This window comes from Oncorhynchus mykiss, chromosome 30 (genome assembly GCF_057628025.1).
Source record: "Oncorhynchus mykiss isolate SJ-2025 chromosome 30, ASM5762802v1, whole genome shotgun sequence".
NCBI classification, from domain to species: domain Eukaryota; kingdom Metazoa; phylum Chordata; class Actinopteri; order Salmoniformes; family Salmonidae; genus Oncorhynchus; species Oncorhynchus mykiss.
The window spans coordinates 40,619,164-40,749,607 of NC_143051.1; the positions used below are offsets into that span (position 1 = coordinate 40,619,164).

The window sequence follows — 130,444 nt, forward strand, 5'->3', positions numbered from 1 at the left end:
CAACCACTGTAAAGGGACTACAATGGTTTTTGCCAACTTCTACCGCCACTTCATTAAAAACTTTAGCTCCATCGCCTCTCCTCTCAAGGGCAGTCCCGATAAGTAGTGTGTAGTCCTGCAGCCGATGAGGCCTTCTGCCTACTGAAGGGGAATTTCACCACTGCACACCACTGGATGAATTTTGCCCTTTCTCTGTCAAAACCTTGAAGAGAGGCTTGGTGGAGGAAACCCACAACAGCGGTGTCATCTGCATTTAAAAAAAATGTGTGGGCTGCGTCAGAGGCTTGACAATCGTTTATGTACAGTATCGGTGAAAGTACGCAACCTTGAGGGGCTCCTGTATTCACTATTCCAGATGTAGAGATGGCGGAGTTAAACTTCACTTGTTGAGTAAGGCTAACAAGGAAACTATTAATTCACTTGATCAGTAGAGAGTTGACATCCAAATTTACCAGCTTATCCACCAGTAGGTGGGGTTGGATGGTGTTAAACGCGCTACGCAATTTTCACTAGGCTATTTGCCTTTTCTAAATGTTCCTAGATATTGTTCAGCATGACCAGTAACACATCATCATCACCCCTGGAGACACAGTAGGTAAGTTCAGTAAGCTTCTCCTATTTTGTTTATCTGCCTTTTTCTTATCATTAAATTACTCACCTCCTGCACATGCTTCCTGTCTCCCAGCATCATCATTACATAGTGCCAGTAGAGAATGCTAATTTTTATTTAGGTCAGAAGACCTCTTTTATAAGGGAGACCTGGACCTTTTCTCTATTGAGAAAAAAGCCATCCCCCACCCTTGCTCCAGAAACAGAAAAAGTGGTTGAGGAGATGTCAATTCATTAACAGGCGAACATAAGGTGTCCTCCCCTCCTTGATAGGGGGCCTCTGAGGAGCTTTGAGAGTTATAATCTTAAAAGAGGTAGGGTTTCAGATGTTTTCGGAAGATGGGCAGGGACTCCAATGTCCTGACTTTAGGGGGAAGCTTGTTCCACCATTGGGGTGCCCGGACACAGAAGAGCTTTTACTGGGCTGAGCGGAGCTGTCTTCCAATAGGGGTGGGAGGGCCAAGAGACCAGAAGTGGTGGAACGAAGCGCTCAGGTTATGATGTAGGGTTTGGCCAAAGCCTTTGCACTCTGGGACTGAGACACAGTGGAGTTATCAAACGTGATGGAGAGGTCTGGGAGCAGGCAGTCCTTTTCCAGGAGGAAGACCAGCTCAGTTTTGTCGAGGTTGAGCTTGAGGTGGACCAACATTAAGCTGAGATGGGGGGAAAGAGAAGAGTAGTTGAGTGTCATAAGCATAGAAATGATAGGAGAGACCATGTAAGGATATAACAAAGCCAAGTGACTTTGTGTAAAGAGAAAAGAGGAGAGGACCTATAACCAAGCCCTGGGGGAAACCAATAGTGAGTGCACGTGATGCAGACACAGATCCTCTCCACACCACCTGGTAGGAGCGACCTGCCAGGTAGGATGCAACCTAGGAGTGTGCAGAGGCTGAGATCCCCAACCCTGAGAGGGTGGAGAGGAGGATCTGATGGTTCACAGTGTCGAAGGCAGCTGATACATCTAGGAGGATAACAACAGAGGAGAGAGATTCCGCTTTGGCAGAGCGGAGAGCCTCTGACTCAGAGGAGAGTGGTCTCAGTTGAGTAAGCCGTATTGAAGCCTGACTGGTTAGGGTCAAGAAGATGGTTCTGAGAGAGATAATGAGAGTTGGTCAGATAGTCCGCTCAAATGTTTTGGAAAGAAAATAAATGGATAACGGTCTGTAGTGTTTGACTTCAGAGGGGTTGAGTGATGGTTTCTTGAAGAGGAGAGCAACTCTGGCCATCTTGAAGTCAGAGGGGATGAAGCCAGTGGTCATGGATGAGTTGATAAGGGAAGTGAGGAATGGGAGAAGATCTCCAGAGATGGTCTGGAGAAGGGAGGAGGGGTACAAGTGAGCAGGTTGTCGGGCGACCAGACATCATTAGTTACAGGCTTTCTTCTGGAGAGAGAGGGAGAAAGAAGTCAAGGCATATGGTAATTCTGTGTGAGTGGGAGCATTGGACTCAGCAGGCTGAGTGAAAGAGGAACAGATGTCTTCAACCATTTTTCAAAAGTGGTTGACAAAGTTATCAGGCAGAGAGGGAAGAGAGGAGGATGAGGTGGAGGACTAAGGAGGGAGGAGAAAGTAGAGAAGAGTTTCCCAGGAAGCTTGACATTTAGAGTGATAGACAGTGGCTGTAGCTGCGGATATAGAGGAAGAGAAGGTAGAGAGGAGGGAGTGGAAGAATGATAGGTCCTCCGGAAGTTTAGTTTTTTTCCTGCTCAGTTGCCCGAAGCCCTGTTCTGTCAGCACGCAGTGAGTCAGTCAGCCACGGAGCGGGAGGGGAAGATCGTAAAACAAAGTAGTGATCAGAAACATGGAGGGTGGTTGCAGTGAGATTAGTAGGTGGACAGCCTCTAGGGAAGATGAGGTCAAGCGTATTGCCTGCCTTGTGAGTGGGAGGTGACTGGGATAGGGTGAGGTCAAAAGAGAAAAGAAGTGGAAAGAAATGAATTGAAGACAGGCGTCGGGAGGTTAAGGCCACCCAGTACAAGCAGTAAACTAACTTGGTGTCAATCTCATTGAGGAAATCACCAAGGGCACCTAGTGAGCAATAGATGACAACAATGTTAAGACTGTGAGAGAACACATAGTCAGATGATGAGAGAGCAGCTGGAGTAGCAGTGTTCTTTGGGGAAATCCATGTCTCCATCAGGGCCAAAAAGTGTAGGGACTGAAGTGTGAACTCAGCCTTATTGACTGCAGATCAGCAGTTCAGAACACTGCCGGACACCAGGAACTCCACATGGGTTGTGCTTGCAGTGTACACTAAATTAGAAGGGTTGCAGCCACTGGAGCTTCCATAAAACCTATAGGCATAGGAGCAAACTGGGATGGGAAACACAGACGTACTTGCAAAAGCTACAAAATAGCAAAATGAGATGATCAGAAAATAACTAGGTAAGATACACAAGTGAGAGTGGTGTGGAGCCTTTCTCTCTCTCCTTCAAATAACTTGGTAGAACAACTCTGCAGAACTTCTTTTTTTCCAGTGTCAGTCTTCGCTTTGGTAACAACACCACAGCTGCCAATGCTGCCAATTAAAAAACTGTGGATGCAGTACTAGCACTACCTCCCAGCACTGATTGCTGATTGCCTGGCAGAAGTGAAAAAACGCCCTACAATACAACACGCCCACAATTTAGCAAGGTTGTTACACAAATAGGCCTGAAACTAATCCTAAATCCTCCACGACAGTCACAAGTACTGAGCAATCAGACAGCTCAAACGGCAATAATTGACTAGGCTACTAGGTAAAATAAAATACTTGTCATTTTATCTTTGAATTGTCTTGCACAATTAACTTGATTGGGATCCACAACACGTCATTTGCCTGATGACGGGCAAGTGAAGAGGAGAGTCTTGTTTCATACTAGAGGATTTTTGTACACATTCCCTCACCCTGCCGCCTCCTGGATTACCTTTTAACTTTTCAAAAGGAGGAGAGAGAGGACAAATTGAGAAAAGGCCCTGGATTCAGATAGGCAAAGCTTCTCATGTAAGCATGTAAGCTAACATAAAAATACTTACTGTTAGTTATCTAACTGGAGGAAAACAGATTAGGAAATATAAATATAATTACCTGTCATGAACTGGTAATCTGGGAAATTAAATCATTTGAATTACATTTATCAGCTACATGAAGTGTACATGAAGTGTCCTTCCTATAACCTAATTATATAACGTTCCTTCTTGATACGAGAATTAATTGTTAATTGTTGGGAACAAGGTGATGTGCCACGACCATTGAAAATAGGAGGCGTTAAGACCTCTTGAATTGAAACCAAGGTAGACAGTGGTAAATCATATGCGGAAGCGGACTTTGTCAGGTGCTCTCGGAAATGTTTATAATTGTCGGTCCAAACTAAGGTTCACCTTCAAGCCTCTCTTATAAACACAGACCCATAGTGGCAATGGAGGCTCAACACTGCCACTGTTATGGCAGTTGTCGGTTAGGGGTAGAAGAGGGTTGGTAGATCTTTCTTGTGAGGGGAGAAATTAATCCAACTCTGACTGGTTTTACGGTAGTGCGTGGTCACTCTCTGTCCAACTACACCCACCTCTCTTGGTCAGGGGGTCACACTAAAAGGAATGAATCCCCTGGGTCCATAAACAGAAAAAAATCAGAAAGATCAGAAAGATCCGGATTCTGTAATCTTCTTTTTTGCCATTTGGATTTTCAATGCATTGAACAGGGCCTAGTTTCCCAGAGCCTTCGTAGCGTTAGGATCACCATTAGAACCATTTTATGATGTATCTTTAGTAGCCAAGGTGTTTCTCAGAGCCTTCGTTAGTAAGATGGCTCTAAAAAACCTTTGCACATCTACGAGTGATTCAGACCACTTGTAGAGCAGCCAAAGTGTATCGTTATATTTTACCCTTCTATTTTACCCTTCTGCATTACTTTATTCACAGATGATCTCCGCTAAACATAGAATCAAGATATTTAGGCTGTCTAACTTCCGAATGAAGTTGACTACAAATACAAAGAATTGTTTACAAATGAGTGCAGTATATAATTATGCTTCAAATGAAAACCGAGTTGACTTAAGAGATAATTTAACTTCCGAATGAAGTTGACTACAAATACAAAGAATTGTTCACAAATGAGTGCAGTATATAATTATGCTTCAAATAAAAACCGAGTTGACTTAAGAGATAAATATGGACAATTTCAATCATATAGAAATCATTTGAAATCAAATTTTATATGTCATATGTTTTGTACAACAGGTCTAGATTAACATTGAAATGCTTACTTATGGGCCCTTCCCAACAATGAAAAGAGAGAAAAATAAAATAGGGAATAAATACACAATGAGTAACAATAACTTGGCTATACACACAGGCTACCAGCACTGAGTCGATGTGCAGGGGTACGAGGTAATTGAGGTAGATATGTACATATACAGTGCCTTCAGAAACGATTCATTCCCCTTGACTTATTCCACATTTTGTCATGTTACAGCCTCAATTCAAAATGGAATATATTTATTTTTTTCTCTCTCTCACTCATCTACACACACCATTCCCCATAATGACAAAGTGAAAACATGTTTTTAGAAATGTATTGAGAAGTAAATACGAAAATATCTAATTTACATAAGTATTCACACCCCTGAGTCAAAACATATTAAACTCAGCAAAAAAAGAAAAGTCCTCTCACTGTCAACTGTGTTTACTTTCAGCAAACTTAACGTGTATATATTTGTATGAACATAACAAGATTCAACAACTGAGACATAAACTGAACAAGTTCCACAGACATGTGACTAACAGAAATGGAATAATGTGTCCATGAACAAAGGGGGGGTCAAAATCAAAAGTAACAGCCAGTATCTGGTGTGGCCACCAGCTGCATTAAGTACTGCAGTGCATCTCCTCCTCATGGACTGCACCAGATTTGCCAGTTCTTGCTGTGAGATGTTACCCCACTCTTCTACCAAGGAACCTGCGAGTTCCTGGACATTTCTGGGGGGAATGGCCCTACCTCTCACCCTCCGATCCAACAGGTCCCACACGTGCTCAATGGGATTGAGATCTGGGCTCTTTGCTGGCCATGGCAGAACACTGACATTTCTGTCTTGCAGGAAATCACACACAGAACGAGCAGTATGGCTGGTGGCACATTGTCATGCTGGAGGGTCATGTCAGGATGAGCCTGCAGGAAGGGTACCACACGAGGGAGGAGGATGTCTTCCCTGTAACGCACAGCATTGAGATTGCCTGCAATGACAACAAGTTCAGTCTTATGATGCTGTGACACACCGCCCCAGACCATGATGGACCCTCCACCTCCAAATCGATCCCGCTCCAGAGTACAAGCCCCGGTGTAACGCTCATTCCTTCAGCGATAAACGCGAATCCGACCATCACCCCTGGTGAGACAAAACCGTGACTCGTCAGTGAAGAGAACTTTTTGCCAGTCCTGTCTGGTCCAGCGACGGTGGGTTTGTGCCCATAGGCGACGTTGTTGCCAGTGATGTCTGGTGAGGACCTGCCTTACAACAGGCCTACAAGCCCTCAGTCCAGCCTCTCTCAGCCTATTGCGGACAGTCTGAGCATTGATGGAGGGCTTGTGCGTTCCTGGTGTAACTCAGGCAGTTGTTGTTGCCATCCTGTACCTGTCCAGTAGGTGTAATGTTCGGATGTACCGATCCTCTGCAGGTGTTGTTACACGTGGTCTGCCACTGCGAGGACGATCAGCTGTCCGTCCTGTCTCCCTGTAGCGTGTCTTAGGCATCTCACAGTACTGACATTTCAATTTATTGCCCTGGCCACATCTGCAGGCCTCATGCCTCCTTGCAGCATGCATAAGGCACGTTCACGCAGATGAGCAGGGACCCTGGGCATCTTTCTTTTGGTGTTTTTCTGAGTCAGTAGAAAGGACTCTTTAGTGTCCTAAGTTTTCATAACTGTGACCTTAATTGCCTACCGTCTGTAAGCTGTTAGTGTCTTAACGACCGTTCCACAGGTGCATGTTCATTAATTGGGAAACAGTGTTAAAACCCTTTACAATGAAGATCTGTGAAGTTATTTGGATTTTTACGAATTATCTTTGAAAGACAGGGTCCTGAAAAAGGGACATTTCTTTTTTTGCTGAGTTTAGAATCACCTATGGCAGTGATTACAGCTGTGAGTCTTTCTGGGTAAGTCTCTAAGAGCTTTGCACACCTGGATTGTACAATATAAAAATGATTCAAACTCTGTGAAGTTGTCCACCATTGCTAGACAGCCATTTTTAAGTCTTACCATACATTTTCAAGGCGATTTAAGTCAAAACTGTAACTCGGCCACTCAGGAACATTCAATGTAGTCTTGGTAAGCAATTCCAGTGTATATTTGGCCTTGGGTTTTAGGTTATTGTCCTGCTGAAAGGTGAATTTGTCTCCCAGAGTCTGTTGGAAAGCAAACCAAACCAGGTGCCTGTGTTTAGCTCTATCCAGTTTCTTTTTATTCTAAAAAACTCGTTATTGCCGATGACATTATACAGCCTCCACCATGCTTGGAAATATGAAGAGTGATACTCAGTGGTGTTGGACTTGCCCAAACATGATGCTTTATTATTTAGACATACAGTTAATTTCTTTAATACATTTTTTGCAATTATACTTTAGTGCCTATTGCAAACAGGATGCACGTTTTGGAATATTTTTATTCTATACAAGCTTCCCTCTTTTCACTCTATCATTTAGGTTAGTATTTCGGAGTAATTACAATGTTGTTGATCCATCCTCAGTTTTCTCCTATCACAGCCATTAAACTCTGTTCCTGTTTTAAAGTCACCATTGGCCTCATGGTGAAATCCCTGAGTGGTTTCCTTCCTCTACGGGAACTGGAGTTAGGAAGGACACCTGTATCTTTGTAGTGACTGGGTGTATTGATACACCATCCAAAGTGTAATTAATAACTTCACCATGCTCAAAGGGATATTCAGTGTCTGCTTTTTTATAAACATTTTGCCAATCTACCAATAGGTGCCCTTTGCGAGGCATTGGAAAACCTCCCTGGTCTTTGGGGTTGAATCTGTGTTGGAAATCCACTGCTCGACCGAGGGACCTTGTATGTGTGGGGTACAGAGATGAGGTAGTCATTTAAAAATATTATGTTAAAAACTATTATTGCAACATATTAGGTGACTTGTTAAGCAAATTTTTACTCCAGAACTTAAACGAAACAGTTGAATACTTATTGACTCAAGATATTTCAGCTTTAAATGTTTTATTAATTTGTAAAAAAATCTAAAAACAGAATTCCACTTTCACGTTATGGGGTATTGTGTGTAGGCCAGTGACACAAAATCTCAATTTAATACATTTTCAATTCATGCTGTAACACAACACAATGTGGAAAAAGTCAAGGGGTGTGAACACTTTCACACAATAGCAGCAATGTATGTGATTAGTCAAAAGAGTTAGTGCATAAAGGGTCAATGCAGATAGTCCGGGTAGCTATTTGGCTAACTATTTCTCGGTCTTATGTCTTGGGCGTAGAAGCTGTTCATTGTCCTGCCGGTTCTAGACTTGGTGCATCGGTACCGCTTGCCATGCGGTAGCAGAGAGAACAGTCTATGACTTGGGTGGCTGGAATATTTGACCATTTTTAGGGCCTTCCTCTGACACCGCCTGGTATAGAGGTCCTGGATGGCAGGGAGCTCAACCCAAGTGATGTACAAGGCCGTACGCACTATCCTCTGTAGTGTGATGATGTAGCCAAGATGCTCTCAATGGTGCACCTGTAGAACTTTTTGAGGATCTGAGTGCCCATGCCAATTCTTTTCAGCGTCCTGATGGGGATGTGGCATTGTCGTGTCTTCTTCAAGACTGTTGGTGTGTGTGGACTATGTTAATTCCTTAGTGATGTGGACACCGAGGAACTTGAAGCTCTTAACCCGATCCACTACAGCCCCGTTGATGTGGATGGGGTGTGCTCAGCCCTCCGTTTCCTGTAATCCACGATCAGCTCCTTTGTCTTGCTGACGTTGAGGAAGAGGTTGTTGTCCTGGCTCCACACTGCCGGGTCTCTGACCTCTTCCCTATAGGCTGTCTCATCGTTGTCGGTGTTCAGTCCTACCACCGTGAAGTCATCCGCAAACGACCACAAAGTCATGGATGTTTTATTTATTACAATCATATAGCAGTCAATACAAACTGAAAACCATGAGTTAATGGATAAGAGCAAAAAAAAAGGGGGGGGTTTTATCCATAATATCCTGCAGTATTAAAGTGACTCCTTAATCATGTACCATTCAGTTCTAGACTATGGTATAGTCAGTTGGTTCTGGCTGCGGGTGTTCCCGGCTGTCACTGTGATTCGATCAGGGGGTAGCCAGTCTCTGAATTTATGTTTTAGGAGGCTGACAGAGAAGTCATGCAGAGTTGTGTCTGTCTTTCTTGAAGCCGGGGTAGGGACAGGGTCTGAAGTGCCTCAGTATAACTGGAGTATCCTCCTAGAAGAGTGTGGCATGCTTTCTTCTGAATAGACTGGAATAGACTGGGCCTGGGTCAGTGAGCTGTTCCAAGCGGTAGCAGTATACTCCAGGGTAGGGAATATGTAGCCGGTGTAAATGCTCACCAGTTCTTCCTGTGGCACATGGAACCTTTTATGGCGGCAAAGGAGAAAACACTTTCTGTTGCTCTTGGTAGCAACCTGCTCTTCACATTGTCCTTCTGTACCTTCTGTACCATTACCCCTAAAATCTTCACACTAATTGATTGATCAAATTTCATAGACCATTTAAAAAAATAATAATACATACGTAAGGGCGCTCCAGCTGGTGACGCATACAATTTAAGAAAATCATCAAGGATAACACAATGAAGCTTAAAAGCTTATTTCCATGGTGGTCCTTTTGGGCCACACACTTTGAGATCCTGGCCCTCGATCTGGAGAGGGCATGGGACAGTGACGGTCACTGATATGGACCTTTCACTTGGCAGGGTTCAGTGACATTCTGCTTGCATGTGTCAAAGTTGTTCAGAGCCTGCTGTGGTGTACTGATGTTTCTTGTTGTACACGTGTGGACCAGATTTAGATTGTCAACATATTTCCCCCTATTGTGGACATCCTGGGCTGCACTGTCTATGACCGCAAGGAAGATTAGAGGACCCAGAAGAGTTCATTTAGCCACACCTCCCGTCAGCTCCTGCCAGTCTGAGAGGCCGTCTTGGTAGCGTACCTATTGTTTGCGGCCGGTCACAAAAGTGCAGCCATGCTGTGAGGGCAGGTGTGACACCCAGTTGTATTAGGTGTTCAATGGCGATGGTGTGGTCAATTTTGTCAAAGGCCTTGTAGAAGTCAGTGGTGATTTAGGATGGTTATGGTGGAGATGATGTCTGATTGCTTGTATAAACAGTCCAGGCGGATAACAAATGCAGGGGTACATGATCTTTCTGGTCTGCTTCCAAACTGTCTGCGGTCTATGTTGTGTGTAATGTCTTCCTTCATCCAGGTGGCAGTGAAGCTCTCAGCAACGTTTGATAGTTGTGGTGTCAGGGATATTGGCCGTAGCTGGTCGATTTATGGAGGGTGGGTCTTGGAGATGGGCACGACGGTGGCTTCTTTCCACTGGGAGGGGAATTCACCTTGCTGGATTGAGGATGTCACAGATGGGTTGACTCAACTTGCAGGCAAATTCTCGTAGGATCCGCTGTGGCACACCGCAGGCTTTGTTGGTTGTGATCACATGCAGCTTGTCATAGACCTCCAAGGGTTCGATGCTGGGAGGATTGTTGTGTCCAGTGATTGGCTGACCTGAGAAAACCGGTTGTTAATTTCATTTGCTATTCCAACTTTATTGTTCTGATCACGGCTAGGAATATAGATTTCAGAGGGGCTTTTTTCATTTCCCGACATGGTTTGCACCTGTCTGTGCCACTGTTTTCTTTTTCTTTTTTAAGATGAGCAATCTGGTTAGAATAAAATGTCTGTTTGGATGACGGATGGCTTTCTGAACTTTATTCCCGTAGAATCTTTCCAAGCCCATATTCCTTTTGACAACAAGTGATCAGGTTCTTGATATCAGCTGTCATCCAAGGTCTGTCAGTAGGGTACATTTTCACCGCTAGGACAGAGAAAGTGATAGTTACACACAGAGGTCAATGTGCTATAGAAGGCAGCAGTCTTGGATGTTGCATCACGGATGTTGTGTACTGCTTGGTTGTGATCCACTTTCCAAAACTGTTCAGGTTCGATTGTCTGATTGGGCAATACTCTAGCTTCTGTTTTTTTTGGCTCTTGTTTATGAGACCATAGGACTGCCTGGTGATCACTGAGGACAATGGGTGGTAGAATGGTTGGTTTATTGTACAATTGTGTCATTTTTGTAATGATTAGGTCCAGTATTGCCTCACTTCTGGTACCATCTTGCACAACTTGGGTTAGCCCATTTCCTTGATAGACAGTGTTTGGGTAAAATCTATTAGTCTCAGTGTGACAAGAGTGTGACAAGACCATAGTTAGGATACTCCATTTTTAATAAGTCTGATGATGGTCTCTATAAGATGGTCTCAACGTATTTTGGTGAGGAAACTGAGGGGGGATGTAAACAGTACATATGGCAATAGAGAGGAGGCGAGGCCGGTGGCAAGGTCTCACCCAAAACCACAGGCACTCCAAATATTCTAGGACAGAGATGTATGACAGGATGGGATGCTATCTCTAATGCCTCCTCCACTACTAAAAATATTTAATTTTCATGAAATCACAAGTGCAATATAATGTTTTTTTATTTGTATTTATTTATTTTTAATTTTTACCCCTTTTTCGTGGTATCCAATTGTTGTAGTAGCTACTATCTTGTCTCATTGCTACAACTCCCGTACGGGCTCGGTTGAATGTCATGCGTCCTCCGATACACAACCCAACCAGCCATACTGCTTCTTAACACAGCGCTCATCCAACCCGGAAGCCAGCCGCACCAATGTGTCGGAGGCTACACCTGGCAACCTTGGCACTGCGCCCGGCCCGCCACAGGAGTCGCTGGTGCACGATGAGACAAGGACCTAGGACCCCATCCTAACCCGGATGACGCTAGGCCAATTGTGCATCGCCCCACGGACCTCCCGGTCGTGGCCGGTTACGACAGAGCCTGGGCGCGAACCCAGGGACTCTGATGGCACAGCTGGCGCAGCAGCTGGTACAGCACCCTTAACCACTGCGCCACCCGGGAGGCCACCAGCTTAGCTTGTTGTTAATCCACCTGGCGTGTCAGATTTCAAAAAACCTGTAGAGCGAGAGCAAACCGTGTTTATGTGAGGACATCTGTCCCAGCAGACAAAACATTACAAACAGCTAGCAGCAAAGTAGATTGGTCACGAAAGTCAGAAAAGCAATAAAATGAATGGCTTACCTTTGATGATCTTCGGATGTTTGCACTCACGAGACTCCCAGTTACACAATAAATGTTCCTTTTGTTCGATAAAGATTATTTTTATATCCAAAAACCTCCATTTGGTTGGCACGTTTTGTTCAGAAATCCACAGGCTCGTGCAGGTCATGACGGGCAGACGAAAATTCCAAATAGTATCCGTAAAGTTCGTAGAAACATGTCAAATGTTTTTTATAATCAATCCTCAGGTTGTTTTTACAATAAATAATTGATAATATTTCAACCGGACCGTAGCTTTTTCAATAGGAGAGAGAGAGAAAATGTCTGCTCCAAGCTGTTGCGCATGCAAAACTCTGGGGACACACAGCCATCCACTGACGCGATGTGATCGTTCTCGCTCATTTTTCAGAATAAAAGGCTGAAACTATGTCTAAAGACTGTTCACACCATGTGGATATCCCTTTAAATGGAGGGAAGGCATGCAATGGAACTGGGAGCTTTCCAAATAAGAGGCACTTCCGGGTTGGATTTTCCTCAGGTTTTCGCCTGCAATATCAATTCTGTTATGCATATTCTAGCTTCTGGGCCTGAGAAATATTCAGTTTCATTTAGGTACGTTTTTCATCCAAACATCAAAATACTGCCCCCTACACTCAACAGGTTAATGGACAAGGTTGCTTCTAGCCCCCCCACACAGCTTTTTTTGCCCTCCAAACAGCCTCAATTTATCAGGGCATGGACTCTACAAGATGTTGAAAGCGTTCCACAGGGATGCTGGCCCATGCTTCCAATGCTTCCCACAGTTGTGACAAATTGGCTGGATGGGATCTTGCTGGTTTACAATGGTCTAGATGTCAATTAAGTTTCGCGTGTCTGTCTGATGTGGGAGTACATTATTTAAAGTTTGGGAGCACTCGGAGGGTCTATTTCCAACAATAGTTTGAATATACAGGGAGTTACGACTTGCTCTCTTCCCTCTCCGGCATCCTCTCTGGCGAAGTATACTGTGAGCTTTGAGAAAATCCTTAATGTCGAAAGTAATGGGTGTCCGCATCTTTTGAAAACTTCTTAATTAAGAATGTCAGTGAGTAGCTCTGGGATGCTGAGCAGTTTGATGAAGAAGTCTGTTTAATCATCCAGTTTAGCATTTTCCTTATAGGATTTCAAGATATTTACTATGTAGACTTGATAAGCTACCATAAAATTAAAGTTGAAGTAAAATGTGTACATAGAAAAACATTGAAGATTAAATTAGCAGGAGTAAATTAGCAGAAGTAAACAACCAAGGCTGCCATATGGCGCCATGGCATCCACGGAACCTGAGTGAACAGGGAGTGCAGGAGGAGACTAAGGGGCCCCCATGTTGAGGGTCAGCGTGGTGAATATGATATGCCTATGCTCACCACTTGAGGACGGCCCGTCAGGAAGTCCAGGATCCAGTTGCAGAGGGAGGTGTTCAGTTGAGCTTGGAGGGCACTATGGTGTTGAACGCTGAGCTGTAGTTGATGAACAGCATTCTCACATACACTGTAGGTGTTCCTCCTGTCCAGGTGGGAGAGAGCAGTATGGAGTGCAAAAGAGATTGCGTCAGCTGTGTATCTGGTGGGGCGGTATGTGAATTGGAATGTGTCCAGGGTGTTTGGGATGATGATGTTGATGTGTGCCATGATGTGATGTGAGCCTTTCAAAGCATTTCATGGCTACAGATGTGAGTGCTACGGGGCGATAGTCATTTAGACAGGTTACCTTCATGTCCTTGGGAAATGGTACTATGGTGGTCTGCTTGAAATATGTAGATATTACAGACGGTATCAGGGAGAGGTTACAAATGTCAGTGAAGACACTTGCCAGTTGGTCAGTGCATGTGCAAAGTACGGATCCTGGTAATCTGTCTGGCCCCGCGGCCTTGTGAATGTTAACCTGTTTAAAGGTCTTACTAACATCGGCTATGGCTATGGACAGTCATCCGGAACAGTTGGTGCTCTCATGGATGGTTCAGTGTTGCTTGCCTTGAAGCGAGCATAGAAGGCATTTAGCTCGTCTGGTAAGCTTGTGTCACTGGGCAGTTCGCAGCCTGGTTTTCCTTTGTAATCCATTATAGTTTGCAAGCCCTGGTTCATTTGACGAGCATCAGAACCGGCGTAGTAGGGTTCGATCTTCGTCCTCTATTGAAGGTTTGCCTGTTTGATGGCTCGTCGGAGGTTGTAGCGGGATTTCTTATAAGTGTCCGGGTTAGTGTCCCGCTCCTTGAAACCGGCAGCTCCAGCCTTTATCTCAGTGCGGATGTTGCTTGTAATCCATGGCTTCTGGTTGGGATATGTACGCATGGTCACTGTGGGGGCTACATTGATGCACTTGGTAAGGAAGCCGGTGACTGATGTGGTAAACTCCCCATTGTTATCGGATGAATCCCAGAACATATTCCAGTGCTAGTGAAGCAGTCCTGTAGCTTAGAAAGCGCTTCATCAGACCACTTTCATAATTGTTTCTTCCTGTTTGGGAAAGCAGGAATCAGGAGGATAGAGTTATGGTCAGATTTGCTAAAGGGACGGTGAGGGAGAGCCTTGCATGTGCTTCTGTTTGTGAAGTAAAGGTGATATAAATGTTGTTGCTTCTAGTTGCACAGGGTGACATGCTGGATTATTTTTTGGGTAAAACGTATTTTAGTTTCTCTACATTAAAATCATCGGCCACAACAAGCATTGACTCTGGGTGGGCATTTTCTTGTTTGCCTATGGCCCTATACAGCTCGTTGAGTGCGGCCTTTGCGCCAGCATCTATGAAAATTATATACGAAAACTCCCTTGGTAAATAGTATGGTCTGCAGCTTATCATGAGTTATTCTAACTCAGGTGAGTAAAAACTCGAGACCTCCTTAATATTAGAAATCGCACACCAGCTGTGGTTAACAAAGACACCCCTCCCCCCTCATCTTAACCAAGGCTGCCAAGAAGTCTTGACGATGCATGGAAAAGCCAGCAAGATGTATATTATCCATATCCTTGTTCAGTCACGACTCCGTGAAACATGGACTATTACAGTTCTTCAGGTCCTGTTGATACGATTTTGAACAGAGTTCATCCAGTTTGTTCACTAGTGGATGTATGTTAGCAAACAGAACGGAGGGTAGAGGCGGTTTATTTGCACACCATTGAGGTTTAGTCAGGATGCCTGCTCTTTTGCCTCTGCGCCGTCACTTCCTTTTTTGAATCCCGGGGATTAGGGCCTGGTCCGTGACGACTTGTTGAAGTAGAAATTGTCATCCAAATCGTGGTTAGTGATCGCTGTTCTGATCTCCAGAAGCTGGTTTTGTTCATAGGAAATGATAGGGGAGACATTATGTTACAAAAAAAATTGAAATCAGCATAAAAAACTAAATAAAACATCTGATATCCCCTGTAATGCCATCTTAGATCAAATGAGTTCGATTTGACCACTAAGCTACTGTCTGTTTGCCTGTTTAATGATGTGTGACAACATGTGCGCAATGATGTGTCCAATATGTGATTTAGTGCATTATTACTGGGTAATAAGCCACCTCAATTGCCTATTTTCAGCCATAGGTCGTTTTTTAAACATTGTCATCTTAGTTACATTGATATGTCTTAGTTGTAATGACATTCTAAATCCCCCTTCCAGAGGGATCAAGATAATCCAGATTTTCAGCATAAAAAAAAGACATTTAATTATTATTAAAGGTCAGATTGGATTAACAAATCCGAATCCCTATCCAGAGGATCAGAATCAGTTTGCCACTAAGTAGCCTGAGTTATTATACTCGACACTGTCATAAATGTTTCAAATTGTGAATTCAAATTATTTGTGTGATTGGTGTGATTGGTGTAGCCTTACCTGGCTTAGCTAGCCCAGCTAGCCTGGAGCCTCAAATGGAGGATGCTATCAAACATTTTCAACGCTGCAGGAGCTGTGTTTATTTTGCTTTATTCCGGGACAATATGGACCACCCAGACTTTTAATGTAACAACTGTTTGCTTACAGAGGACTACAGGGGCGAAGTGGCAAACAAGTAGCGAACCTGGACAAGCCACTGGGGAATCCATGGGCGCCTACTTTTTATTTAACTTCTACCCCAGTAGCCGGACGCCGCTCTGGTCTAGTGGAAGTGTTGCCGCCGTTTCGGCTCTCCACAGCCGCATGGCTGGTACTCTGCAGGGATCCCTCCCGAATGGGTCTCCCCCTTCCCTAGAGAATGGAGCTAGAAGGATAATCCTGGATGACTTGATGGATGTTCCTGTTCTCGAGCCTACCAAATCAAATCAAATTTATTTGTCACATACACATGGTTAGCAGATGTTAATGCGAGTGTAGCGAAATGCTCGTCTGTTTCTCTGTTTACCACCCAGCCATATGTCACTCGACGTGGAAGTCAAAGACAGCGTCCTCTGGCAACGACGTCTCCTTGGAGATGTTAAGCTTGGACCGGACACAGACCAGAAACATTCCTTTGATCAGGGACTGGGAGACTATTCAGGATCGAGGCAAAGATGAACGGAGCAAAGTATAGAAAGATCCTTGATGAAAACCTGTTCCAGAGTGCTCAGGACCTCAGACTGGGGCGAAGGTTCACCTTCCAACAGGTCAACGACCCTAAGCACACAGCCAAGACAGTGCAGGAGTGGCTTCCGGACAAGTCTCTGAATGTCCTTGAGGGGCCCAGTCAGAGCCCAGACTTGAACCAGATCGAACATCTCTGGAGAGACCTGGAAATAGCTGTGCAGCAACTCTCCCCATCCAACATGACAGAGCTTGAGAGGATCTGCTGAGAAGAATGGGAGATACTCCCCAAATACAGGTGTGCCAAGCTTGTAGTCATACAGAAGACGACTAGAGGCTGTAATCGCTGCCAAAGGTGCTTCAAAAAATGACTGAGTAAAGGGTCTGAATATTTATGTAAATGTGATATTTCAGTTTTAATTTGTAATAAATTAAGATACATTTCTAAAAACCAGTTTTTGCTTTGTCAATATGAGGTATTGTGTCTAGATTGATGAGGGGAAAAACAAAACAAATTAATCAATTTTAGAATAAGGCAGTAATTTAACAAAATGTGGAAAAAGTCAAGGGGTCTGAATACTTTCCAAAGGCACTGTAATCCAAGTAGTATCAGGAATTCCACAGGACAGCTGTCTAGGCCTCTTACTTTTTAATCTTTACTAATGACATGCCACTAACTTTAAGTAAAGCCAGTGTGTCTATCTATACGGATGACTCAACACTATACACGTCAGCTACTACAGCGACTGAAATGACTGCAACACTTTTTTAAATTTATTTCACCTTTATTTAACTTGAGTTGCAGTTATTTTCAGAGTGGGTGGCAAAGAATAAGTTAGTCCTACATATTTCAAAAACTAAAATAATTATATTTGGGACAAATCATTCACTAAACCCTAAACATTTTAATGAATAATGTGGAAATTGAGCAAGTTGAGGTGACTAAACTGCTTGGAGTAACCCTGGATTGTAAACTGTCATTGTCAAAATATGTTGATACAACAGTAGCTAAGATTGGGAGAAGTCTGTCGATAATAAAGCTCTGCTCTGCCTTCTTAACATCACTATCAACAAGGCATGTCCTACAGGCCCGAGTTTTGTCACACTTGGACTGCTGTTCAGTCGTGTGGTCAGGTGCCACAAAGAGGGACTTAGGAAAATTACAATTCGCTCAGAACAGGGCAGCACGGCTGGCCCTTAAATGTACATGGAGAGCTAACATTAATAATTTGCATGTCAATCTCTCATGGCTCAAAGTGGAGGAGAGATTGACTTCATCACTACTTTTGTAAGAAGTTTTTAAGAAGTATTGACATGTCATCTGTTTAAACTACTAGCACACAGCACAGACACCCCATGCATACCCTACAAGACATGCCACCAGAGGTCTCTTCACATGGGACTATGGGAGAGGGACAGTACTACATAGAGCCATGACTACATGGAACTCTATTCTACATCAGGTAACTGATGCAAGCAGTAGAATCAGATTTTAAAAACAGATAAAAATACACCTTAAGGAACAGCGGGGACTGTGAAGACACACACACACAGGTACAGACACAGGCATACACACACACATGCTAGCACACGCACTCTATACATGCGTACATTTAAATATTGTTGTATGGTGGTATTATACATTTTGTATTGTATATATGTAGTGGTGTAATGTTATATTATGTACTGTTTTATCTTTTGTTTTATGTGTGATGTAAGTGCCATAATGTGGTTGGACCCCAGGACGAGTAGCTCCTGCCTTACAAATAAATACAAATAGTAAATAAAACTTAATAAAAGTGCTAGGTGGATAGTAGTATTACAGAGAAACAACAACAAAACTAACAAAAAAATGTAATATGTTTTTCTTATTATTATATATATATATTTTAAACAGGACAAATATGAGGGGGCACGTACCCGTTTGACCCCTATTGGGATGATGCCTCTGGTGTCCTGAGCCAATGAAAAACAACAGGGTGGTAAAGGTTGGGTAGAACTGCACCCTGGTATCGAAGAAGTGGCCCAACTAGCCTGTCTGGCTAAAGAGTGGGAGGGGCTTTCACCTGCAGTGAAAAGGTGTACTCTAACCTGATCAAGGACAGAGAGGAGCAAACATACTTAGGGCCAGCAGTGACAATTCAGATAGTCAGTGACAGAGGACAGAGAGGGAGAGAGACAGACACCAAGATTGATCAAAGCTCAAGATTTGAAAAGCATCCAGCTTGAAGATGCCAGCTCTGTGGCGCTCCACTTTCGTCCTGGTGATGGTACTGCTTGCCATTAGTAGGCCCAGCCTGGCATCTGAGGCCACAGGAAATGGAACAGAACATACTATCACCACCCTCCCCATCGTTATCTGGAAGTGGGAGGAAATTCATTTCCCATACCTGGTGGCACTCTGGGTCCTGGTCAGCTGGCTCTGCAAACTCGGTGAGTTCCATACATGTACATCAGTGGAAGCTGGTGACTTGAAAAATTAAGGAGGATGGGAGACTCACGGTATATGCTCGGAACACACGGAGACGACAAATGAGGGTATGAGGCATGAGTTGGGGTGTTCAGAGGCTTGACGTCAGTGCAGGACAGGGGTTGAGGTGTTCATAGGCTTCAGTGCAGGACAGGCTCATCATGGATGGATGGTGTTGGAGAAGAGCTCAACTCTTCCACTGAGGGCAGGACAGGATTTGACAGGGAAGACAAAAAAACAATAACACAATACACTACACAGTTACACAAAAGATCTGAGAATGAGTTAGTCCAAGCAAGTAAAATCATTGATGTGTAATAATGTGATTGTGTTTGTGTGTGTGATTGACTCTACATACAGTAATGAGAGAAAATTGATATGGGTACTCACAGTGCTTGGAGAGGAAACATTCAATGTGCCAGTAGATGAGCAGGCACATGAGAAGTGGCATCAGTTCATATCAGGAGAGAGTTGACAATAGTTGACTGGAGGGGACTTAGCTGTAAATACAAATAGCAGATACATTCCATTACAGCTGTGCCATCGTAGGTTTGGGCAATGAGTTTCTTCATGAAGTGAAACTCAGACAAATCAGAATTCACAAAGTCAAACACAGACTGCAAATCTTGCCCAACCAACACATCAAAGTATACAAAAAAACATTCCTGAATAAAGCCCTGATCATCCACATACCTGACAATAACTGACAACTGCAAGCAGACTGGTTGCACCATCCCAGCCTATGAAGGGACCTGTTTTTCCTAATCAGGTGACATGGTTTAAAAAAACTCCTGAAAAAAACTCCTGGCCCTGGGGGGATGAAAATCCTGTCAAACTGCAATAACCTTAAAACTTGTTTATATGAATTATATTTAGACTAGATTAAGAGGGGAATTTCCTCTATCCAGACGCAGAGATAACAACTGATAGCAAATAAAACTCACAGGGCTGAGCTTGCTTAATGCATGTTTGCATCATGCAGGCCTATGCAACTGTAGACCTGTCATCACTATTATGTTGGTTGATTAATTCCAGTTAATTATTTTGAATTGAAAACGAATAGGCAGCCTAGCCAAGTTGGAATATAAACCAAATTTGATAACATTCACATTTTCTCCTCACACAAATGGACTATAAATACATAACGTTACCAATTTGTTTAACCTGAGCAGATGGACAGGGTGCATAGGCTGTATGCAGCTGCTATTATTAGTAGCCTACAGTTGATCAGACTGAAAAATCGTCTCGTTTTCATCCCATACAGTATGTCAGATCTCTAATGCAGGGGATCTTAAACATGTTCAGCCTGGGACCCAAATTAGAAATGCTGTGTTTTCCTGGGACCCAAGCTTAGGAAAATATATTCAACTATACATAAATATCGGTACATTCATTCCCCTTATGCTTTAAACAAATGCAATATAGACAAAAACAAATAACAATTAAATTAAATAGCCATATAAATATCTATTCATGTTTATTTCCCCCCATTAAAAACACTCTTACATATCTGTCTAGGTTGGAACTGTTGCTGTTAAAATACAATACATCATTTTCATTCTGAACTGGCATTAACCGATTGATCACATCACACAGATGAATAACAGAACACACACACACACACACACACACACACACACACACACACACACACACACACACACACACACACACACACACACACACACACACACACACACACACACACACTCCTAATGAGAGCATGTCTATTCTGGGTTCCATTTTCTCCTGTAATTTGAAGAAACTAATTTGAATTGAATAATATTTAAAAAATGCTCAACTATCACTTTTCACTCTCAATCTCTAACCAATAATGTCAAGGACTTACCAAGCTTCTCAACACATAGAACCCCCCATAATGCTCTGCGGCACAACCCCAATACAACACATTCTCTGATCCTAATCTTATGATTGGATGGACAACATGTCAGTTCATACTGCAAAAGCTTTGATTGGTTGGAGGTTGTCCTCCAGAAGTGGTCATAGTTACCATGTAGGTCTATGGAAGGGGGTGAGGCCTACTAGACTCCTAGGTTTTGTATTGAAGTTAATGTAGCCAGAGGAAAATGGAAGCTAGTTGTCAACCGGCTTCACCATAATGCTACCCAAGAGAGTGCTGTTGAAGTTACTATAGACCTTTATTGAAAAATAGTGTGTTTAAATAAATGATTTAATGAAATATTAATATATTTAGTATAGTTTTATCTATAAAGGATAACTTTGTTTAACTATTTTTATTTTTATGAAATTTCATTGAGGAGGACAGTCCTCCCCTTCCTCTTCTGAGGAGCCTCCACTGATTTACATCCCCTTCCCCAGGCTACTCATCTTTATAGTATTTCATCGTACCATAGATTGCCACCCTCTAGTCACGCTCTAAGAGTTTGTTTGCTGACGCTTTACTTTACCCCGAGTCATAAGAACCAACATTAAACTGTCATAATCAATACATAACAGATCTTATAAACCAAGCTGATGTCAGCTTAAGACAATGACTTTACACTGTCATGACACAGCAAATTAACCGTGTATTAGTGTAAAATTGTTCTTTGCAGATTTGGACGTCAGGTGACCATTTAATTGATGCAGGACTTATTTATGTGTTTCGACAGAAAAGCGACAATGTAATTTGTGCTAATGTATATGCGTATGTACAGATATGAGCTGTGGAGTGTCATCTTTTGAATGTTAACTGTTAAAGGTAATGGAGCATCTACCATGTTTAGGTCTTGTTTGTTGTGGTGACATGGTGGTCAATATCAATGTGAGTGTACACACCAGACACAATTGAGATGTGACATTGATTACACTTTTTGTGTGTTTGTGTAAATGTGCATACACTGTGCATAGATAGGTACAGTGCCTTCACAAAGTATTCACACCCCTTGAATTTTTACACATTTTGTTATTACAAAGTGGGATTCAAATTGTATTTTTTTTCCCAATTATCTACACAAAATACAACAAAAAAGTGGAAGAAAAGTCTAACATGTCAAAATAAATATATACAGTATATATGAAAAATACACTATACTGTATCCTGATAAGATAAGTATTCAACTCCCTGAGTCAATACATGTTGGAATCAACTTTGTCAGCGATTAAAGCTGTGAGTCTTTCTGGGTAAGTCTCTTAGAGCTTTGCAAACCTCTATTGTTCAATAGTTGCACATTATTCTTTAAAAAAATCTTCAAACTCAGTCAATATAGTTGTTGATCATTGCTAGACAGCCATTTTCAAGTCTTGCCACAGATTTTCAAGCCGATTTAAGTCAAAACTAGAGGTGTGCCGAGTACTCGTATTTTTTGTAATTATCCGTCAAGGGAAACATTATTTTCAGCAGCCAGCACGCATCTCTCTTTCACTCAAATAGAATCCGTATCTAGTCATTGTTGTTCAATCTACTTGTTTCTTGTCGACTTTGCTGAGGCCATATGGTTGTTTTTGTCTGTCTACTTGGTATTGTTTAGTAGGCCTACTTTGTCATTATAATTATTCCATTGCTGACAACGTCTGTGTTATGTTGTGATCCAAGCCCATGCTTGCTTGCTATTATTATTTATTTGAATGCGCACAGGCATGTTCGCCGAGAGACAAATCATTAGAAAATAAAATGCCAAATGTATATGGTTCATTTTTAATCCACATTTTTATAGGGGTAGATTGTTTATTTTTGTAATACAAACGTTTTGCTCCTCTCAAATGTGAAACAATATATGGGGCAAACAAATTAGCCTACCTTCATCTAAATCTGTGTCTGGAATAAATGCAGGCAGTAGTAGCCAGCCATGCATTAGGCTATTTTTGTGCATTTTTACCTGTCGAGGTCGTTTAACAATGTGTGTGAATGAGTGAAAGAACAACGATGCGCTCTGAGATGCACTCTTGAGTGATAGTGCTGTAACGCACACTTGAGGTATAGGCTTTACCGGCATTTAAAGCTTTTGGGTTTTACAATCACGAGTAAATCCGATTACGAGTATCAAGTGTGATAAAATGGATATGATTATGAGTACGAGTATGACGAATCAGTACACCCCTAGTCAAAACTGTAACTAGGACATTCAGGAACATTCAATGTTGTCTTGGTAAGCAACTCCAGTGTATATTTGGCCTTGTGTTTTAGGTTATTGTCCTACTGAAAGGTGAATGTGTCTCCCAGTGCCTGTTGGAAACCAGACTGAACCATGTTTTCCACTAGGAATTTGCCTGTGATTAGCTATATTCGGTTTCTTTTCATCATAAAACCTTCCTAGTCATTGCCAATGACAAGCATACCCATAACATGATGCAGCGATCACGCTTGAAAATAAATATGAAGCGTGGTACTCAGTGATTGTTGTGTTGGATTTGCACCAAACATAACAGTTCGTATTCAGGACATAAAGTACATTTCTTGCCACATTTTTTGCAGTTTTACTTAATAACTTATTGCAAACAGGATACATGTTTTGGAATGTATTTATTCTGTACAGGCTTCCTTATTTTCACTCTGTCTATTAGGTTAGTATTGTGGAGTAATTACAATGTTGTTGTTCCATCCTCAGTTTTCTCCTATCACAGCCATTAAAATCTGTAACTGTTTTAAAGTCAACATTGGCCTCATGTTGAAATCCCAGAGTGGTTTCCTTCCTCGCCGGCAACTTAGTTAGGAAGGATGCCTGTATCTTTGTAGTGACTGGGTGTATTGATACACCACCCAAAGTGTAATTAATAACTTCACCGTGCTCAAAGGGATATTCAATGTCTGCTTCTTCTTTGCGAGGCATTGGAAAACCTCCCTCGTCTTTCTGGTTAAATGTGTGTTTGAAATTCGCTGCTCAACTGAGAGACCTTAAAATTGTTGTATGTTTGGGGTACAGAGAAGAGATAGTCATTCAAAAATCATGTTAAACACTATTATTGCACACAGAGTGAGTGTGACTTGTTGACAAATTTTTACTCCTGAACGTATTTAGGCTTGCCAAAATAAAAGGGGTTGAATACTTATTTACTCAAGACATTTTAGCTTTTAATTTGTGATTAATTTGTAAACATTTTGAAAAACATAATTCAACTTTGGCATTATGGGGTATTGTGTGTAGGCCAGTGACAAAAAAATCTCAATATAATCAATTTTAAATTTAACACACAAAATGTGGAAAAAGTAAAGGGATGTGAATAGTTTCTGAAGACACTGTACATAAAGATACTGCTATGGCTGTCGTTGGAATGAGACCAAGGTGCAGCGTGGTAAGTGTACATTTTGAATTTATTAAGCGACATGTAAAGTATAGTAGCGCTAAACCAGCAACTAACAAAAACAAGATCCCACAATAGAAAGTGGGAAAAAGGGCTGTCTAAGTATGATCCCCAATCAGAGACAACGATAGACTGCTGCCTCTGATTGGGAACCATACTCAGCCACAAACAAAGAAATAGACAACATAGAATGCCCACCCCAAATCACACCCTGACCTAACCAAATAGAAAAATAAAACGGCTCTCTAAGGTCAGGGCATGACAGATACAGTACATGTGGGGAGTGTGTTTGCCATGCATATGATGGAGGAAATGCACAGCATTTAGTATTGCAGGCAGATATAGACTACATATAGATTTACATATGGGCTCTCCTTGCAGATTACCTCAAATTTTGCTGGTCATTAATCCCTTCATTTTACCCTATGCTGACGTCTGTGAAACAGCCCCTCAAAACGTATCCACAGTATTTACACTGGTGACTCTGAGGAGAACTTATTAAACAGCTTCAAGAATACAACACAAGCTAATACTTATTTGACGCCATTAACATTAGCATTGTTTTACAGAACTAATATACAAATTTAACTACATAAGCACAGTTGAGTATAACACCTTGAAGGTTATGAAATCAGTACCTTGCGTGTCCGTTGTTATAAAGGAATACACAGAATGCATTATGCTCCATACATAAATACTGTGTGTTACAGTAGAAATGACATAACACGATATACAGAAACATTATTATAATAAGATAATAAGGCACTTACTTTGATAGAAATGCCCACGGTAATTATTAGTAAGGAAAACAACAATGAAGGCAATGCGCCGGGGCTAAAGGTTCTGTCAGGTTCTGTTTTGACTGGAGATGCGCAAATGTCTGCATACTTGACCTGAAGAAACAATGGTAGAGTGCTTGGGCTTCATCAAAGAGAGAAGTTTGTCTGACTCATCTAGCTAATCCTTTCCTTACATGAGCCTAGAATTCCTCTGCCACAGTGAAATGGGCTACTTTCTATGTGAATTAATGAGGAGGTGGAACGCACCTACCTCACTGTTACAAAATAATGGACAATTGACTAGTTGAACCATTTTCTATAGATAATTAACAGGCAGCGTGCCTTGGTTTGAGGGCAGCTATGGTTAAATATTCTTTATTTGTCAAAAAGCAGTCAAGCATCGATCATCAAGTGACCAGAATCAGACCCTCAATATTTATTTGAAAGGACCTTCAAGATCACTGTGCACTTTCAACACCCAGTGAAGTTCATCATAAGTTATTTAATCTGTAGCCTAATCAATTGCATGGTTTCCCGAGTCTAAGTGGGATGGCCACACACCATATAATCGAGTGACTCCAAGTTTACTTCGACATGATGGTTTTTCTACCAATATATTTGCACATAAATGCATTTCCACCGCCATTTCTACCATAATTAATTTTACCAGCACAAAAAGATCCCACCATGTCGAAGGAACCAATTATCTGTCAGCATTTATATTTTACTCGCATAAAAAACTGTAGACAGAAATGGGGTTAGTGAATTAATTCTGACATCACATGCATGAGAAAACTCACTCAGGGGGGACTGTTAGAGATATCCATAATATTTATGATTATTTATTTGAATTGCGCGCCCTCCAGTTTCACCGGAAGTTGTCCCACTAGCGGGAAGCCTAGCCCTATTAACTGAGCTTCAGGCTGCCAGAGGCAACACTTAAAACACCTAAGCAAAAGATATAGCCCTGAGTCCTCTGGTGGGATGACAAATCCAGAGGTTACTGTTCAGTTAGTGAAAATGTTCACTTTGAGATAGAAGCCAGCCGGCTTGGTAGGAATTGATCCTGTGGACGAAGTTAAAGAAGGAGTGATGGCATGGAATCTGAAAAAGCATTACCGACTTTAAAAACTTGCCTCTCTCCGCTAATCCAGACTGAGTGATGAGAACATTTATAACGGCACATTGCTGGTTAATCATATTCCAGGGACAGAAAAAATTATTTTAAGGAGGCCGCAGCCTGTAGGCCTAATCATAAAACGTCTTAGAGTAGGAATGCTGATCTATGATCAGGTCCTCCCAGTCCATGAGATATGCAGTAGGATCTTTAAGCCACAACAGAGCATATGGTATATCAGCACTCCTACTCTAAGATTCTTTATGAATACAACTCCAGGGATCAAGAAAGTGTAAGGAGGCCTGACTAATTAGCTAACTACGCTAAAATGATGCCAGCATCTTGGCTGTGAAAAATTTACTTCAAAGATTTATCAGGCAGTGAGCTGCATTTTTGGGACCACAGCCCAGATTCACAAAACCATCTTAAGAAGACATTTCTTCCTAAGTGCCATTTTTTCCTTAACTTTATTCTTATTAAGAAGAAACTTACAAAAAGTTGCTATTCCTCAATAAAGTTATTGAAAATGTTCTTAAGTTTCTTCCCATGTTTCATCTTAAGGAAGTAGTTAAGAAAAATGTGATTCTTGAAAATAAAGTTATTGGATTTCTTAATGTTCTTAAGATAGCTTATTCTCATGGACGTGAGAAAATAAGCTAATGAAAGAAATTGAACATGTTTAATTGAAAAAAATCAGTATTGATTGTTTGAAATCCCCCACCAAAAGAAATTGACCAGTAATATCAGTAAGAAATATGCTAGTTAGTAGGCTAACTCGGTTGCATAGCAACAATCATCTTAAGATAGTTAAGAAGATCATAAGAAAACTTTGAGAAGTTTTAAGAAAATCATAAATTCTTAAGAAATGTTTGAGGAATTGCACCTAAACTTTCTTATGAACTTCTTTTTTTTTTTAAGAAGCTCCTTACGTTTTTGCGTAAGAAGTGTTTTGTGAATCTGTGCCCAGGGCCTGGTTTCGCAAAAGCATTTTCAGGCCAAGTTGATTGTTAGAACCTTCGTAGGAGCATCATTAAATCTCTGAGCTGTTTCCCCAAACCATTGTTTCTAAAGTGTCTCTTGAAAAAGCTTGTTATTTAATGACTGCCTCAGACCACTCGTAGAACAGCTAAGGTTGTCGTTAGATACTTTTGCGCCCTTCCGCGTCACTTTATTCTCAGAAGATTTCCGCTAAACATAAAATCAAGATATTAATCTGTGACCACCTATAACTTCAGAACAAATGTGACTACACATACAAAGTTACCAATTTATTTTCATTGTTACTAACAAATGAAAAATACAAATTTGATTAAGTGAAAACCGAGATGACTGTATTAGAAATATAAATACAGTGTAGGCTACACACTGTATCTCTGTTATTTCAATGACCTTACAATCAATTTCATGCTCATTCAGTTGAGTTTAATTGAGCTATTTGTATGTTACTGTCTGTAATTTTTGCTTCAATATATTTCAGTATGTTTAACATGTGCACAATAATGTGCCAAATCTTGATTTTGTGCATTATTATAGGGTAAGCATTATAATAAGCCGCCTCACTATTTGTTGCCATAGGTGATAATATCTCTCTAGGATCTGATCCCTTGTCAGTATTGTGGATTAATTATAATGTTAGGTAAAATATGAAAGTAGAATGCTGATCCGAGAGTAGTGCTGCCTTTATTTCAATCCACGACGCACTTAGTCAACGTTTTCTCTGCATGATGTTTTGGGAAATGCGTGTTACATATTCGGCCATTGTGGGAAAGATGCATCATTAAAACATTCGGAAGCCTAAGTACAATCGCTATGGGGAAACCGGGCTCAGGTCTGTTTGACTTGGCGCCACCTGAATCTACCAAATTATGAACTTTTGTCTTTCATTCACTCTGCGTATCTCTGAATGTGTCTCTTTTGTCCTTGTCTTGCTCTGTTCACCAACAGTATTCCAGCTGAACCCGTGCCTAACCAGAGTGATCCCGGAGAGCGGCCTCCTCATTTGCATCGGTTGGGTCCTGGGCGGCATCATCTATGGAGCAGACAAGGTGCAGACCTTCAGGCTGCAGCCCTTCACCTTCTTCTTCTACCTGCTGCCCCAGATCGTCCTAGACGCAGGCTACTCCATGCCCAACAAGCTGTTCTTCGGCAACTTGGGCGCCATCCTGGTTTACGCTGTTATTGGCACCTGCTGGAACGCTGCCACTTTGGGACTCGCCCTTTGGGGGTGCTGGTTGGGCGGAGCCATGGGTAAGGCAGGCAACTTATGCGTCCCAAATAGCACCTGATTTCCTATGCTAGTGCACTACTTTTGACCAGAAGACCCTGGTCAATAGCAGTGCACTATATAGGGAATAGGGTGCCATTTGGGACAGGCCAACCAAAGTCTGAACTGACCACCATAGAGCAGATCAACATAAAAGACAGGTTCTTCTATAGTTTTACGATGACTGAAACTGGCATTTGTGAGGTCTTCAGAGTTAAAGTGTAAGGTAGATCAAAGGTCTGAGATCATAACATATTTTACCCTGGGCCTCTGTAGGTAATATCGACACTGGTCTCCTGCAGTTGTTGTTGTTTGGGAGTCTGATTGCTGCTGTGGATCCCGTGGCTGTGATTGCCGTGTTTGAGGAGGTCCATGTCAACGAGGTCCTGTACATCCTGGTGTTTGGGGAGTCCCTTCTCAACGACGGCGTCACAGTGGTCAGTCTCACAAATTTGATCATCCTCATTCATCATTATTAGGATGCGTCCCAAATTGCACACTTTACCCTATATCAGCCATACTCAATAGGTGGTGTCAATACGGACTGTGGGCCTCAAGCTGCAATGTCGTTATTTGGCAGGGCATCAGCAGTTTTACTTTTTTATTGTCAGTCATTGCTTACTTTAGAGAGCTATTTACAGTTAATCAACTAGCCCATGTCAACATTTTTAGCTAGGTTTTTCAGACCATTGATTTTGTTGTAATGTTCGAGTTGCTCAGATATCACATGAACATACAAAAGAAAACATAGAAAAATCTATTTAATTGCAGGATATCAGCCATATTTGATCATACTTCATGTAAGAAAATTGACATGCAGGCTAATGAAATCATTATGGAGAGCAGACCAAGCTGTAACAGTTTGAACCTGACCTATGGCACAATAGTTGGGCCTGTCATCCCACTGGGCACACCACGTCATTTCAATGTGGACACTTAGGTCATATTTGCTTGAGATGTTGATCAATGAGATTTCAACCATTATTCACCCACTCAAAAAGGCAGACGGAGTTTGTTGAATTCCCAATGTGTTATAACACTTCTTTCAACCATCTAAAAGCACAAGTACATACCAATGGAAAAACAATGTCTTCTTTTTGGTTTAGTTGTCATCTAAATATGTTTCAACCAATTTAAATGCACAGAAAAGTTAAAGTGTCTTTATTTATACCACAACTTAATGTGTTATCACTGTGCTTCATCTAGAAACACAATCAAATGACCTTAATTGCAGTTGAGATTACATTCAAAGTAAATAGTGCAAGTAATCAATGCTGTTTGAGATTCTGTGCAGATTATTATAGCAATTGTGAAGAGCTCTAAAAAAGACCTGCATCCTTTTCATGCTACAGTGTCTTCAGAAAGTATTCATACCACTTGACTTATTAAAAAAAAAATGTGTTCCAGCCTGAATTCAAAATTGATTAAATATACACTACCGTTCAAAAGTTTGGGGTCACTTAGAAATGTCCTTGTCCATTAAAATAACATAAAATTAATCAGAAATACAGTGTAGACATTGTTAATGTTGTAAATGAGTGTTGTAGCTGGAGGCCCGGCGTACAGAGGCCCATTTTCAGCAACCATCACTCCTGCGTTCCAATGGCACATTTTGTCTAGCTAATCCAAGTTTATCATTTTAAAAGGCTAATTGATCATTAGAAAACCGTTTTGTAATTATGTTAGCACAGCTGAAAACTGTAGTCCTGATTAAAGAAGCAATAAAACTGGCCTTCTTTAGAGTATCTGGAGCATCAGCATTTGTGGGTTCGATTACAGGCTCAAAATGGCCAGAAACAAAGACCTTTCTTCTGAAACTCGTCAGTCTATTCTTGTTCGGAGAAATGAAGGCTATTCCATGTGATAAATTGCCAAGAATCTGAAGATCTCGTATAACGCTGTGACCTACTCCCTTCACGGAACAGCGCAAACTGGATCTAACTAGAATAGGAAGAGGAGTGGGAGGCCCCGGTGCACAACTGAGCAAGAGGACAAGTACATTAGCGTGTCTAGTTTGAGAAACAGATGCCTCACAAGTCTTCAACTGGCAGCTTCATTAAATAGTACCCGCAAAACACCAGTCTCAACGTCAACAGTGAAGAGGCGACTCCGGGATGCTGGCCTTCTAAGCAGAGCTCCTCTGTCCTGTGTCTGTGTTCTTTTGCCCATCTTAATCTTTTCTTTTCATTGGCCAGTCTGAGATATCGCTTTTTCTTTGCAATTCTGCCTAGAAGGACAACCATCTCTGCAGCACTCCACCAATCAGGCCTTTTTGGTGGAGTGCCCAGATGGAAGCCACTTCTCAGTTAAAAGGCACATGACAGCCTGCTTGGAGTTTGCCAAAAGGCACCTAAAGGACTCTCAGACCACGAGAAACAAGATTCTCTGATCTGATGAAACCAAGATTGAACTCTTTGGCCTGAATGCAAAGTGTCACGTCTGGAGGAAACCTGGCACCATGGTGAAGCATGCGGGAGGCAGCATCATACTATGGGGAAGCTTGAAACCCTAGGCATACAGTATATGTATTGTCTATTTTAGTTGGATCCTGGGTTGAAACACACTATATATACAAAAGTATGTGGACACCCCTACAAATTCTGGATTCGGCTGTTTCAGCAATACCCGTTGCTGACAGGTGTATAAAATCGAGCACACAGCCATGCAATCTCCAGTAGACAAACATTGACAGTAAAAAAGCCTTACTGAAGAGCTCAGTGAATTTCAACGTGGCACTGTCATGACGCCACCTTTCCAAATAGTCAGTTCATCAAATTTCTGCCCTACTAGAGCTGCCCCCGTCAACTGGAAGTGATGTTATTGTGATGTGGAAACTTAAATGATATTTAAAAAATTTAGATATGAACACACTAGTAATAGATCATTTGTTGTATCGCTGAGAAAAGGGGACACAGTCTTCCAGTCATCCACTGCTCCACACACATGAACTGAAATTTGGATAACTATTAGAAGTTTAGCAACCATAGCTGTAGATAGATCAACTTTCCAGTAGGAGGTGCTGCCTGGCATGAACTTTTCTGATATTGGATATAATGTTGAAGATACAAGGATTATCTATGTTGAAAATGGGTTACCATAATGACATAATCCTGGGGTAGAAATGTCACCCTCATGTCACCCTCAAAATGTCAAAAAATGTCACCCTCAAAACAACAGTTGTTGACTTGATCCAATATATTTTCCACGTAGATTCCACATCACAATTTGTTGACAAATTACATTGAACATTAATTCAACATTTTTTGTGCCCAGTGGGATTGTATTTAAGTAAAAGTTTTACCCTCAATTCAATCTTTGCAACGCTGGTTGAAATTAGATCAACCAGTACTGTTTTCATAACTTTTGCAAATCTAAATGTGTTTTATGCTCATATTCCATATCACAATACGTTGATAAATTACATTGAAACAATGCTGATTCAACCTTTTTTTTTACATTTTGTGCGTAAGGCGCTCTAACCGTATTTGTCCCATGATGCAGCCCAAGGTTGATAAAAAATAATATATATTTCACTCTAAGTGTTTTTAAATCTACGCATGGGTTTTGAAACAGATGAATATGCAGATGCATCTCCATTCTGAACACCTTCTCCATAAGCTACATACTAATGTTGTGCCAAACAAATTCAGTATTTAAAGGGATTTAGATAAATGAACCGAAAAACTCCTTGATCAAATTGGTAGGCCACCCAGTGGGTGTGTTTTCTGGCATTTAATTAAATGTATTCAGTGCTCACAAGGGTGCCACACACACAAACCTTGTTACACACGTGCATAGGGTAAGTCTGAATACGCCCCTTGGTAAGGAATAGGGTGCCATTTGGGACACAGTTAATGTGTATACTACAGTTTTTTTGCAAAACACATTCACTTAACTTTTTGTAATGTGTTAAATAAGAAGTATGTGGACATCCAAGTGTAATGACATTCATCATTGGAAACCTTAACCCGACAAATGGAGTACAAAGGCAATACACAAGACAAGGCACGTTGACTGAACTGCACCGGTCAGTCACATGCTTTGCTCCAGAGAATGCTGTCTGTTTGTAGGCCTATATAACATAAATCATATACAAATAGTCCAAGAATACCATTTTAAATCTAATGGATTACATTAAACAATTGATTCAATTAATTGTAACACATTAAATAATGTAGTGTTCAATTTATTTGGTTGCTTAACCCCCCCAACTCCGTGCTTAACCCCCCCAACTCAGGTGCTGTTCAATGTGTTTGATGCATTTGTGTCGCTTGGAGGGGCACAAATCGACGCTGTAGAGATCATCAAAGGCATAAGTGAGTAAGAGCGCCACACCTTGGCTACGTCCAAAATTGCACTCTATTCCTTATATATTGCAATTATTTTACATTTGACATTTTAGTCATTTAGGAGACACTCTTATCCAGAACAACTTACAGTAGTGAGTGCATACATTTTTTCCAACTTCCTTATATAGTGCACTTATCTGCGCTATGTAAGGAATAAGGTGCCAGTGTTTGATTCTCAGGCCAACAAATATAGCCCTGTCAGATAGTCAATAGGTACAGCTTATTGTGCCATCTTTAAGCAAACTGTAAAGGTAATGCAACAAGCAATAGAGTATGTAATCTGTCTAACCCAGGGGTTGCATACCCCTGGTCTAACCAACATTTTATGTATTCATTTAATAATTACTTACTTTGTTCCCTGTTTGCCCCTATATGTCCTTCTGACTCTCTTCTTCTTCCTCCTCTTTCTTTTATCACCTTCCTCTCTTCCTCCTCTGCTCTGTGTAGTCTCATTCTTCGTGGTGGCGGTTGGAGGCTCCCTGGTTGGTGTCGTCTTTGCTCTGCTGATCTCGCTCCTAACCAGATGCACCAAGAACATCCAGATTATCGAGCCAGGCTTCATCTTCGTTCTGGGCTACCTCTCTTACCTCACAGCCGAGATGCTCTCCCTATCCGCTATCCTGTCGTAAGTCTTTCTGACTGTTATGTTGATGTATTAGGCCATTTACTGTATACCCTTTCTGTTAGGTTTTCAGTGGAACACCCCTTAACATGATATTTCCACTTACCTTGCCTTAGTTTTTAGATATGTGTTTCAGTTACTTAGTACACTCTTAGAAAAAAAGGAGTTATTGTAGGGAAGTCGGCTGACTAAAGACCAGGCCAATTCCAAATGCCTGGCAGTTGGCAGACCATACCCACACATCTACAACGGTAGAGATGAAAAGACGTGACACTACTCAGCAAATATTTTCCCCCATTCCCAATGCACTTTGGCTTCTGCATGCTTCCCAGATGAAACAGTTTGGAAGAGTTTGTGCATATATTATGATAACATTTTGTGACGTTATTGTTTGTTTTGGACTTTTTGGCTATTCGGTCACACCAATTTGACCGAAGTCGGTAGCCATAGTCTATGCACCTTTTTTGGTGATTGGTCAACAGTAGGGATTCTTCAATAAAGTATTGGGTGTCATTCAACGAGAGATGACTCGATTTCATGCACATTTTTTCATTGAGAAATGCTGCACCAAACATCTTAGGTGTAAAATTGCGTAACTAAGATCTCCTTGGCAAAAAGGTCAAAATGAATGACAGATTTCTTGAGTTACCTTATATTAATTCAGACTATTTTGAAGGTGGTTATGGCATCTCAAAATGGACAAACAGTGCTATTGTCACTTTTTTCTCGTTTTTCAAGCGAAGGTCTTTTAAGGGAGTATGCAAGCTCATGGTTTGTGTGAAACTGACTGAAGTATGCTGATGCCTTTACAAGATAACAGTCCAGAGGGCCATTACATGGCAGAACATCAACTTCACACGTTCGATCCAAGACAGGGTGACACAGTAATAGCAGGGGCCCGCCAAATGGTTTGCCCTGCTCTAAAAGGACAGAATCCAAAACATTCAAATGGAATCAGGAAACCATTATTGTTAACACCAAAAACCTTGCTTTGTGGGAGAAATCATTACATAAGCATCCAGGCTGGGAGGCAAGAAGTGTACTGATGCATGCTATGATCATTGTGTGCTGTAGAAATGCTAAATTATATTGTGTATTCTAAACTTTGTGAATAACTTCTATTTCAAAGAGAGCAGGTCATGTTTTGTATCATTATGTAGGGACATTATGCCCTGAACAATGACCCACCTTTCCCGGTTGTAAAAAGGATTTATCCATCAATAATGGAACAATATTAAATTCCCTAATGAAAGGAACTCTGCTCTCTGGGGCTGGATGCACCTCCTGCTAAGCGGGACCACGGAATGTTTCAGCCAATCAGGCAAGGAGCCTAGCACCTAGCCTCGCCCTCACTGTCCATTCGACCTGAACAATAAAAGCGTGGCTCGAATAATAGCCACAGCCGACCAAAATCCTTCTTCTGCTTGCTTATTGATCCCCTCGATCTCAATGAGTGGTGGCCAAACACCAATATTGGATTTTTAATGTCACAATGGCTCTCACAATAAAGATTGCAAATTACACACCTGTTTTTAGGGTAATGTAATATACTTTTGATTCAAATCCAATTGCCTTTTACTTCCCTTGAGGCATCTTTGTAATGTAAGATATGAGGATGACTCACCATTATGTGGAAAAGTAAGAAATGAAAGTTCCGGCCTTATAAACAAACAATTTCATGCAGAAAGCACACTAATCAACATTAAAAAACAAAACTTCAAACACTTCTTAATGCTATTCATTAAACTCTAACATCCAGTAATGTCTCCATTATAAAAATAATATATTATGCCCACATCTAGAGATGAACAACAATGCAAGAAGTTGTAACAGCCCATAGAATTTACAGAAGGGAGGGAGAGGGGAGGAAAGTCATGCGCGGCGGCCTGAGGCAGGAGAGAAATAGTTCTCGTTAAAATGTTAACAAAAACATCACTGTACTCTGAGAAATGAACCAGACTTTAGCATCCTCACACGAGCAATACCATAATTTAGCGGAGTAGCCTAACATTATTATAATGTCAAATTATTTGGGTAATTAATTATGGAATATAAAATATGTATTGAATAAAAATATGATTTGAATGGATTGCCAAGAGTGTGCAAAGCTGTCATCAAGGCAAAGGGTGACTACTTTGAAGAATCTCAAATATAAAATATATTTTGATTTGTTTAACACTTTTTTGGTTACTGGGTCAAAGACGTATAAGGTTTTCAAAGTAGCAATTACAATTCCCTAAAATACTTTTTTATGTTAATTTGAGTGTCACCTATGCCCTTATTTGAGTTATATTCAACAATAAAGCCAATAATGAACTTTTATTGTGATTCATATGAATGTACCCTAGTAAAATGTCATTCAGTATCACACTAAGTGGTAATAAAAATATAATAATTTTAGGCCCATTTTTCACAATCACAAGGTTATACCATGCTTAGACATGGCAGAACTATAACTACCCAGAGAGAAATTACATTTTATTTTGAATACCACATATTTGATGTGTCACGGGAACTAAATTTATTTTACAAAAACTTCCTGCCTTACTGAAAGAAAATATGAAATCTAAGCAAATATCTTTCACTTCATCCTTTGACATTTGTTTTTGTCTCTTGAGTCAACAAAACAAAGTTATTGTATTTTAATATAAAATACTGGTGTTATACTGTATGACAATATTTTGTTACCCTGAATGACACATACAGTGGGGCAAAAAAGTATTTATTCAGCCACCAATTGTGCATGTTCTCCCACTTAAAAAGATGAGAGAGGCCTGTAATTTTCATCATAGGTACACTTGTTCCACTTGTTCCACCTCCACTTGTGGCACCTGAATGGCACCTGAATGGCACCTGTTTGAACATGTTATCAGAATAAAAGAGTGGCATAGCCAGTCCACAACCTCAAACAGTCACACTCCAAACTCCACTATGGCCAAGACCAAAGAGCTGTCAAAGGACCCCAGAAACAAAATTGTAGACCTGCACCAGGCTGGGAAGACTGAATCTGCAATAGGTAAGCAGCTTGGTTTGAAGAAATCAACTGTGGGAGCAATTATTAGGAAATGGAAGACATACAAGACCACTGATAATCTCACTCGATCTGGGGCTTCACGCAAGATCTCACCCCGTGGGGTCAAAATGATCACAAGAACGGTGAGCAAAAATCCCAGAACCAGTGAATGACCTGCAGAGACCTGGGACCAAAGTAACAAAGCCTACAATCAGTAACATACTACGCCGCCAGGGACTCAAATCCTGCAGTGCCAGACGTGTCCCCCTGCTTAAGCCAGTACATGTCCAGGCCCATCTGAAGTTTGCTAGAGAGCATTTGGATGATCCAGAAGAAGATTGGGAGAATGTCATATGGTCAGATGAAACCAAAATATAACTTTTTGGTAAAAACTCAACTCGTCGTGTTTGGAGGACAAAGAATGCTGAGTTGCATCAAAGAACACCATACCTAGCATGGGGGTGGAAACATCATGCTTTGGGGCTGTTTTTCTACAAAGGGACCAGTATGACTGATCCGTGTAAAGCAAAAAATTAATGGGGCCATGTATCGTGAGATTTTGAGTGAAAACCTCCTTCCATCAGCAAGGGCATTGAAGATGAAACGTGGCTGGGTCTTTCAGCATGACAATGATCCCAAACACACCGCCCGGGCAATGAAGGAGTGGCTTCGTAATAAGCATTTCAAGGTCCTGGAGTGGCCTAGCCAGTCTCCAGATCTCAACCCCATAGAAAATCTTTGGAGGGAGTTGAAAGTCCGTGTTGCCCATCAACAGCCCCAAAACATCACTGCTCTAGAGGAGATCTGCACGGAGGAATGGGCCAAAATACCAGCAACAGTGTGTGAAAACCTTGTGAAGACTTACAGAAAATGTTTGACCTCTGTCATTGCCAACAAAGGGTAGATAACAAAGTATTGAGATAAACTTTTGTTATTGACCAAATACTTATTTTCCACCATCATTTGCAAATAAATTAATTAAAAATCCTACAATGTGATTTTCTGGATTTTTTTTGCTAATTTTGTCTGTCATAGTTGAAGTGTACCTATAATGAAAATGACAGGCCTCTCTCAGAGAACTTGCACAATTGGTGGCTGACTAAATACTTTTTTGCCCCACTGTATCACTACGGCCCACAAATATTGATTAAATGTGATTCCTTCAGAAATAACAATAATGATCCCGTGGACTATTATTAGTGGCAGCAATAGTATTTTTCAAGGACTCAGATGCTTGCTCCATCTCTGGAGGTGCAGGTTCATGTTGTACTTGTACAAGTTGTTCAGAAGGCTGCTCTATCCTTCAGTGGATACTATAGTTAAGTTCATCACCAGATTCATTTGTTTGATTTTTTGACGGCGCAAACGCTAACACAATTATGCCATGGGTGTTAATTTATATTTTTAGGATGAATTAAAAAAACACTTTTGTCATTAGAATTTTAACCTGGACAGTTATACTGAAGGACATTTTGACGCTTTAGAGCTCAATAACTCCCTTCATTTAATAGTTTGCGACACAAATATGTCTGGGTCAAAAGAAGGGTAAGAGTTTAAGAGTGATTTAATCTTATTTTTATACGTATTTATCTTTTTATGTTAAATGAATGGCCTTCGGACACCAAATGTACATGTCTCGTCTTTGACCCTACTACATGATTCCATATGTGTTATTTCATAATTTTGATGTCTTCACTATTATTCCACAATGTAGAAAATAGCAAAAATAAAGGAAAAACCCTTGAATGAGTAGGTGTGTCCAAACTATAGTAAACGGGGCCACACCTATCATTTAAGGCAATGGGAAACTTTCTTAGCAAGTAGGTGTCATAAACCGCAGGTGTCACAATTATAATCTGAAGGTTCTGTAGACTTCTTTTAATGACAAGTAGGATTCGAAATCTCAGAGACAGTGATATTTTTTATTGATCATTATTATTGATCTACCTACAGTGAAGCCGCTCAACATTTACATTATATTCAGTTATCTAACAGACTACCATCCAAAGCAAACCACAGGAGCAGCCAGGGTCAAGCGTCCCGCTCAAGAGCATGTCGACAGATCTCCCATCAAGTCAAAATGGGGATCTGAACTATCCAAGATCCCCCAACAGTTACCTGAGAGCTGCCCCTCAACCATCCTAGACCATTGTAGCTCAATTCCATTGTAGTTCAATCTCTCGGGTCCCTGTTCAAACAGTTACGGGTCGGCTTCTTTGTCCAACTGGGATCAAAGCTAAATAAAATGACAATCTGGCTCCCTGTGGTGTAAAACCCTTTTGGTTCCCTTGGAAGTGAGTAGCAGTAAAGGAGCAACCTCTCAAATTCTATTGTCACACATTAACAATTTGTACCCTAGTCCTCTATAGTCTAACATTGTCATCTCTAAGTAAGCATGGATAACTTGAACACTGAAGCCATTGTAGCAGATTTTACCTCTACGTCAAATCCGTGTTATGTGGAAACACTAGAAGAATTAATTAAATCAATCAGACCGCACAGGATATCATCACAGGCGCTTCAGACCAGACCCTCATTTAACCACATAGTATAGTGTTAAATGTCTCTGCCCAATTTAGGATAGCCCTAAAGGAAGTAGATGGGGCCAGAGGATGAGAAACTAGCCAAGTAATAAGCAGTTATCGAGAATCAGAAAGGTGAACTACTACTAGCCCAATTGCAGAATAAAGAGTTCAAAGGATCCAAAGACACTCTGCAAATTGAGTTGGATGAACGAATGGCTCAAGCCCAGCAAACAAAGAAAGAAAATTACACACTCAAACAAGAACATGATACCTTACAGAACTCGGTACTAGTTAGAGGAGGAGCACAAAGACATGACTAGACAACTGGATGGCAGGACTGAAAGACTGACGCACAGAGAGTTAAGGAGGAACTCACTGCACAAATAGCATTTTTGGCCGAGTCTAAAGAAGCACATGCATCTGGACTCTCTGGGTCGTAAAGTACAATAACTTATGGCCGTAATGCTCACTCCCCAGGAAACTGAAGGGACATTGGAATTGGAGCAAAACTTTATCCTAAAATCCAATAAGAAAGCAGAAAGACTCTCAAGGGAGTTACAAGAGATTGAAGCAGACAGTGCTCAATGGAAAAAGGAAGCCTACAGGCTACATGAGAAAATCGTGGTTTTACAGAATAAGTATGAATAGGCCAAAGGCGAGCAACAAAACTGGGTATACAAATCCCGGACATCCAACTTAAAACAAAGCCAACTGACCACTGACCTAATTGTCACCTCATAGGAACCTCTCATACCCACAGGAAACGTGCTATGCTATGGGCGACAATACCTACCCAGGTAATGGTGAGCCCAGAGAAAGGAAGGGTACATCAACGACAAATCTCCACACTTCTCCACACAACAGCGATACTGACTCTGAAGGGAAAAACCCAGTCCCTAAGAAGCGTCGCTCAACCAGTAAGGAGGAACCATGAGCCTACCAAATAATGCTAAACCAACTGAACGAGGAGTATAGATCAGTGGTTCCCAATCTTTTTATAGTCCCGTACCCCTTCAAACATTCAACCTCCAGCTGCGTACCCCCTTTAGCACCAGGGTCAGTGCACTCTCAAATGTTGTTTTTTGCCATCATTGTATGCCTGCCACACACACACACACTATACGATACATTTATTAAACATAAGAATGAGTGTGAGTTTTTGTCACAACCCAGTTCGTGGGAAGTGACAAAGAGCTCTTAGCGACCAGGGCGCAAATAATAATTTTGCTGTTTATTTAACCATCTTACATATAAAACCGTATTTGTTAATCGAAAATTGTGAATAACTCACCACAGGTTAATGAGAAGGGTGTGCTTGAAAGGATGCACATAACTCTGCAATGTTGGGTTGTTTTGGAGAGAATCTCAGTCTTAAATCATTTCCCACACACAGTCTGTGCCTGTATTTAGTTTTCATGCTAGTGAGGGCAGAGAATTCACTCTCACATAGGTACGTGGTTGCAAAGGAAATCAGTGTCTTAACAGTGTGATTATCCAAGGCAGGGTACTCTGAGCGCAGCCAAATCCAGAAATCTGGCAGTGGCTTCTGATTAAATTACATTTTCACAGAACCACTTGTTGCAGTTTCGATGAGGCTCTCTTGTTCAGATATCGGTAAGTGGACTGGAGGCAGGGCATGAAAGGGATAACGAATCCAGTTGTTTGTGCCATCTGTTTCGGGAAAGTACCTGCGTAATTGCGCACCCAACTCACTCAGGTGCTTCGCTATATCACTTTTGACATTGTCCGTACGCTTGAGTTCATTTGCACACAAAAAAATCATACAAAGATGGAAAGACCTGTGTGTTGTCCATGTTAATGCAGACAGAGAAGAACTCCAACTTCTTAATCATAGCCTCAATTTTGTCCCGCACATTGAATATAGTTGCGGAGAGTCCCTGTAATTCTAGATTCAGATCATTTAGACGAGAAAAAACATCACCCAGATATGTCCAGTCATGTGAGAAACCCATCATCATGCAAGCGGTCAGACAAGTGAAAATGTTGGTCATTTAAAAAAAAACTTTAAGCTCGTCTCTCAAGTTAACATATTTTGACATATTTTGTCAATACGCACACCTTGATAACCAGCGCACTTCTGTATGTTGTAAAAGTGTTACACGGTTGCTACCCATATCATTGCATAATGCAGAAAATACACGAGAGTTAACAAAGTTAACCATTTTCACTGTAGTGTCCAAACGTCTATCAAGCTGTCAGGCATTCCCTTGGCAGCAAGAGCCTCTCGGTGGATGCTGCATTGTACCCAAGTGGCATCAGGAGCAACTGCTTGCACGCGCGTTACCACTCGACTATGTCTCCCTGTCATGGCTTTTGCGCCATTAGTATAGATACCAACATGAGCAACAGCTACGTTTGGCTAGATTAGTGGAATTCCCACGAGAGAGTAACGGTTAATGTGATTGGATATTAATTATTTGACTAACTGTATTTGACATTGTGTTGTTATTTTGCTGAACACTAGATTGTTTCATTTTATTTTTGGCAGTGAAACGAGGGTACTCAGGCGAGAAAAAAAGTCTCAACCAAATGTATAGCCTGTTGGAAAATATAAATAAAAATGTGAATATTTTTTTCTGGAATATATCATTTTTAATGCGAATCACATTTTATTTGGCAAACCCCCGACGGCATTGCGCTTAACCCTGTTTGGGAATACCTGGAATTGATCAAACAATCTCACTGTGAATGATTATATCAAAGGATTGAACTCAATGTTAAACATTTATGACAACATCAAAGATGTTACCCTGGAAAATAACTGGTTCAGAAATCCACAAGGTCATGGCAGAGTTTCAATCTGAAGCGACAAAAACATACGCGGGCATATGCAATTATCGCAGAATGGGCGAAACGCATTGATGCCATTACAAATCTTCTGCAGGCATCTACCGTGAGCCAAACACGACTAGAAAGCCCTAAAAATGATCAGAGCCGTCTTAAGAAAGCATTCTACGGGGATCTGGAACCAGACCCTGTTGCTGACAACCTGAAAGTTATTAGATAACTGTAACGTGTACGCTGGGAGTCGGGAAGCAGGTACAGGGAGTGAATTTAATAAATAAACGAACATGGAACAAAACAAGAAACACGAATAGTGTACAGACATGAAACACAGAAACAGAGTAAATAAATCCTGAGGAAAGAACCAAGGGGAGTGACAGATATAGTGGAGGTAATCAGGAAGGTGATGGAGTCCAGGTGAGTGTCATTAGGGGCAGATGCGTGTAACGATTGTGGCAGGTGGCTGTAATAATACAGTGCCTTGCGAAAGTATTCGGCCCCCTTGAACTTTGCGACCTTTTGCCACATTTCAGGCTTCAAACATAAAGATATAAAACTGTATTTATTGGATATTTCAAACTTTTTTAACAAATCAAAAACTGAAAAATTGGGCGTGCAAAATTATTCAGCCCCTTTACTTACAGTGCAGCAAACTCTCTCCAGAAGTTTAGTGAGGATCTCTGAATGATCCAATGTTGACCTAAATGACTAATGATGATAAATACAATCCACCTGTGTGTAATCAAGTCTCCGTATAAATGCACCTGCACTGTGATAGTCTCAGAAGAACTGAAAACTGCTGTTCACAAATGCTCTCCATCCATCTAACCTCACTGAGCTCGAGCTGTTTTGCAAGGAGGAATGGGAAAAAATGTCAGTCTCTCGATTTGCAAAACTGATAGAGACATACCCCAAGCGACTTACAGCTGTAATCGCAGCAAAAGGTGGCGCTACAAAGTATTAACTTAAGGGGGCTGAATAATTTTGCACGCCCAATTTTTCAGTTTTTGATTTGTTAAAAAAGTTTGAAATATCCAATAAATGTCGTTCCACTTCATGATTGTGTCCCACTTGATTCTTCACAAAAAAATACAGTTTTATATCTTTATGTTTGAAGCCTGAAATCTGGCAAAAGGTCGCAAAGTTCAAGGGGGCCGAATACTTTCGCAAGGCACTGTATCTGATATTGTCAGAAAGCTTAAATTCTTGTTAATCTAACTGCACTGTCCGATATACAGTAGCTATTACAGTTTGAGGAGAGTGCACAGTTATGAACATGAAAAGTTATTAATACATAAATTAGGCTCATTTGGGCAGTCTTGATTCAACATTTTGAACAGAAATACAATGATTCATTGGATCAGACTAAAACTTTGCACATACACTGCTGCCATCTAGTGGCCAGTATCTAAATTGCACCTGGGCTGGAATAATACATGATGGCCTTTGTCTTGCATTTCAAAGATGATGTTTTTTTCTTTGTATTATCTTTTACCAGATCTAATGTGTTATATTCTCCTACATTCCTTTCACATTTCCTCAAATGGTACCAAAAAAAAATGCATATCCTTGCTTCAGGGCCTGAGCTACAGGCAGTTAGATCTGGGTATGTCATTTTAGGCGAAAATTGAAAAAAGGGGGCCGATCCTTAACCGTATATGAAGTTCCACACCCATCCTTTGGTTGATTACCTACAGAGAAATCCTGACCTGTATCTGACCCCAAATCTAATCATGTGTCCCGGTAAACCCTTCATCCGAGATAAGGCAGATTGTCTGTGCGGCCTTAAGCCGTTTTCTGAGGATGAACGATGTCAAGCTGTGGTGTCCGCTGAGGATGACGTAACAGCCATGCAGGTTGAGATAGCTGGCAATTCGTTCGTCAGCACCCCGGCCAGCCTCGTCATAGTCACATGTGAGCGTCATGACACTGTCACTAAGCTGCCCCTCCCAAATCAAACTAGAAGGAGATATAGTACACCTAGGTGATGTCGCAAAGTACTACTTAGACTCAGATAGACATGATACCGCCATTGAAATTCCTGATGCTTTTGCGTGACACCCTCTTGACCTTGGTATACCCATTCAAAATGAAATTCTCTATGAAGGTAATAAACTCCTTGACTTTAAGCTGACTACCCAGGGACTGCACATCGCTCCAGTTAAACCTAAATTCCTTAGGACATCCCTCACCCATTCGTAGAGTCCATCAGTCATCATCCTATGTGTTTCCTGCGCTTAGGAGTAGTATGACTGCAAACCATAGTCTCATGAACCTAGAAACCTTCCAACTGAAGCCTTGCTCCCCTCAACGCCTACCGGGATTCCGACAGGCCAAGGAGAGAAGGATGACACTCCAGAGAACCATTAAATAGCAGAACATCCACTTCAAACGTTCTATCCAGGGCTGGACTGCACCCAGACTTAGTGACCCTAACCCTAACCCTGTTTTAAATCAGTTTTATAGTAAAGACATGACACCCCTTCTATCTTACTATATGTAGCCCATGTATCTGATGCTGTATGACATGCCATATTATTTTTGGCCAGACAACATCAGATACATGGACTACACATTAGAGGTCTTCATGGGTCCAAAAAGGACCTGTTCTGAAATGGACCTGGTGCTTTCCTACCCAGACCCAATATGCATAGATACATTTTTTAAATAAAGTAAATTCCGAACGGACCCGAGGACAACTACACCCGTTCCAAATAGATCTGATCAGACCCAGTCTGATTTGAGTGAGGGAAGCAGCAGAAAATTATATTTTTAAGCTTTAACTTTATTAACCGGGGGTGATAAAGTGCAAGCGAGAGGAGGGAGAGAGGTGTTTACCTTTTACCTTTTTTGCAATCGACTTTTTGAACTGTTAAAGGCAGCAATACGCAACAAAATCTTTAGTCTACTGGAAAACCACACGAAGAAGAAGAAAAAGGAGAGCGAATTGCCACTTATAGGCTGGACAATAGAATGAGTCAAAATTCACCCAAGGTTGAAAATGGCAAAATAATGTTGGCTAAGCTGGAACACTTGAGCGAGCCCATAGCAAATTAATGGAATGGAACGTTCTCCAGGGTTGTTTTGACTGGAGTGATGCTTAGAATTCCATTTCGCCTAAATGGCACCAAAAAATGTATCCCTTTTTATTTTACCACTACAATCTGTTCTTAGGACGAAACTGAAAATTAACAACTTGTGTAGAAAGTTAACCAAGTGTGCTTATGTCTGCATAGCTAGGAAGTAGGAAAAAAATGGCAACTTCTGACTGTTTCTGGTCTAGCGTTTGATGACAACGAGATACACTGCCCAGCCTTACATAATTCAAGAGAGGAGATTCTCATTATTGAAATGGTGTCCGAATTGAAAAAATCTAAATATACCCATTGCGAGATATTTGGCGAAATATACCAACATGCTTCTCCATAGGAAAACAATGGGGGGAGCTCAGCGTTCCAAGGGCAAAAGGTATTTCGGGGCTAGCGTTTGATGACAACGAAATACACTGCCCTTACATAATTAGAAAGAGGATATTCTCATGATTAAAATGGTGTCCAATTTTTTAAAATCTAAATATACACATTGCGAGATATTTGCCAAAATAGACAGACATACAGTGCCTTGTGAAAGTATTCGGCCCCCTTGAACTTTGTGACCTTTTGCCACATTTCAGGCTTCAAACATAAAGATATAAAACTGTATTTTTTTGTGAAGAATCAACAACAAGTGGGACACAATCATGAAATGGAACGACATTTATTGGATATTTCAAACTTTTTTAACAATCTCAAAAACTGAAAAATTGGGAGTGCAAAATTATTCAGCCCCTTTACTTTCAGTGCAGCAAACTCTCTCCAGAAGTTCAGTGAGGATCTCTGAATGATCCAATGTTGACCTAAATGACTAATGATGATAAATACAATCCACCTGTGTGTAATCAAGTCTCCGTATAAATGCACCTGCACTGTGATAGTCTCAGAGGTCCGTTAAAAGCGCAGAGAGCATCATGAAGAACAAGGAACACACCAGGCAGGTCCGAGATACTGTTGTGAAGAAGTTTAAAGCCGGATTTGGATACAAAAAGATTTCCCAAGCTTTAAACATCCCAAGGAGCACTGTGCAATCGATAATATTGAAATGAAAGGAGTATCAGACCACTGCAAATCTACCAAGACCTGGCCGTCCGTCTAAACTTTCAGCTCATACAAGGAGAAGACTGATCAGAGATGCAGCCAAGAGGCCCATGATCACTCTGGATGAACTGCAGAGATCTACAGCTGAGGTGGGAGACTCTGTCCATAGGACAACAATCAGTTGTATATTGCACAAATCTGGCCTTTATGGAAGAGTGGCAAGAAGAAAGCCATTTCTTAAAGATATCCATAAAAAGTGTTGTTTAAAGTTTGCTACAAGCCACATGGGAGACACACCAAACATGTGGAAGAAGGTGCTCTGGTCAGATGAAACCAAAATGTAACTTTTTGGCAACAATGCAAAACGTTATGTTTGGCGTAAAAGCAACACAGCTACACACACCATTCCCACTGTCAAACATGGTGGTGGCAGCATCATGGTTTGGGCCTGCTTTTCTTCAGCAGGGACAGGGAAGATGGTTAAAATTGATGGGAAGATGGATGGAGCCCAATACAGGACCATTCTGGAAGAAAACCTGATGGAGTCTGCAAAAGACCTGAGACTGGGACGGAGATTTGTCTTCCAACAAGACAATGATCCAAAACATAAAGCAAAATCTACAATGGAAGGGTTCAAAAATAAACATATCCAGGTGTTAGAATGGCCAAGTCAAAGTCCAGACCTGAATCCAATCGAGAATCTGTGGAAAGAACTGAAAACTGCTGTTCACAAATGCTCTCCATCCAACCTCACTGAGCTCGAGCTGTTTTGCAAGGAGGAATGGGAAAAAATGTCAGTCTCTCGATGTGCAAAACTGATAGAGACATACCCCAAGCGACTTACAGCTGTAATCGCAGCAAAAGGTGGCGCTACAAAGTATTAACTTAAGGGGGCTGAATAATTTTGCACGCCCAATTTTTCAGTTTTTGATTTGTTAAAAAAGTTTGAAATATCCAATAAATGTCGTTCCACTTCATGATTGTGTCCCACTTGATTCTTCACAAAAAAATACAGTTTTATATCTTTATGTTTGAAGCCTGAAATGTGGAAAAAGGTTGCAAAGTTCAAGGGGGCCGAATACTTTCGCAAGGCACTGTACCTATATTTCCCTATAGTAAACAATGGGACGACCTCAGAGTTCCATGAGTAATTTTTTGTTGTTTACATTTTAACCATAAACAATGTGAGCAGGTCTCCATTGCCAACAATAGCAAAGCAGGAATTGTGACATAGTACAATAAACTTGGATTAGAACGTTCGGAAGGCAAGTTGGTGCCACATTGTTCAATAGAACTAATAGGAGCTGGCAGGGTGAAAAATGCCCTAAAATAAGGCCTGTTTATTCGTGATTACTTAAAACCAAGTCAGGCAGCTGGGATATATGATAATATTATGAAACTAAACTCCACCGCGGATGCAATGAAATAGTTTTTATTTGAAAAAGGCGACCACTCAGCAGACGGGGGAGGGGCTGTGCTACTGCTGTGCACGAGTAACGCAGGGAGGAGGGAAGGAGAGACGATAAACAGCTACCAACCAAGCCGACTCGCGCTATAGTTGAATAATAGCTGCCATAGGTAGGTTATTTATCATCCAATAGGAGTATTTAGTACCTGTCTTGACTGCAGCAAATTGGGAGATGCTAGTTAAGCTAGCTATATAGATAGGAAGGCTAATTGAAGCTGCATGCGCTTTCTTGTCCTACAGTTACAAATAACAACAACTCCATTCAGAATATTACATAGCAGCCTACCTGTTGGCTCTTGGTCATTGTAGCCTATCCTTCTCCTTTAACTTTTAATTCCGTCATTTTAATTAAATCTCCTATGGATTAGATATCTCCTAACTTTTACCACACACTGAGGCTCCATGACTGTAGCCTATTGCCACTTTGATGACTTGTGATTGGCCAACAACAAGTTACACACACCACTCTCGTGAAAAGACAAAGGGAACTCTGTCAGGAGGGAATAGTCAATTATCATGAACCAGTCCACTTGTTTCTAATATGAGTTGGATTATATCAATATTGATATGAAATATATGTATATGTATGGAAATAAATTATTGATCTATTATATATGGATTCATTAATATGATTTTTGTCAACAATTTGGCCTCATTTACCTGGGTACAGAGGCCAGGCAAAAAACCCTCCCTCCCCATTTCCCTTGCAACTTTGAAGCTTCCAGCAGATTGTACCTATGCTGAACCAACCTGCTGAAGCCAGACAGAATGAGAAGCTGAGCAGCCCATGACAGCGGGTCGTGTTAGGGAGGACCTCAAGGGTCCTCAAGAGGATAATAAAAAATATTACTATTATTATTATTCCCAGCTCCTTGATGATGTGAGGCCTGATGCAATTATAACTCCACCAGTAACAGCACCGTAACAGCAGGGGCCCACCAAATGGTTTGCCCTGCTTTTAATGGACAGAATCCAGACCGTTCATATGGAATCAGGAGAACATCCTTGCTTTTTTACATAAGGATCTAGGCTGGGAGACAAGAAGGAAACTGATACTCTGAACAATGACTCACCTTTCCCGATGGGCAAAGGATGTATCCATCAATAATGGAACAATATTCAATTCCCTAAGGAATTCCCTAAGGGATTCTTCTCCCTGGGGCTGGGTGCCCCTCCTGCTACCACGTAATATGCTACCACAGAACATTTCAGCCAATCAAGCAAGGAGCCTCAGCACTTAGCCCCGACCTCACTTACCTCACTGTCCATTCAAACTGAGCTATCAAAGTGTGGTGCGAATAATAGCCATGGCCGACTGAAATCCTTCTGCTACTCAGACGTCAGCGTAGTTGGTAACTGGAAAGTGGCCCTTGATTATTGATCCCCCCCGATCTCAATGAGTGGGGGCCAAACACCAATATTGGAATTTGAACGATTGTCCTCTGCTCTCGCTTCGATCTCAATTGGACGAAGACACCGACCTGGAACTGTTTGAACAGGGACCTTTCGCACTGAAAGGATATTTGTGAATCCGAGAGATTGAGCTATTACCGAATTACACGTTAGCACATTCAATGCAGCCTTTTCTCACTTTTTTAATCCCTCTGGGTATGAGCGTGTAACTTTCTTTCACTTAAATTCCCTGCTTTGTCTCATTTAGAATCATCGTGACTTTAGTTTTTCTATCCTTGTGAGTTAAAATAAACCATCCTCCTATCCCTACTTGCTAAGAAAGTTTCCTCAGGACTTAAATGATAAGTGGTGCCCCGTTTACTGTACAATATGGATACATTCATATTTTATATTCCATAATTAATTACCCAATTAATTAGACATTATCATAAGAACCTAAAAAGGTTATTTGGTTGTCCCTATAGGATAACCCTTTGATGAAACACTTTTTGGTCCAGGTAGAACTATTTTGGGTTCCATGTAGGACCCTTTCCACAGAGGGTTCTACATGGAACCCAAAAGGCTTCTACATGGAACCAAAAAGGGTTCTTCTATGAGGACAGCCGAAGAACCCCTTTGGAACCCTTTTTCTGAGAGTGTATGGATGAGCCATTTATGACCCTTGAGGTCAACTATGTCAGAGCTCTCTATTTACCATTATATACAGTACCTACTGCATTTTAGTATATGTTCTAAGTGACACGACCCTTTTCTTGCTGTGCCATAGGTGTACATTCTGTGGGGTCTGCTGTCAGAAGTATATCAATGCCAACATGGATGAGCGGTCGGTCAGCACGGTACGATCCACAATGAAGGTGTTCGCAAATGGCTCAGAGACCATCATCTTTGTCTTCCTCGGCATCTCGGCCATAGATCCGTCAATATGGGTGTGGAACACAGCCTTTATCCTCCTCACACTCCTCTTCATCTTTGTGTTCAGGTTCATAGGTGAGTTTGGGTCATAATCTTTAGTATGATTTTGTGAGAGGGGGAATCAATGGAGATTCTATTTCGCTCAATCTCTATAGGACGAACAATATCGTAGTTTGGAAGTTTAGGCAATTGCCAACTTGCAATCCCTGTGTGTATGGTTCAATATTATACACAATCAATCTCATTGAAGGCTTCACATTACCAGCACTGACACGATGTGTGTGTATGCAGATATTGGAAAAAGATGCATCTAAAAATAGCTTGTTTCAAATACGAAATACCCGACAGACCAATATATCGAAATAAAATAAAAGAGTACTTTTGTATTGTATCTAGATTAAATTCATGCATTTTAATATATATATATATATATATATATATATATTCTCCCCAATTTCGATCTTGTCTCATCACTGCAACTCCCCAACTGGCTCAGGAGAGGCGAAGTCATATATTCTCTGAAACATGACCCTCCTAACCGCACTCCTCATCACCCGCCAGCTTAACCTGGAAGCCAGCCGCACCAATGTGTCAGAGGAAACACAGGTTCAACTGGTGACCGGGGTCAGCCTGCAGGCACACGACCTGCCACAAGGAATCACTAGAGCGCGATGAGCCAAGTAAAGCCTTCCCAGCCAAACCCTCTCCTAACCCGGGCCGGCGCTGGGCCAATTGTGCGCCGTCCTATGGGAGTACCGGTTGCAGCACAGCCTGGGAATGAATCCAGGTCTTTAGTAACGCCTCCAGCACTGCGATGCAGTGCCTTAAACCACGCCGTCACTCGGGAGGCCCCAAATACAGTCATTTAGGTATCTTTATATTCTCAAAATACAAAATAAAACTACAAGAATTTTCTCAGTAACGATAATCGTTTTACTTGCTATGACTTTGAAGTGTTTGTTTTTTTACAATTTTGTTTGATGAAGACTGTTAGTTGCTATGGATAGAGTGTCTGCTAAATGACCTAAATATACATAAAAACATTTACAATAGCAAAGCACACTGGATATTATTATTGGTCTCATTTCAGGGCTGGAGCTAAATAGAATAATAACGAGCATGCTTTGCGAGTGTTCATTTGAACATTTGCAGTACATGTACATTTTGGTAATTTAGCTGATGCTTTCATCACACCAGTGCCGTCAGACTTCTAATACCAATGCATGGTAAAGGGGATCACAAAATTGTGAAGGGGACCACAAAATTGTGAACTGCTTCTAAAAAAAATTGGTATGGAAAAGTATTTAGAATTTTTAAAATGCAAATTACAGCTCTCGAAAGTATCTTGTTACAAAGTTATTCAAAATTAATAGAATATATATTTGAAATACTGTCGCTAGTGAAAGTCTACACACCCCACATGAAATTACTATACTATACTTCACTGTAGTGTTTTCACATTATTCTACAGAAAAATAGAAAACTCCATAGTTGAGCAAGGGATACTACATTGTGGAGTATAGTATTCTATAGTATACTACATGATTCTATAGTAAGCACTACACAATCGAGGGATACTACAGTGTAGAGTATAGTCGTCTAGAGTATATGTAATGGCATTCCTCCTCCTCTCCTGAGGAGGAGTAGCGAGAAGGATCGGAGGACCAATGCACAGCTTGGTAAGTGTCCATAACGTTTATTTTAAGACATAAACTAAACACTATGAGATACAAAACAATAAACGTGAACATGAACAAAAACCGAAACAGTACCATGTGGCAACAAACACTCACACGGAAACAAACACCAACAAACCAAAAGTGAAACCCAGGCTACCTAAGTATGATTCTCAATCAGAGACAAATAACGACACCTGCCTCTGATTGAGAACCATACTAGGCCGAACACAAAAACCAACATAGAAAAACAAACAGACTGCCCACCCCAACTCACGCCCTGACCATACTAAAACAAAGAATAAAATAACAGAACTATGGTCAGAACGTGACAGTATATTACTGTTAGTACAGAATTCTATAGTAAGCACTAGAATATTCTGTAGTAAACTGTAGTATTCTCCTTTAACTTTGCTCTTTTCACATTTATTTTGATCCTGACAAACTCCCAAGTCCCTGCCAGTGTCAATCATGTCCATATCATGATTCTGCCATCACAATATTTGAAAATGATCAACAACATTACATTCACTCCACATTACTTGCCTGTGTAAAACAATCCACTCCAAATAATCCATTCTGTTTGCAACAACGTTGTAAAGTAATGCTGCAAGACAACGCAGCAAAGAAAATTTATAGTAACTTTTTAAAAACGGATTTAAAAACTGTGGTTTTGGGTCCAATACAACACATGGAGAAAGGCGGGATACCTACTCAGTTGTACAACTAAATGCATTCAACTGAAATGTGTCTGCTGCATTTAACACAACCCCTCTGAATCGGAGAGGTGCGGAGGGCTGCCTTAATCAACATCCACATCTTCAGCATCTGGGGAACAGTGAGTTAACTGCCTTGCTCAGGGGCAGAATGACAGAGTTTTACCTTGTCAGCTCGTGGATGCAATCCAGCAACTAGGCTACCATAGTGAAATTATAGGTTATTTACATAATAACAGAGAACTGGGGTTATCAGTGAAATATTTCACAATAGGATTTTGTTTCGGAATTCCCATAACTTGAAGAACCAAATCACAAATGTATGGTGAAGACAGACCGGGAGAACATCAAAAAGGGTGTGCCTTCACCCTGCATAAAAGAGCTCTCCACTCACTGATCATTTTCAAAAGGTGCAGTGAAATACTTCACTGAAAATATCAGAAAACCAAGATTATGTAAATAACCTTGAGTTCTATATTTCAAATACTCATTCAATATTTCACAATGGGATATATATGTCGTGTCTTTGGCATCATTAATCTGAAGATGAATCTTTATCAAATAACTCTCTGTAATTATTATTACGCGATTAAACTGATTAATCATGTAACTGTAATTAACTAGGAAGTCGGGGCACCAAGGAAAATATTCAGATTATAAGTTATGATTTTCCTAATATAACTTTCAGATATTTTAATATCTGATCAATTAGTCTTCTAATTAATGAATTATTCTTTACCTCATGTTATTAGTCTCATTCCAAACGTTGTAAATTGTTGGTTATCTGCACGAACCCAGTCTTCACTATGAGTCATCCATACATCAATTGTCTTAAATAATTTTATAATAATATAATAATAATAATATTTATAATATTAATAATATAATATAATAATATTTATTATTATTATTATTAATAATAATAATATTTACTAACTAAGTAATTCACAGAAATGCATAAACAAACAGTAGATAGTTACAAGGAAATGATAACGGAGTTTCCCTAGTGGGATAAACCGGTATCGCGGCTTGGTGGACACAAAGGGATGTGGGGGTCAACTGAGATGAGACGCGACAAAGTTGATAATTATAACAATGGAAATGCTAATCCTTTGTACATGAACGCTCACTCATTCGGGAATAATTGCAATCAGTACATATATTTACGCTCCGTGTGTCGTCGGGATCTCTGTTGAAAAGTTTGTTTCTGTTGGAGAGTTTGTCTGCCCTCTCTCTGTCGTGGTTAGAATGGTTAGTTCAGAGTGACATTCATTCATGTCGTAATAAAATAGATGTTTCGGCGGTTGTCGGTCTTCGCGTTCAATGATACCAAATTCCTAGCTGCAGACTAGTAATTAATATCAAAGACTTGTTCTTATTCTGTCGGTATCGATAGTCTAAGAGTTTAACCACGTGGTATGGTTAAAATTTTCAGCCATCTACTCAAACCTTAGCTTATACTCAGGTTTATGGTCTCCTCTCAAACCTTGGCCCTCTCGTTATCGAGGTAAGCTGGTCTGGTGATAGAAAACCCAGGTGGGGGTTTTATTCGGAAGAGCAGAAAAGGGCCTGTCCCAGGACGCAAGACCATACCTGTGCTCATGAGCGGTCCTGTGATTTAGTTAAACTCCAAAGGGAATTGGAGTTTCCTTCATTAAACAGTCCAAACAGTATTAGCCTCACTGATTCATCTTATACAACAATTAGATGTAAGACTCATAACTGAGGCTGTTATATAAACAGCATAAATGTAATGTGATCGTATTGTCTCCCATGAGTTTCACAAAATTGTACCAACGGACCAGTTCGTAGCTGGATTCTTCACCAATCTTTTATACCTTCTCCAGAACATAAATGTTGTTCGGACCTCATGTTCTTTGAGGTGGAAGAAATGGCTTTGTTCTCTCTATGAAAACTCACTCTCTCTCTATACTGTGGCCATGAGGAGATAATCTCCTCCAGGAATTTACGACCTGAGGTCGCAGCAGCCTGAGTGTAGGAGACAGAGAGAGGGGGATGGTGCTCGCTATACCCAAAGAGGGCAACGTCATGACTTAGTGAACTCCTGTATCGCAACATGCTCTCAGGAGGTCCTGGCACAGATCACCCTCATAGGTCCCGAAACAGATCTCCCAGAGGAAACACGCCCAGTTCTCTGTAGCAGAGGGCCATAGCAGGCCCCCTTCGAAGGCCAACATCCAACTATTAGAATAAATCCTAATAGCCCCCACTATCCCAGCAGGATAGTGTAAGAGAAGAGAAAGGTATCCACCTTCTGTTGAAGGCAGGTACCAAGGAGAGCATAACAGCATAGTATGAGGGTTTCGTCCACTCCAGCAAAGGTACAGACCACACTTTGGAACAAAAGGAGATGCTCTTCTGGGAAAGGCAGCAGCCAGGAAGTCAGAAAGAATCCCAAGAGCTGACCATGAATAAACTATTCGACTTGAGCCACAGAGAGAGGTTAAGCAGACTACATGTAGGTAACCCAACTAAAACAGACCGGGCAAACAGTGTGTTAGCAGGGGACCGAAGGAAAACGGTCCACATGCCGGTCGTGCGCAGGGCATGTAGCCAACTGGCGACCGGGGCAGACACACGGGTCATAGGGGTCCGGGTCAAAGGGTACCATATGCAAGGCTGCCATACGAGACCCTGCAAAAGCCAATCATACCAGGACTGGTCATAAGGAGGTAGAGAACCGCCTGACTGGAATGTCACTTGTTATCAAGATGAGCTCGTAGGGCGAGGTGCAAGCCTAAATCCCCCATTATGTGACACGGAGAGGTTATGAAATGAAAGTAGAAAATCCATGGTGTCTCATGGGTGAAAATCTCTGGGTAGAGATTCTGGGGGCTGTGGAAAATAGATGAAAAATGGAGCTTGAAGGTAATGTTTGAGCCTTTTTGAGACTGAGCCCATAGTGCATGGTGGAAGGGCGGTTAACCATGTTAACCCACGGGGCTACTGTGAGTGAGAGAGCAATTGCGTCACACCCTCCATACGGAGCCTCTGCACCATATAGCCAGATCAAGCATAAATCGGCTTTTAGGAGGGCAGCAAAACCCGGATTCCCCCATGTTGTGCTTGTCCAAGCTCGAGGTGCCTTAGCCAGCACTTTGTCAGTAAGGGACTTATAGTATCCCACAATCACTTAAATTCCCATAGGCAAGCTGGAACTGCAGGTAGCAGTTGTTTTATTGGGGCTGAGCTAGTGGAAACTCTTCTCCCATCGTGCAGATCCCTTTCTCGGTCTGTTCCCCAGGGAACCGGCCACTCACTCTGGTCGTGGCTCGGCTATAGACATCAAAGAACCCAAATTACAGTGGCGCAATGGCGTCTTCTCTGTCTTTGGGGCTGTCCCGCCTAAGAGACTGGGACCTGGTCGACCTCAATGTCAGTTGCCGTCTCAAAGAGACTGGCAAAGTTAATCTCGCCATTATCCTCATCGTCCCTTAATTTGCCTTTCCCCAAGACTGATAGAGAGCAGAATCAAGGCTATCCATGATCTCGTTCCAGCTATGCTTGGTCGTGATTTGAACCGGGCTACCGAGAGAGAGGCCCGTTTCAGCCTCTTCTTCATATATGCCTCAGTTAGCGACTTGCAGCAATCGTAGAAGTCAGAAGAAGTCCTTGAGCGCCATCTTGGCATGTTTCTGTCCCAAGCACATGATGCACAGAAGGTCAACATCCTTTCTAGCAATCCTAGAACAGAAGGCACAAGAACATTGGGATTTGAGTGCTGAGCAAGCTCGTTTTGATTAGGGATAGTGGTAGCCATTGTGGAGAAAGAAGCCATGATGGCTGGCAGTGATTAGCACAGTAAAGAACCCTATAGCAATGAGGCTGAACTGCATTAGCTAGCAGCTACCCGGAATTGTACTGTAGCTAGCTCGGTGCTAGCTGAATGGTTTGAGCTAGGACGACTGAAAGAGCCGTGTGGCCGGATCAACAGTCTAGTTAGTACTGGGAAATGAACGCAGGTTCGTGAGGGGGAGAGCTAGCAATTCTACTGTGTTGCAGGTAGAATTGTGAGGTTAGCTTGCCTTGCAGTGAGCTAGCCGAGTTAGCTTAAACATTGCAGCATGGGCTAACCGAGTGTAACAGTATAAGTTTAGACCGTCCCCTCGCCCATACCCGGGCGCGAACCAGGGACCTTCTGCACACATCAACAGTCACCCTCGAAGCATCGTTACCCATCGCTCCACAAAAGCCGCGGCCCTTGCAGAGCAAGGGGAACAACTACTTCAAGGTCTCAGAGCAAGTGACGTCACCGATTGAAACGCTATTTAGCGCACACTGCTAACTAAACTAGCCGTTTCACATCCGTTACACTCACCCCCCTTTTGACCTTCCTCCTTTTCCGCAGCAACCAGTAATCCGGGTAAACAGCATCAATGTAACAGTATAAGTTTAGACCGTCCCCTCTCCCATACCCGGGCGCGAACTAGGGACCTTCTGCACACATCAACAACTGACACCCACGAAGCATCGTTACCCATCGCTCCACAAAAGCCGCGGCCCTTGCAGAGCAAGGGGAACAACTACTTCAAGGTCTCAGAGCAAGTGACGTCACTGATTGAAACGCTATTTAGCGCACACCGCTAACTAAGCTAGCCGTTTCACATCCGTTACACGAGTCACACTAGCTAGCGATGTATCTAGCTAGCAGGAGGGAGGACCGAGGTAGAAAAAGATTTTTACATGAACAATGCTACTGTGTCCCAGGTAGAATAACATGGTTAGCTTGCCTTGCAGCATGCTAGCCAAGTTAGCATGAGCCATGCAGCATCGGATAACTGAGTCCCATTAGCTAATGATCAGGCTAGCTAGAAAAAGTAGAAAAGTGAATTTCTACAAGAAATACGGTTACTACTCAGCCTCACGACTGGGTCCAAAGTCACACTTTTGCCAGCAATATGCCTTGCGGGTCGCCTGTGAACTTTTAAGAGGGAAAACAAACCAGTCATGCTAAAGGAGAGCAATAGTTACGGAAGAGAAACAACAATTGTCAGTGAGGAGGAGAGTGGCCTTTTTAATGCTTGCTAATAACATTGCTAATAATAAAGTTATCTAGCTTGAATAAAGGCATGCTCCCAAACTTTGGCAACCAATAAGTATTTCTTAAACCTTCCGCTTTGGGCTGGATTTATCAATGTGTAGTGCATACAAGAGAAACACAAATTGTCAGTGAGCAGGAGAGTAGCCCTTTGATGCAGATTTAGGGCTTGATAAGCTTGCTAATAACATTGCAAATAATAAAGTTAGCTAGTTTGCATAAAGACATGCTCCTTAACTTTGGCAACCAATAAGTATTTTTTAAACCTTCTGCTTTGAGCTGGATTTGTCAATGTGTAGTTCATACACGCATAATCTATGAGCAGAATTACTCAAATTACTCAATTTGCCTTGAAATCCCTAGTTTGAAAGCTGCAGTTTTTCTGGAAGCTTTGCTGCACCATTTTCCCCCACGTGGGGGGGGGGGGGTTCAAGTTCAACCAATGAGCTTTAGCTCTTTGCCAGTGACTCTTGCTAGCTGTCAAGAGTCACATCACAGCAGAGCGAGTGAAAGAGAAATGATGTGATGCAGATATCTGGACATATGTGGCGCAGTCCTCAATTTTTGAGGATAACTTTTGGCTCGTGAGTGCTACTTTCAGAACTACTGGCTGAAAAGTAAACAAACGTACCAGATAATCTCTTTAATATTGACAATATGGTCAGAGTAGCTACATTATTCCTATTGATAAGGTTGTCATTGTCAAAAAATGGATGTTATCTTTTGGTTGAAAAGGTCAAACATCACACTCGGCAAATCTGGTAACAACATTTTCTATTGAGTTTACCACTTGTAATTCCAATTTGGAGGGTCATTCATTTCCCACTGGGAACTAGGAGCTTCCGATAACTAAGATAGCATGTGAACGTGGCATAACTATGAGGTGTGAAGACATACGCAATCAAGTCTTCATTTTTTAAATTTAAATTGAATTAATTAGGAAAAATATGTATCATTTTATTTCACATTGAAAATGTGAAGTAGGTTGTATAGATCTGTATGGAAACACTCTAATTTAATCCCTTTTTAGAAGTAATTTTATGGTAGCAAAATGTGAAGACTGCAAGGGGGGGGGGGGTGTAGACTTTCACTAGGCACTGAACATGTAACATAAATACTGCCTATCTCTGTGTGTATTTATATCACAGGGGTCTTTTTACTGACCTGGATTCTGAACCAGTACCGACTGGTTCCCTTGGACTTTATTGATCAACTAGTGATGGGCTACGGTGGCCTACGTGGGGCCGTAGCCTATGGCCTTGTGCTCCTGCTGGACGAGAATAAGTACAAGGAGAAGAAACTGATGATCAGCACCACCCTCATAGTGGTGTACTTCACTGTCATGTTGCAGGTAAAATAGCTCATTTAAATGTCAAACGTCAGTCCATACATATTTCACCATTTGTAGTTTTCTTTCATATACTATATGTCTTGAACAGACTGGTATGTGTTAATTTGCTACCGGTTTACTATATTTTCTCCTTATTTGTTGCAGGGAATAACCATGAAACCACTGGTGACCTGGCTGAAAGTGAAGAGAGCAGCAGTGTCAGAACGCACACTAGCAGAAAAAATACAGAATAGGGTAACTATCTGATCAGAAGTCTTTGTTGTTCATCAATCCCAAAGAATCAGACAACAAACCTTATATCTCTGTAATAAATCCCCAAAGTAATGTTTCTACTTTTGTAAACTGTACTAAACACTTTTTCAATCACAGGTCTGTCAAATGAATGACAGACCTGTCAGGGGAGAACACAAATAAATTAGTAGCAGGGCAAGATTCATTTGGACTTTAAATAAAGCGCACTTGTGATGATATATTATTTGTAAGCTAGTACACTCGTGATGAAACAGTGTGAGATAGCGCACTCTTGGTATAATACTCTTATAGGATAAGCAACTGGTGGTAATTGGCATGAGAATGCATACTCTGCTTTCAAATCAAATAGCTCCCTCCTAAGAACAGCTAGCCCAGGAGGTCTCTAGGAAAGAGTGGTGACACAACATACAACAAACATACAGTGCCTTGCGAAAGTATTCGGCCCCCTTGAACTTTGTGACCTTTTGCCACATTTCAGGCTTCAAACATAAAGATATAAAACTGTATTTTTTTGTGAAGAATCAACAACAAGTGGGACACAATCATGAAGTGGAACGACATTTATTGGATATTTCAAACGTTTTTAACAAATCAAAAACTGAAAAATTGGGCGTGCAAAATTATTCAGCCCCCTTAAGTTAATACTTTGTAGCGCCACCTTTTGCTGCGATTACAGCTGTAAGTCGCTTGGGGTATGTCTCTATCAGTTTTGCACATCGAGAGACTGACATTTTTTCCCATTCCTCCTTGCAAAACAGCTCGAGCTCAGTGAGGTTGGATGGAGAGCATTTGTAAACAGCAGTTTTCCGTTCTTTCCACAGATTCTCGATTGGATTCAGGTCTGGACTTTGACTTGGCCATTCTAACACCTGGATATGTTTATTTTTGAACCATTCCATTGTAGATTTTGCTTTATGTTTTGGATCATTGTCTTGTTGGAACACAAATCTCCGTCCCAGTCTCAGGTCTTTTGCAGACTCCATCAGGTTTTCTTCCAGAATGGTCCTGTATTTGGCTCCATCCATCTTCCCATCAATTTTAACCATCTTCCCTGTCCCTGCTGAAGAAAATCAGGCCCAAACCATGATGCTGCCACCACCATGTTTGACAGTGGGGATGGTGTGTTCAGTGTGATGAGCTGTGTTGCTTTTACGCCAAACATAACGTTTTGCATTGTTGCCAAAAAGTTCAATTTTGGTTTCATCTGACCAGAGCACCTTCTTCCACATGTTTGGTGTGTTTCCAAGGTGGCTTGTTGCAAACTTTAAACGACACTTTTTATGGATATCTTTAAGAAATGGATTTCTTCTTGCCACTCTTCCATAAAGGCCAGATTTGTGCAATATACAACTGATTGTTGTCCTATGGACAGAGTCTCCCACCTCAGCTGTAGATCTCTGCAGTTCATCCAGAGTGATCATGGGCCTCTTGGCTGCATCTCTGATCAGTCTTCTCCTTGTATGAGCTGAAAGTTTAGAGGGACGGCCAGGTCTTGGTAGATTTGCAGTGGTCTGATACTCCTTCCATTTCCATATTATCGCTTGCACAGTGCTCCTTGGGATGTTTAAAGCTTGGGAAATCTTTTTGTATCCAAATCCGGCTTTAAACTTCTTCACAACAGTATCTCGGACCTGCCTGGTGTGTTCCTTGTTCTTCATGATGCTCTCTGCGCTTTTAACGGACCTCTGAGACTATCACAGTGCAGGTACATTTATACGGAGACTTGATTACACACAGGTGGATTGTATTTATCATCATTAGTCATTTAGGTCAACATTGGATCATTCAGAGATCCTCACTGAACTTCTGGAGAGAGTTTGCTGCACTGAAAGTAAAGGGGCTGAATAATTTTGCACGCCCAATTTTTCAGTTTTTGATTTGTTAAAAAAGTTTGAAATATCCAATAAATGTCGTTCCACTTCATGATTGTGTCCCACTTGTTGTTGATTCTTCACAAAAAAATACAATTTTATATCTTTATGTTTGAAGCCTGAAATGTGGCAAAAGGTCGCAAAGTTCAAGGGGGCCGAATACTTTCGCAAGGCACTGTATAAACAAAGAAAATGTAATTAGTCCAACCTTCTAATGCAACCCAAGTATTTTACATGGATACCAGCTCATTTGCGTCAGGGTCCTGACACAAAGCCTGCTTCAGGCTGTCTGTTGGTCCATCCCCCACTCAAAGAGAGTATTGACTGCCATTTGGATATCAGAAAAAACAACTTTGTCATGACGCCTGCCTGGCTGACTCTGCGCCCGAGGCAGGTAACCTCTTTCTGCAAGAAAATGCACTCAGCCCAGCTCTTTGGATTTGGCCCAGAACTTCCTTAACGTTTTCCAACGACGTCTCAGACCTTGTCCCACGCACCAGTAGGTCATTGAAATACACCAAACATTGTTCCGGGCACACCTTTGAGAACCTACTCCATAAACAATGTCTTTGGTTTGTCTTCGGATGCCAGAGGTACCTGCCAGTATCCGCTCCGTAAATCCAGGGAGGAGAATCAAGCTGAGCCATCAACATAATCATGGCATCTGTCTCTCCGAGGCAGTGGATAGGTGTCTTTCACAATCTTTTCGCTAAGTTGCCGATAGTCAGCAGAGAACCTATAGGTTCCATCCTTTTTGGGGACCATGACTACGAGGAGGCTTATCAAGGTTTGTTGGTGTCAGTAGATGCTATCTGTTCTATGAGCATAGGGCATCCATCTGGCTTATTGGCAGATGGGGCGTGTCAATGGTGTGCTGCACCAAGTGGGTTCGATCTACATCATTAAGGGTGACAGGAAAGCAGAATGTGTAAAGTAGGTCCCAGACTTGTTGTCGCTCCCACATGGCTTTGACAGTGGCGACTGCTGCTGATTCTGCGTCTGTGGTGACACTTGCCGCCTGTAGAACTGGTGTAGGCGGGAGCTGTAGTTCCTCATGGGGCTCCATGGTGGTGGCTATCATTGGATAGGGGAAACATGCACTCTGCAAAGGGGGCTTCCCACTGAAGGCTAGGGCTTGTTGGTTTGCTCGTACTGGGGAAGGCAGACTCACTGAAAAGGGGGATGGGTTTATCATGTTGGAACATAATGTTATTTGTCTGGAAGTCAAGCTTTGCCTCAGCCTCAGTCACCCACCTGCATCAAGACTTCACAGCGTCCCAGTATAGGAGCTCTTTCTCCAGTTACGGAGATCAAGGTTAAGCCCCAGTTGGTTAAGGGTCACTGTGGAACCTGTGTTCAGTAATGCACATGTAAAAAATAACTTGACAGCAGTTAGTGGCAAGGGGATAGGTGTACAGAGGCGAAGGGTTCTGGAAGATGAAGGGTGTTCATCAAGGGCTGAGTGTCAGTAGCTAAACCCTTCTTTTATAAAGCATCAACCAGTTAATCTAAAAGTGTTGAAATTGGTCAATTGAAATATAATCTTTACAAAATAAATATTATTTCAGACCTTTGACCACATGCTTGTCGCCATAGAGGACATTTCTGGACAAATAGGAGATAACTACATGAGAGACAAGTATGTGGACACTAACATCATATTATCAACTTCAATAAGTTATTATAATCATATAAGTATTATTTAAATAAATGTATTACATACCATACCTTCAAAGACTAAAGTTAGCACTAAATTGTTTTTTTTACTCTCTTCTCGTATCCTTCTAAGGTGGAATAACTTTGAGGAGAAGTGGTTGTACTGGCTCTTGATGACACCCATTGCCAGGAAGTCTTGTGACCCCATATTCAACATTTTCCACAAGCTCAACATCAAGGATGCCACAAGCTATGTGAAAGAGGTAAGAATGACTCACAAGGTCAGGGAAAGCCATGACAATTTAATACTGTAGTTGCAATGCTACACAATAGATTAACCTCCAGGATCACTGATTTACTGTAACATTACAACAAATAGACAAATTGGATGGCAGACCATGAAATTTGTGTATAGCAGATGTTGCAGCGGGTGCAGTGAAATGGTTGTGTTATTAGAACTGTTATGAGTTAATAACACAAGCATTTCACTGCATGCGCTGCTACATCTGCTACACTGTGTACGTGAACAATTAACCTTGATTTGATGAAGAATTTGTATCCCATTTTTATAGGGAGAACGCAGAGGCTCATTGGCGTTCGTACGTAATGAAAACAAGGCCGATGTGGATTTCAATAAGAAGTTTGGTGCCGATTTTTCAGAGATGATGCCTTACATCATGACAGAAAATATGGGACCAGATCATGTTCCAGTCTCCTCCATCTTGTAAGCAACATTTCCTGACTTAGTCTGCATCCCAATAGCACCATATTCCATATTGCTGATGTCAAAAGTAATGCACTATAGGAAATAGGGTGCCATTTGGGATGCGACCTTATGCATGTCTTAAAACACATGCATCATTAACTTGGGATGGCGGAAATGTAAACTTAAACCCTGTTGTGGGATTACACTCCAGCAAAAAATATGTTTGCTATCTCAGAGTGTTCTGGCAATTATGACATTGGTTATAATAAAGTATATAAAGTATATTGGATGGAAGGACGTTTGACATGGCCAAAAGCTCTAAAAAGAGGCAAGCACTGCTACCTTTAGGCACAAACACGGGTTTAGTTTAAAGCAACCTCGGACAACCCTGGGACAAAGTACAGGCACTGAAACTGATAGTGTGTGCAGCTTACTCACCCGTTTGGTAGATGTAATGGCTAAGTAAAGCAATATTAAATTAGAGAACTAATTTCCATGCTTTCCAATGGCGCAAACTATCTGCTTGGTCAATCTCCATTCCTACGCCCACTTGCAGCTAAAAAGCTGCTATACGTGATGCCAGAAAGACTGGCAGGGCTGGGAATGGGACCATAGGAATGGAGATTTAGGCGTGCATAATGCAATCCCTCATTAGAACAACCTTTCATAGGGGGGGGGTGCTTGGTGTCATTGTCCATTTGTAAGACCCATTTGCGAGCACGGTTTAACTTCCTGATGACTTGAGATGTTGCTTCAATATAACCACACAATTTTCCTTTTTTATGATGCCATCTATTTTTTGTGCACCAGTCCCTCCTGCTGCAATGCACCCCCACAACATGATGCATGATGCACCCCCACCCCCGTGCGCAAGCCTCCCCCTTTTCCTCCAAACATTTCGATGGTCCTTATGGTCAAACAGTTCTATTTTTGTTTCATCAGACCAGAGAACATTTCTCCAAAAAGTACAATCTTTGTCCTCATGTGCAGTTGCAAACCGTAGTCTGGCGGTTTTGGAGCAGTGTCTTCTTCCTTGCTGAGCGGCCTATCGGGTTATGTCGGTATAGGACTCATTTTAATGTGAATATAGACACTTTTGTACCTCTTTCTTCTAGCATCTTCACAAGGTTCTTTGCTGTTGTTCTGGGATTGATTTGCACTTTTGGCACCAACGTACATTCATCACTAGGAGACAGAACGCGTCTCCTTCCTGAGTAGTATGACGGCTCCTGAAATTGCTCCCAAAGATGAACCCGACTTGTGGAGGTCGACAACTTTTTTTCTGAGATCTTGGCTGATTTCTTTGGATTTTCCCATGATGTCAAGCAAAGAGGCACTGAGTACAGCTCCAGTTGACTCAAATGATGTCAATTAGCCTATCAGAAACTTCTAAAGCCATGACATCATTTTCTGGAATTTTCCAAGCTGTTTAAAGGCACAGTCAAGTATGTCAACTTCTAACCCAGAAGTGAAATAATTAAACAATTGTTGCATGCATAAAGTAGATGTCCTAAGTGACTTGCCAAAATTATAGTTTGGTAACAAGAAATGTGTGGAGTGGTTGAAAAACAAGTTTTGATGACTCCAACCTAAGTGTATGTAAACTTCCTACTTCAACTGTAGGAATTCCTCTTGTCCAGATGGGATAGGGCAGTGTGCATTGCGATGGCGATTGCATCGTCTGTGGATATTTGGTGCTGTAAGCAAATTGAAGAGGGTCTAGGGTGTCAGGTAAGGTAGAGGTGATATGATCCTTCACTAGTCTCTCAAAGCACTTCATGATGCCAGAAGTGAGTATTACGGGACAATAGTTATTTAGTTCAGTTACCTTTGCTTTCTTGGGTACAGGATCAACGGTGGACATCTTGAAGCATGTGGAGACAGTAGAAAGGGATAGGGAGAGATTGAATATGTCCGTAAACACTCAAGCCAGCTGGTCTGCGCATGCTCTGAGGACGCGGCTAGGGATGCCGTCTGGGCCGGCAGCCTTGTGAGGGTTAACACGTTTAAATGTCTTACTCCCGTCAGCCACGGAGGAGCAGAGCCCAGAGTCCTTGGTAGCGGCCGCGTCGGTGGCACTGTGTTATTCTCAAAGCGGGTGAAGAAGGTGTTTAGCTTGTCTGGATGCAAGACGACGTGGTCCACGACGTGGCTGGTTTTCCCTTTGTAGTCTGTGATTGTCTGTAGAGCCTGCCACATACGTCTCGTGTCTGAGCCGTTGAATTGCGACTCCACTTTGTCTCTATACTGATGTTTTGCCTGTTTGATTGCCTTATGGAGGGAATAACTACACTGCTTGTATTCATTCATATTCCCAGTCACCTTGCCATGGTTTACTTCTTCGGGATAGGGGGCAGCATTTTCACGTTTGGATAAATAGGGTGTCCAAATTCAACTTCCTGCTACTCTTCCCCAGAGTATAAGATATGCATATTATTAGTACATTTGGATAGAAAACACTCTGAAGTTTCTAAAACTGTTTGAATCATGTCTGTGAGTATAACAGAACTTATGTTGCAGGCAAAACACAGAGGACAAACCATTGAAAACATTTTTTGAGGTCACTAAGGTTTCATTAGGAAAACCAGATTTCTAAGGGACTTATTTGCAGTTCCTACTGCTTCCACTGGATGTCACCAGTCTTTAGAAATTGGTTGAGGTTATTCCTTTTTGTAATGAAGAAGTACGGCCATCTTGAACAAGGGTCACGTCGTGTGTACTGTTTGATAGTTGCGCAAGACCAGAAAGCATGCTTAAGTTTGTTGTCTTCCTGTATTGAACACAGATCATCCCTTCTTCAATTCTATTGATTATTTACGTTTAAAAATACCTAAAGTTGTATTACAAAAGTATTTTGAAATGTTTTGGCAAGGTTTACAGGTAACGTTTGAGATCTTTTGTAGTGACGTTGGTCAAGTTGGAACCAGTGTTTTGCTGGATCAAACGAGCCAAATACTTGGACATTTTGGATATATATGGACGGAATTAATCAAATCAAATGTATTTATATAGCCCTTTTGTTGATATATTTTGTTGATAGCTGATATCTCAAAGTGCTGTACAGAAACCAAGCCTAAAACAGCAAGCAGTGCAGGTGTAGAAGCACGGTGGCTAGGAAAAACTCCCTAGAAAGACCAAAACATTGGAAGAAACCTAGAGAGGAACCAGGCTATGAGGGGTGGCCAGTCCTCTTCTGGCTGTGCCAGGTGGAGATTATAACAGAACATGGCCAAGATGTTCAAATGTTCATAAATGACCAGCATGGTCAAATAATTATAATCACAGTAGGTGTCGAGGGTGCAGCAAGTCAGCACCTCAAGAGTAAATGTCAGTTGGCTTTTCATAGCCGATCATTAAGAGTATCTCTACCACTCCTGCTGTCTCTAGAGAGCTGAAAACAGCAGTTCTGTGACAGGTAGCACGTCTGGTGAACAGGTCAGGATTCCATAGCCATAGGCAGAACAGTTGAAACTGCAGCAGTAGCACGGCCAGGTGGACTGGGGACAGCAAGGAGTCATCATGCCAGGTAGTCCTGAGGCATGGTCCTAGGGCTCAGGTCCTCCGAGAGAGAGAAAGAAAGAGAGAAAGAGAGATTTAGAGAGAACATACTTAAATTCACACAGGAAACCGGATAAGACAGGAGAAGTACTCCAGATATAACAAACTGACCCTAGCCCCCCTGAGACAGGAGGGGTCAGGAGACACTGTGGCCCCATCTGATGATACCCCCGGACAGGGCCAAACAGGAAGGATATAACCCCACCCACTTTGCCAAAGCACAGCCCCCACACCACTAGAGGGATATATTCAACCACCAACTTACCATCCTGAGACAAGGCCGAGTATAGCCCACAAAGATCTCCGCCACTGCACAAACCCAAGGGGGGGGGGCGCCAACCCAGACAGGAAGATCACATCAGTGACTCAACCCACTCAAGTGACGCACCCCTCCTAGGGATGGCATAAAAGAGCACCAGTAAGCCAGTGACTCAGCCCCTGTAATAGGGTTAGAGGCAGAGAATCCCAGTGGAAAGAGGGGAACCGGCCAGGCAGAGACAGCAAGGGCGGTTTGTTGCTCCAGAGCCTTTCCGTTCACCTTCACACTCCTGGGCCAGACTACACTCAATCATATGACCCACTGAAGAGATGAGTCTTCAGTAAAGACTTAAAGGTTGAGACCGAGTCTGCGTCTCTCACATGGGTAGGCAGACCATTCCATAAAAATGGAGCTCTATAGGAGAAAGCCCTGCCTTCAGCTGTTTGCTTAGAAATTCTAGGGACAATTAGGAGGCCTGCGTCTTGTGACCGTACGTGTAGGTATGTACAGCAGGACCAAATCAGAGAGATAGGTAGGAGCAAACCCATGTAATGCTTTGTAGGTTAGCAGTAAAACCTTGAAATCAGCCCTTGCCTTGACAAGAAGCCATTGTAGGGAGGCTAGCACTGGAGTAATATGATCAATATTTAGCACTAACTGAAGTTTATTTAGTGCTTTATCCGGGTAGCTGGAAAGTAGAGCATTGCAGTAGTCTAACTTAGAAGTAACAAAAGCATGAATAAATTTTTCTGCATCATTTTTGGACAGAAAGTTTCTGATTTTTGCAATGTTACGTAAATGGAAAAAAACTGTCCTTGAAACATTCTTGATATGTTCGTAAAAAGAGAGATCAGTGTCCAGAGTAACACTGAGGTCCTTCACAGTTTTATTTGAGACGACTGTACAGCCATTAAGATTAATTGTCAGATCTCTTTGTTTCTTGGGACCTAGAACAAGCATCTCTGTTTTGTCCGAGTCTAGAAGTAGAAAGTTTATTGCCATCCACTTCCTTATGTCTGAAACACAGGCTTCTAGCGAGGGCAATTTTGGGGCTTCACCATGTTTCATTGAAATGTACAGCTGTGTGTCATCCACATAGCAGTGAAAGTTAACATTATGTTTTCGAATCCACAAGAGGTAAAATATATAGTGAAAACAATAGTGGTCCTAAAACGGAACCTTGAGGAACACCGAAATTTACAGTTGACTTGTCAGAGGACAAACCATTCACAGAGACAAACTGATATCTTTCCGACAGATAAGATCTAAACCAGGCCAGAACTTGTCTGTGTAGACCAATTTGGGTTTCCAATCTCTCCAAAATAATGTGGTGATCGATGATATCAAAAGCAGCACTAAGGTCTAGGAGCACGAGAACAGATGCAGAGCCTCGGTCTGATGCCATTAAAAGGTAATTTACAATGCAGTCTCAGTGCTATGGTGGGGTCTAAAACCAGACTGAAGCATTTCAGACTGAAGCATGTCTTCAGGAAGGCAGTGAGTTGCTGCGCAACAGCTTTTTCAAAAAATGTTGAGAGGAATGGAAGATTCGATTTAGGCCGATAGTTTTTTATATTGTCTGGGTCAAGGTTTGTCTTTTTCAAGCGAGGCTTTATTACTGCCACTTTTAGTGAGGTTGGTACACATCCGGTGGATAGAGAGCCGTTTATTATGTTCAACATAGGAGGGCCAAGCACAGGAAGCAGCTCTTTCAGTAGTTTAGTTGGAATAGGGTCCAGTATGCAGCTTGAAGGTTTAGAGGCCATGATTATTTTCATCATTGTGTCAAGTGATATAGGACTAAAATACTTGAGTGTCTCTCTTGATCCTAGGTCCTGGCAGAGTTGTGCAGACTCAGGACAACTGGGCTTTGAAGGATTTAAAGAGGAGTCCGTAATTTGCTTTCTAATAATCATGATCTTTCCCTCAAAGAAGTTCATGAATTTATTACTGCTGAAGTGAAAGCCATCCTCACTTGGGGAATGCTGCTTTTTAGTTAGCTTTGCGACAGTATCAAAAATACATTTTGGATTGTCCTTATTTTCCTCAATTAAGTTGGAAAAATAGGATGATCGAGCAGCAGTAACGGTTCTTCGATACTGCACGGTACTGTCTTTCCAAGTTAGTCGGAAGACTTCCAGTTCGGTGTGGTGCCATTTCCGTTCCAATTTTCTGGAAGCTTGCTTCAGAGCTCGGGTATTTTCTGTATACCAGGGAGCTAGTTTCTTATGAGAAATGTTTTTAGTTTTTAGGGGTACAACTGCATCTAGGGTATTGCGCAAGGTTAAATTGAGTTCCTCAGTTAGGTGGTTGACTGATTTTTGTCCTCTGACGTCCTTGGGTAGGCAGAGGGAGTCTGGAATGGCATCAAGGAATCTTTGTGTTGTCTGTGAATTTATAGCACGACTTTTGATGCTCCTTGGTTGGGGTCTGAGCAGATTATTTGTTGCAATTGCAAACGTAATAAAATGGTGGTCCAATAGTCCAGGATTATGAGGAAAAACATTAAGATCCACAACATTTACTCCATGGGACAAACTAGGTCCAGAGTATGACTGTGACAGTGAGTAGGTCCAGAGACATGTTGGACAAAACCCACCGAGTAGATGATTGCTCTGAAAGCCTTTTGGAGTGGGTCTGTGGACTTTTCCATGTGAATATTAAAGTCACCAAAAAATTTGAATATTATCTGCTATGACTACAATGTCCAATAGGAATTCAGGGAACTCAATGAGGGAGGCTCTATATGGCCCAGGAGGCCTGAAAACAGTAGCTTTAAAAAGTGATTGAGTAGGCTGCATAGATTTCATGACTAGAAGCTCAAAAGACGAAAACATTTTCTTTTTGTGTAAATTGAAATTTGCCATCGTAAATGTTAGCAACACCTCCGCCTTTGCGGAATGCACGGGGGATATGGTCACTAGTGTAACCAGGAGGTGAGGCATCATTTAACACAGTAAATTCATCAGGCTTAATCTCTGACTCCCCATCCCGCATGAGGGAGCGTAATCATCGACTGACACTAATTAGCATAACGCAACGGACATAAATATTCCTAGAAAATATTCCTATTCATGAAAATCACAAGTTAAATATATTGAGACACAGCTTAGCCTTTTGTTAATCACCCTGTCATCTCAGATTTTCAAAATATGCTTTACAGCCAAAGCTAGACAAGCATTTGTGTAAGTTTATCGATAGCCTAGCATAGCATTTTGTCCAGCTAGCAGGTAACTTGGTCACGGAAATCAGAAAAGCAATCAAATTAAATCGTTTACCTTTGACGAGCTTCGGATGTTTTCACTTACGAGACTCCCAGTTAGATAGCCAATGTTCCTTTTTTCCAAAAATATTATTTTTGTAGGCGAAATAGCTCCGTTTGTTCTTCATGTTTGGCTGAGAAATCGCCCGGAAATTTCAGTCATGAAAACGCCGAAAAATATTCCAGATTAGCTCCATAATATCAACAGAAACATGGCAAACGCTGTTTATAATCAATCCTCAAGGTGTTTTTCAAATATCTATTCGATAATATATCCACCGGGACAATTGGTTTTTCAGTAGGACCTATTGGAATAATGGCTACCTCTGTATTTTACTCGAGAATCACTCCGGGAGCCATCAGGTGACCAGTTGCGCAATGTAGCCGCTTACGGGTGTTCTTCAACATAAATGCGTAAAACTACATCACAATGCTGTAGACACCTTGGGGAATACGGAGAAAAGGTAATCTGGTTGATAGCCCATTCACTGCTCAATAGGGACGCATTGGAACGCAGAGCTTTCAAAACACGAGGCACTTCCGGATTGGATTTTTCTCAGGCTTTCACCTGCAATATCAGTTCTGTTATACTCACAGACAATATTTTTACAGTTTTGGAAACTTTAGAGTGTTTTCTATCCTAAACTGTCAATTATATGCATATTCTAGCATCTTGTCCTGACAAAATATGCCGTTTACTACGGGAACGTTATTTTTCCCAAAATTAAAATACTGCCCCTTTTAAGCCATGTTTCAGTCAGGCCGATCACATCAAGATTATGATTAGTGATTAGTTCATTGACTATAACTGCCTTTGAAGTAAGGGATCTAACATTAAGTAGCCATATTTTGAGATGTGCGTTATCACGATCTCTTTCAATAATGGCAGGAATGGAGGAGGTCTTTATCCTACTGAGATTGCTAAGGCGAACACCGCCATGTTTAGTTTTGCCCAACCCAGGTCGAGGCACAGACACAGTCTCAATAGGGATAGCTGAGCTGACTACACTGACTGTGCTAGTGACAGACTCCACTAAGCTGGTAGGCTGGCTAACAGCCTGCTGCCTGGCCTGCACCCTATTTCTTTGTGGAGCTAGAGGAGTTAGAGCCCTGTCTATGTTGGTATATAAGATGAGTGCACCCCTCCAGGCTGGATGGATGGAGTCCGTCACTCCATAGCAGGCCAGGCTTGGTCCTGTTTGTGGGTGAGTCCCAGAAAGAGGGACAATTATCTACAACTTCTATCTTTTGGGAGGGGCAGAAAACAGTTTTCAACCAGTGATTGAGTTGTGAGACTCTGCTGTAGAGCTCATCACTCCCCCTAACTGGGAGGGGCCAGAGACAATTACTCAATGCCGACACATCTTTCTAGCTGATTTACACGCTGAAGCTATGTTGCGCTTGGTGACCTCTGACTGTTTCATCCTAACATCGTTGGTGCCGACGTGGATAACAATATCTCTATACTCTCTACACTCCCAGTTTTAGCTTTAGCCAGCACCATCTTCAGATTAGCCTTAAAGTCGGTAGCCCTGCCCCCTGGTAAACAGTGTATGATCGCTTGATGATTCGTTTTAAGTCTAATACTGTGGGTAATGGAGTTGCCAATGACTAGGGTTTTCAATTTGTCAGAGCTAATGGTGGGAAGCTTCAGCGTCTCAGACCCCGTAATGGGACGAGTAGAGACAAGAGAAGGCTCGGCCTCAGACTCCGATTCGCTGCTTAATAGGGAAAACTGGTTGAAAGTTTCTGTCGGCTGAATGAGAAACACCAGTTGAACATTCCTACAGCATTTCCCTCCAGAAACCATGTGAAAGTTGTCCGGCTGCGGGGACCGTACGAGCGGATTTATACTAACGTTACTATCTGTACTTACTGGTGGCACAGACGCTGTTTCATCCTTTCCTACACTGAAATTACCCTTGCCTAACGATTGCGTCTGAAGCTGGGCTTACAGCACAGCTATCCTCGCCGTAAGGCGATCATTCTCCTGTACAGCAACTGCAATTAGAAGGCATCATGTTAATGTTACTACTTAGCTTCGGCTGTTGGAGGTCCTGACGAACCACGTCCAGATAAAGAGTCCGGAGTGAAAAAGTTGAATGAAAAAAAGTTGGCGGAGGGAAAAAACTAAAATATAAACGGTAATTAACAAGTAAAACCGTAAAGTAGCAAAGTAAGGTTGGCAACAAGACGCACAAAACGCACAGCAACACGTAAACACGTCTGCAAGTTGTGATCGAACAAAAGGACCATTTGTGATGTTTATGGGACATATTGGAGTGCCAACAAAATAAGCTCGTCAAAGGTAAGGCATGATTTATATTTTATTTCTGCGTTTTGTGTCTCACCTGCAGAGTTTAAATATGCTACTCTCTCATTGTTTACTGTTGTGCTATCATCAGATAATAGCATATTGTGCTTTCGCCGAAAAGCCTTTTTGAAATCTGACATGTTGGCTGTATTCACAACGAGTGTAGCTTTAATTTGGTATCTTACATGTGTGATTTAATGAAAGTTTTATTTGTAAAGTATTTTATTTGAATTTGGCGCTCTGCATTTTCCCTGGCAATTGGGAAAGAGAGGTTAAATGTGATAGTTCGTGCTTTCAGTTTTGCGTGAATGCTTCTATCTATCTACGGTTTCTGGTTTGGGTAAGTTTTAATTGTCACACATCCTGATAAACTCAGTCACCGTGTCAGTATATGCGTCAATGTTATTCTCAGAGGCTACCCGGAACATGTCCCAGTTTGCGTGATCAAATCAATCTTGAAGCGTGGATTCCGATTGGTCAGACCAGCGTTGAATAGTCCTTAGCATGGGTACTTTGTGTTTGAGTTTCTGCCTATAGGAAGGGAGGAGCAAAATTGAGTTTTGATCAGATTTGCCAAAAGGAGGGCGGGATAGGGACTTGTAGGCATCCCGGAAGTTGGAGTATCAGTAGTCGAGTGTTTTAGCAGAGCGAGTACTACAGTCAATGTGTTGATAGAATTTCGCCATTCTTTTCCTCAAATGTGCTTTGTTAAAATCCCCAGCAACGATAAATGAAGCCTCAGGATATGTGGTTTCCAGTTTGCATAAAGTCCAGTGAAGCTCTTTGAGGGCTGTCGAAGTATCGGCTTGATGAGGGAAATGTACACGTCTGTGACTATAACTGAAGAGAATTCTCTTGGGAGGTAATATGGTCCGCATTTGATTGTGAGGTATTCTATGTCGGGTGAGCAAAAGGACTTGAGTTCCTGTATGTTATCACAATCACGCCATGAGTCGTTAATCATGAAACATACACCCCCACCCTTCTTCTTCCTGGAGAGATATGTATTCCTGCCTGCACTATGAACTAAGAACCCAAATGGCTGGACAGACACAGACAGTATATCCCGAGAGAGCCATGTTTTCGTGAAACAGAGAATTTTACAATCCCTGATGTCTCTTTGGAAAGAAATCCTTGCCCTGAGCTCACCAACTTTATTATCCAGAGACTGAACCTTAGCGAGTAATATACTCAGACGCTGTGGGTGGTGTGCACATCCTAAGTCGGACTAGAAGACTACCCCGAGTACCTCTCCTATGCCGGCGCTGTTTGGATTCGGTCTCTGGAATCAGTTCAATTGCCCTGGGGGGTAAGAAAAAAGGATCAGTTTTCCGAAAGTCATATTCCTGGTCGTAATACTGGTAGTGCTGGCGAGTTACCGCCGCTCTGATATCCAATAGTTCTTCCCGGCTGTATGTAATAACACAAAAAATGTCTGGGCTAATAAAGTAAGAAATAACACATAAAAAACAAAATACTAAAACGTGTCCTAAGAACTAGGAAGTTCCTCCCAGAACTATGTGATGAGAAAGATACCTGATTAACCCAGGTTTTATTGAGCTTGAGATGCTCACTATCTGGCAGGTTCATCTCTTGTAATTTAATTTAATTTTACTAGGCAAGTCAGTTAAGAACAAATTCTTGTTTTCAATGACAGCCTTGGAACAGTGGGTTAAGGGGCAGAATGACAGATTAGTACCTTGTCAGTGGGTTTTGGGTAAGCTTCTCCTTTAAGTTAAGACACCGTGGAGCCAGCATGAGATCTGGCTCAGAAAATTTACCTCAATGCAAGGATGAGAAATGTGTTGTCCTCCGAATTGTCCCATTATCCCACAGTGGCATATCCCTTCCCTTCATTGAGGTACGTTTTCTGAACCATATCTTGTGCCGGCTCCACGGTGTTTTAATGTAACCATAATTGCATTCCGACCCCAAGTAGGTGTGAACAAGTGTAACGGTAGGGTCTGTATTTTCTGGCAAAACCTGAATGGTAGCTCAGCGGGTAGGGTCTGGGATTTGGGATCAGAGGCACATCGAATCCCGGCTATAGTTAAAAAAATGTTTGGAGTCCACACCATTGTTGTTAAAAAGTATTATCTAGTGTATTCTATGATAATATTTTGTCTTCAGCATCCTAAATAATACCACTGATGCACAGTTTTTGTAATTCTTTTATATATATTTTTAATTTTACCTTTATTTAACTAGGAAAAGTCAGTTAAGAACAAATTCTTATTTTCAATGACGGCCTAGGAACAGTGGGTTAACTGCCTGTTCAGGGGCAGAACGACAGCTCGGGGGTTTGAATTTGCAACCTTCCGGTTACTAGTCCAATGCTCTAACCACTAGGCTACCCTGCCATAATATTGAACCTGGAGGCAAAAAGGGTAAGTGCGAATCACACATACTAACTAAATGTAGTTTACCTAATCACTAATCTGCATTATGTTAAAAACTCTGAGTAATAAGCAGTTTTCATTAAGGCACAATTTGGTGAAATCCCTAAAGGACTCAGAAAGCCTTGGTTTCCCATTACAATACATAGGTATGTACAATGAGTGTGCACCCTCCCTTGTCATCCGTGGTAGAACCATAAGTTCGCTAGTCAAGAGTTCCGTCTCACTTATTTTATCCCCAAAACTCACCAGCCATTAGGTGCCTTCCACTGGTTACAATGGAAACAAAAGGATATGGTAGCAAAAGCATGGTTAATACAGATGCCCAATCCCAAATCGACCCCTAAATGCACTTGTGAACTGAGAGGTTTTGATTGGTATAAGCAACGTGGTGAAACATACACCCAGCCTTTCAATGGGCAAGGTGGTGTGATTACAATTTTGCTTACACAGTTGGAAAAATCGACTCAGATCTCCACAAGTGCATAGGGCATAGGGTTTAGGGGTCGACTTGGGATTGTGTGACATCATTATCATTGCTCTTTAATGTAACACTTACAATATGTAGATCAGGGCCCGGTTTCCCAGTAACGATGGAATTTAGGCTTATGAATGTTTTAAAGATGCATCTTTCCTACAATGGCCGAAGATGTAACATACATTTCCCAAAACACCACACAGAGAAAATGTTCGCTAAGTATGTCATTGAGGCATGTGTCCATATTGATAAAATCGAAAGGAAGGCATCGCTGCTCTTGGATCAGATTTATCCATTCAAATCTTATCTTAACATTATAAATATTCCACAATACTGATGATGGATCAGCTCCTAGAAAGATATAATCACTTAATGACTGCAAATATTGAGGTGGCTTATTCTAATGCTTACCCTATAATAATGTACTAAATCAATATTTGCCACATCATGGAATTTATTGAGGCAAATATTACCGACAGTGGCCTATTTTAGCAAAATACAACTCAATTGAAGGAACAATTTATTTAAATATTGAATTACAATATATAGACCTATGTAACCTATACTATAGGTTATTTATTTTTTAATGCAGTCAATTTCATTTTTTATTTCTAGCATATTTTCATCCTTTGCTTGTTCGTAACAATTGCAAGGTCATTGGAAACTTTGCATTTGTAGTCAAATTCGTTGTGAATTTATTGGTAAATAGCAAGCGTTTTCAAGTGCAATTATTATTTTATTTTTTATTAACCCCTTCACCACCCTCTTCGGGGGACAAATATATATTTTTACAGCTTTTTTTCTACATATACATACATTGTACATATACATTTTGCATACACATTTTACATGGTACTTTTATATAAAATAGTCACATAACAATAATACATTACCAAACATAAGCTTTTTAATCCCACTCTCAGCCCATCCCACATGTCACCATAGACCACCCTCGTTTGGTTTCCGCATCCACAGATTGTGAGCTAGAGATGAAAACCTTTCCTATGATTATTATTATATTACTTATTGACTGACTATGGCTCACCAAATCACCCAACACTGCTATTTGTCAGGTTAATTTTAAGTTTTTTTAACCATTCCTGAACCTGTGACCAGAATAAAGCTACACAGGGGCAATACCAAAATAAATTATCTATTGATTCTGTCTCTTCGCAGCAAAATCTACAGAGCTGAGATTGTTGTATGCCCCATATACAGTGGGGAGTACAAGTATTTGATACACTGCCGATTTTGCAGGTTTTCCTACTTACAAAGCATCATAGGTACACTTCAACTGTGAGAGACGGAATCTAAAACAAAAATCCAGAAAATCACATTGTATGATTTTGCATTTTATTGCATGACATAAGTATTTGATACATCAGAAAAGCAGAACTTAATATTTGGTACAGAAACCTTTGTTTGCAATTACAGAGATCATATGTTTCCTGTAGTTCTTAACCAGGTTTGCACACACTGCAGCAGGGATTTTCAGGTTTCGGGGCTGTCGCTGGGCAATACGGACTTTCAGCTCCCTCCAAAGATTTTATATTGGTTAGGCCACTCCAGGACCTTTAGATGCTTCTTATGGAGCCCCTCCTTAGTTGCCCTGGCTGTGTGATTCAGGTCATTGTCATGCTGGAAGACCCAGCCACGACCCATCTTCAATGCTCTTACTGGGGGAAGGAGGCCAAGATCTCGCGATACATGGCCCCATCCATCCTCCCCTCAATACGGTGCAGTCGTCCTGTCCCCTTTGCAGAAAAGCATCCCCAAAGATTGATGTTTCACCTCCATGCTTCACGGTTGGGATGGTGTTCTTGGGATTGTACTCATCCTTCTTCTTCCTCCAAACACGGCGAGTGGAGTTTAGACCAAAAAGCTAGATTTTTGTCTCATCAGACCACATGACCTTCTCCCATTCCTCCTCTGGATCATCCAGAGGGTCATTGGCAAACTTCAGATGGGCCTGGACATGCGCTGGCTTGAGCAAGGGGACCTTGCGTGCGCTGCAGGATTTTAATCGATGACGGCGTAGTGTGTTACTAATGGTTTTCTTGGAGACTGTGGTCCCAGCTCTCTTCAGGTCATTGACCAGGTCCTGCCGTGTAGTTCTGGGCTGATCCCTCACCTTCCTCATGATCATTGATGCCCCACGAGGTGAGATCTTGCATGGAGTCCCAGGCCGAGGGTGATTGACCGTCATCTTGAACTTCTTCCATTTTCTAATAATTGCGCCAACAGTTGTTGCCTTCTCACCAAGCTGCTTGCCTATTGTCCTGCAGCACATCCCAACCTTGTGCAGGTCTACAATTTTATCAATGATGTCCTTACAAATCTCTCTGGTCTTGGCCATTGTGGAGAGGTTGGAGTCTGTTTGATTGAGTGTGTGGACAGGTGTCTTTTATACAGGTAACGAGTTCAAACAGGTGCAGTTAATACAGGTAATGAGTGGAGAACAGGAGGGCTTCTTAAAGAAAAACTAACAGGTCTGTGAGAGCCGGAATTCTTACTGGTTGGTAGGTGATCAAATACTTATGTCATGCAATAAAATGCAAATGAATTACTTAAAAATCATACAATGTGATTTTCTGGATTTTTGTTTTAGATTCCGTCTCTCACAGTTTAAGTGTACCTATGATAAAAATTACAGACCTCTACATGCTTTGTAAGTGGGAAAACCTGCAAAGTCGGCAGTGTATCAAATACTTGTTCTCCCGACTGTATATAGCATTCTGTTGGTAGCAAGGATTTTATATGATAAATTAAATAGAAAAACTCTTAAGTGTTGAATCAAGTGTAGTTTTTTTGTACCAGTTCATAAACCATATGCCATGGAATTGGTACATCGAAAATCTCTTCCCATTTATTTTGAAACCTGTATGGTGCAGCTGTCCAAATTTTTGTCCTCAAATGAAACTGGTATATTTTTCTATTTATGCCAGTTCCTTTCAGCGAATTTGTATCTTTAATATATGGCAGGCAAACAAGTTCCCTACCTTCTCCCTTTTCCACTTTCCTCCTCCATTTGTGTGGTAGTGATGCAATCAGTTGGTTGTAAATTCAGATTGAGCAGATACTCCCATATATTTTTGATAACTGCATATGTGACATAACACTTCTGTTTCTATTCATAATATCACTAATAAATATAATACCATTTTTTTGCATTTTTTACAAAAAAAAAATGTTTTTTTTATTAATCAGTATATTTGAGTTTAACCATAACATTTGTTGTAATATTTGTTCTATCTTTTCTGGAGGATAAAACTGAAATTGTAAGCAGCTTTGTATGGCTTGTTTAAGAAAGTGCGATACTTAAATTAAATGTAATTTTCAATTAGTCGGAAATGAGAAGTTGTAATCTGTATGAAGGCAAAAAAGGCAATTTTTTTAACCTTTCTTAATAATCTACTGGAGAACCATTTTGTGTTTAAGTATAATTTATGTATGAGTGAAGCTTTTAGTGAGAGGTTTAAAAGCTTTAATATTTAATCATTTTAGCCCCCCCCAAATCACATTCATTATATCAATAGGCATGTTTAATTTTGTCTGGTTTAGCATTCCAAATAAATTGAAATTTTTTTTGCTCATATGATTTTTTTAAACGAGTCATGTGGAGTAGGCAGTGCCATTAGTAAGTTAGTAAACTGTGATAGGACCAAAGAGTTAATCAATGTAATTTTTTTCCACAAATAGACAAGTATTTACCTCTCCATGGTTGCAGAATCATATCTATTTTTGCTAACTTTCTATTGAAATTAATTGTAGTAAATTATTTTAATGTTTTTATATATTTTTTGAGATGTGAATACCAAGTATGTCTACTTCACCATCCGTCCATTTTATTGGTAAACTACAAAGTAGTGTAAACACTGTATTTTGTAACGATCCAATATGTAATATGGTACACTTTTTGGAATTTGGTTTTAATCCAGAAAGCCTAGAAAAGTGATCAAGATCTTCAATGAAACTGTGCAGGGATATAGAAAAAACTAGAGTCATTGGCATACATTGAAACTTTTGTTTTTATCCCCTGGATTTCTAACCACTTGATGTTCTTGTTGGATCTCATTTTAATAGCTAGCATTTCAATTGCAATAATAAATAGATATGGAGACAAAGGACAGCCTTGTTTTACTCCTATTAAACGCTCAATACTTTCTGAGAAGTAACCATTATTTACTATTTGACATCTGGGGTTACTGTTCATAACTTTAACCCATTGTATAAGAGATTCACCAAAATTAAAGTAATCAAGGCATTTGCATGTAAATTCTAGTTGTAATTTATTAAACGCCTTTTCAAAATCTGCTATGAAGACCAGGCCTGGTATCTTCAGTGTTTCATATATTATCTCCAATAAAGTGCAACTTTATTAAACAATGCTTTTTGGAAACAGCTTGGAGATTTAACAATGCTCCCACGAGGGTTCAAATTATGAACTTAGACTTACGATGCTTTTGGGAAACTGGGCCCTGGTACTTTTTCAAGTCTGCCCTCCAGTGGCCAGCAAATTACCAACAGTGAATATGTATGTTTCTTCCCTTCCAGACGGGACAGTGTGCCCTCTGTCTGCCTGGACATGCATGAGCAGGACCTGAAGATGAGGGAGTCAGAGGACTTTGATGCACACCATCTACTGCAGCAGCACTTGTACAAAGGCAGGAAACAGGTATTGCTTAGTCAAAGACAATTAGATCCTCAAAAATCTCAGGGGCGCTAAAAAACACTATTTTTTACCCTCTTCTCTTCCTCTCATTCCCTCACCTAACAGCACAGACACAGGTACAGTCGGAAGCAACTTGAAGTCAACAAAGACGAGCATGAGGTGCAAGAGATCTTCCAGAGAACCATGAGGAGCCGTCTAGAGTCATTCAAGTCAGCCAAAATGGGTGTCGCCCCACCCAAGAAGATAAGCAAGCATTTAAAGAAAGACCAGCCACAAAAGGTCAGGGAAGCCTGCACTTTTTCCTCCTTCCCCCTTGTCTTCATAACCATCTTCTTGGAGGCAATGTGATAATATGTATGTTTGACTTTGTCATTTTTAGATGCCAAATGGAAAATCCACAGATAACAGTAAAAGCCATGCTTATGGGGATGAAGGTACTTCTTTGCTCTTTGATTTTCACTTCTCTTTTGCATTATATGAGAAGGTTGAGGTCAAGGGTCGTTCTTAAACTACGGTGGTGTTTTTCTAGATTTTTTTGGGGGGGGGGTACCTATTCTAAATCAACTAAAACGGCAGCTTAATGCCTTTTAATAATTTGCACCATTATGATAACATTTTGCCACCAGTAGGAGTAGTAACACCAATGACACGTTTTAGGTATTTGAGGGTTTTCATAAATGGATGGCACATATTCTCAAGTAATAATTTACTAAAATGAAATGGATAACCATTTTGCATACAATGTAATTTCCCTTATTTTAAATTGAGTAACACCAATGACACTTTGTATTTATGTAAAATGATTGCTTCCGTCCCTCTCTTGCCCCAACCTGGGCTCGAGCCAAGCAAGGGAAACAACTACTTTGTCTCGAGTGACGTCACCAATTGAAACGCCACTAGCTAACTAGCTAGACATTTCACGATGGTTAAATGTATCAATGGAATCCTAAATTTTATAACATATTAAATGGGTGTGATTAGCTAATACTTTTCTTTAATATAAGCCCCTCCCCTGAGGGGCCACTGGAGGGAATGCTCAAGGTCCTTGAATACAGTATCTTTGGAGTGATTTTCAAGCCAGTAACAGCAATGACATAAACATTTGTGACACATAGGAAGAGGACAAGGCTGCTTACATTTGCTTTCTGCCATTTTGGTTTAGATACCTGTGCATTAGTAAACAACATCATTTAATTGTTTTCTGATTGACTGTTTCTCTTTGCCTCTAGATTTTGAGTTTTCTGAAGGAGACAGTGCCTCTGGTTACGAGGCTGCTGGCGGTTCATTCCCCATGAGAGCCTATAGAGGAGGTAAGAGAGTCTTCTTCACACCAACTCAAAATGAATTAAATCAACCAAGTTAACCTCTTACAGCTACTTTGTGCAATTTCCGCCTAAAGACAAATCTAACAGCCCTGTAGCTCAGGCACAGAACCAAGGATATGCATATTCTTGGTATCATTTGAACGGAAACACTCTGAAGTTTGTGTACATGTGAATTGAATGTAGGAGAATATAACACAATAGATCTGGTTTAGATAAAACAAAATGAAAAAAAACATACGTTTTCTATTTTTATTTTTGTATCATCATCTTTAAAATGAACAAGATAAAACAAACATTCAGATAGGATGATGGGGATAATTTCAGTGAAATATATAAGAGGGCAAAAGTACAAAGTTTCAGAGTGATAACTTCCAAAATGAGTGTGCTACATGACATTTATCATGAAATCACTCAGGTGTCCCACACAAGTAGCCCAAATGTACCCAAGTGGCCAAATTGGTGAAGGTATACAGTTTGAAACAAATAACTATATACAAAATACCAAAATGGTATTCTAACACACCTCCCCCCAAACATTTTTAGAAAATAAATGATGAAAAAAAATGGAAAAAAAATAATTATTGATTAAAAAATATGAAGAAAAAAAAAATATATACACATTTACAAAATAACATGGGTAACTATTTACACACTTTCAATATTTGGAAGACCCTCAGTCCTCTATCAAATCAAATCTATTTATATAGCCCCAGCCTAAAACCACAAACAGCAAGCAATGCAGGTGTAGAAGCACAGTGGCTAGGAAAAACTCCCTAGAAAGGCAAAAACCTAGGAAGAAACCCAGAGAGGAACCAGGCTATGAGGGGTGGCCAGTCCTCTTCTGGCTGTGCCGGGTGGAGATCACAGTGGTTGTAGAGGGTGCAACAGGACAGCACCTCAAGAGTAAAAATGAACAGTTTAGGGTTCCATAGCCGCAGGCAGAACAGTTGAAACTGGAACAGCGGCAAGGCCAGGTGGACTGGGGACAGCAAGGAGTCATGCCAGGTAGTCCTGACGCATGGTCCCAGGGCTCAGGTCCTCCGAGAGAGAGAAAGAGAGAATTAGAGAGAGCATACTTAAATTCACACAGGACACCGGATAAGACTCCCATTCAGAGTCAGTGTCACTGTGAAAGAAAATGTTCAGTTAGAATAGTTTCACATATGAGCCCGGTATCAACAGGTATAATAAACAGACATATATAGAGAGTTGAAGGTTGAAGGTTGAATATATTAGGTTGAATATATTATTATATTATTCTTACCTGCTAGATCTACCCTCTCTTTTATATTATGACATTTCAGCTAGATCTACTGTCTCTATTATATTATGACAGACCAGCTAGATCTACTGTCTTTATTATATTACAACAGACCAGCTGTATCTACTGTCTCCATTTCACTTTGGCCATTGATGTGGTCCTGCCATCTCCTCAACAGCCTCAAATGGGCTATTTCATGTGGGTTGGGGTGGGGCGGCAGACACACGCATCTCACATTTCATGACATTACATGTTTATATATTCCTTCTAAAATAAAATTAAAATCACAAATAATTTTTTATATTATTAATTTCAAACAAGGGCATTAGCATGATAAGAACTTACCAGTCCAAAACGATGTCCTCTCCCGTTCAAAAAATATACAATCGCTAAATGAAGCATCCTACAAAAATCTCTGTCTCACCTTCCCAATCAATTTCTTCTAAAATTGTGTGTACATCTGTATATCTAGACTTAGATTTAACTTTCCCTGACTTAGTCGCCATAATGATTGATATATATACAGCTGAATTTGCTCGTTAACCAAACAATGCAGTGCGTAATGCAGTGCGTAATGCAGTGCGTAAACTTCTTTCCGAGGCGCCGACAGAGATGGCCGCCTCGCTTCGCGTTCCTAGGAAACTATGCAGTTTTTTGTTTTTTTACGTGTTATTTCTTACATTAGTACCCCAGGTTATCTTAGGTTTCATTGCATACAGTCGAGAAGAACTACTGAATATAAGAGCAGCGTCAACTCACCATCAGTACGACCAAGAATATGACTTTCGCGAAGCGGATCCTGTGTTCTGCCTTTCACCCAGGACAACGGAATGGATCCCAGCCGGTGACCCAAAAAAACGACTTCGTAAAAGAGGGAAACGTAGCGGTCTTCTGCTCAGACTCCGGAGATGGGCACATCGTGCACCACTCACCAGTATACTTCTCATCAATGTCCAGTCTCTTGACAACAAGGTTGATGAAATCCGAGCAAGGGTAGCATTCCAGAGGGACATCAGAGACTGTAACGTTCTTTGCTTCACGGAAACATGGCTCACTGGAGAGACGCTATCGGAGTTGGTGCAGCCAGCTGGTTTCTCCACGCATCGCGCCGACAGAAACAAACATCTTTCTGGTAAGAAGGGGGGCGGGGGCGTATGCCTTATGGCTAACGAGACATGGTGTGGTCACAAAAGCATACAGGAACTCAAGTCCTTCTGTTCACCTGATTTAGAATTCCTCACAATCAAATGTCGACCGCATTATCTACCAACGGAATTCTCTTCAATTATAATCACAGCCGTAGATATTCCCCCCCAAGCAGACACATCGATGGCTCTGAACAAACTTTATTTGACTCTTTGCAAACTGGAATCCATACATCCTGAGGCTGCATTCATTGTAGCTGGGGATTTTAACAAGGCTAATCTGAAAACAAGACTCCCTAAACTGTATCAGCATATCGATTGCGCAACTAGGGCTGGAAAAACCTTGGATCACTGCTATTCTAACTTCCGCAACGCATATAAGGCCCTGCCACGCCCTCCTTTCGGAAAAGCTGACCACGACTCCATTTTGTTGATCCCTGCCTACAGACAGAAACTAAAACAAGAAGCTCCCACGCTGAGGTCTGTTCAACGCTGGTCCGACCAATCTGATTCCACACTCCAAGACTGCTTCCATCACGTGGACTGGGATATGTTTCGTACTGCGTCAGCCAACAACATTGACGAATACGCTGTTTCGGTGTGCGAGTTCATTAGAACGTGCGTTGAAGATGTCGTTCCCATAGCAACGATTAAAACATTCCCAAACCAGAAACCGTGGATTGATGGCAGCATTTGCGTGAAACTGAAAGCGCGAACCACTGCTTTTAATCAGGGCAAGGTGACCGGAAACATGACCGAAAACAAACAGTGTAGCTATTCCCTCCGCAAGGCAATCAAACAAGCTAAGCGTCAGTATGGAGACAAAGTAGAAGCTCAATTCAACGGCTCAGACACAAGAGGTATGTGGCAGGGTCTACAGTCAATCACGCATTACAAAAAGAAAACCAGCCCCGCCACGGACCAGGATGTCTTGCTCCCAGGCAGACTAAATAACTTTTTTGCCCACTTTGAGGACAATACAGTGCCACTGACACGGCCTGCAACCAAAACATGCGGCCTCTCCTTCACTGCATCCGAGGTGAGTAACATTTAAACGTGTTAACCCTCGCAAGGCTGTAGGCCCAGACGGCATCCCCAGCCACGCCCTCAGAGCATGCGCAGACCAGCTGGCTGGTGTGTTTACGGACATATTCAATCAATCCCTATACCAGTCTGCTGTTCCCACATGCTTCAAGAGGGCCACCATTGTTCCTGTTCCCAAGAAAGCTAAGGTAACTGAGCGAAATGACTACCGCCCCGTAGCACTCACTTCCGTCATCATGAAGTGCTTTGAAAGACTAGTCAAGGACCATATCACCTCCACCCTACCTGACACCCTAGACCCACTCCAATTTGCTTACCACCCAAATAGGTCCACAGACGATGCAATCTCAACCACACTGCATACTGCCCTAACCCATCTGGACAAGAGGAATACCTATGTGAGAATGCTGTTCATCGACTACAGCTCGGCATTTAACACCATAGTACCCTCCAAGCTCGTCATCAAGCTCGAGACCCTGGGTCTCGACCCCGCCCTGTGCAACTGGGTACTGGACTTCCTGACGGGCCGCCCCCAGGTGGTGAGGGTAGGCAACAACATCTCCACCCCGCTGATCCTCAACACTGGGGCCCCACAAGGGTGCGTTCTGAGCCCTCTCCTGTACTCCCTGTTCACCCACGACTGCGTGGCCGCGCACGCCTCCAACTCAATCATCAAGTTTGCGGACGACACAACAGTGGTAGGCTTGATTACCAACAACGACGAGACGGCCTACAGGGAGGAGGTGAGGGCCCTTGGAGTGTGGTGTCAGGAAAATAACCTCACACTCAACGTCAACAAAACTAAGGAGATGATTGTGGACTTCAGGAAACAGCAGAGGGAACACCCCCTATCGACATCGATGGAACAGTAGTGGAGAGGGTAGCACGTTTTAAGTTCCTCGGCATACACATCACAGACAAACTGAATTGGCCCACCCACACAGACAGCATCGTGAAGAAGGCGCAGCAGCGCCTCTTCAACCTCAGGAGGCTGAAGAAATTCGGCTTGTCACCAAAAGCACTCACAAACTTCTACAGATGCACAATCGAGAGCATCCTGGCGGGCTGTATCACCACCTGGTACGGGAACTGCTCCGCCCACAACCGTAAGGCTCTCCAGAGGGTAGTGAGGTCTGCACAACGCATCACCGGGGGCAAACTACCTGCCCTCCAGGACACCTACACCACCCGATGTTACAGGAAGGCCATAAAGATCATCAAGGACAACATCCACCCGAGCCACTGCCTGTTCACCCCGCTATCATCCAGAAGGCGAGGTCAGTACAGGTGCATCAAATCTCAAGGCCATCAGACTGTTAAACAGCCACCACTAACATTGAGTGGCTGCTGTCAACACACTGACTCAACTCCAGCCACTTTAATATTGGGAATTGATGGGAAATTATGTCAAATATATCACTAGCCACTTTAAACAATGCTACCTAATATAATGTTTACATACCCTACATTATTCATCTCATATGTATACATATATACTGTACTCTATATCATCTACTGCATCTTTATGTAATACATGTATCACTAGCCACTTTAACTATGCCACATATGTATATACTGTACTCGATACCATCTACTGTATCTTGCCTATGCCGTTCTGTACCATCACTCATTCATATATCTTTATGTACATATTCTTTATCCCCTTACACTTGTGTGTATAAGACAGTAGTTTTGGAATTGTTAGTTAGATTACTTGTTGGTTATTACTGCATTGTCGGAACTAGAAGCACAAGCATTTCGTTACACTCGCATTAACATCTGCTAACCATGTGTATGTGACAAATCAAATTTGATTTGATTTGATTTGTAATATGTGCTTCTCCTTCCGGTATGAAACTTCAATAGCGAATGACTCACTTTACGCCGGAGCTTACTACATGGGTTGGTCTTGCAACACATAAATATGGCTTATTGCCGTTTAGCTCAGCTCATTGGCTATCTACCCAGCTAGATTTCAAGACGATCAGTGGTCATTGGGTTAAAAGACAGTCAATCAACGAAACAGCGGGCAAATCATTGGTGCACAATGATGTGATGACTTGTTGTCTTCAAATCGGTTTCTTTCAGTCAGCGAAATGGCCCATCAGGTTTGATTGTGTTACAAACAAACCAGTTGATTGCAGTGAAACCAAACATGACTGGAAAAGTCACGTTCTGTGTGGGTTATTTACCTGGAATGTGTCGTCGAAAATGGAATGAGACGGAATTCACGACACAAGCGGTGCACAAAATGTTTCGTGTTAGGCTATAAAAACGGATTTGATCAAACAAAAGATCATTCATTGTGTAACAATGAGCATTGGAATTGCAAACAGACGAAGATCGTCAAAGGTAAACTATTTATTTTAATGCAGTTTGTGATTATGTTACGCCTGTGGGGGCTCTATGCTCAGATAATCGCATCGTATTCTTTTACAGTAAATCATTTTTTAAATCTGACAACGCAGTTGGATTAGCAAGATTCTAGGCTTTCGATCACCGTATGTTGTGGAATTTCAGCCCGCTAGCGGGTTCCGTGCGCAGAGAGGTTAAACATGTCTAAATCAGACACTAAAACACTTCAGTCACAAAACAACAATAAGCTCACCTCTTAAGAGACCTTTCAATCGATTAAATAATTTCCAATTAATTTAAATCTCTCTCCTGGTCTAGCTGGAATTGTCAACCCAGCTTTCATGGCGGAGATGGACACCATGGACCCCATGCCACCAATGCAGCAGATTCCTTCATGGCTGGCTGAAACCGAGGTGGACAGCAGCAACATGGTCCCTTCTCAGAGGGCTCAGCTGAGACTGCCCTGGACACCGAGCAACCTCCGCCGCCTGGCTCCGCTGTGCCTCAGTACCCATTCCAATGACTCCTTCCTGCTGGCTGACTCCCCTGCCACACAGGAGGGCATCTCTGAGCTCCCACCACCACCTCCCCCACAAGACGGACAGGGTCAGGGAACCCACAAGTAGTCCTTCCACAAACTGACCTCTTTTGACCCCTAATCCAGGTTCTGACCTCAGTTGCCAAAGATCAAACTGCAGACATCAGACTTGTTTTTTGTTCTGTTCATTTGTTAAATCATAGTCCTGTATACCCAGACAAAACAATCCAGGTCGTCACCCTTATGCTCTCCGAATAAGGCTTTGGGAATTGCACAATTTACTGAATTCTTCTGTGTTTAATTGTAGTTTAGGTTTTTTAAAGGGGACTGCACTGGATGCAACTCCATCTTAAGCCAGGGAGATCATGAGACAAACACCAAATAAGAATAATTAGACATGTGACCTTGCCGTCCAAATCCATGGACTCAGTTTACCTGACAAAACCAATCCCTTAAAACAACTCACTTAGATCCAATGTTGACCGACAGTAACAGAAAGTTTAACCGCACTCCCCGTATTTAAGTCCATTGAATGACACCAAACATGCAAGTTTATGCATGGTTTCAGACTGTCCTTTTTGTGACCACACCACCTCAGCCCTTTATGTGAGAAAATCATCTAAATTTATATTGCAGATTTAGAAATGTTAGGCCTATTGAAATGATGTCTTAATCGCTTTGTGTGTGTTTTTTTCAGTTTGTTTGAGAGACCTGTAGCCACTATTTATTCACCGATAAAGTGTATTGGCCACCTGTATCTTGTATCAGTTTGTTTGACTTTTGTATTACACTAATCTAAGCAGAATAATGTTCAGGTGAGACATTCACAGATGGTGAGGGGCTGCAACAATCATTCACTTACAATGGTGTCATTCATAATAGCCAGGTATTCCACAATGACTAGCTTTGTGTCTCTTATGGTAAATATATTTTTTTCGTAAGGGTGTTGATTTCTTTTTGTATAATATCAACAGTAGGACATTTCCATGTGAAAAGCTCCATGAACACTGTTGTGAAGTTCAAAGGATCAAATTAGGTGTCAAATAAAAGCTAAGTGTCTATATTTTGGAAAGATTAAGATATTCGGAGAGTATTCAGACCCCTTCACTTTTTCCAGATGTTGTTACGTTACAGCCTTAATCTAAAATCGATTAAATAGTGTTTAACCCTCATCAATCTACACACAATATCCTATAATGACAAAGCAAAAACACATTTTTAGAATGTTAGAACATTTATTAAAAATAAAAAACAAATCACATTTAAGTATTCAGACCCTTTACTCAGTACTTTGTTGAAGCTACAATATGATGCTACAAGCTTGGCACACCTGTATTTGGGGAGTTTCTCCCATTTTTCTCTGCATATCCTCTCAAGCTCTGTCAGGTTGGGGAGCGTCGCCACACAGCTATTTTCAGGTCTCTCCAGATGTTCGATCGGATTCAAGTCCAGGCTCTGGCTGGGCCACTCAAGGACATTCAGAGACTTGTCCCAAAACCATTCCTGCATTGTCTTGGCTATGTGCTTGATGTTGTTGACCTGTTGGAGGGTGAACCTTTGCCCCAGTCTGAGGTCCTGAGCGCTCTGGAACAGGTTTTCATCAAAAATCTATCCCTCGATCCTGACTAGTCTCCCAGTCCCTGCCGCTGAAAAACATCCCCACAGCATGATGCTGCCACCTACATGCTTTACCATCGGGATGGTATTGGCCAGATGATGAGCGGTGCCTGGTTTTTTCCAGACCTGGCGCTTGGCATTCAGGCAAAAGAGTTCAATCTGGGTCATCATCAAAATCTTTTTCTCATGGTCTGAGAGTCCTTTAGGTGACTTTTGGCAAACTCCAAGCGGGCTGTCATGTGCCTTTTACTGAGGAGTGGCTTCCGTCTGGCCACTCTACCATCAAGGCCTGATTGATGGAGAGCTGCAGAGATGGTTGGAAGGTCTGGAAGGTTCTCCCATCTCTACAGAGCAACTCTGGAGCTCTGTCAGGGCTCCCTGACCAATGCCCTTCTCCTCGAATTGCTCAGTTTGGCCGGGCGCCCAGCTCTAAGACGGTCTTGGTTGCTCCAAACTTCTTCCATTTAAGAATTATGGAGGGGAGACCTTCAATGCTGCAGCAATGTTTTGGTACATTTCCCCAGATCTGACCCTGTCTCAGAGCTCTACAGACAATTCCTTCGACCTCATTGCTTGGTTTTTGCTCTGACATGCACTGTCAACTGTGGGACCCTATATAGACAGGTGTGTGCCTTGCTAAACCATGTCCAATCAGTTTAATTTACCACAGGTGGACTTCAATGAAGTTGTAGAAAGATCTCAAGGGTGATCAATGGAAACAGGATATACCTGAGCTAAATGTTTTATTGCATAGCAAAGGATCTGAATAATTACAGTACCAGTCAACAGTACTCATTCCAGGATTTTTCAATATTTTTACTATTTTCTACATTGTAGAATAATAGTGAAGACATCAAACTATGAAATAACACATATGGAATCATGTAGTAATCAAAAAAGTGTCCTACAAATCAAAATATATTTAATATTTGAGATTCTTCAAAGTAGCCACTCTTTGCCAGGATGACAGCTTTGCACACTCTTGGCATTCTCTCAACATGCATTTCAATGAACAGGTGTGCCTTGTTAAAAGTTAATTTGTGTAATTTGCGTTTGAGCCAATCAGTTGTGTTGGGACAAGGTAGGATTGACATACAGAAGAAAGCCCTGTTTGGCAAAAGATCAACTCCATATTGTGGCATGAACAGCTCAAATAAGCAAAGAGAAACGACAGACCATCATTACTTTAAGACATGAAGGTCAGTCAATCCGGAAAATTTCAAGAACTTTGAAAGTTTCTTCATGTGCAGTCGCAAAAACCATCAAGCAATCCGATGAAACTGGCTCTCATGAGGACCGCCACAGAAAAGGAAGACCCGGAGTTACCTCTGCTGCAGAGGATAAGTTCATTAGCTTTACTAGCCTCAGAAATTGCTGCCCAAATAAATGCTTCCACGAGTTCAAGTAAGAGACACATCTCAACATTAACTGTTGAGAGGAGATGTCGTGAATCAGTTCTTCATGGTCTAATTTCTGTGATGAGTGATGGAGTGCTGCATCAGATGACCTAACCTCCACATTCCCCCGACCTCAACCCAATTGAGATGGTTTGGGATGGGTTGGACTGCAGAGTGAAGGAAAAGCAGCCAACAAGTGCTCAGCATATGTGGCAACTCATTCAAGACTGTTGGAGAAGCATCCCAGGTGAAGCAGGTTGAGAGAATGCAAAGAGTGTGCAAAGCTGTCATCAAGGTAAAGAGTGGCAACTTTGAAGAATCTCAAATATATTTTGATTTGTTTAACAAATGTTTGGTTACTACATAATTCCATATGTGTTATTTCATAGTTTCGATGTCTTCCCTATTATTCTACAATGTAGAAAATAGTAAAAATAAAGAAAAGCCCTGTAATGAGTAGGTGTCCAAACTTTGACTGGTCCTGTATATCAGTAACAACAATAACAACTCTGAAAGTTACATGTTTCAATAGTCTCACACTCCCTCATAACAATACCTGTAGCATTAACATTGAAATGCTTTATTTATTTAAAGTTATGGACTTCTACACAGGAGTAATTTGCAACACACCTTTTACGGGAGCTACGGGTAGTACCAGGGTGTTAGTAGGTGATGTAAACACACAGATGACATTTTTTTAAATAATGAAAAAAAAATATGTTAAAATCATCCAGCTACTGTAGCTGCCTCCTTAACATCAACAGGCTGTACTAGTAGCACAACAAAATACAAAAACCAAAAGGAAAGTTCTTTGCGATCATAACGATCTGATTCCCCCTTTCTGTCTGAACTTGGAACATTCCTGTTCACGGGCTTGGGCCACTCTGCCTCTACCTTTGACTTCATGGCATAAGGATTCACGAGCAGGAAGGCTAAAACTAGATGGTAACAGAGAAATGGCTGCCACGGTAGGATCGGTATCTCCCTTTGACCCAATTGTGAGAAAAATACTGTGAAGTACTTGGTAATTTTTTGCATCCAAACAAAATAGAAGCTGACAAGAGTTCCGTGGGAAGCCAAACCAACAGTCTTATGAGAAATCTGCTTAGTCCTGTAAAGCCTGGAGATCAACACTTTGAGGAGCTAGTGATGTAGCTAAAAGCACATTTCAACCTGAAGCCTAGTGAGATCATGCAACGGTTGAACTTTCATTTAAGGAACAGAAATGTGGAGGAGAGTGTTGTGGACTATGTAGCTGTGTTGTGTAAACTGACACAAGATTCCAGTTATGGGGACATTCTGAAGGAAATGCTAAGAAATTGGCCGGATCCAACTGAAGTTATCCGAGACTGGACTTTATTTTGATACAGCATTGTTCTGTGCCCAAGCAATGGAGACTGCCAACAAGGATGGAAAATAAATCCATGGAAAATGTGTGGACAGTGATAATGTGAGACTTGGAAACAACGGACAGGCCATGGAAGTGTGCACATGTCAGAGAGCGAAACCAGCATGAGGTGAGCACGTGAAAGCATGTTACAGATATGAAGGTGATCACATGGCGAGTGCCGTTTTCAGGATGAAAAGTGCAATAAGTGTGGTAAACAAGGACACATAAAACAAGCATGTAAGGCTAAATCACCTGCAGATAGTTCCAAATCAAAAGGGGAAGAAAGCAAAAACAGGAAAAAGGAGTAAGAAAGTATGGGACACATCACATCAGCAGGGAAGCTGAATAAAACAAAGAGGAGGAAGATGATATGTTTACAGTTTTCAGTATTTCAGAGAACATTCCAAAAGTAGCTCCTATCACATTAAGATTGAAAGTCATTGAATCAGATGTGAAGTTTGAAGTGGATACAGGGTGCAGTGTCACCATAATGAACAGATCTGAGTACTCTTAGTTGTGGGACAGTGCAAAAGTTCCAGACTTAAATACTTGTTCTCTGCATCTCAAAACGTACACAGGTGAGAGAGTAGACACATTAGGTGCAGCTAATGTAACTGTGCAGCACAGCGTCACAGTGACTCCGCTACCTGTAGTAGTCATATCAGGCAACGAGCCAAACTTGCTAGGTCAGGGCTGGATAAAATAACTGAATTTAGATTGGGGAATAGAACATCAGATTGATGAGGGTTAATTGTGAACATTGGGAGAGGTGTTGACAAAGCATGAGAATGTGTTCAAAGATGAACTTGGAACATTGAAAAGCCCCCCAGCTAAAATATATGTAGACACAAGGAGGACACACCAAGGTTTTACAAATCAAGACCTGTGCCTTATGCCATGAAGTCAAAGGTAGAGGCAGAGATTGACCGTCTCTTGAAAGAGGACATTATGGAACCAGTCAAATTCTCAGAATGGGCAGCTACCATAGTGCCTGTTTTGAAACCTGAGAATACTTTGAGAATCTGTGGGGATCTGTGGGGATTCTCTAACTTGGATACTCTGTTAACAGTCAGTTGACTGTTAACAGAGTATCCAAGTTAGAGCATTATCATATTCCAAAAACAGAGGATCAATTTGCTAATCTGTCTGGTGGACAGAAGTTCACAAAGTTAGATATGAGCATTGCATATCAACAGATCACTCTTGATGAAGAGTATTGTACAGTAAACACAAGGGATTGTTTATGAATAAACGTTTACCTTTTGGTGTCTCCAGCAGTCCTGCTATTTTTCAGAGGACCATCGAGGGCGTACTTCAAGGGATTCCACATGTTGCCATTTACTTGGATGACATCCTGGTGACGGGGAGGAGTGACCAGGAGCATCTGAGCACACTGACTGAGGTACTACAGAGTTGGAGAGTGCCGGCTTACATCTCAAGCGAAGTAAATGTACCTTCAAAGGGAACGAGGCAGTGTTCCAAGGACACAGAGTAGTTGCCATCCATCCTCTCAATTACAAGGTACAAGCAATCCAGATCGCGTCTGCTCCTATAAATGTGACTGAGTTAAAAGCTTACCTGGGACTGCTAAACTATTATAAGAGGTTTTTGCCAAACTTGTCAACAGTGTTAGCACCTCTTCACACACTACTGTGTAAAGAGACAAAGTGGCAGTGGGGGAAAGAGCAGGAGCCTTTGTTTTCAAAATCAAAGAAACGGATGCAGTCATGGAATGTGTTGGTTTACTACGATGGAGAGAAGGACCTCATTCTCTTGTGTGATGTGTCACTCTACGGGGTGAGATGCTCATGACTGCACAGCCAGGCATGACTCCAACACCATAATTAAATTTGCCGATGACACAACAGTAGGCCTGATTACCGACAACAGCGAGACAGCCAGGAGGTTAAGTAAGCATTTCACCTGTTGTATTCGGCGCATGTGACTAATACATTTTGATTTGATCTGATTTAGGGGAGGTTCCGCAAATACATATATTGTCACACCCTGACCATAGTTTGCTTTGGTCAGGTTGTGATCTGAGTGGGCATTCTATGTTGTGTGTCTAGTTTGTCTGTTTCTGTGTTTGGCCTGATATGGTTTTCAATCAGAGAATTGTCTCTGATTGGGAACCATATTTAGGTAGCCTGCTTGGTCCTGTTGTGGTGGGTGATTCTGTAACGGGGTTCTTCCGTCGAAGGAGAGGCGGACCAATACGCAGCGTGGTTGAAGTTCATGGTTTTTTAATAAGAAAAACTATACATGAACAAACTACAAAACAATACATGTGAAAACCCGAAACCAGTCCCGTGTGGTACAAACACTGACACAGGAGACAATCACCCACAAAACCCAACACCAAACAGGCTACCTAAATATGGTTCTCAATCAGAGGCAGGTGTTAGTCATTGTCTCTGATTGGGAACCATATTTAGGTAGCCTGTTTGGTGTTGGGTTTTGTGGGTGATTGTCTCATATATGGTGGGAAGTTTACCATACGTACAGATCATACACTTTTACTGTCTCTTTTCGATTAAATAAATGAGTAAGCATTCATCTGTACTGCCCGTTTCGCCAGTTCATTTGAAAATGGATGATATGGAGCAGATGTCACATGCACAATACCGTTGTTTCTGAAGAATTCTTGTGACCGTTGTTTCTGAAGAATTCTTGTGTTTCTGTACTCATGAAACAGGTTGCATTGTCACTCACCACCATCCCCGGTATCCCTGGGTTACTTAAGTTCTGTCGTAGGCCATCTAAAGTAGTTGTAGATGAAGCAGAACTAACAGGATACACATCCATGCATTTTGAATGCGCATTGATGATTATCAGAAACATTTTCTACTGGAAACTCCCAAGGGTGAAGTGGAGCTGCTGCTGGTGCCCTTCTGTGTTCCTGACACGTGTTACATGTCTTGATTAGTTTCTCTATCTTCTGATCTAGTTTTGGCCACCATATAAGTAACTCCTAGCCAATGTTTTCATATGCGAGAGCCCAGGGTGACTCTGATGTAACTGCTGTAGGATAGCCTGGCGTGCTGACTGTGGAATAATCAATCGTGCTCTTAATAAAATGCAAACATCCAGTTCGCTGAACTGTTTTCCTGATACTCGGTCTATAAAAAAGTGGTCAGATGAAGCAGATGCTAAACTACAGGACTGTTTTGCTATCACAGACTGGAACATGTTCTGGGATTCTTCCTATGGCATTGAGGAGTACACCACATCAGTCACTGCCTTTATAAATAAGTGCATCGAGAACGTCGTCCCCACAGTGACTGTACATACATACCCCAACCAGAAGCCATGGATTACAGGCAGCATTTGCACTGAGCTAAAGGGTAGAGCTGCCGCTTTCAAGGTGCCGGGACTCTAACCCGGAAGCTTACAAGAAATATTGCTATGCCCTGCGACGAACCATCAAACAGGCAATGCGTCAATACAGGGCTAAGATTGAATCATACTACACCAGCTCTGACGCTTGTCTTATGTGGCAGGGCTTGCAAACTATTACAGACTACAAAGGGAAGCACAGCCGCGAGCTGCCCAGTGACACAAGCCTACCAGACGAGCTAAATCTCTTCTATGCTCGCTTCGAGGCATGCAACACTGAGGCATGCATGAGAGCATCAGCTGTTCCAGGCGACTGTGTGATCACGCTCTCAGTAGCCGATGAGATTAAGACATTTAAACAGCTCAACATACACAAACAAGGCTGCGGGGCCAGATAGATTACCAGGACGTGTGCTTCGGGCATGTGCTGACCAACTGGCAAGTGTCTTCACTCACATTGTCAACATGTCCCTGATTAAGTCTGTAATAGCGACATGTTTCAAGCAGACCACCATAGTCCCTGTGCCCAAGAATACAAAGGCAACCTGCCTAAATGACTACAGACCCATAGCACTCAGGTCTGTAGTCACAAAGTGGTTTGAGAGGTTAGTAATGGCTCACATCAACACCATTATCCCAGAAACCCTAGACCCACTCCAATTTGCATACTGCCAAAACAGATCCACAGATGATACAATCTCTATTGCACTCCACACTGCCCTTTCCCACCTGGACAAAAGGAACACTTACGTGAGAATGCTATTCATTGACTACAGCTCAGCGTTCAACACCATAGTACCCTCAAAGCTCATCACTAACCTAAGGATCCTTGGACTAAACACCTCCCTCTGCAACTGGATCCTGGAATTCCTGACGGGCCACCCCCAGGTGGTGAGGGTAGGTAGTAACACATCTGCCACGTTGATCCTCAACACTGGAGCTCCCCAGGGGTGCGTGCTCAGTCCCCTCCTGTACTCCCTGTTCACCCACGACTGCATGGCCAGGCACGACTGCAACACCATCATTAAGTTTGCAGACGACACAACAGTGTGATCATCCTGATCACCGACAACGACGAGACAGCCAATCGGGAGGAAGTCTGAGACCTGGCCGGGTGGTGCCAGAATATCAACCTATCCCTATCCCTCAACATAACCAAGACTAAGGAGATTATTGTGGACTACAGGAAAAGGAGGACCGAGCACGCCCCCATTCTCATCGACAGGGCTGTAGTGGAGCAGGTTGAGAGCTTCAAGTTCCTCGGTGTCCACATCAACAACAAACTAGAATGGTCCAAACACACTAAGACAGTCGTGAAGAGGGCACGACAAAGCCTATTCCCCTTCAGAAAACTCAAAAGATTTGTCATGGGTCCTGAGATCCTCAAAAGGTTCTACAGCTGCAACATTGAGAGCACTGGTTGCATCACTGCCTGGTACGGCAACTGCTCGGCCTCTGACCGTACATCACTGGGGCCAAGCTGCCTGCCATCCAGGACCTCTATACCAGGCGGTGTCAGAGGAAGGCCCTAAATAACCCCAGCCACCCCAGTCATAGAATGATCTCTCTACTACCGCATGACAAGCGGTACCGGAATGCCAAGTCTAGGACAAAAAGGCTTCTCAACAGTTTTTACCCCCAAGCCATAAGACTCCTGAACAGGTAATCAAATGGCTTCCCGGGCTATTTGCATTGTATGCCCCCCCAACCCCTCTTTTTACGCTGCTGCTACTCTCTGTTTGTCATATATGCATAGTCACTTTAACTATACATTCCTGTATATACTACCGCAATTGGGCCGACCAACCAGTGCTCCCGCACAGTTACTAACCGGGCTATCTGCATTGTGTCCCACCCACCACCCGCCAACCCCTCTTTTATGCTACTGCTATTCTCTGTTCATCATACAGTGCCTTGCGAAAGTATTCGGCCCCCTTGAACTTTGCGACCTTTTGCCACATTTCAGGCTTCAAACATAAAGATATAAAACTGTATTTTTTTATGAAGAATCAACAACAAGTGGGACACAATCATGAAGTGGAACGACATTTATTGGATATTTCAAACTTTTTTAGCAATTCAAAAACTGAAAAATTGGGAGTGCAAAATTATTCAGCCCCTTTACTTTCAGTGCAGCAAACTCTCTCCAGAAGTTCAGTGAGGATCTCTGAATGATCCAATGTTGACCTAAATGACTAATGATGATAAATACAATCCACCTGTGTGTAATCAAGTCTCCGTATAAATGCACCTGCACTGTGATAGTCTCAGAGGTCCGTTAAAAGCGCAGAGAGCATCATGAAGAACAAGGAACACACCAGGCAGGTCCGAGATACTGTTGTGAAGAAGTTTAAAGCCGGATTTGGATACAAAAAGATTTCCCAAGCCTTAAACATCCCAAGGAGCACTGTGCAAGCGATAATATTGAAATGGAAGGAGTATCAGACCATTGCAAATCTACCAAGACCTGGCCGTCCCTCTAAACTTTCAGCTCATACAAGGAGAAGACTGATCAGAGATGCAGCCAAGAGGCCCATGATCACTCTGGATGAACTGCAGAGATCTACAGCTGAGGTGGGAGACTGTCCATAGGACAACAATCAGTCGTATATTGCACAAATCTGGCCTTTATGGAAGAGTGGCAAGAAGAAAGCCATTTCTTAAAGATATCCATAAAAAGTGTTGTTTAAAGTTTGCCACAAGCTGTGGCAGAAGGTGCTCTGGTCAGATGAAACCAAAATGAAACCAAAATGGAACTTTTTGGCAACAATGCAAAACGTTATGTTTGGCGTAAAAGCAACACAGCCCATCACCCTGAAAACACCATCCCCACTGTCAATCATGGTGGTGGCAGCATCATGGTTTGGGCCTGCTTTTCTTCAGCAGGGACAGGGAAGATGGTTAAAATTGATGGGAAGATGGATGGAGCCAAATACAGGACTATTCTGGAAGAAAACCTGATGGAGTCTGCAAAAGACCTGAGACTGGGACGGAGATTTGTCTTCCAACAAGACAATGATCCAAAACATAAAGCAAAATCTACAATGGAATGGTTCAAAAATAAACATATCCAGGAGTTAAAATGGCCAAGTCAAAGTCCAGACCTGAATCCAATCGAGAATCTGTGGAAAGAACTGAAAACTGCTGTTCACAAATGCTCTCCATCCAACCTCACTGAGCTCGAGCTGTTTTGCAAGGAGGAATGGGAAAAAATGTCGGTCTCTCGATGTGCAAAACTGATAGAGACATACCCCAAGTGACTTACAGCTGTAATCGCAGCAAAAGGTGGCGCTACAAAGTATTAGCTTAAGGGGGCTGAATAATTTTGCACGCCCAATTTTTCAGTTTTTGATTTGTTAAAAAAGTTTGAAATATCCAATAAATGTCGTTCCACTTCATGATTGTGTCCCACTTGTTGTTGATTCTTCACAAAAAAATACAGTTTTATATCTTTATGTTTGAAGCCTGAAATGTGGCAAAAGGTCGCAAAGTTCAAGGGGGCCGAATACTTTCGCAAGGCACTGTTCATGCATAGTCACTTTAACCATATCTACATATACATACTACCTTAATCAGCCTGACTAACCAGTGTCTGTATGTAGCCTCGCTACTTTTATAGCTTCGCTACAGTGTGTAGCCTGTCTTTTTACTGTTGTTTTATTTCTTTACCTACCTATTGTTCACCTAATACCTTTTTTGCACTATTGGTTAGAGCCTGTAAGTAAGCATTTCACTGTAAGGTCTACACCTGTTGTATTCAGCGCACGTGACAAATAAACCTTGATTTGATTTGAATTTAAAGTTTAATTCCCAGATAGCCCATCCAGGTATGATGAATCATTATAATTGATTAATTCAATTTGCTTTTGCAAACTCATTCATGTCCAACTCCCACAGTACTGGTACTGTTGGTTCATTAACATCTATAAATAGATTAAAATCATATTTGCTGCTCCCAACATATTCCAAAACCAAAGTTTGGAAAATTAGGAAAAACATTTTCCTTTCAAATGTTCTAATAATGTTCAAGCTATCAGAGGGTGTAGTCCCCACTCGCCCGCAAATCTGTGAACCTCGACCCATAAATGGATTGATCTCTGACCTCAGCAGCGATACCAACCCTAATTATGCCATTAGCGGAAAAACAGCAGACAACAACGCTTTCCAAAGTCAACCATTGGCTGCAGGTCTCTCACCAGTCTAACCCTGATGTCTTGCCAACCAGGATTGGCATCGGTCCAATACCGCAGTGCACAATTGAAGCACGAGCAGATAATGGTAGACATAAAGAGACAGGTGGAGAGAACCGGGAAACAATGACAAATGCAGGAAAGGGAACAATTCTGCTAGCTATGGAACTGCGTTTGAAAATGGAACAATTAAATGTAATTGCAAAAACGTATGACGATGAACAAGCACAAACTCTTCAACAAAATCGCCTTCTACAGGAACAAAATCACCTTCTACATGAACAACTCGATTTAGCCAAAACTAAAAATGATGATGTCCACGCCAAACTAGATAAGTCTGACGAGTTATCTACAAACAGGAGCGCTCAACTTGATAACATGCATGCAGTTTTGTTGAACGTTACTCAAAGTAATACGGTTCTACTCAAAACGCTGCAGACCAAAGAACCAAGTTAATGAACACAATGACTAAGTTGGATGACAAATCAGAAGAACTTATTGAAATCGCTGACCAAATGAATGATGAGAGAACTCAGGTGATGAAGATGGAAATATTGATTTCTAAGCAAGCGGAGGAAATCTCATCACTGAATCTCTCGCTCCGTAAAGACCTCTATCTGCAAACCATGACAGATAAGTTTGAGACCGAAAGGTGCAAGTGCGACACTCACGTGTCCAAAATCAGTACTCTAAGAGCTCAAGTGGACTCTGCAAAGCAGCAGAATACCACCCTTAGGTACCATCTGGAGGAAGTCCAGAATGGTCACGCTCTACAGCGTGACTACCAATCCAAGCAACCGGTGCCCTGTACTCACAGGAGTAAAGACGATAGGTTTCAGACTTTGCCTCCCTCATGTGTCCCTCAGTCTTCTCCTCTTTGCCATTTGGCACTGAGTAATATGGCTCCTTTTGGCCAATAACAACAAGGCTTGGCTTCTCCTCTTGGCCTTTCACCCTCAATCTCCCCACAGGATGAAGCCAACCCTCTCCGCCCCTGCTTGGTGCGGAATACCTTGACAAACTCGTCAATAATTTCATGGTGAAGACTGGGTCCGTGCAGATAACCAACCATTTACAACGTTTGGAATGAGACTAACGTGAGGTAAAGAATAATTCATTAATTAGAAGACTAATTGATCAAATATTAAAATATCTAAAAGTTATATTAGGAAAATTATAACTTTGTGATCTGAAAATTTTATTTGGTGCCCTGACTTCCTAGTTAATTACATTAACCTGGTTAGTTTAATCACGTAATAATAATTACAGAGAATTGATTTGATGAAATAAGTCTTTAGTTTAATGATGCCAAAGACACAACACCAGATGGGAGGGAACAACAAGTGAGCTATCAGTTGTGATGGCAGAGAACAGGCTTCTTTCTCTCTAGCTATCCAAGTTCTTCTGTGGTGCATGTTCCACAGACAGAGACTGTAACAGGGGAAACAGTTCACCAAGAGGAGAACCCAGTCTCAGAGTCAGATACTCTGAGCCCGGCTCAGAAACAGCTGGTGGCTTTTCTACCTTTGAGAATGATCACTACCCCTAGTGTTCTCTGTTCCCAGAAGCATACAAAGCTTCCAAGCCGCTTAAAAGACTTTGAACTCTGAGCAAGAAACTTCCTATGACTTAACACAGACAGTGAGGGGAAAAAGTATTTGATCCCCTGCTGATTTTGTACGTTTGCCCACTGACAAAGAAATGATCAGTCTAGAATTTTAATGGTAGGTTTTTTTGAACAATGAGAGACAGAATAACAACAACAAAAAATCCAGAAAAACGCATGTCAAAAATGTTATAAATGGATTTGCATTTTAATGAGGGAAATAAGTATTTGACCCCCTCTCAATCAGAAAGATTTCTGGCTCCCAGGTGTCTTTTATACAGGTAACGAGCTGAGATTATGAGCACACTCTTAAAGGGAGTGCTCCTAATCTCAGTTTGTTACCTGTATGAAAGACACCTGTCCACAGAAGCAATCAATCATTCAGATTCCAAACTCTCCACCATGGTCAAGACCAAAGAGCTCTCCAAGGATGTCAGGGAAAAGATTGTAGACCTACACAAGGCTGGAATGGGCTACAAGACCATCGCCAAGCAGCTTGGTGAGAAGATGATAACAGTGTGTTCAATTATTCACAAATGGAAGAAACACAAAAGAACTGTCAATCTCCCTCGGCATGGGGCTCCATGCAAGATCTCACCTTGTGGAGTTGCAATGATCATGAGAACGGTGAGGAATCAGCTCAGAACTACACGGGAGGATCTTGTCAATGATCTCAAGGCAGCTGGGAACATAGTCACCAAGAGAACAATTGGTAACACACTACGCCGTGAAGGACTGAAATCCTGCAGCGCCCGCAATGTCTGCCTGCTCAAGAAAGCACATATACATGCCCGTCTGAAGTTTGCCAATTAACATCTGAATGATTCAGAGGACAACAGGGTGAAAGTTTGGTGATCAGATGATGGGTTTTGCGTGATCAAGATTCGCAGAGCTGCGTCTCCCCTGGCTCAAGCAATCACCTTGCCAAACACACACGCACAACCAGACATTGATTGATTGGAGACAACTTGTGTCAATTACAGAACATTTCCTAGGATTTTCTACCTGCAGCGACACTAGGAAATAATGTTATAATACCAGTAAAAGCACAGTGCCTCCATTTCTGCCCCCAAAAGCAGGGCCCTATTCATACAGTGAGGGATGAATAGGGCCCTGCTTTTTGGGGCAGAAAAAAAAATTCTGCATTAACATTCTACTTTGTTGAGTTAATCAGATTTAGCACCATCAAATCGTATTAAAATACAGTGCCTTCAGAAAATACTCACGCCCCCTTGACTTGTTTCACATTTTATTGTGTTACAAAGTGTGATTAAAATTGATTTAAGAAAAATACTAACATAAAAAAATAAACACTAATATATCTTGATGAGATAAGTATTCAACCTGCTGAGTCAATATATGTTAGAATCACCTTTTGCAGCAATTACCTTTTGCAGCAATTACATTACAAATTATTCAAGCTCTGTCAAGTTGATTCTTGATCATTGCTAGACAGCCATTTTCAAGTCTTGCCATAGATTTTCAAGACAATTTAAGTCAAAACTGTAATTTGGCCACTGAGGAACATTCAATGTCGTATTGGTAAGCAACTCCAGTGTATGTCTGGCCTTCTTATTGTCCTACTGAAATTTGAATTTGTCTCCCAGTGTCTGTTGGAAAGCAGACTGAGCCAGGTTTTTGTCTAGGATTTTTCTGTGCTTAGCTTTATTCAGTTTATTTTTATCATAAATAAGACTCCCTAGTCCTTGCCGGTGGCAAGCATATCAATAACATGATGCAGCCACCACCATGCTTGAAAATATGAGGAGTGGTACTCAGTGATGTGTTGTGTTGAATTTGCCCCAAACATAAACGGTTTGTATTCAGGACATAATTTTTTGCTGTTTTACGTCAGTGCCTTATTGCAAACAGGATGCATGTTTTGGAATATATTTTCTTCTGCACAGGCTTTCTTCTTTTCACTTTGTGTATTAGTTTAGTATTGTAGAGTAACTACAATGTTGTTAATCCAAACCCAGTTTTCTCCTCTCACAGCCATTGAACTCTGTAACTGTATTAAAGTCAACATTGGCCTCTTGGTGAAATCCCTGAGCTGTTTCCTTCCTTTCCGGCAACTGAGATAGGAAGAACACCTGTATCTCTGTAGTGACTGGGTGTATTGATACACCATCCAAAGTACATTTAATAACTTCACCATGCTCAAAGGGTTATTCAATGTCTGCTGTTTTCTTAATTCATACCCATCTACCAATAGGTGCCCTTCTTTGCGAGGCATTGGAAAACTTCCCTGATCTTGATAGTTAAATCTGTGTTTGAAATGCACTGCTCGACTGAGGAACCGTACAGATCAATGTATTTGTGGGGTACAGAGATGAGGTAGTCATTCATGTTCAATACTATTATTACACACAGAGTGAGCCCATGTAACTTATACTGAACAAAAATATAAACACAACATGCAACAATTTTACTCAGTTACAGTTCATATTAGGAAATCAGTCAATTGAAATACATTCATTAGGCACTAATCTATGGATTTCACATGACTGGGCAGGGGCACAGCCATGGGTGGGCCTGGGAGGGCCCACGCCACCCACTGGGGAGCCAGGTCCAGCCAATCAGAGTGTGTTTTTCCCCACAAAAGGGTTTTATTACAGACATAAATACTGTTCAGTTTCATCAGCTGTCCAGGTGGCTGGTCTCAGATGATCCCAAAGGTGAAGAAGACGGACGTGGAGGTCCTGGTTACATGTGGTCTGCGGTTGTGAGGCCGGTTGGACGTACTAACAAATTCTATACAATGACATTAGAGGCAACTTATGGTAGAGAAATTAAGATTCAATTCTCTGGCAACAGCTCTGGTGGACATTCCTGCAGTCAGCATGCCAATTGCGCGCTTCCTCAAAACTTGAGACATCTGTGGCATTGTGTTGTGAGAAAACTGCACATTTTAGAGTGGCCTTTTATTGTCCCCAGCACAAAGTGCATCTGTGTAATGATCATGCTGTGTAATCAGCTTCTTGATTTGCAACACCTGTCAGGTGGATGAATTATCTTGGCAAGGTAGAAATGCTCACTAACAGGGATGTAAACACATTTCTGCACAACATTTGAAAGAAATAATCATTTTGTGCATGTGGACAATTTCTGGGATCTTTTATTTCAGCTCATGAAACATGGGACCAACACTTTACATGTTGCATATATATATTTGTTCAGTATATGTGTCACGTTCTGACCATAGTTCTTTTGTGTTTTCTTTGTTTTAGTGTTGGTCAGGACGTGAGCTGAGTGGGCATTCTATGTTAAATGTCTAGTTTGTCTATTTCTATGTTTGGCCTGATATGGTTCTCAATCAGAGGCAGGTGTTAGTCATTGTCTCTGATTGGGAACCATATTTAGGTAGCCTGTTTTGTGTTGGGTTTTGTGGGTGGTTGTCTTCTGTCTATGCACCAGATAGGACGGTTTCGGTTTTTCCACATTTGTTGTTTTGTATTTTGTAGTGTTCACGTTAATTGTCCTTATTAAACATGTTGAACACTAACCACGCTGCATTTTGGTCCTCCTCTCCTTCAACGGAAGAAAACCATTACAGAACCACCCACCAACCAAGGACCAAGCGGCAGCAGCAGGAGAGGCAGCGATGTCAGGACTCCTGGAAATGGGAGGACGTTTTGAACGGCAAGGGTTGCTACACATGGGAGGAGATCCTGGCTGGAAGGGATCGCCTCCCATGGGAACAGGTGGAGGCAGCTAGGAGAGCAGAGGCAGCCGGAGAGAGGAGCCAGTGATATGAGGGAACACGGCTGGCAAGGAAGCCCGAGACAGCCCCAAAAATGTATTGGGGGGGCACACAGGGAGTGTGGCGAAGCCAGGTAGGAGACCTGCGCCAACTTCCTGTGCTTACCGGAGAGCGAGAGAGATATGCTGTGGAGCGCATGGTGTCCCCAGTGCAGGTGTATAGCCCGGTGCAGTACGTTCCAGCTCCTTGTAGCCTGTTTTGTGTTTGGTTTTGTGGGTGGGTCTTCTGTCTTTGTGTCTATGCACCAGATAGGACTGTTTTGGTTTTTTCACATTTGTTATTTTGTAGTGTTCATGTTTATTGTCCTTATTAAACATGTTGAACACTAACCACGCTGCATTTTGGTCCTCCTCTCCTTCAACAAAAGAAAACCGTTACAATATGTGATTATGTTAAGCAAAGTTTTACGCCTGAACTCATTTAGGCTTGCCATAACAAAAGGTTTGAATACTAATTGACTCAAGAGATTTCAGTTTTAATGAATTTGTAAAAATGTCTAAACATAATTCCACTTTGACATCATGCGATATTGTGTCTAGGCCAGCGAACAAAATCTCAATTGAATCCATTTCAAATCAAATTGTATTTTTTCACATGCTTCATAGTGAGGTAGTTAGTTATGTACTGTACATATAGGTAGGGGTAAAGTGGGAAGCAGCATATGTGTGTGTTTTGGGGTGTCAGTGTAAGTATGTGTGGGTGTGTGGTTAGAGTCTCGTGTGTGTGTGTGTGTGCATAGAGTCAATGCAAGAGAGTTAGTGCAAAAACGGCCGATATAGGTAGTCCGGGTAGCCATAGGACCCTACGACTGTGCCATTGAACTTCTCCCGAGCATACACTCTCTCAGGGGTGGCTTTACTCCCTGTCGGGACCGGAGACCAAAGCTTTGGAGTACATTGAGAACTCTCTTGCTGCAGGGAGTATTCGTCCATCGGCCTCTCCCGCCAGAGCAGGGTTCTTCTTTGTGGAGAAGGACAAAACCCTGCGCCCATGTATTGACTACAGGGGCCTTAATGACATCACAGTTAACTGTTACCCCCTACCAATCTTCTCCTTGGTTTTCAAACCACTTCAGGGAGCTACCATCTTCTCTAATTTGGACATTCGGAATGCCTACCATCTGGTTCGGAGAGGGAAGGAGATGAGTGGAAAACAGCCTTTACCACAGCTAGGGGCACTATGAGTACTTAGTTAAGCCATTCGGACCGACCAACGCTCCCGTGGTGTTCCAGGCCCTGGGCAACGATGTGCTCCGGGACATGCTGAACTCGTTCGTGTTGGTCTACCTCAATGACATCCTTGTCTTTCAATGTCCGACAAGTCCCTTAGCGTCTCCTGGACGTTAAAGCGGAGAAGTGTGAATTATATCGTCCCACCATCTCCTTCCTAGGATACGTCCTCGCTGCAGGACATATACACATGTATCCAGACAAGGTGAGAGCGGTGGTGGATTGACCTCAACCCACATCCAGAGTGCAGTTGGAACGTTTCCTGGGTTTTGCTCATTTCTACCGCCGGGCTTACAGCATCCTGGCTTCTCTCCTCTCAGCACTCACCTCTCCCAAGGTTCCCTTCACGTGGACTCCAGCAGCTGACCAGGCATTCTCTGACATCAACGTCGATTCACTACAGCCCTCATCTTAATCCATCCCGTCCTGTCAGTTTGTGGTGGAGGTCGATACCTCAGATGTCGGAATGGGGACCGTCCTGTCCCAGCGTTATGCCCAGGATGAAAAACTGCACCCCTGCGCTTTCCTCTCCCATTGTCTTACCCTTGCAGAGAGGAAGTATGATGTGGGAAATCGAGAACTCCTCGCCATCATGATGGCGTTGGAGGACTGGAGGCACTGGTTGGACTGGGCAGAACAACCATTCTTAGTGTGGACGGACCAGTAAGAATTTGGAATATCTCCACACCGCCAAGCGCCTCAACTCTAGGCAACTCGTTGGGCCCTGTTATTCACCCGTTTCAATTTCGCTCTCTCCTACCGCCCGGTGTCCAAGAGGGTGAAGTCTTATGCACTCTCATGGTTATATTGCTCTGCTACTACTCCGTCTGACCATGAGAACATGCTCCCTACCTCCTGTTTAGCGGCTACAGTTGTCTGGTGTATAGAGAGCCTGGTCCGTAAGATGCAGTGTTCCCAGTCGGAATACAAGAGGGTCCAGCTAACCGGATGTTTGTCCCAGACTCTGCCCGTTCCCCGGTAATTGGAATGGGCACATTCCTCAAGACTGACCTGCCATCCAGGCTCCTGTTGGACCCTGGCTTTCATCCAACCACTCTTTTTGTGTCCTTCTATGGTGCTGGCTGTTTCCGTATTGCTGCCTGCACTGTGTGTGCACAAAATAAGACTCCACGGCAAGTTCCAGCTGGCCTTCTTCAACAACTCCCTGTTCCTCAACGCCCTTAGTCCCATATATCCCAGGATTTTGTTAATGGGCTTCCCCCGTCAGATGACAACACTACTATCCTGACGGTGGTGGAAAGGTTTTCTAAAGCCTTACATTTTATTCCCCTTCCCAAGTTACCCTCAGCCAAGGAGAGAGTTCAGCTCATCCGGTCTTCCGGATCAATGGACTTCTGGTCAACATGGTCTCTGATTGTGGTCCCCAGGTCTCGTCCCGGTTCTGGAAGACGTTCTGCACCCTCATTGGGTTGTCAAACAGCCTGTCCTCTGGTTTCCACCCCCAATCTAATGACCAGTCGGAGCGAGCCAATCAGGACCTAGAGATGGCCCTGTGTTGCCTCGTCTCCGCCAACCCCATCACCTGGAGCCAGCAACTCGTGTGGGTGGAATACGTCCGTAACACCATTCCCTGCTCAGCCACTAAAGTCAGAATACGCTCTGCCCAGATGTTCATCCAACGCTATCGCTGTACCTGGAAGAGAGCCGCTCTTTTGAAGACTACATCCAGGTATCGGCGAAAAGCAGATTGCCACCGGACCCCTGCTCCCTACTATCGGTTCGGGCAGAGTGTCACGGGTGTCGTTGGCAGTAGACCAAGGTGCAGCGTGGTGAGCGCTACCGAAGTATAATACCCAATCAGAGACAATGATAGACAGCTGTCCCTGATTGAGAACCATACCCCGCGGTGGCGGCTCTGGTGCGGGATGTAGACCCCGCTCCACCTCTGGTTCACCCCGCTTTGGTGGCACCTCTGGTGTGGGGACCCTAACCGCCGACCCCGGACTGGGGACCCTAACCGCTGACCCTGGACTGGGGACCCTTTCTGTGGGCCCGGACTGGGGACCCTTTCTGTGGGCCCGGACTGGCCCCGGACTGGGGACTCTCGCTGCTGGCCCCGGACTGGGGACTCTCGCTGCTGGCCCCGGACTGGGGACCCTCGCTGCTGGCCCCGGACTGGGCACCCTCGTTGCGAGCCCCGGACTGGGCACCCTCGTTGCGGGCCCCGGACTGGGCACCCTCGCTGGGGCTCGGGACTGGAGACCATCGCTGGAGGCTCCGGACTGGAGGGCGTCGCTGGAGGCTCCGGACTGGAGGGCGTCGCTGGAGGCTCCGGACTGGAGGGCGTCGCTGGAGGCTCCAGGTTGAGACCGTCGCTGGAGGTTCCGGACTGAAGGACGTCGCTGGAGGCTCCGGACTGAAGGACGTCGCTGGAGGCTCCGGACTGAAGGACGTCGCTGGAGGCTCCGGACTGGAGGACGTCGCTGGAGGCTTCGTGCCATGGATCATCATTGGAGGCTTCGTGCCATGGATCATCATTGGAGGCTTCGTGCCATGGATCATCACCGGAGGCTTCTTGCCATGGATCATCACCGGAGGCTTCTTGCCATGGATCATCACTGGAGGCTTCGTTCTGGGCTCGGGCACAGGACTCACCAGGCTGGGGAGACACACAGGAGGCCTGGTTCTTGAAGCATTTACAGGACTCACCGGACTGGAGAGACACACAGGAGATGTGGTGCGTGGGGCGTGCATCGGACACACATGGCCATGAAGGCGCGCTGATGGTCTCGAGCGCAGAGCTGGCACAACCCGTTCTGGCTGGATGCCCACTTCCACCTGGCAAATGCGGGACGCTGGCACAGAGCACACCGGCCTATGAATGCTCACTCGAGACACTGTGCGCATCACCCCATAACACAGTGCCTGACCAGTCACATGCTCCCCACGGTAAGCACAGGGAGTTGGTTCAGGTCTAAATTCTGACTCCGCCAATCTCCCCGTGTGTCCCCCCCCAATTTTTTTTTTGGAGCTGCCTCTCAGGCTTCCGTGACCGGGTCTTGTCTCCTGCCATTCTCTCTTCCCCGGTCCAGCTCGTCCTCCCGGTTGGCGCACGCTGCTTGGTCTTTTGGTGGTGGGTTTTTCTGTCACGGGTGTCGTTGGAAGTAGACCAAGGTGCAGCGTGGTGAGCGTACATTTTATTTTATTTAAATAAAATGTAGCCAACAAAGCAATAAATAACAAAACAACCGTGATGCTTAAACAGGGCTAAGTGCCACAAACAAAGTTAACTACCCACACTGAAAGGAGGGAAAAGGGGCTACCTAAGTATGATTCCCAATTAAAGACAACGATAGACAGCTGTCCCTGATTGAAAACCATACCCGGCCAAAACATAGAAATAAAGAAATCTAGAAAACAAAAAATAGAATGCCCATCCCCTAACCAAATAGAGAAATAAAACGTCTCTCTAAGGTCAGGGCGTGACACAGAGGGTATGGCTGTCCACTTGGGACATGTCCCTCAGTGTGAAGTCCCATAAACTTTCCCCCCATTTTTCATCTGCCCTTTCCCCATCTCTAAAATCCTTTGTTCATCTTCTGTTGACGTGCACCCTCCGTATCCATCCTACCTTTCTTGTGTCCAAGATAAATCCTGTCTCACTGTCCTCAGTCTTCTGTTTGTACTTGTCTCCATCCCCCTCCAGGTTTCACCCATCTTCCCCATTATCCCCTGAGCATTTATACCTGTGTTCTCTGTTTGTCTGTTGCCAGTCAGGTCTTACGCGTGCAATCCTGTTTTACTGTTTCTCAAGTGTTTGTTTCCTAGTTTTTCCCAGTTCTCTCCATTCTGCCTTCCCTGACCCCGAGCCTGCCTGCCATCCTGTACCTGCATGACTCTAACCTGATTACGAACCTCTGCCTGTACTCGACCTGCCCTTAGCCCCATGCTATAATAAATTATTGAGAACTGTACTATCCACCTCCTGTGTCTGCATTTGGGTCATATTCTGAGTCGTGATAGAGATTGGTTAATAAATTATACATTTGTAAACCATTCAAGTCAATGGCCCATTTTCCCCATTGAAATGCATTGGGAGCTTATTTAAACATTGTTATAGTTCAAAAAGTGCTATCAAAAAAAAATAAAAAAATCTTAAGCAACCCGAGTTGAGACAGTCTGGACATTTGGAAGTTAGTTAGCTATTCTGCCCTGGAATTGCGGTCCAATGCAAAACTAGACAGATAGCTAAAAACTGAGTCTTCAATAAAACTCCCAAGGTGTGACTTTTCTTGAACGAATATATTGAAAACGTTCATGTTGTGAAACAGCAAAATACAGAAAACAATATACTTTAGTATTCAATTCACATTGACATACTGTAGCTGTACATTAGACATTTCAAGTTGAAGTTGTATGAATACAAAGCACATGCTAAGGTACCATGTATCTGGCATGACACTAAACCAGATAGATAATTACCATATGAGTAGCAACTAGCCAACTCCTTTCATTCCTCTAATAATGTGCAAAGACTTCTGTACAATAACAAAGCATATTACACTAGAAATAGTAACAAAACTATAGTATGTTTTACAATTCTCTTACATGACGCAAGAGTAAACTCATACAGCTGACAGCATACATTAAAGGCAAGGCAATTTGCGTGAGTAAAATGTAACCAACATTGATAAGTAAGCAATTCTATGAATAACAATATTATCATCACTAACAATATGCTTGAATTGAACTTACAAACAAATATTTTCAGAGACTGTAGCGTGACAAGAAATAGCTGCTCTGAAAGAACTTCACCTTAGAGTTGTTTTAGCTGCTTGTCTGCATGAAGAATGACTACTGTACTTGTACTGTGTGGCTTATTACAGTGATGCCAGCCTCTGCTGTTGGTGTCGTCCACACCGTTCATGGAAGGTTCTGACAACATGAATGAGTCGTGCTGTGGCTCGATGGAGAGCTTTCCAGCTTGAGAAGCTCTCAAAGCGATGAGTGCAGAGTTGAGCTCCAGAAACCTTATTGGCGTAGGCAGTGACGTCTCGTCAAATCTCTGCGTCTGCGTCAGGCTCTACAAGGTCAAAATTGATCGTCTCAGGCTCATTTGAGTTTGCTTGGGCCAGGAAAGGTGGACCTGAGAGCCAACTGGTGTGCTTCAAGAGTGCAGTTAGTATGGACCTGGTTGCATGGTCTGCTGGATTGCTGTCAGTGTTTACATAACACCACTGATCTGGATGGGTAGACTTCCTGATGCTAGTTACCTTATTGGCAACATACACATAGAATCTTTTGGTGACATAGTTCTCGGTTACATCCACAATCTTATTGTCTGTGTAGAACTTGGACGTATTTACATCAGTGTCCATTTCGTATTTGATCAGTTCATACATCTTAACAGCTAGCACAACCGCACACAGTTCTGGGCGTGGGATGGAGTGGGATAGTGTGGGCCGGTCGAGGAGCCAATTTAGATTTCCCCATGACAAATCCAACATGGCATTGAACCTTTCGAGTCAATACATCTCAGGTAGGCTACCGCTCCGATAAAGAGTGTCGTGGGGCCCATTGATTTGCTCTCGTACCTTGTGTCCCCTTAAAGAGTCTCGTCCTAAGAGCAGGAGGGTGGGAGCGTCTGGGTCCACGGCTGGAATTTTGTCCGCCACTGGTTGCAGATGGGGACGATGATGCGCAATGTCTGGGGAGGGAATCTCCATCCTATCGTCTGGCATCATGTCACACTCTATCAGCGTATGGAGAGTGAGCTGCATGTGTCCGTCTATAGACTCCACCATGAAGTTGACCGTTCTCCTGCCTGATGTCTCTGTTACCCCAGAACAGGTCTTCATGATGTATGGAGCAGAGTTGTCATTGATGTTATAGAGGTTGAAAAACACTGTCTAGGCCAGAGATTTGAGGCTCTGTTCATCAAGCACTACAAACATTTTGACAGCTTTCCCTCATTTCCCAGCATAATAAGCTTTGACTAGGCACATTTTCGGATCTTAACACACTATACTTTTTAAGAGGATGAGGCATGTTATGTGTTGGGCAGTGATAGTCAGGGCTTTCAACCCTTGTCTTACTGGGTTTGGTTTGGTGGTTTGTAAGCTCAGATGACACGTCTGTTTTGCATACAGTCATAGGTGTCTTGCTGCTGTACCTGACAGGTTTCTTACTTTTCATGGACACCTGGGTAGTTGAGGTGTAGAGCACACTCCAGTTCAAGAAGAATGTCACCCAGTTCTCTTAGCTTGTGATTGTCTTTCTTAGACAGTTTTGTAAAATCATACGTTTTCTTCAACAGTGCATTCTTGATCACTTCGGGTGTACCATAGCACTCTTCAAGTTGTTGCCAGACCATGTTAACCTCTACAGGATCGGTGTACATATACCGAGACAGTTGAGCTAACGTGTGTTCTGACCTCCTCCCTGTAGGGTGTCTCGTCATTGTCGGTGATCAGGCCTACCACTGTTGTGTCGTCTGCAAACTTAATGATGGTGTTGGAGTCGTGCCTGGCCATGCAGTCGTGGGTAAACAGGGAGTACAGGAGGGGACTGAGCACGCACCTCTGGAGAGCTCCAGTGTTGAGGATCAACGTGGCAGATGTGTTGCTACCTACCCTCACCACCTGGGGGTGGCCCATCAGGAAGTCCAGGATCCATTTGCAGTGGGAGGTGTTTACTCCCAGGATCCTTAGCTTAGTGAGGAGCATTGAGGGTACTATGGTGTTGAACGCTGAGCTGTAGTCAATGAATAGCATTCTCACATAAGTGATTATTTTGTCCAGGTGGGAAAGGGCAGTGTGGAGTGCAATAGAGATTGCATCATCAGTGGATCTGTTTGGGCGGTATGCAAATTGGAGTGGGTCTAGGGTTTCTGGGATAATGGTGTTGATGTGAGCCATTAACAACCTTTCAAAGCACTTCATGGCTATGGACGTCGGCCAGAACAGCTGATGCTCTCATGCATGCCTCAGTGTTGCTTGCCTCGAAGCGACCATAGAAGGGATTTAGCTCGTCTGGTAGGCTCGTGTCACTGGGCAGCTCGCGGCTATGCTTCCCTTTGTAATAGTTCGCAAGCCCTGCCACATAAGAAGAGTGTGAGAGCCAGTGTAGTATGATTCAATCTTAGCCCTGTATTGACGCGTTGCCTGTTTGATGGTTCGTCGCAGGGCATAGCAGGATTTCTTGTAAGCTCCCGGGTGAGAGTCCCGCACCTTGAAAGCGGCAGCTCTACCCTTTAGCTCAGGGCGAATGTTGCATTTTATCCATGGCTTCTGGTTGGAGTATGAACGTACAGTCACTGTGGGGATGACGTCCTCGATGCACTTATTGATAAAGCCAGTGACTGATGTGGTGTACTCCTCAATGCCATCGGAAGAATCCCAGAACATGTTCCAGTCTGTGATAGCAAAACAGTCCTGTAGTTTAGCATCTGCTTCATCTGACCACTTTTTTATAGACCGAGTCACTGGTGCTTCCTGCTTTCATTTTTGTTTGTAGGCAGGACTCAGGAGGATAGAGTTGTGGTTGGATTTTCCAAATGAAGGCTGAGGGAGAGCTTTTTGTGTGGAGTACAGGTGATCTATAATTTGTTTCCCTCTGGTTGCACATTTAACATGTTGATAGAAATTTGGTAGAACTGATTTAAGTTTCCCTGCATTAAAGTCTCAGGCCACTAGGAACGCCGCCTCTGGGTGAGTGGTTTCCTGTTTACTTATTTTCTTATTTATTTCACCTTTATTTAACCAGGTAGGCAAGTTGAGAACAAGTTCTCATTTACAATTGCGACCTGGCCAAGATAAAGCAAAGCAGTTCGACACATACAGAGTTACACATGGAGTAAAACAAACATACAGTCAATAATACAGTATAAACAAGTCTATATACGATGTGAGCAAATGAGGTGAGATAAGGGAGGTAAAGGCAAAAAGGCCATGGTGGCAAAGTAGATACAATATAGCAAGTAAAACACTGGAATAGTAGATTTGCAATGGGGAGAATGTGCAAAGTAGAAATAAAAATAATGGGGGTGCAAAGGAGCAAAATAAATAAATAAATAAAATACAGTAGGGAAAGAGGTAGTTGTTTGGGCTAAATTATAGGTGGGCTATGTACATGTGTAGTAATCTGTGAGCTGCTCTGACAGTTGGTGCTTAAAGCTAGTGAGGGAGATAAGTGTTTCCAGTTTCAGAGATTTTTGTAGTTCGTTCCAGTCATTGGCAGCAGAGAACTGGAAGGAGAGGAGGCCAAAGAAAGAATTGGTTTTGGGGGTGACTAGAGAGATATACCTGCTGGAGCGTGTGCTACAGGTGGGAGATGCAATGGTGACCAGCGAGCTGAGATAAGGGGGGACTTTACCTAGCAGGGTCTTGTAGATGACATGGAGCCAGTAGGTTTGGCGACGAGTATGAAGCGAGGGCCAGCCAACGAGAGCGTACAGGTCGCAATGGTGGGTAGTATATGGGGCTTTGGTGACAAAACGGATTGCACTGTGATAGACTGCATCCAATTTGTTGAGTAGGGTATTGGAGGCTATTTTGTAAATGACATCGCCAAAGTCGAGGATTGGTAGGATGGTCAGTTTTACAAGGGTATGTTTGGCAGCATGAGTGAAGGATGCTTTGTTGCGAAATAGGAAGCCAATTATAGATTTGACTTTGGATTGGAGATGTTTGATATGGGTCTGGAAGGAGAGTTTACAGTCTAACCAGACACCTAAGTATTTGTAGTTGTCCACGTATTCTAAGTCGGAGCCGTCCAGAGTAGTAATGTTGGACAGGCGGGTAGGTACAGGTAGCGATCGGTTGAGGAGCATGCATTTAGTTTTACTTGTATTTAAGAGCAATTGGAGGCCACGGAAGGAGAGTTGTATGGCATTGAAGCTTGCCTGGAGGGTTGTTATCCAAAGAAGGGCCAGAAGTATACAGAATGGTGTCGTCTGCATAGAGGTGGATCAGAGACTCACCAGCAGCAAGAGCGACCTCATTGATGTATACAGAGAAGAGAGTCGGTCCAAGAATTGAACCCTGTGGCACCCCCATAGAGACTGCCAGAGGTCCGGACAGCAGACCCTCCGATTTGACACACTGAACTCTATCAGAGAAGTAGTTGGTGAACCAGGCGAAGCAATCATCTGAGAAACCAAGGCTGTCGAGTCTGCCGATGAGGATGTGGTGATTGACAGAGTCGAAAGCCTTGGCCAGATCAATGAATACGGCTGCACAGTAATGTTTCTTATCGAGAAACATTAGGTACAAAATAAGTTATAAATAATGTGAAAAAAACCACATAATAGCGCAATTGGTTGGGCGCCCGTAAAACTTCTGCCATTTCTTCCGGCAACATTTTATATTCTTGGAGACAGGGCCAGTCCTGAATCGCCTCCACTTTCTTTGCCTGGGGTTTGACACATCCCTTCCCGATCGTGCACCCCACCCCTTAGCGTCCCGCAGGCCGAGACGACATTTCCTTGGGTTCGCTCCCGTAAGGTGAGCGTGCAATACCACGCTCACCTGGTTTAGATGTGTCTCCCACTTGATCCCATTGACCACAATAACATCAAGGTAGGCCGTCGCATACTCACGATGAGGACGGAGAATCCGTCCATCAACCTCTGGAAGGTGGCCAGGGCCCAGTGCAAACAAAAGGGCAGCTTCTTGTGGTGGAACAGCCCGTCAGGGGTGATAAAAACAGTTTTCTCCACGACTCGGGCGCAATGGGCACCTGCCAATAACCCTTTGTCAGGTCGAGCATGCTGATAAATTGGGCGGTCCCTAGCTGTTCGATTAGATCGTCAATTCGGGCATGGAGTAGGCGTCAAACTTTGAGATTTAATTTACCTTTCTAAAATCATTACAGAAGCGAATGGTGCCATCTGGTTTTGGCACCAACACTATGGGGCTGCTCCACTCACTATTCAACTTCGATAATATCAGCTTCCAACAGCGTTTTTTACCTCCTTCCTAACAGCCTCTCTCCATGCTTCCGTTATGCAGTAGGGTCTCAACCTCACCTTTTCCCCGGTTTGGGGATGATGCTGTGCTGTACCAGATTGGTGTGTCCTGGTTCACTGGAGAACAAATCCTGGTTCTGGCCGACCTACTCCGTCAGCTCCTCCTTCTGTGCTTGGCTCAGTTGCTCCCTCAGTGGCACCTCCGCCGGCTTGCTCTCTATGGTAGCCTTCTTCGGGGAAATAGAGTAGAGTACATCACGTGCATTCCATTTTTTTAACAAATTCACATGGTAAATCTGGGTCAGATGCCTATGTCCTGGCTGTCTGACCCTATAGTAAACTTCACCCACCTTCTCAAGGACTTCGTATGGCCCGTTCCATCGGGCCAAAAATGTACATTCTGAGGTGGGGACCAACACCAACACTTTGTCTCCTGGCTGGAAGACTCTTTGTTGTGCCCCTCTGTTGTATACCCGAGCTAGGGCCTCCAGCATGTGTTCCCGTGCCAGGGGCCACAGGATTTCCATCAGTCTGTGTGAGACACTGAGGTGCGCAACTGGGTTATTTTCATTAGTTTGCAGAGATCCTTCATGAATCGCGACATGAACGGGGTTCCTTGGTCAGTTAAGATGCGTGGGGTCTTTGTGGGCTATACTCAGCCTTGTCTCAGGATGGTAAGTTGTTTGGTTGAAGATATCCCTCTAGTGGTGTGGGGACTGTGCTTTGGCAAAGTGGGTGGGGTTATATCCTTCCTGTTTGGCCCTGTCCGGGGGTGTCCTCGGATGGGGCCCAGTGTCTCCTGACCCCTCCTGTCTCAGCCTCCAGTATTTATGCTGCAGTAGTTTATGTGTCGGGGGGCTAGGGTCAGTTTGTTATATCTGGAGTACTTCTCCTGTCCTATTCGGTGTTCTGTGTGAATCTTAGTGTGCGTTCTCTAATTCTCTCCTTCTCTCTTTCTTTCTCTCTCTTGGAGGACCTGAGCCCTAGGACCATGCCCCAGGACTACCTGACATGATGACTCCTTGCTGTCCCCAGTCCACCTGGCCGTGCTGTTGCTCCAGTTTCAACTGACCTGAGCCCTAGGACCATGCCCCAGGACTACCTGACATGATGACTCCTTGCTGTTCCCAGTCCACCTGACCGTGCTGCTGCTCCAGTTTCAACTGTTCTGCCTTATTATTATTCGACCATGCTGGTCATTTATGAACATTTGAACATCTTGGCCATGTTCTGTTATAATCTCCACCCGGCACAGCCAGAAGAGGACTGGCCACCCCACATAGCCTGGTTCCTCTCTAGGTTTCTTCCTAGGTTTTGGCCTTTCTAGGGAGTTTTTCCTAGCCACCGTGCTTCTACACCTGCATTGCTTGCTGTTTGGGGTTTTAGGCTGGGTTTCTGTACAGCACTTTGAGATATCAGCTGATGTACGAAGGGCTATATAAATACATTTGATTTTATTTGATTTGAAGATCTCCTCAGGGATTCCTACTCGGGAGAACAGCATGACTAACTCATGTGTGATTCCCTTGGTGGTCATAGCGAGCAGGGGATTGGCTTCCGGGTACCTGGTGGCATAATCCAGAATCGCCAGGATGTATTGGTGCCCACAGTTGCTCTTGGGTAGAGGTCCCACCAGGTCCATTGTGATCCTTCTGAAAGGGACTGAAATAATGGGTAGTGGAATTAACCAGTTATGCTATTAAAAATGTTGGAGGAAAAACGTTCCCGTTATATTTTGTCGCGAAAAGATGCTCGACTATGCATATAATTGATAGCTTTGGAAAGAAAACACTCTGACGTTTCCAAAACTGCAAAGATATTGTCTGTGAGTGCCACAGAACTGATGTTACAGGTGAAAATAAAAAGATAGATAAAAATCCAACCAGGAAGTGCCGCATTTTTTGAAACCGCCTCATGCTATGGCTGTGAATGAGCTACGGATGAGCTTACGTTTTCCACGTATTCCCCAAGGTGTCTACAGCATTGTGACGTCTTTTTAGGCATTTCCATTGAAGAATGGCCGTAAGGGACCATATATAGCATGTGGTCACATGGTGTCTCCCGCAGAAAATCTCGCGTAAAATACTGAGGTAGCCATTTTTCCAATCACTTCTGATGAGAAACCAATTGCCTCGACGGATATATTATTGAATATATATGTTAAAAACACCTTGAGGATGGATCCTAAACAACGTTTGCCGTGTTTCTGTCAATATTATGGAGCAAATTTTGAAAAAAGTTTGCCGTTATAGTTGAAGCATTTCCGGTCTATTTCTCAGCCAAGCATGATGAAGAAACGGGAGCTATTTCGCCTACAAAAATTATCTTTTTGGAAAAAAGGAACATTTGCTATCTAACTGGGAGTCTCCTGAGTGAAAGCATCCGAAGTTCTTCAAAGGTAAATTATTTAATTTGGTTGCTTTTCTTATTTTCGTGAAAATGTTGCCTGCTGCCAGCAGAGCTAGCATAGCATTATGCCATGATAAACTTACACAAATGCTTGTCTAGCATTGGCTGTAACGCATATTTTGAAAATCTGAGTTGACAGTGTTGTTAACAAAAGGCTAAGCTTGTGTTTGAATATATTTATTTCATTTCATTTGTGATTTTCATGAATAGGAAAAGGTTCTAGGGGTATTTATGTCCGCTGCGTTATGCTAATGCATTTGAGGCTATGATTACGCTCCCGGATACGGGATTGTTCGTCGCAAGAGGTTAGGGGCTGCGAAAGTGTGGTTTTGGCCACACCTGCTGGCACTCCGGGCAACTGCGGAAGTAATCTTCCACTGCTCTCTTCACACCCGGCCAGTAAAATTGTGCCTTCTCCACCCCTAAAATTGTCTTCTCCACCCCTAAGTGAGCCCCAAGAAGGTGGGAGTGCGCCAGCTGCAGGACATATTGTACAAAGGGACGGGGCACCAACAACAACTTCATACATTCGTCATTCTTCTTCACGACCTGATACAGCAATTTCTTCTTTAAAGAAAAATGGGGGTAGGTGATCTGACTTACCCCCTCCATGGGCTTTCCGTCCACCACGGTCACCTGCTGGAGAGAGCTGGCCAGGTTGGGATCTTCCAATTGGTCCGTTCCTAACCGGCCCACTAGAGAGTGGGCTCTGGCACCACCTCATTGTCTTCCAGACTTGCCACACCTTCCTCCAGTCTTGCTTCACCCGAGTCACCCTCTGAGAGGGGTTCTGTTGAAGACTGGGGGTCCACTTCCTGGAATCCACACATCTCTCTTTCATGCGTTCATCCCACCTCTCCGGCATCCTCTTCCCTTCTGGTTCCCTCGGTTCCCCACGTCTCCGGACATACTGGTCCACCAGGGAATCCCTCCAAATGAGTACCGGCAGAAGTGGTTTCGGGGCGACTCCCACTTGCCCTGTGTGTTGTACCTTTGTGGTCTGGCCATGGTGTCCGTTAGGTTCGGGGACTGGGCGAAGTCAGGTCGGATCAGGGTTACCATACTCCTGGAGTCCACAAGTGCCGTGGTGTCCTTTCGGTTGGCTCTTACAGGGGTGACAGGGGAAGGACCACTCTCCCGGCTCGCCACACTCGTAGCACTTCCTCCTGTCCAGGTTCAGGAAGGGGCGTCATCTCGGGGAGCTGGCTGTTGGTGTCCCCCCATCCTTGGCCGGGATCCCTGCGTGGTCCTCCGCCGTTTTCTGCTCCTTCGGGCGAGTGTAGGGTTCAGCCTTCCGTGGTTGTCTGCTGCGCAGGACCTCCAAAGCCACCTGTTGACCTTCCACCAGTTCCACCACTCTGCGGGTTAGCTTGGCGTGCTAACTTTTTAGCTTTGTTAGGTTCTTATTTTTCAGTTTAAATAACCCACGGACACTAGAGGCGCTTTAGCCAAGTTTAATTCTTCCCAAAGGTTCTGTACAGCTGTAATCAGACAGCAAAACATTTCTCACATCACAGTTATATACCTCCTACTTAAGACACTCCCTCTCTACAATCCTTAGTTTATGGTTTAACAGGAAAAGAGTAACAAGATCCCAAACCCTTATTACTTCATCAGGTGACCTGTCCTCACCTCCTCACCTCAACCCCTCCATCTAATACACAGATGTCCATCTGTCTTTCCTGTATCAACGCGGTGCTCTGCTCCTGTCCCCCAACACATTCCAACACATTCCACAGCTATCTGTCCTTCTACAGAGAACCCCTAACTTTCCCATTTGATTCTGTCTATCATTTATTTAATATCTCAATGTTCAAAATTTCGAACACAACAGCTTCGAATGGGAGAGAGTGTAGAAATTTATCAATGACCACTTTCTCAATGGGTGTGAGCATCAGTGGTTCAGCAGTTAGCCAGCTATTGGCCAGCCTAATTAGATCATGCATTTGCGATCGGGGGGATGCTATAGCATCATACGCTCAATCATGGAATCTTTGTGCCTTGCTAATCAGGGTGTAACCATTCTGGCGCAGGATTTCCTTTTTCAGCCCCTCGTAATGCGGCGCCTGGTCAGCTGTCAGATCCTCATAGGTCTTCTGTGTCGCATCTGACAGAAAGGGTGCTAGCAGGCTGGCCCATTGCTCATGGGGCCATTTCTCCCCAGCCACCGTCCTCTCGAAGGCTTTCAGGTAAGCCTCAATGTTGTCAGCCTCTGTCAACTTTAGTATAAACCTACTGGATTTGGGACGAGTGACTGCTGCGCCTGGGTGGCTGTCAGCTGGCTGAGTTCAGCTCTCAGGAGAGCGGTCTGCTGACACTTTTCCTCCAGCAGTTCCCGATGCAAAGCCTGCTGCACTATGTTCGCCTCCACCAGCTGTTTCACCAATGTTTCCATTGTGCTATGTGTCCATTTAGTTATTGAGCCTGGTTTGGGGTGCCCGCATTCTCCACCACATGTAGCAGGCTCAAGGGGGTGGGGTTTCCACGTCACCAAGTTCAGCCATTGGGCTGAAAGAAATCTCCCTTCAATCACCACTCCCCTCACCTCTCCCTGCCATCTGCCACAATATTGTAACCGTTCATGTTGTGAAACTGCAAAATACAGAAAATAATATACTTTGTATTCAATTCACATTGGCATACTGTAGCTGTACATTAGACATTTCAAGTTGAAGTTGCATAAATGCAAAGCACGTTGCCAAGGTACCATGTATCTGGCTTGACGCCAAACCAGATAGATAATTACCATATAAGTAGCAACTATTTATGTTCCTGGGACAGTTTGTACATAATTGTATGTCAATGCAACAGGTCAAAAATATTAAGATTACAAGAGGGGCTCTTGGATTGTTTACTTTAGAAGGTACCTAATTCAGCTTTACGGGACACTGTATCATCTGATGTGTCTGAGGTATAAATGTGTCTGAAGTATAATTCTGTATACTCATGGGTTTACTAAGACTTCCTGCTCAAGATGGAGTCAACTCGATTATGTTTATTTTCTTTCTTCCAGGACTGATGGAATATCCGCTAACAAGTTTTTATTTTTATTTTTACATGTTCATCAATGATTCTGTATCTCTCCCCTTTCCTGAGGCCTTAGGAGAGCAGTTAAAAGTACCCGGATCCAGCTGTTAAGGGACCTCCCAAATTAAGCAAGGCCTGGCCATTTTGTTTGTGTTTACCCACGAGAACAGAGAAAGAGTGCTGCCCCTGAATGAGGGACACCTGTCTCTAGTCTATTTTACCAAACCCTTTGGGATACAATTATTTCCTTATTGAGTTATCAAGAGTGATCATTTGATTTGTTATTCTAATTTGTTTATTTTTTATTTAACATGCAGTGTTTGTTTTTCCCCCCAGGGGGAATTACCAGTCCCCTGGGGCCCTTTGGTAAATATGCAACTGGTTTCAGCTGTCTGTTGTTATTGTCTTTGACATTTGTTTTAGAAATCTGGATTAAGAATATTGATAGTAGTAACAATTTGTCATACAGTAAATAGATTGTCTAGATTTCCTGAATCAGAAATGCCCTTAACCTAACTGTTGCTTTGGTCTGTCCTGTCTCAAGGTTATGGCGAGGCAGACAACAGATGGTATCTAGATGCATGGAAGGGATAATTTGACCAAGAACAGTATGAACCTCAAACCCCACTAACCAGCTGAAGTAATGGCGAAAATGGCGTTCAGTATGGTCCTTCACAACTTCTACCATGAGACCTAAGTCTGAGCCAGCAACCTATACACAGCATCTAGTCGAAGCTATCAACTGCCTTTTCACTCATTCCTTTTTTCTCAGGAGTGCGACATGAGTCCACGGTGTGTGAGCATGGAGAGAGATCCCATCCAAAGTTCTCTAATGCTGCTGGTGTACTGGTAGGAAAATGGACAAGGCATAATGTACTGTAAAGGACAGTGGTGGCTCAGGTGAGAGAAATTATCAAGGGCCATCCACTTTGAACATATGCCATTAAAAGACGAACTGAAAAACTATCTGAAGAAGAACATGAAGAAACACCAGAAGGATGAGTGCTGGGACGGAGGGGGGTGGTCAACTGTGCCCGTAATTGATTTAGGCTTATCCCCCAAAAAATATATGGGGTATCAGGTTGATTGTGGAGGTCTGCAAAATGTATAGTAATTAAGACTAAGAATGCATTGAGATTCCAATCTGTCATTACCACAAACGGGGCCATGATGAGAAAAGTTAATGCTAGAAAAACAAGTTCAATGTAACTGTACATTCTGCCAGTGTCGGTGTGTGCTAAGTTGAGGGTCTTAAATTTGAATGATAAAACCAACGTGAAGCACAAAGCACTGTCATTCTAAATATGGGTTGGATAAAATGTGAGGAGAGCCACTCGATTTTCCCTTGGCCTAACCTAGCCCAATCTCATTCTTATCAAGGTTGGTGTGAAACTGTTATAACGTGTTCTCTCTCTCTTCCCTGTGAAATGTTATTAACATGCTGTAAGGCGATCTATACCTCTGGCTGATAAGATTTCATCAGCTATCATGTTTTCTTCTCCTGTAGAGAATGGTGAAACTAATGAGCTGCCAACTCTGGATGAGCTTCCATTTCCCCCAGTAGATACGGATGACGAGTAATGATTGAAGGTGGTTTTCATTTAACAAAAATTGTTAAACAACAGGGTTTTATATTTTGACTAAGTTGATGTCCCAGGGACAGTTAGTGAAAAACATAGGTCAATCCAACACGATTGTGGTAAGATGTGGAAAGAATGGTTAACATTGAGATGTATTCATCTCTGAATCTACAGATCCCTTGTGTATTTGGGTGTATTTTTGATACTCACTACCATTACTAGAAGTATAACCTTTATTATGATTATAGAATTACCATACTAATTGGATTGTACAACCCAGAATGAAGGGTTTGAAATGATGAAGTGTCTTTTTTCTGTGTTGCTTTCCCTTACTTAAATAAGAATATAGAATATGTTGACATTGAAGCTAAAATCTAAATGCTTACATATTTTATACATGGGATTTTGTTATAACCAATTTCTGTGTTCATGCAAGTGACTGATTGAACAAATTCTCATTTATCAGTATCTGCAATTTGGCAGTACTTGAGAACAAGGTTTCAGCTTAGAGAGAAGAAGCTTCGTGATGTATTGGTTGGTTACATCAATGAAAACGGTAATGATGAAATCATTATGATTTAATCATGCAAATATAACTTGTCGGTGTATCTAAGACAACTGCTGGGACTGCCCCAGCAGAGCTCCTGACAGTTTTTTGGAACCTCTCCAGCATGCTGACAATAAACAATGATTAATTTAAAATTGACTTTGAGTGTCCCTGTGTAAGAATTTCTACGACAATATCATCATAGCTTATATACTGTATATATAGCCAACCATGCTATTATGTGTATTACCTTACTGTGGGCTCTCGTTTTCCATGACTGACGTAAGACATTTAAGCATGTTAAACCTTACAAGGCTGCCAGCCCAGATGGCATCCCTAGTCGCATCCTCAGAGCATGTGCAGACCAGCTGGCTGGAGTGTTTACGGACATATTCAATCTCTCCCTATCCAAGTCTGCTGCCCTGTCACAAGAATTTTCAATCCCAATGATAACTAACAATCAATAAGCTTTGACCAATCCCCGAGGTTTGTTAGACCCTGGGTTTAATAATGATTAGGCAAAGACTCAGCTTATGCAAAAGGTTTGTTGTAGTTTATTCATGAGAGCTCTATAAATCATACAATGCACATAGCCTTTTATATAACTCCTACAAGCGCCTACAAGTCTACAAGCGCATCTGTTCCTCCCTGGGTGGAGGAACTTTATCTCCTGTCCTTGGTCTCACAGTACCAAAACATGTCTGTTGTCAGTTCCTCTTTATCACACACAAACACAATATTCCCACTGTCTCACAATATTCTAGTATTATGTCTAAACACATTGTCTACGTTTCTGTAACTATTAGGGTGAAATACTTTAGTCATTACTCTTAATGTCATTCAGATTCTCTTATTATTACTTTAAACATATACATTCCCTTAACATGCCCCCACTTGCTTCAAGATATCCACCATTGTTCCTGTACCCAAGAAAGCAAAAGTAACTGAACTAAATGACTATCACCCCGTAGCATGAATAGCATTCCAGGTGAAGCTGGTTGAGAGAAGAATGCCAAGAGTATGTAAAGCTGTCATCAAGGCAAAGGGTGGCTACTTTGAAGAATCTAAAATGTCAAAAAATATTTAGATTTGTTTAACATTTTCTTTTTTGGTTACTACATGATTCCATATGTGTTATTTCATAGTTTTGATGTCTTCACTATTAATCTACAATGTACAAAATAGTAAAAATAAAGACATGAGTAGGTGTGTCCAAACTGTTGACTGGTGCTGTATGTAAGAATGATGTTCATTGACTACAGCTCAGCATTCAACACCATAGTACCCTCCAAGCTCATCATTAATCTCGAGGCCCTGGGTCTGAACCCCGCCCTGTGCAACTGGGTCCTGGACTTCCTTGACGGGCTGCTCCCAGGTGGTGAAGGTAGGACAGACGTAGGCCTGATTACCAACAATGATGGGACAGCCTACAGGGAGGAGGTGAGGGTGGCAGAGTGGTGCCAGGAAAATAACCTCTCCCTTAACGTCAACAAAACAAAGGAGCTGATCCTGGATTTCAAGAGACAGCACAGGGAGCACTCCCCCATCCACATCAATGAGACTGCAGTGGAGAAGCTTCTCAAGTTCTGCATCATACACATCACTGATAATCTGAAATGGTCCACCTATACAGACAATGTGGTGAAGAAGGCGCAACACCGCCTCTTAATCCTCATGAGGCTGAGGAAATTTGGCTCCGAAGACCCTCACAGACTTTTACAGATGCACCATTGAGAGCATCCTGTCGGGCTGTATCACCACCTGGTATTGCAACTGCACCGCCTGCAACCTTAGGGCTCTCCAGAGGGTGGTGCGGTCTGCCCAACGCCAATGCTTAATTTGTAAATCGGGAGGTGCCGGAACAAAAGATGAGCGCGAGAGTGGGGTGACCTGGGGAGTTCTTCAGTAGCAGAAACCATGATAGAGAAAAAAAATCACCTTTATATTAAAGCATTGTATGCATATCATCGCATTTGCAAAGTGGCTGTCATGTCTTAGACTATCATTAATATGAAGACTGTTATATTATCGAATCAATTCTCTATGTGTAATTATTACATGATTAAACTAATCATGTCAACAATTAACTAGGAAGTTGGGGCACCACAGGAAAATGTTGTTTAAAGAGTTACTATTTCCCGAATTTAACTCTCTTCTGATATTTTCATATGTTATCGATTACAGTCAATTATTAATGTATTATTACCTCAGTCATATTCCGAATGTCGCAAACTCTTGGATATCTGCACGTACCCTAGCATAAATGATGAATCAGTGATATACTATTGGCTTAATTATTTATTTACTAACTAACTAAATAATCACACAGAATTACATAAACACAAACAGAATAGGTTACACTATCAGCTATCAAGGTAAGACCGCGATGCAGACTGTGTCGAAGTGACAATGTTTACAGGGGCAAATGTACAGGACGGCAGGCAGGCTCAGGTTAGGCAGAGGTCGATAATCCAGAGGTGGGGCAAAGGACGGCAGGCGGGCTCAGGAAGAGTGGTCAGGCTGGTGGGTACAGGGTCAGGACAGGCAAGGGTCAAAAACCAGGAGGACGAGAAAAGAGAGACTGGGGAAAAGCAGAAGCTGACACAAAACGCTGGTTGGCTTGACAAACAAGACAAACTGGCAACAGAAAAACAGAGAACACAGGTATAAATACACAGGGGATAATGGGGAAGATGGGTGACACCTCGAGGGGGTGGAGACAATCACAAAGACAGGTGAAATAGATCAGGGTGTGACATACACATTGATTACTACATATTCCAATGAAAAGTCCCTAGTGGACTAAACCGATATGATGGCTTGTTACACAAAATGAAATTGGAGGGGCATGTAAGAAAGAGTGGGAGAAAAGACAAAGGACTTCACTATAGTAAACACAGCTGATAACTATGAACATAGAAATGCTTTTACTTTTCACATGAACAGCCACTCATTAAAAAATAATTACAATTGACATATTTACGATTGTATGCCTTTGTTGAAATCGCCAGTCCGTCTTCTGGAGAGTCAGTCGACAGAAAGTCTCTGGTTTGTCCACCAGAGATCAAAGTATTTTGTAGTTGTAGCTTACTTATTCCCTTTGTTCTTGGAGTGTCTGTTATAATGGATACGTCAGACTACCAATGGTCGTTTGATAAGAAAATGTTCTCCAGGGCCTCCCGGGTGGCGCAGTGGTTAAGGGCGCTGTACTGCAGCGCCAGCTGTGCCACCTGAGACTCTGGGTTCGCGCCCAGGCTCTGTCGTAACCTGGTGCGACGCACAATTGGCCTAGCGTCGTCCGGGTTAGGGAGGGTTTGGCTGGTAGGGAAATCCTTGTCTCATCGTGCACCAGCGACTCCTGTGGCGGGCTGGGCGCAGTGCGCGCTAACCAAGGTTGCCAGGTGCATGGTGTTTCCTCTGACACATTGGTGCGGCTGGCTTCCGGGTTGTGTTAAGAAGCAGTGCGGCTTGGTTGGGTTGTGTATCGGAGGATGCATGTCTTTCAACCTTTATCTCTCCCGAGCCCGAATGGGAGTTGTAGCGATGAGACAAGATAGTAGCTACTACAAAATAATAATAATAATGTTTTCAACTGTTCTGCCGACCTGAGCCCTAGGACTACCTGACATGATGACTCCTCCTTCCAGTCCACCTGGCCGTGCTGTTTCTCCAGTTTCAACTGACCTGAGCCCTAGGACCATGCCCCAGGAATACCTGACATGATGACTCCTTGCTGCCCCCTGTCCACCTGACTGTGCTGCTGCTCCAGTTTCAACTGTTCTGCCTTATTATTATTCGACCATGCTGGTAATTTATGAACATTTGAACATCTTGACCATGTTCTGTTATAATCTCCACCCGGCACAGCCAGAAGAGGACTGGCCACCACAAGAGGACTAGCCTGGTTCCTCTCTAGGTTTCTTCCTAGGTTTTGGCCTTTCTAGGGAGTTTTTCCTAGCCACCATGCTTCTACACCTGCATTGCTTGCTGTTTGGGGTTTTAGGCTGGGTTTCTGTACAGCACTTTGAGATATCAGCTGATGTACGAAGGGCTATATAAATAAATTTGATTTGATTTGATTCTCCAGAATGGATCTTTCAAAGTAACACGGTCAAGGTCACTGGAATAGATACTTTAGAGGTATCAATAACGGTGAGAGGAAATTGTTCTTCTCTCTCTTCTTCGGTCAAGTTTCCTAGACTATTTTACATACAGTTGAAGTCGGAACGACTTCTGGAGAACATTATTATTATTATTATTTTTAAATTTTACCCCTTTTTCTTAGCCAAATACATTTAAATTCAGTTTTTCACCATTCCTGATATTTAAATCAAGTAAAAATTCCCTGTCTTATCAGCCATATCAGCTATGTTTTTTTAAAAGTCAGTAAACGAGGCTGAATTAATTGTTTCGCTGCCAAACAAGGCTCCGCTGATAGCCAGGTGTAGCAGTGGTGAGGATTCACTCCATTGTGCTGGAAAGATAGCTCTGCTGTTGGGACAGCTTTATTTAGGACCTAGCAGTTTGTCGGCACCACTTGTCACCGTTAGAGTGTAATTAACGTATTGTTTAATGTTGTGTAGTGTCTTTGCTGGCATGCATCTAAACATTTTTGGAGGAGTTTGCCCCACCAAGATTTACATTCTAAAATTGCCACTGATTAGGATTCTGATGACATTGTAAAACAAAACCCCTACCCTCACAATACCCCATCATGGTTAGCCCAAGCTATTATCTGGTGGGTTGTGTAATAACCTCCCTCTCGGAGGACATGATAAAATAAGGTTTAAAGGGAGGAAAACCCTCCCTAGACTCAATAAATTTGAGCAGTACACCCTCCCCTCACTTTGTGCTCTGCTCACAGTTTAGGGCTGTGCCCTCTCTCTTTCACTCTTTTCCGAATCACAATAAAGCACTTGATAAATTATCCAACCCAATTTTAGAATGACAGTCCTTAGTGCTTCGCTTTGAGTTTATCACTCGAATTTGAGACCCTCAATTTAGCACACACCGACAGTTAGAATGTACATTTACAAAACAGGGAAAATATATAAACAGTATGTACTACAAGATAGGAACTTTTCTCATTACGTCCCATTTGTCCCTGTTTACTTTCACGAGTGGCATGTTTCTGTTTGTATTTATTATGGATCCCCATACTCTTCCTGGGGTCCAGCAAAATGAAGGCAGTTAATAACAGATCGGTATCTCAATGCTGTCACGTTCTGACCTTAGTTCTTTTGTTATGTCTTTGTTTTAGTATGGTCAGGACGTGAGTTGGGTGGGTTGTCTATGTTCCTTTTTCTATGATTTGGGATTTCTGTGTTTGGCCTGGTATGGTTCTCAATCAGAGGCAGCTGTCATTCGTTGTCCCTGATTGAGAACCATACTTAGGTAGCCTGGTTTCACTTTTGAGTGGTGGGTGATTGTTTCCTGTGTCTGTGTTTGTACCACAAGGGACTGTTTCGATTTTCGTTTGTTCATTCACGTTGTTATTTTGTATTTTTGTAGTGTTCTGTTTTATATATTAAAATGGACACTTACCACGCTGCACATTGGTCCGACCTCTCTTACTCCTCGTCAGAAGAAGAGGAAAATCATTACAGAATCACCCACCACCAAAGGACCAAGCAGTGTGGTAACAGGCAGCAGCAGCGAACTCCAGACTCCTGGACATGGGAGGAGATTTTGGACGGCAAAGGACCCTGGGCACAGGCTGGGGAATATCGCCGCACAAAGGCAGAGCTGGAGGCATCGAAAGCCGAGAGGCGGTGGTATGAGGAGGCAGCACGGCAGCGTGGTTGGAAGCCCGAGAGGCAGCCCCAAAAATGTCTTGGGGGGGGGCACACGGGGAGTGTTGCTAAGTCAGGAAGGAGACCTGAGCCAACTCCCCGTGCTTACCGTGGAGAGAGGGGGACCGGGCAGGCATAGCCCAGTGCGGTACATAGCAGTGCCTCATATCGGCCGGGCTAGAGTGGGCATCGAGCCAGGTGCCATGAAGCCGGCGCAGCGCATCTGGTCTCCAGTGCGTCTCCTCAGGCCGGGGTACATGGCACCAGCCTTACGCATGGTGTCCCCGGTTCACCAGCACAGCCCAGGGCGGGCTATTCCACCTCGCCGCACTGGCCTGGCTACAGGGAGCATTCAGCCAGGTAGGGTTGGGCAGGCTCGGTGCTCAAGACCTCCAGTGCGCCTCCACGGTCCGGTCTATCCGGTGCCTCCTCCACGCACCAGCCCTCCAGTGGCAGCCCCCCGCACCAGGCTGTCTCTCCGTCTCCTCCCTAAAGGTGCTTCCGCCTGCTCAGCGCTGCCAGAGTCTTCCTCCTGTCTAACGTTGCCAGAGTCTCCCGTCTGTCCTGAGCTGCCAGAGTCTCCCATCTGTCCTGAGCTGCCAGAGCCCCCCGTCTGTCCTGAGCTGCCAGAACCGCCCGTCTGTCCTGAGCTGCCAGAGCTGCCCCTCTGTCCTGAGCTGCCTGAGCCGCCCGTCTGTCAGGAGCTGCCAGAGCCGCCCGTCAGTCAGGAGATGCCAGAGCCGTCCGTCAGCCAGGAACTGCCAGAATCGCCCGTCAAGCCGGCGCTGCCGGAATCGCCCTTCACTCCGGAGTTGCCGGAGTCTCCCGCCTGTCCGGTGCTGCTGGAATCTCCTGTCCGGTCGTAATACAATGGGATTACTGAATAAATGTAGGCTTTCCAGGCTTGGGTCCCCAGTCCGAGGTCGGTGGCGAGGGTCGCTCTAAAGAGGCCATGGAGGCGGTTAAAGAGACGGAGAAAGACTATGGTGGAGTGGGGTCCACATCCCGCGCCAGAGCCACCACCGCGGACAGACACCCACACAGACCCTCCCCTATAGGTTCAGGTTTTGCGGCCGGAGTCCGGACCTTTGGGGGGGGGGGGGGGGGACTGTCACGTTCTGACCTTAGTTATTTTGTTATGTCGTTGTTTTAGTATGGTCAGGGCGTG

The 130,444-nt window shown here is 42.7% G+C and overlaps 1 protein-coding gene across 1 annotated transcript; it reads left to right on the forward strand.

Annotated features, from left to right (window-relative positions):
• The first annotated feature begins 18,540 nt into the window (after positions 1-18,540).
• nhe3b (putative sodium hydrogen exchanger 3b) lies at positions 18,541-88,724 on the forward strand. Its single transcript, NM_001160482.1, is given in 16 exon segments — positions 18,541-18,873; positions 28,013-28,315; positions 28,608-28,768; positions 32,569-32,647; positions 33,128-33,305; positions 49,426-49,646; positions 58,171-58,373; positions 58,518-58,607; positions 62,065-62,135; positions 62,286-62,415; positions 62,725-62,876; positions 79,680-79,800; positions 79,903-80,076; positions 80,177-80,231; positions 81,027-81,107; positions 87,246-88,724. Coding segments are annotated over 16 exon segments (2,529 nt in total). The 5' UTR covers positions 18,541-18,671; the 3' UTR covers positions 87,554-88,724.
• Positions 88,725-130,444: the final 41,720 nt, after the last annotated feature.